General features: G+C 41.4%; 1 protein-coding gene across 4 annotated transcripts; it reads left to right on the top strand.

Moving 5' to 3' along the window:
* Positions 1–60971: 60971 nt before the first annotated feature.
* PJA2 (praja ring finger ubiquitin ligase 2) lies at positions 60972–127689 on the top strand. Of its 4 annotated transcripts, none has more exons than XM_061623749.1 (10): positions 60976–61080; positions 72239–72355; positions 81116–81316; positions 83078–84125; positions 89366–89551; positions 101997–102182; positions 103162–103273; positions 125043–125157; positions 125385–125506; positions 127034–127689. In XM_061623749.1, exons 2-10 carry the CDS (start codon positions 72310–72312, stop codon positions 127151–127153), a joined length of 2136 nt encoding a protein of 711 aa, XP_061479733.1. In that variant the 5' UTR covers positions 60976–61080; positions 72239–72309; the 3' UTR covers positions 127154–127689. The 4 variants fall into 4 exon arrangements, with proteins under 4 accessions (XP_061479751.1, XP_061479733.1, XP_061479743.1 ...); XM_061623740.1 differs by lacking the exon at positions 60976–61080 and adding an exon at positions 72657–72816 and having other exon boundaries at positions 72271–72355; XM_061623767.1 differs by lacking the exon at positions 72239–72355 and having other exon boundaries at positions 60972–61080.
* The last annotated feature ends 16490 nt before the right edge of the window (positions 127690–144179 follow it).

Raw genomic sequence — 144179 nt, 5'->3', positions numbered from 1 at the left:
GATAGGCATCAACAGGTAGCATTGGGGGAGGAGGTTTCAGACCCTTGACCTCTCAATTGTGGTGTGCCACAGGGCTCTATCCTCTCTCCCATGCTATTTAATATCTATATGAAGCCGCTGGGGACAATCATTAGGAGATTTGGGCTGCAGTGTCACCAATATGTGGATGACACTCAGCTCTATCTCTCGTTTAAATCTTCGCCAGAGTTGGCTGTGGAGACCATGTCCAAGTGCCTGGAATCCATGAGTGGATGGATGGGAAGGAACAGGTTGAAGTTGAATCCCGATAAGACTGAGGTGCTGCTTGTGGGAGACAAGGGAAGGTTGGGAGATGTTGACCTGATGTTCAATGGGGTAAGATTGCCCCTAAAGGACCAGGTCCGCAGCCTTGGGGTTGTTCTTAATTCCAGGCTGTCCATGGAGGCTCAGATTTTGGCAGTGAGCCGGGCTGCCTGGTATCAATTACACCTCATTCGTAGGCTGCAACCCTACCTCCCTGTTCATCAGCTCCCACTGGTAGTACATGCCCTGGTCACCTCTCGTTTAGACTACTGCAATGCGCTCTACGTGGGGTTACCCTTGAAAACGGTCCGGAAATTACAACTTATACAAAATGCTGCGGCTCGACTACTTACAAATTGTCGCCGCCGGGAACACATCACTCCAGTGTTATTCGATCTACACTGGCTTCCAGTTATTTTCCGGGCTCAATTCAAGGTGTTGGTACTAACCTTTAAATCCCTACACGGTTTTGGACCAGTTTACCTGATGGAGCGCCTCCAGCGTCACCAATTATGCCGCCCGACAAGATCAGCCACTCAGGGCCTTCTCTCAGTCCCACCAACTAAAACAGCTAGGTTGGTGGGGACTAGAGAGAGGACATTTTCAGTGGCGGCCCCCACTCTCTGGAACTCCCTCCCATACGATCTTCGGCATGCCCCTTCCCTGAATGTATTCCGCAAAGCCTTGAAGACCTGGCTTTTCAGACAGGCCTTTGGGACTTCCGGGGAGGGTTAATTTTCAGGACTAATTGCCTATTACTCTGAACTGTTATCATTCCTATTTATAGTTTCCTTGTTATATTGTATTTTATGTGTATTTTATTGTGCTGCATTTACTGCAACTGATTTGTACGTCGCCTAGAGTGGCCATTGGCCAGATAGGCGACACATAAATTAAATTATTATTATTATTATTATCATCCTCATCGCCCTCTTCTGAACCCGCTCTAACTTGTCTATATCTTTCTTAAAATGAGGTGCCCAGAACTGAACGCAGTATTCCAGATGAGGCCTGACTGATGCAGAATATAGTGGGACTATTACTTCCCTCGACCTGGAAACTATAGCTCTGTTTATGCATCCCAAAACCACGTTTGCCTTTTTTGTCGCAGCATAACACTGCTGGGTCATGTTCAACTTGCGATCCACAATTCCAAGGTCCTTCTCACACGCACTACTGCTAAGCCGGGTATTTCCCATCCTGTACCCGTGCATTTTGTTTTTGTGGCCTAAATGCAGAATCCTGCATTTGTCTTTATTGAATTTCGTTTTATTAATTTCAGCCCAATTTTCTAGTCTATCCAGGTCCCTTTGGATTTTATTCCTGTCTTCCATTGTGTTAGCTATCCCTCCCAGTTTTGTATCATCCACAAACTTCATAAGGCTTCCCTCCACCCCATAATCTAAGTCATTGATAAAAATGTTGAAGAGTATCAGACCCAGGACAGAACCCTGTGGCACTCCTCTCGAAATCTCCTTCCAGTCCAAAGCAGAGCCACCGATGACCACTCTTTGAGTACGGTTTTCCAACCAGTTGTGAATCCACCTGACAATATTTCCATCTAGTCCGCATTTGACCAGTTTGCAAATCAAAAGGTCGTGGGGGACTTTGTCAAACGCTTTGCTGAAATCTAGATAGATGACATCTACAGCATTTCCACCATCTACTAAGCTAGTGACCCGATCAAAAAAAGAGATGAGATTAGTTTGACAGGATTTTTTCTTGACAAACCCATGCTGGCTCCTACTAATCACAGCATTGTCATCTAGATAGATGCCAATGGACTCTTTTATTATCTGTTCTAATATCTTTCCCAGTATTGAAGTCAGACTGACCGGCCTGTAATTCCCTGGATCTTCTTGTTTACCCTTTTTAAAGAGCGGGACGACGTTTGCCTGTCTCCAATCCTCCGGCACCTCTCCCGTTCTCCAGGATTTCTCAAAGATGATGGCAAGAGGTTCCGAGAGTACATCAGCAAGTTCCTTCAATACTCTGGGATGCAGTTCATCAGGCCCTGGAGATTTGAACTCATTTAGGTTAACTAGGTATTTTTAAAAGAAACATGCTGTAAAAAGTGGTTTTCTGTAGTTTTATCATTTTAAAAAAAGAAAACCCATTGTCTATTGGCATTGTACCAGAATCAAGTGATTCCTAGATTCAGTTGCAAATAAACAAAGGACCACATGTAAGGAATGACACAATGAATCTATCATTTTTCCTTTGCCAAAGAATCTAGAATTTCCCACAAAATATAAATATGCATATTGGGCTTCTGTAATATACAGATATACAAATGTATAGGGCTCCTGCACCATTCTTTATCTATCTCTTAAGCAGGCTAGTTTGGCTTCAAAGAAGTATTTAATCACGTTTATTGCTTCTATGGAGTCTTTGCTCACCCACAATTGAAAGGAACAGCACTGCAAGTTTCTTTTTCTTTGGGTGTGCAAGGATATTATAAACTGTGCCTTAAGTTTCAAGCAAAAATAATTCTGGCAACCCCCAAAGCTAAAGGACTTCTTGATTTGGGAGCCCCCCTCTCCACTTACCCACCCACACAACAGATGGCACATTATACCCTGCTCTATGAGCTCACAATGTCTCCACAATGTCTCAACTGTCAGTTCTTCTTGTAACACTAGTGGCAGAATGTGTTCTCTGTGATGGCTGCTTCTTCTGTAATTTTTTGTTGTTAGTAAAAAAAACAAAAAAACAAACCCAAATGTCATGATTTTGTATATTTGCCCGCATTTCCAGTCAAAGTGATACTGTGCACTGTGGGGTCTTGCATCAATCTCACATCGACATTTCCTAAAGGACATTCTATTGATTTCTCCTTTTCTTTCTTTTTTTCCATCGAGGGCATAAACATAACCAGAGCCACAGCCATGGGGAAGTTGCTTCCATTTCATTGCTTCTTCAGTAGTGTTTGATTCTCTTGCTTAGTGTCTTCCTAAATGGGACAATACAGTGGTGCAGTTAGGTACTTTTAGAATCTGGACTTCATGGTCTCTGTTTTAGATGGTAATGTGTATTCACTTACTTCAAAGTGGCAAGACAGCCTTGCTGCTGCATTTGGGGGCCGTTCTGCTCATTCTGTTGTGTGGGGCCCTGGACGTCTGGCCCAAAGTCCTGCCCTGACAGCACCACTGGAATAACTCTCATTGCAGATCAGCTTTACAGGTTCACTCATCAGGCTGCATACTCACTATACCTTTAAAGCTCATTTGAAGCACATTTCCCTCCTCAATGAATTCTGGGCACTGCCATTAGTTGCTGGGAATTGTAACTATTTGAGTTGAATTGTAACTCTTTGATACAGTGCCCAGAATTCTTTGAAGGAAAAAAATGCAGTTCAAATGTGCTTTAAAGGTATAGCATGTGTGTATGCAACTTCAGTATGGTGTCAGACTGCAAGTCTTGCTTCATTCAAAGAGAGGTGAATAAATGTTCCCTGCCTTGAGGTTTCCAAGAAGACAGAATAGATCTATACTAAATGGCATTGTTGAAATGTCAGTGTGGCGGGTAAGATTTCAGAAGGCTGGTTCAGCATTAAATTCATTATTTTAATTAATGTAAACTCCCAGATTGAGCAATCATAGTCGAATCAGGTATAATAGAAGACATTGATTTGTGGCTGATCAGCAATAACGTTCAGAGTATCAAAACACTTGTGAAAGTGTACGTCCTGCCGTTGTTCTGTTTCCCTCCCCAGTGAAAAAAAGTGAGAACTTTACTGGAATCAGGGCAGGATGCTCCTGGCTCTTGCCTGCCAAGATAATCAACAAAAGGAAAGGAACGTAAACTGGACAAAAGAAACCCCTTATTCCTAAAGGACTAGTTCAACACACACACACACACGAGTTAGGACATCCACCCCCCATCCAATGTGTTCACTGAACATGTGATGGGGCAGCAAGATAAATTATACCCACTGGCCATACCCTCTGGCAGTTGTGCATTCAGTGTTAGACAGAATGGTCCCTGTGCACACACAGTTTTACACAAATAGGGCTCCATGCTTTTGGAAATCCCAGTTGGCCAGGATTCCCAAAAGTATGCAGAAGCTGTATGCACATAACAGCTGTACATGAGTAGGGCCCCTTTCTCACTACTGTCAAATGTGTGACCATTTGGATAATAGCCAATGGGCATGTTGGCACTGGGGGCACATTGCCAGTGAGCATTATCTTGCTTCTTCTCACATGTACAGTGGACATGTGAGCAGGTTCATATGAACACTGCTAAACATGCACACACATGCTTCAACGGGAACATCACCAAATTCCTAATTCACCTTAACTGATACTCCCCACAATGGTGTTATAAGGTTGGCTGGCTTTCCTCCAATGAGCTCAAGATGGCATACAAACATGGTTCTTCCCCTCTGTGTTTTATCCTCACAACAGCCCTGTGAGGTTAGGCTGAGAGACAGTGACTAGCCCAAGATCACCCAGTGAGAGTCATGGCCGAGCAGGGATTTGAACCCTGGTCTTCCAGGTCAAAGTCCAGCATTCTAACCACTACACCACACTGGGTTATTACTATTGTGTTGCCTAAAGATATATGAAGGGGAAGAGCTGCCTGAAGTTGGGTGTGTGTGTGTGTGTTTGGAAGGACTCTGGGTGCTGCTGCAGCTCTTGCCACTTACTTACCCTGCCTTCCTTTTGTGTCTTCTGCTCCAGGTATACGAAGGGGAAGAGCTGCCTGAGGCATCGCCTCGGCGCATGCCTCAGCGTCGTGCCAAGTGCGATGCTAAGTGTGCACTTAGCATCGCACTTGCCGTTGTCTTGGGGTTGTTTTGGAGAAAGAAGACAATGGAAGAAATGTTTATAGTGCTATTGGTTATGGAAGATGGGGTTAGGTGGGGAGAAGCACAATGGGACATTGGTGGATATGTTGTAGATATTGTTGTAATTGCTGTTTGGTTTGTTTTATTTATTCTGTTATTATGTTGTGTATATTGTTGAGATTTATTGTTTACTTGTGTTTATTTAAAATGTGATGTATTGTTTTTCCTTTTAATTGTACCAAATATGAATTGTATATTATATATTGTATATTGATTTTTATGTTGTGAACTGCCCAGAGAGCTTTGGCTATCGGGCGGTATAGAAATTTAATGAACAACAACAACAACAACGAAGAAGACGACGATGATGAAGACGACGAAGAAGAAGAACAACAACAAGAACAACAACAAATAAAGTCTCACCTGAGATTTAACAGAAGGGATGAATGTTAGTTACTGGCTGTAAATTTCTCTCCCAACCCTTTTGGGAGGTTTTACCCTTCTGCTAGTGGGAGAGTCAAAGAAATAATTTTCTCTCTGAGTTTCACAGAGATGTTTAGTAATGGATAGCAGTGGAGGATCCATAGGATGCAGTTATTCTTTTGGAACCTGATGCAGGACTAGCGGTTGTGCTACCTGTATTAGGAATCTCCCCGCTTTCAGTGGACTCTGTATATTTGCAAATAAACAATATTACAATTTCACCACAAGTCTCTAGTGGTCTGTCATGCACCCCCCTCAAAAAAAATTGGAACCTTGCTCCTGAAATTCTAACCACTTGGGGAGGTGGAGAGCACTTAGCAATATATTAGGTGGATTGTTACATTTCATCTTAGATATCTGATAAAGCTATACACGTTTATCTTTGAAGGGTAAGGTATATAGCTGCATAATTTTTATTCTAAAATAATTATTTCCATTTTTATTCCTGTGGCATCTTCAGTGGCAAATCTTTCATTAACTGCATTTTTTTCATCTAGTTTCTTTTTGCCCGAAATGATAAATAGACATATATACATTGATTTTCTTTGTACATTACAGTATAAAGATGGTAGTGTGTGTAATATTGTCATATTATTTCTAATGAGGAATAAGTGTCAAATTTATTGCAGAGCCAAACTTTCATGATGTTTGATTTCTATTGTGAAAGTTACTGTTTCAGGGAGGGGGTTTAAGCTGTAGCTGAAAAACAAGGAGCTCCTTACAAAAATAAAAGCCACAATAGCAGCTCCTTGTTAGGATGCTGAGTCACCTTGTTTGACATTACCGTTACCACGATGCTCCACTTTGTTGTTTTTCATACTATAATTCCAGTAGTGGTCCAGGTTTTTCAGTAATGCCTTCTTGTTTTTAACCTGGGAGATCCATTGGGTGTTCACAGCTCTGCAACAGTGAGTTTTGTGCACAGAGAAGAATATTATTTTCCTGCCCTCCCCTTGGGGAAAATGGACTAGGTAGAGACACACTTGCTGTTCTGCCAGTTCCAGTGCATCTCTACCTCTCTTTCTGAAAATGGGGGCACACAACGCTAGTCAAACCCCACCCCTTTTTACTGTAAAACCTGGTGGGATCAGCTCGAGGGTATTTTTTAAAAAGTTCGCTTCAGACAGATTTCACAACTGATTGGCAGATCAGCCTGCTGCTCCTCCAAAGTTCCACCTTGCCACCCTAAGGATAGGTCCCTGAGGGACCCCTGTGGGCTGCAGGGGCCCTTGGCCATGGCCTAACCTGGCAGTGTGCTGGTGCCAGGTCTGAAAATTACCTGCAGTCCCACCCATCCCTATCTGGTTGCAAAAAGGGTTTTGCTGGGATCCAGAGTGGTATTATCTCTCCACCGCCTTCACACACACCCCAGGGTGGTTGTCCCAGCCTTCTACCACCTAGCCTACCCATACAAATGCAGCAAATAACTCTTGATGGAGAGCTGAGAGGAAGAAGCCTTGGAAGTGTCACGACAGATGGACTGTGCACTTTGTGATGGAAGACTCAGAGGAGGACAAGTTTCCAGTTCTGACCTTGGAGGAAGAATTGTCAGGACCTTTTTTTTTATCATTAATTTTTATTCAAATTTTCAAAAACATAACAAAACAAAACAAAAATAATTAAACAATAAAATAAAATGTTGACTTCCGATTTGTCGCAGATCAGTTATAGGTCTACAATATATAACAATCCTGTCTCTTAAATTATATTACAAAATCACTTTCCTCCAGTAGTTATCTTAGTTAATCATCAAATCTCATAAACATTACTTTATTCTTTCCACAAAAAGTCAAAGAGAGGTTTCACTTCCTTGAGAAATATATCTATCAATTTTTCTCCAAATAAACATATCGATTAATCCATCTCATCAAATTTGTTAGGTCCAATAATTTCAATAGCCATTCTTCCATTATCAATGTTAATTCCATCTTCCATCTTCAATAATCCTGTTAAATCCAGTAATTTCAGTAGCCATTCTTCCATTGTCAGTATCCCATAATAATCTTGCTGTCATAGCCATAGTCATATAATAAGAGTCTAATGGGAATTTCCTTTCTCACAAATATTTCCTTGCCATCAATTCTGAATATGTTGCTGAAATATTGTTGTAAAGTCATATCTCTGTTCTTTTTCTTTACATAATGCACTGGCACATCTCTTGAGAGTTTGTCCATTGTCACATGTCTGTAGTTAATTCCATAGATTTTTTTCTATGTCAAGCTCTATCACATCATTCCAGTCCAAAAATTTATCCAAGACATTAATATCTCTAATATCTTCATTAATTTCTTCAGAGACAACGTTGAATTCCAAACAGTAAACTTTATCTCTAATATCCATAAAATCCAGGTCTTTTTCCGATTCCACATTTGTTCCAATCTCCAGGGATTGCATCTTCTCTTTAATTTTTCTTTTCTCATCTCTGATCTCATCAATCTCCTCTCTCACAAGATCCCCTATTTCTTTAAGCTCCTGGTTCATTTTGCCAAATTCAATTTTCATCTCCATTCTACCCTGTCTAAAGGTTTGTTTCGTTATCTCAATCTCATCCATTATTTTCTGAAACATAATTACTTCCAGATTCTCAGCCACTTTCTTGATTGCCATTCTTAAAACCACGAAGAAAAAAGAAAAACCACTTCTTATTTCAGCAACAATTGGGTTAATATTTCAGGCCTGATGACATCACAGTGTAGACAACACAGCCTGCCTTATCTCTTATATGTTCAGGAATGCAAAACAAATTTAGTTCACAGCTTCAGAACAGTTAGTGGCGTCGTGAACAAGCAGATTCGTCAAAATGAAATAGACCAAAAAAAAATAGTCCCAGACATATAATACTCCAAAGTTCATAAATCAAATTTATTTATTTATCTCCTCGGAATAGAAATCCCTCATCCATTTGTATCTTTAAAATTCACAATTCCAGGTCAGCTTTTTGCAATCAAAACAAAGATAAGCTTTTTCAATTTCTTTCCTCCTTAATTTCGTGAATGAAAGAGAAGAGTTATAACTCACCCAGAAATTCTTTATAGCTGATTCATTGACAAATCTCTATTTGCTGCAGCAATTTAAACCAGATGAAAAAAATAGAAAGAAGAGTGCTTGCCTGTTAGAATCCGTTTTTCTTTGAAGAAAAGATAAACGTGTCGCTTAATCAGTTAAAGCTTGTTTGAAAATCCGTCCAGCATTGCTGGCTGAACCTTCTCTCATAAATTAATGAAATCCAGTCTTCCCAACTAACACAGGCTTTTGTGGTTAATCTCTACATTCCTCCCTGCCCGGGAGAAAATCTTTACCAGTCAAAAAGAACGTTCTGACTGATTTTAAAACTGAAAAAGCTTCTTCTGAGACGAGAGCTCGTCTCAAAAGCAGGCACAGGCAAAGTCTTGTTTGTTTATTAAATGTATATAGCCAAAGGCTGTTACAAAAGCAAAACATAAAACATAACTATACACAAGACTAAAATAAAACAAGCAATAATTTGCTAATAAATTCAATTACAGCTATTAGCATATTTGACTCTAAGTTTCTTTGCTGCCAAGGCAAACTTGGCTGTAGATAACACAATGTGGGGTTGTACAGAAGATAATAAAAGGATCACTTTTTGGGAACTATTAAGGTCTTTCCTCGTGGCAATCAATGGATTTTAAAATTTTTCACGTGGGAGAGAGAACATTGGGCATACAAGCATATAGTGTACCAAATCCTCAGGTACCTTGCATCCAGCTATGCATAAACGGTCACCAATAGGAATTCCAAGGTATCTGCCCTGTAAATATGCTGAAGGCATTACCTGAAATCTCAGCTCAGTGTATGCTTTGCGCAGGGGGGCCAACGTTAGTATATCAAAATAATTAAGGGCTGTACCATTTGGCATAATATGTGGAAACCAATGGGAAAAGGATGAGGTGGCAATCGCTGCTCTATCCACTTGTAGGCCATGTTCGAACATGAAATTACGTAGCGCATCTGGGTTAAAATTTGTAAGAAGGGTGGGCGTCAAAAGATATTGGAAACCAAGGGCAAAAAAGTTAGAGGCCCAGCCCCCATTTTCCATTTGGTCCTCCCAGCATAGTTTTATCAGGGAGGATGAGTCGAGGAGCGAAAGTTTTTTCCAATAGCGTAGAAATGATAAATCAAGTCTAACCATTAAGGAAGGGGCATTTAATTCCAGTCTCACATGAGCGGCTGGGGTACTTTTTGGGAGGCCCAAGATTTGTTTAAAAAAAGTATTTTGGATTGACTCGAGGGTCATCCTTAGTGAGTGGCCCCAGATCTCATTTCCATACAAAATCGTGGGAAGAAGCTTAGCTTTATAGAGATTAAGCATAGGTCTTACTAGTTGGCCACCCTTTGAGTAAAAAAATTTTTTAAATAGGCCCAATGTTCTGAGAGCTTGTAGTTTGATATACGCTAACTGGTGGGACCAGTGTAATTGGTTGTTTATATGTATTCCCAAGTATTTAAAGGAGGATACTTGCTCTAGAGTGTGGCCATTTAGTCTCCAGATGGTTCTGGATCTGCTGTATCTCCCACACACCATTATTTTTGACTTTGAATAGTTAATTTTTAAAGATTGGGAATCGCTATATTCCTGTAGTGCCAAAAGCATACGTTTAAGGCCAATCTTGTTCTGTGATAATAGAAGTAAGTCATCAGCGTAGAGTAGAACAGGCACCTTCCTGTTCCTGACCGCTGGAGGAAAAAACTCTGGTGAGGCCATTACTGGGACAATATCATTGATGAAAAAGTTGAATAAAAATGGTGCCAATATGCATCCCTGTTTGACTCCTTTCATCATTGGGATTTTTTTGGAAAGCGTACCATTAAGTCCCAGGCGTATTCTTATGACTGTATCATAATGGAGGATTTGAAGAAGCCATAAAAGCCTTTTATCTAAGCCATCCTTATCTAGTTTCTGCCATAGTAAAGTGCGATCAACAGAATCAAAGGCCGCGGCAAAATCAATAAACGCTAAGTAAAGAGAATGCAATGGGCCCTTTTTAACTTTCCCAATGAGATGATGCAATATAAACAATTGGTCCAGCGTGCTGGCTCCCTCTCTGAAACCTGCCTGGACTTCAGATATAATAGAATGTTCCCTATCCCAATCGCGGAGTTTATTTAATAAATATCGCCCATAGAGCTTTGCTGCAACATCAAGAAGGCTGATAGGTCTATAATTTGAAGGTAAGGCGGGATCACCCTTCTTGAATATCGGAATCACTATGCTCGTTCTCCACCCCTGGGGAATACATCCAGTATTATTTATTTTAGTAAATAGAGCCGCCAGGATGGGGCACCACCATAGGGAGTAGGCTTGGTATAGGTCGGGAGAAATCATGTCCTGGCCAGGGGCCTTGCCTAAACGTAGAGACTTGATTAATTTGTCAATTTCCTCGACCGACACTGGGGGCCATACTGGAGAGTCTGGAGGAAGAGATGGCAAACTTTGGGTTGATGGTATTAAATCACCAAATATAGTTTGAAAATGTGTGACCCAAGTATCTGGAAGAATCGGAGGGATTGAATTTATAGATTTATCATAAAGGGAGACGTGAATCAGGCTCCAAAATTCCTGCTGACTTCCTTGGCGGGCTGCTAGGTCAAGGCAATGCCAAAATTTAATAGAATATGATAATCTTTTATTTTTCAATAAATTATTGTATTCTTTGTAGTCAAAGATCGCAAAATCAGGGGAGGGCTTGTAACAGTCAGCCAGCTCCTCTGGGGAGGCATGGCTTACTACCTTAACTGTCCAATTCATATATACAAGGCTTTAGTTGGATCCAGGTGCTTGCAGATAACAGCCAGATCCTGTGACCTCTCCAAGATCCTGCAAGTAACCTGGATGGCTTGGATTCCTGATTAAGCCTATTGACTCGGTCCCTTGATGCGACACTGCCAAGCTTATTTTATTTTATTAAATTTATATCCTGCCCTTCCTCCTGGAAGGAGGGGAAAGAGCTTCCTCTGTCAGCCTTGAGCTCTCAAAGAACAGGGCAAGCAGCCCACATGTATCTTTCCTATCCCTCTCATCATGGCAAGTGCTTTCATGTTTGTAGTGGACATTCTTCCCTTCTTGACTGTGGAAGCTCTTCTGCATGGTGGCGAGGGACATTACATGAGCTGCATATACCTCTGCTGGGGACCTTGCAGGACCCATGGATCTAACTTCACCAAAAAAGGAAATGTATAACTCTGATTTCTAAAATCTGCTTCAGCATTCTCAGACCTCAAATCCTTCCCTGGAAGGGATTCATTTCCCCACTACTTGCCACCACTGGCATGGAAACCACTACTGCTATGGGACTGGCGGTAGCAGAGGCGGCTGCTGCTGCTGCCGCAGCTGCTGTAAAATACATTTAGGTGATCTTGCCTCCATTGCTGCTGCTACTACACAAGCTGTCTACCACAGTTTCTGATTTCATGGCTTCCAACATGGCTTCTGGTAACAATAGATGGCAATATAACAGTACATTGTGCACTGCTAGTGGAAGCCATGGAGCCATGCATCACAAGTATTTTGGCCCAGTTCGGATGCTCCCCCCACGCCATGGAAGCTAACAAAAATGGGAATACCCTATTTGGAATGGGCAAAAGTGTTCATGAAGAGTGCTTCCACATATTTTGGCTCATCATTACTCTGGGCCAGCTGAAGACATTTTGCTGCCTGAAGAAGAAAATTCCACAAACACCTCTCCTGGCAGAAAAAAACCCAAATAATAATTTTACTGCCCTTTCATGGTACGTGAAATCTGCTGCCTGAGGCAGCCACTCTCCCTAATGGTAGGACCAGTCCTGGCACTCGTCAAATCAATGGATTCTGTCTGGAAGGACAAAGGTAGCATTGCCGTATCCCATAACGATTTCCTCTAACAATTTGAACTTACAGTGGTCTCCCTGAGATGCTTCAGTTGATGGCTTGATCATTCATTATAACTCTATCAGTTTAATACATTACAGGGTAGTTCAATGGAAAACTGGTGGAATAAGCTAGCAATGTGAATGCAATCCTAGAAACTTTAACATAATGCTGTGGTTTTCAAACCTACTTCCAGGGAACCCTTTCCATGTCAATGTGTATGTCAACAATTCTCTGAATGCTGCAGAGGATGATGGGGAATGCTCTTGGGTGTACACACTTGGTAATGTCTAAGTTTGGGGGTCTCACTCATTATGAACTAAAACAGCATTCTGGAATTGAACCAGTTGCAGGGATTTGTGGGTTCATAATTTTGACTCAAGATCTTTTGCTGTTGATGTGGGACAGCAAATGATGACCTCTCTCTCCAAATCAAGGTTCACCATTTCAAAGTATTCAAAGGTAGCAAAGTTACTTTGACATCTGAGACAGAAACATCCCACACAAGTGCCTCTCCTGGGGAGGTATTTCAAAACAATTTGTTGTTAAGTGCCTTCAAGTCGGGTACGACTTATGGCAACCCTATGAATCAGCAACCTCCAACAGCAGCTGTCATGAACCACCCTGTTCAGATCTTGTAAGTTCAGGTCTGTGGCTTCCTTTACGGAATCAATTCATCTCTTGTTTGGCCTCCCTGTTTTTCTACTCCTTTCTGTTTTTCCCAGCATTATTGTCTTTTCTGGTGAATCATGTCTTCTCATTATGTGTCCAAAATTTGATAACCTCAGTTTCATCATTTTAGCTTCTAGTGATAGTTCTGGTTTAATTTGTTCTAACACCCAAGTATTTGTCTTTTTTGCAGTCCATGGAAGGCGCAAAGGTCTCCTCCAACACCACATTTCAAATGAGTTGATTTTTCTGTTGTCTGCTTTTTTCATTGTTCATCTTTCACATCTGTACATAGAGATCGGGAATACCATGGTCTGAATGATCCTGACTTTAGTGTTCAGTGATACATCTTTGCATTTCAGGACCTTTTCTAGTTCTGTCACAGCTGCCCTCCCCAGTCCTAGCTTTGTTCTGATTTCTTGACTATTGTCTCCATTTTGGTTAAGGACTGTGCCAAGGTATTGATAATCCTTGACAAGTTCAATGTCCTCATTGTCAGCTTTAAAGTTACATCAATCTTCTGTTGTCATTACTTTAGTCTTCTTGACATTCAGCTGTAGTCCTGCTTTTGTGCTTTCCTCTTGAACTTTCATCAGCATTCGTTTCAAATCATTACTGGTTTCTGCTAGTAGTATGGTATTGTCTGCATATCTTAAATTATTGATATTTCTCCCTCCAATTATCACACATCCTTCATCTTGGCCCAATCCCGCTTTCCGTATATGTTCTGCGTATAGATTAAACAAATAGGGTGATAAAATACACCCCTGTTTCACACCCTTTTCTATTGGGAACCAATCGGTTTCTCCATATTCTGTCCTTACAGTAGCCTCTTGTGCAGAGTATAGGTTGCGCATAAGGAGGCACCCCCATTTCTTTTAAAGCATTCCATAGTTTTTCATGATCTACACAGTCAAAGGCTTTGCTGTAATCTATAAAGCACAGGGTGATTTTTTTCTGAAATTCCTTGGTCTATTCCATTATCCAACGTATGTTTGCGATATGATCTCTGGTGCCTCTTCCCTTTCTAAATCCCGCATCTGGCATTTCTCACTCCATATATGGTAAAACCCTTGGTTGTAGAATCTTGAGCATTACTTTAGTTGCATGGAATATTAAGGCAATAGTTCGATAATTACTGCATTTCCTGGGATCCCCTTTTTTTAGAACTGGGATATATATTGAATGCTTCCAGTCTGCGGGCCCATCTTTAGTTTTCCATATTTGTTAATAATATCTTAAATAACAAATAATTGACTGCTCTTTGATGACACCAAAAACCAGCTGCCTGAGGCAGCTGCTTCACTCTGCCTAACAGTAGAACTGGCTCTGCTTCATGACCTGCACTGGACCATCCTCTTCCACTTTTTTTCATTTATTACAAATATTTTTAGTCCATTTTTCTGGGCAAATGCCCATCCAAAGTGACTTGTGATCAAAAGCCACAAAAGATAAAAAGAACAATAATATAAAAATTTAAAATGTAAAATACCACTCAACAACACAACACATTTATTTAAAAAAAAAACAGAGCTGGAAAGCACATAGGGCAGCATTCAAAGAACTCATTCCGTCAGCTCAAAGATGTTTTAGCTGCGCAGTGGAACTTCCCCACTCTCACTGCATGCTCCCCACATCCCCTAAAACCATTTGGGAGGTTCACCCAGCCCTCCAGAGGAGATTTGAGGTGGGTGTGGGCAGGCAGAGGAGAGGGGAGGGGGAAAGAAGTTCCATTGAACAATCAGACATCCTTGTGTTATCAGAATGACTGCACTGGATACTCCCCATAATTCTTATACATATGGATATGGGGGCAGCTTCTACAGAGCTGGGGGAGGCTTATTCCTCCTGTCCCATGTGAATGGAGGAGGAGGAGTATCAGTGGCTGATATTCCTCCCCTCGTGGTTACTGCCCACCCGTCTTCCTCTACAGCTACCATTACTTATTTTTATTTATTTATTATTTAATTTGTATCCCGCCCTTCCTCCCAGCAGGAGCCCAGGGCGGCAAACAAAGTGCTAAAACACTTTAAAACATCATAAAAACAGATCTTAAAATACATTAAAACAAAACAGCGTTAAAAACATTTAAAAAAACTTTTTAAAAGGGTTAAAAACATTATTAAAAAACATATTAAGCAATTCTAACACAGACGCAGACTGGGATAGGTCTCAACCTAAAAGGCTTGTTGAAAGAGGAAAGTCTTCAAAAGTCGCCAAAAAGATAGCAGAGATGGCGCCTGCGTAATATTCAAAGGGAGAGAATTCCACAGGGTAGGTGCTGCCACACTAAAGGTCAGTTTCCTATATTGTGCAGAACGAACCTCTTGATAAGATGGTATCTGCAGGAGGCCCTCACCTGCAGAGCACAGTGATCAACTGGGTGTATAAGGGGTAAGACGGTCTTTCAGGTATCCTGGTCCCGAGCTGTATAGGGCTTTGTACACCAAAACTAGAACCTTGAACTTGGCCCGGTAGCAAATGGGCAGCCAGTGCAATTCTTTCAGCAGTGGGGTGACATGTTGACGATAACCTGCCCCAGTGAGCAGTCTCTTTTGCACCAGCTGCAGCTTCCGGACCAACCTCAAGGGCAGCCCCACATAGAGTGCATTACAGTAATCCAGCCTGGAGGTTATCAGTGCGTGGACAATAGGGATCAAGCTATCCCGGTCCAGGAATGGCCACAGCTGTTTCACCAGCCAAAGCTGGTAAAAGGCACTCCTAGCCACTGAGGTCACCTGGGCCTCTAGTGACAAAGATGGATCCAGGAGCACCCCAAGGCTACGGACCTGCTCTTTCAGAGGGAGTACGACCCCATCCAAAGCAGATAACTGACCAATCATCCAAACTCAGGAACCACCGACCCACAGCGCCTCAGTCTTGTTAGGATTCAGACTCAGTTTATTGGCCCTCACCAGCCCACCACCGAGTCCAGGCAGCGGTCTAGGGCTTGCATGGCCTCTCCCAATTCAGATGTTATGGAGAAATAGAGCTGGGTATCATCAGCATACTGCTGACACCTTACCCCAAAGCTCCTGATGACTGCTCCCAAGGGCTTCATATAGATGTTAAACAGCATGGGGGACAAGATGGTACCCTGCGGCACCCCACAGCACAGCTGCCAGGGGGCTGAAAGACAATCACCCAATGCTATTCTCTGAGAGCGACATTGGAGATAGGATTGGAACCACTGTAAAACAGTGCCTCCAATACCCAGCTCACCAAGTTGGCCCAGAAGGATACCATGGTCAATGGTATCAAAAGCCGCTGAGAGATCAAGTAAAAATAGCAGGGTTGCACTTCCCCTGTCCTTCTCCTGATAAAGGTCATCCATCAGGGCGACCAAGGCCGATTCAGTCCCATAACCAGTCCTGAACCTAGACTGGGATGGGTCAAGATAATCTGTTTCATCCAAGAGTACTTGCAGTTGCTGCGCCACAACCCTCTCAATCACCTTCCCAAAGAAGGGGGTATTTGCAACCAGTCAGTAGTTGTCACAAACCAATGGATCCAGGGTGGGCTTTTTCAGGAGTGATCGGATCACCGCCTCTTTCAAGGCGGCTGGAACCACTCCCTCCCGTAATGATGCGTTGACCACACCCTGGATCCACTCGGCCAGACCCCCTCGGCAAGCTTTAATAAGCCAAGAAGGGCAAGGGTCGAGAGGACACGTTGCTGGCAGCAGCATCGCATGCACCTTGTGCACCATTAGGCAGTGTAAATTGGACAAATACAAAATGGGCACTGGATGAACTTTCAGATGTGTCCATATGCATGAAAGCGATTGAGGGTATAGTTGCGATGCCAACCAATGCGCCCTTGGATGCACCAGTTGATGAGACAGAGGGACAGGCTACAGTGATGATGTCTGTGGCCGTGTCTGGGCAGTAGATTCCCAACGATGTTCTGCTGGCACTGAGCATTCCCCGTGGCTGCATGTTGCATGGGATGGTAATGGTAGACAAATGTCCTTTCAGGGATTCTAATGAAATCTCAGAAGGTCAATATGCAAGCCCAACTTTGAGAGTTCTTGGTGTCATCACTTCTGGAAGCTTTTATTTTCTTCTATGCTTATCTTTAAATGGTGAAATTTCCGGAGCAGAGATGAGGTGACAGGGCAAAGCTTCCTTCATCATTTTAGTAGGGCACAGAGTGAACCGAAGCCCATTAGAAATTAGCTGATCATAATTGCTAGCTCAGGGAGTAATTGCCATCTCAAAATTACTACCATGAAATGGTTGATTGCTATATTCAGCATTTTTCTAATATACGTTGACCCTTTCTATCTCCTTCATGGCCCCTGTTGAAATAATGAGATGATTCTCATTATAGCAGTGGCTTCTTGTTCTGTTTGGAAATGATAGTCATGTTGGGTATGGTAGTAACAACAACTGTTATTGCAGTTCTTAGTTACTGGGTCTTCGGCAGTGCTGTGTAATAAAGCACTCTATCTTCAACTGTTCAGTAAGTTGAGTTCCAGCACTGGATATGCTTCCAAAATAACCAAAGTCCTGCTTGCTTTGACCTATTTACACCTCTGCAAGGTGTTTGGATAAAGCTTTGACCATAGGTTGCTTGTGAAAAACACTTGAGCAAATTTCTGCGTCAGATTTCTGTCAAGTTGGCTAGTGCTTATGGTTACTTTTCTTTGATTGTTCCAAGCCACTCATAATATCCTTAGCCAACAGGGAAAGGTTGGGAGCTCAATGGGATATCGATGGCAGAGGTAGCATGTGCAACCTTCTACATGCAAATTTCCAAACATTAGAATCTGATCACAATAGTAATTTTTCTTGATTTAAGAAACAGGAACTTGATATGCCCTAGTAACATCCAGACCAGACTACTGCAATGCTCTGTACATGGGACTGTGTCTATTTCTCCAGGTCAGATGGGATGGGATCTCTTGCATCAGCAATAAAGCAGCTCAGACAGGAAGCTTTATAGGAGCTGGAGGTCCCACCACTTCCTAGCTTTCAGCCAGGCTCTGATCTGAGCAGGTGCTTCTATGCACTTCCCCTTCTCCTGACTAACCTCACATGCAGGTACCTCAGCACCTTGGCTGCAGCTCTGAAATTCCTCTGGTTCACTGACTCCTCTGCTCCTGTAGCCCTGGGGAAAATGATTGGGGGGGGAATCTGAGATACAGCTAAGAACCCAGGCAACTGGGCTGGGGATCTCCAGTTCTGTGGCAGGGACATCTGAATCTATTACCTATGCAGGGTTGCTGGCAGCATGAATATATCTTAGAGGGTTGAAGTCTACGCTCCAACAGCAAATGCAGAAGAAGAGGAATTGGAGAGATTTTACACAGAAGTACAGGAAGAAATTGATCACACACGAAAACAAGATGTGCTGATAATCATGGGGGACTGGAATGCAAAAGTATGGAACAGAGAAGTACTAGGGATTCTGGGGAAATGGGGCTTAGGAGATAGAAATGAAGCAGGAGAAAGACTTAACGGATTCTGTGATTTTTTGAGCAACCGAAAAGACGACTGTACATGTGGACATCACCAAATGGTCAATATAGGAATCAAATTGATTATATAATTGGTAGCAAAAGATGGAGAAGTTCCATACTTTCTGTGAAAACGACCAGGAGTAGACTGTGGTACAGATCATGAAATGGTAATACCGAAAATCAGAGTAAAGCTAAAGGAGAACAACAAAGCAATCATAATGCCAAAATACAATTTAAATAATATCCCAGAAGAATATAAAGATAAAGTAAGGAACAGATCTGAGGCTTTAAACTTAGTTGACAGAGAACCAGAAGAACTATGGAGTGAAGTCAGAGACATTATCAGGGAAGAATGCAAAAAGACAATACCTCTAGTTAAAAACAAAGACCACAATGGATGACTGAAGAAACTCTTAAAATGGTTAAAGAGAAGGAAAGCAAAAGCAAAAAGGAGATAGAAACATGGTCAGAACCTTAAATGCAACGATACAGCAACTAGTACGTACGGACAAAGAGAACTATTACAATAGTTATTGTATAGAAATAGAAGAGGGCAACAAAAAGGGAAGAACAAGAGCCCCATTCCAAAAGATTACAGAAATTAAAAGGAAATTTAAACCAAGGGAAGGGATGTTGAATAATCAACAGGGGAACACACTGACTGACTGAGATGAAATAAAAGGAAGATGGAAGCAATACACTGAAGAACTCTATAAAAGAGATGCAAAGATGACAGATTCATTCACAGAGGAACCGTATGATGAAAAACCAGAAATGTTAGAATGTGAGGTGAAAGCTGCTCTTAAAATACTTGGAAGAAACAAATCACCAGGAATAGATGGCATACAAATAGAGTTGCTACAAGCTACTGAGACTGAATCTGTCCACATTTTGACAAAAAAATGTCAATATGGAAAACTAAACAATGGCCCACAGACTGGAAGTGTTCAATATAGATCCCAATTCCAAAGAAAGGGGATCCCAGGGAATGCAGTAATTATTTAACTATTGTCTTAATATTCCATGCAAGAAAAGTAATGCTCGAGATTCTACTACAAAGGCTCTTACCATATATGGAGTGAGAAATGCCAGATGCCCAAGCTGGATTTAGAAAGGGAAGAGATACAAGAGATAATATCGCAAACATACTTTGGATAATGGAATAGACCAAGGAAGGAAATCACCCTGTACTTTATAGATTACAGCAAAGCCTTTGATTCTGTAGATCATGAAAAACTATGGAATATCTTAAAAGAAATGGGGCTGCCGCAGCATCTGATTGTTCTGATGCACAACTCTGGACAAGAGTCTACTATAAGGACAGAATATGGAGAAACCGATTGGTTCCCAATCGGAAAGCGTGTGAGACAGGGGTGTACTTTATCACCCTATTTGTTTAATCTATACACAGAACATATCATACGGAAAGTGGGATTGGACCAAGATGAAGGAGATGTGAAAACTGGAGGGAGAAATATCAATAATTTAATATATGCAGTCGATACCATACTCTTAGCAGAAACCAGTAATGATTTGACACGAATGCCGAGGAAAGTTAAAGAGGAAAGCACAAAAGCAGGACTACAGCTGAACATCCAGAAGACTAAAGTAACGCCAACAGAAAATTTATGTACTTTAAAGTTGACAACAAGGACATTGAACTTGTCAAGGATTATCAATACCTTGGCACAGTCTTTAACCAAAATGGAGACAATAGTCAAGAAATCAGAAGAAGGCTAGGACTGGGGAGGGCAGCTATGAGAGAACTAGAAAAGGTCCTCAAATGCAAAGATGTATCACTGAACACTAAAGTCAGGATCATTCAGACCATGGTATTCCCGATCTCTATGTATGGATGTGAAAATTGGACAGTGAAAAAAGCGGATAAGAAAAAAATCAACTCATTTGAAAGGTCGTGTTGGAGGAGAGCTTTGAGCATACCATGGACTGTGAAAAAGGCAAATAATTGGGTGTTAGAACAAATTAAACCAAAACTATCACTAGAAGCTAAAATAATGAAACTGAAGTTATCATACTTTGGACACATCATGAGAAGACATGATTCACTAGAAAAGACAATAATGCAATAAGGGAGTAGAAAAACAGGAAGGCCAAACAAGAGATGGATTGATTCCATAAAAGGAAGCCACAGACCTGAACTTACAAGGGTGGTTCACAACAGATGCTGTTGGAGGTTGCTGATTCATAGGGTTACCATAAGTTGTAATCGACTTGAAGGTACATAATAACAACTCCCCTTGCTTCTTCCGAGGAGACAACAAATCTGAGGTCTGGGCAGGGGTGATCCCTGACAGTTTGTCGTTAAAGACAGTTTGGAAACTTCATCTGGTCCAGGAAGCAGCTGCCCGAGTTTTGTTGGGAGCCAGACAATCACAGTATGTGACACAGGTATTGGTATTGTACCATCTGCACTGGTTACAGCTGCATTTCTGAGCTCAATTTAAAGCACTGGTTATGACTTTAAAAGACTTTAAGAATTTGGATCCAAATTAATTAAATGACTGCCTACATTTGTATCACCCTGTCTGCTCTGTGAGGTCAGCACAAGAGGCCCTTCTCATTTGCCCATCACCAGTAGTAGTGAAACTGGTGGATACAAGGCAGAGGTCATTCACTGTGGTAGCTCCACGGCTGAAGAATTCATTGCCAGCCAGGTTTTATCAAATCACAGCCCTGCAGGCATCCTAGAACCATCTGAAGACATCCATTTTCTCAGGCTTTTTACTGAAGGAGGGCTCAAGTGCTGGGTTTGTTTGCCACTGTTGGGTTTGTCTATATTTTAATAATCTTAGGTTGCTGCTTAGTTTGCTTTTTTGTTTTTTATTGTTTGATCTGCGCATTTTGAATTGATTATTTGATTTTTATATTATAAATTATTGTGTGTATATTTATATTGCTTGCGATCTTGTGAGAAGTTGACTAAGAGGTGAGATATAAATTTATTAGATAAATAGAATGACCCAGGATTTTCCTACAAACCAGAAGATTCAAAATGCACAACCCTTTTATTTCAAGCTCATTTTTAGCTTCCTTGCTGAATGATTGTGTCATTGCTGCACTCTCTCTTTAGGGTATGAATATTCATACCTCCACATATGTTAGGTAATTTGGCTTGTAGTGGGACTAGCTTATAATGACTACCTTGCAGTTTGGCTGGTAGGGATATTAGCATTCTGGTTTACCCTTGTATTTCTTGTACAAGGATCCAAAATTGTGATGATTGTCTGCAGGAATCTGCCTAGAAGTGTACATTTGTTCAAATTTCCCACTGTTTTTACATTAAGTAGAGAGCATGGATTTCAATAGTAGGCTGTTGATGGACAATTGTGGTGCCATATTTTTCTCATATTCAGCATTGGTGAAAATGTTGCTGCTATGGCAACATCTCCTTGATGTTAAATGTTCAAGTTATTAAAACTTATTTTGGAGAAAATTACTCATTCCTAAAGCTGCTGTGCCACAAACATATTTGCAGGAGGTTTGCAGCAAATTATTTTCCACTCTGCACATAAGGTAGCATACAAGTTGGCAAGAATTTTCTTTTGTTGTGTGTGGGCATATACATGCACATTTTTAGAAAAGATCCAAATGGTTGATCATTAGCCCATTTCAGCACTTATTTTTAGAGAAATAAAATGGTAGGTAAGTCCAAAGGGTCTTGATAATGTGTCTCATACACCTCTAGAGTGATAATCACCACAGCCATTGAATTGGTTGCGAAGTTACCAATTAGTACCTGGTCTCATGAAGTGAATTAGGTTGGAAGACAATCTCTTTATGCTGCTCCTCCACATATTCAGTGGGGAATTGGATTGTTCTGATTGGTGCTGTCCCCAGCTTCTACATGTACACTCTCTCTGAGCCTGTCCTCCACATATTAGGTGGAACATAAGAGTGTGCCCACCCTGTCTCAACCATGGTGCATACAGCGGTATGTTCATAAGGCCCATTTTTACATTCTTCCCAGTGTGCAGAAGTCAGAAAGGCTGGCATGCTATGCACACCTCAGGGGTGGGTCAGAGTGAATGAGCTGGGACAGAATGAGATGAGTGCTAATGGCTCCAATCATGCTGCAACCGTGCTGCATTACGGTGTCATTCAGAATGCAAGAGAGTGGGTGCATTTCCACATTCCCATCTACACTGCAATGCAGATGACACTCTCATCTGAATCCAAATGTTCATATCAGATCCACATTCAATCAGTGTGCAAAGAAAGCCTGGAATAGGGCAAATGTATTTCACACATTCCACTCTGGGCGCTTAATGTATAGGACAGTATGATCCTGAGCCATGATGCTCTGGAGTTTGTTCAAATTTTAAGAAGTCATCATATCTTTGATGGTCAACAAATATCAGAAGCTGAGATTACTGTAATTATTCCAAAACAAATGTTCAATTTCAGGGTTTTAATTTTGCAACACATACCCTGAATGGATGAATTTATTTTCGTTGCCAAAGCTAAGCAAGAATGCCAAATAATCTGCTTCTTAATCAATACAATATTATGCATTCCAATGTATGAGTATGTTGATATCCAATTCCGCACAGAACTTTGTACTTCCTTAATGATAATGATAGCTTCTTTTCATGCTGGTAATAGCATTTAAAATGCTGTCTACTGAAAACTGAGTTGCAAAGATGCTAATTTCCCCCCCTCAAAAAAGTTTAATGATGATTTATTCCAGATAAGGACTATGGTTGGACACAATGCTACAACTGCATCATGTGCACTTGAGCAGCACTACGGCCACATCTGCACCTTACATTTAAAGCCTTCTTGTACCACTTTAACAGTCATAGCATTTCCCAAAGAATCCTAGGAAGTGTAGTTTGTTAAGGGTGCTGAGAGTTGTTAGGAGAGCCTTATTCCCCTCACAGAGCTATATTTCTCAATTAATCCGTCGTCCCTTTGTGAGGGTAATAGGATCTCCTAACAACTCTGAACAGCCTTAACAAACTATAGTTACTAGGATTCATTGGGGAAAACCATGGCTGTTTAAAATGGTATCGTAGTGCTTCAAATGTCTGGTGCAGAAACAGCCTAGGCTGACATTAAATAGTTTCAAGGATCCCAGAGAAAAAACAGTAAACTAATCCTGTGAATCAAAGATGGGGAACCTCGGAGGCCACATGTGATCCTCCAGACCTCTGTGTCTTGCCCATGGGACTGTTCCTCAACCAGAAACCATCTCCCTAGGTTACACCCCTTACTGGTCCTACTTTGCACCCTTCTTGAGTGTTTTTGCCTGGCTGGGCTGGAATGTGACTTTGAACTTTGGTAATGCTTCTTTTGCCTGGATGGATAAACAGGGTGTGTGAGTTTGTGTACAATCTAACCTACTGTGCAGAGGTAAAATTCATTGCCCTGGCCAGTTTTGCCTCTGGACCCACCCGCCACTCACACGTGAGCCCTTCCCCTCTGAAGATTGTCCAGAAGGGAGCTTGGCCCTTGAGCTGGCGTGTAAACAGGCCCGGGTCAGCGGCACACAGCACCTCCTGACAACTGCTAACACCTATCAGGACCCACAGGGGATGCATACCCTGGGACACCTCTGCCAATCTGTCTAAGCCTAAGGAATGAGCTGACCTCCCTTCTGAGATGTGCTGCACTGCAACACTTTTTTCTTTTCATTGGCAAGTGAGCACTCACCTCTGTTGGGGAGGGGGGAGGTGTCCTGGGCTTTGCTGCTGCTGCTGCTGCTGCTTTGTAGTTTTCTTGTTCTGTGTTTTTAGTATGAATAATATTGTTATTTTAGTTTTATATGGTTAATTTTGGTTTTAATGTGTATGCATTTCCACTCTGGGATCTTTGTGTGAAGGGCAGATTATAAACGTCCTGAATAAATAATGCTCCAATGAGCATTGGGTAGCTGGGTCTAGAAAGCCACCGTTTAAATTTTTCCCCAGTGGAGACAATCATTTTAATTTCCCACAGTGCTCTAGACTGACAGTATGTCAGGGGCATTGTAGGAAATGAAAGGGGCAGCTTCTCAGGTCCAGCCAACAAGAGTTCTTTGGCTCCTACCACTGCCAGATAAGCCTTTGGGGTGTTGGGGGAGGCACTACTGTAAGAGGGGTTCACCAGATGTCATTTTGCCAAAGGTCCCCTCAATCCTAGAGCTAGCCCTCAGCATACAGTAACTACAGTTGTCTTACTGCTGTTGGATAGAGAGACCTTTCTATAAAGTATAAAGAAAATGAGATGTCTTATTACTTGCTTCTCAGCTCGGTGACAAAAAAATAGTCATTTAATAATCTCCACTCAGGTAGCTGTACAAACCACAAACCATACAGAAGTTCTTTAATGAGTGCATTTGCACCTGTCTTTTCAAATTGCAGAAGTTTATTGTTTCAGTAATAAGGAAGCACAGAGGATGCTGACTTTGAAAAGGCCAGTCACACCAACTACTGCTGACCAGGAAGACAGGTGGAGGGCCCCTCCAGACTGGTGTTTTATTGCAGATGTATTCTGCAACATGCTCTTGACACAATCATAGCACATTCATTCTGCTTTAGTTTGTTCTGTGATGCTTCCCCAATGCTTCCACATGACTGCTGTCCAGAGGGGATATTAGAGCTGTGCACAGACCCCCCCCATCTGCCTCTTGGCTCCAATCTGGAGGGGGACATCAGGCTCATCCACCCTGGGCCAACTCAGGGTCCACCCACCTTGGCTCAGAACCCTCCCAAATAAGTTTTGGGGCAGGTCTCATGCTTAATTAGGATTAAAAAAACTAATTAAAATTTTTAGGGAGGAGGAAGGGGAAGGAGAGATTGCCTGTCCTCCCCCCCCAACCTAGAGTGGGGTCAGTTTATCTTTTGCGATGCTGTTTTGCAAAGGGCTTTTCTGCAGGAAAGCCTTTTGCAAAACAGCATCCCCCAGGATTGTTCCCCTCCTTTGCACATCAGTATCACAAAAGAAGGAATGCCTCACCCCCTGACAGCCCTGGATCACTCTGGATCATCAAAGTTGGCCCATAGCAATCTATGGCTGTCAAAACCCAACTCGGCTGAGGCCCAAAAACATCTGAATGGGCCCAATTTGGCTCTGGCCTTGGTCAAATGTGACCCATAGCCCTGGGGCCTATAGCACAACAAAAGCAGGACAAAAATAAACCAGAACATTTGTAATATAATAAGTTACAGGATTGTCCTGCCCAGAGCCCGGCACAGGAAACGGAGGTGAGACTGGCAATAATTCTTGCCTTATTAGAGTCACGGTTACATCAAAAGCAGTACGCTTCATAGATCTATCTAGGCTGACGCTAACTATGGTAACTAAGAATTCTCTGCAGCATGTGGAGTAAGTTGACTCAGCACCTCAGTCAGGGGGGTACCGCCTTAAGTAGGGAAGGTCTTCGCCCGTAATCTCCAACTCCTGCGTGGTTTCACCCTCTGACTGTCCCACTTCTTGTGTCATCTTGCTCGGGGCGAGGGGAGGCGAGCCTCCGACTGCTCATCAGAAAGTAAAGGCTGGCTAGGTGCTGGCTCGACTTCAGGAGGTGGGGAGCAAGTTGGCAGGGAAATGTTTGAAAGACCAGGCGGGGAGTCCTGGGGGGGTGAAGTTGGCGTGCATGTGAGATTGCTCCCCAAAGGCTCTGGCGGAGTGCTTGCAGGTGGCAAGGCGCCTTCAGGTGAAGCGGGGTCTAAGTCACCCAGGGGATTGTCCAGAGAAACTGGAGGGCTGCTAGTGCTCTCCCCTCCCTCAAGGCTCTCAAAAGTCTCATCCTCCTCTGCCCACTGTCCCTGATGTGCTATCTGGGGCTCAACAAGGATTTCAGCAGGTTGTTATGGGATATGCAGTGGGTTACCAGGTTAATTAAGACAGAAATCTTAGCTAAAACATGGAGCCTGGGTAGGAAACATTTAATCTAGCCTACTTACTTCTGGTAAGAAGGGTTTAAGTGCCTTCAGGTCAGGCCAGTCACCAGAAAGCCATTGTAGGAAGAAAGGAGCCTAGTGTTGTAGAGATGTTAGATGCTACTGGACATGGGGATAGTAATCTGGATGTGGGGAGTCTTACATCTCTCCCTTTGTCATGGTCAGATCACTGCTTGCTGAAGTTTAGACTTTCAGTGGCCTTTTCCCTCTGCAAGGGTGGGGGACCTATTAAAATGGTCCGCCCCCGGAGACTAATGAATCCTGAAGGTTTTCAAAGGGCTCTGGGGGATTTTCCGGCTGATAGGACTGGCGCTCCTGTCGAAGCCCTGGCTAATCTGTGGAATGCAGAGATGACCCGGGCAGTGGACACGATCGCCCCTGTGCGCCCTCTCCTTTGTAGAGCTCAGATAGCTCCTTGGTATACTCCAGAGCTAAGAGTGATGAAACAAGATAGGAGACAGCTTGAGCGGAGTTGGAGACGAACTCCCGACGAATGCAATTATGCGCTGGTCCGTGCTTCTACCAAGCTGTATGTAGAAGCGGTGAGGGCGGCAAAAAAACAACATTTCGCCGCCACTATTAAGTCATCTCTCTCCCACCCAGCGGAGCTTTTTAGAGTCGTCCGAGGGCTACTCTATTCAGGCCCACAGGACATGGCAGATACATCGGTGGCCCGCTGTAATGAGTTTGCTGAGCACTTCCAGCATAAGATCTTACGCATTCGCCGGGACTTAGATTCCTATTTTATGACAGTTAGTCCTAATGAGGTGTCTGGAGCACAGTCTAGTCATGTTTTGTTGGATGAGTTTCAGTTGGTTCAGTTCGAGGACGTGGACAAGGTGCTTGGACAGGTACGTGCAACCACTTCGGTACTGGATCCTTGCCCCTCTTGGCTAATAAAAACTAGCAAGGATGGAACAGCTGGCTGGGCCAAGGAAGTGATAAATGCCTCTTTGCAAGAGGGAGTGGTCCCTGGCTGTCTGAAAGAAGCGGCGGTGAGACCACTCCTGAAAAAACCTTCCTTGGACCCAGAGGACTTTAACAGCTATAGACCAGTGGCGAATGTTCCATTCTTGGGCAAGATCTTGGAACGAGTGGTTGCTGGCCAGCTTCAGGCGCTATTGGATGAAACCGATTATCTAGACCCATTTCAGTCGGGTTTCAGGCCCGGTTTTGGCACCGAGACGGCCTTGGTCGCCCTGTTTGATGACCTATGTCGGGAGAGAGACAGAGGGAGTGTAACTCTGTTGATCCTCCTTGATCTCTCAGTGGCTTTTGATACCATCGACCATGGTATCCTTCTGGAGAGGCTTGCGGAATTGGGTGTTGGAGGCACTGCTTGGCAGTGGTTCTGCTCCTACTTGTCGGGCCGTCTCCAGAAGATAATACTTGGGGAACATTGTTCGACACTGTGGGCTCTCCAATATGGGGTCCCGCAGGGTTCGGTTTTGTCTCCCATGCTTTTTAACATCTATATGAAGCCGTTGGGTGCGGTCATCCGGAGTTTTGGAGTGTGTTGTCATCAGTACGCTGATGACACGCAGCTCTACTTCTCCTTTTCATCTTCTTCAGGTGAGGCGGTCGATGTGCTGAACCGTTGCCTGGATACGACAATGGACTGGATGAGAACTAACAAGCTGACTCAATCCTGATAAGACTGAGATGCTGCTGGTGCATGGTTTCTCTGGTCAGACGGTGGATACATACCCTGTCCTGGACGGGGTTACACTCCCCCTGAAGGAGCAGGTTCGTAGTCTGGGAGTCGTTTTAGACTCTTCCCTGTCACTTGAGGCTCATGTAGCCTCGGTGGCACGGAATGCATTCTACCAACTTCAGTTGGTAGCCCAGCTACGTCCCTATCTGAGTAAGGAGGACCTTACATCAGTGGTACATGCTCTGGTAACCTCACGTTTGGACTACTGTAACACGCTCTACGTAGGGCTACCTCTGAAGACAGTTCGGAAGCTACAGCTAGTGCAAAATGCGGTGGCCAGACTGCTAACAAGAACCAAGCGGTCTAAGCATATAACACCTGTTCTGGCCCGCCTACACTGGCTTCCAGTATGCTTCCAGGCTAGATTCAAAGTGTTGGTACTAACCTATAAAGCCTTATACGGCGCAGGACCACGATATCTGCTGGAACGCCTCTCCCGATACGAACTGGCTCGTACACTACGGTCTGCTACGAAGGCCCTCCTCCAGGTCCCGACCCACAGGGAGGCCCGGAGGGTAGTAACAAGATCAAGGGCCTTCTCAGTGGTGGCCCCCGAATTGTGGAATAGTCTCCCCGAGGAGGTACGCCTGGCGCCGACACTATTATCCTTTCGGCGCCAAGTTAAGACCTTTCTCTTCTCTGAGGCATTTTAATTTAAGTTAATTTAAGTAAATGTTGTAATTTCATTTTAGATGGTTTTTTATGTATTTGTTATATCAGATCCTGTAATTTTATTGTATATGTTTTTATGTTCACCGCCCAGAGAGCTGCTTGCTAGTCGGGCGGTATATAAGTTTAACAAATAATAATAATAATAATAATAATAGAAGCACTCAGGAGTAAAGATGGATGCCCCTGAAGGCTGTAATTCTAACCACACTTACTAAAGGACTTAGCCCCATAGAACTCAATAGGACTTACTGCTGAGTAGATATGGCTTGGATTGTGCTGTCAGTAAAGCTTGACTAGGGGATCCTCTGCAAAGATATCCATATCCGTGCAGGGTTGGCAACCCCCTGCCTGGAATGCCCTGCCCTTACCTTTTAACATGACTGCTTCAAACTTCTTTACAGATTTGACCTTTCACTTCAGAAAGAGGTCTGAGAAATGAGTAAGAGTAAGAAGATTCTCTACCCTTTTCTGTCTACCTGTGGGCTGCTATAAACTCACTTTGACAACCAGCCCAATTCCAGTGAGTAAAAATTGACAGAGAGAAAACAGACATGGTTTGGTCTACCTTCACAGGCAGCAGCTTGGGAACAACAGAAATTGCAGCCACACTTCCCAGTATGTGAATTCTCTTTTACCACTATTGGGCAAGAAACAAACCGTCATGCAGCCAACAAGGTGCATCATCAGAGGATTTAAGGGGGTTGAGCTGAGCGCATGGAATCATTGCTGTTGCTTCTATGGATGGAAGGGAGTGAGGTTAAAGGTAAATTAAATGCAAATAGAAAAAGAAAAACAAAAGACAGTGATGATTTCCTAAATGAAATACCATACCAACCACAACAAGATTCCTATGAGCGGGGCAGAGAAATCAGCATCCCACAACCAGTCAGGATTCCTAATCAAAAACCAAAACTAAAAAAATTCTGGCAGCCAGTCAGTCATGGATACAGAAATCCCCATGCAGCACAACTTGACCTGGGGGCTGCAGTTAGTGCAGAATGCTGTGGCACGATTGCTGACATGAGTGAGACCCTATCAGCACATAATACCTCTGCTCTGAAATCTGCACTGGTAGCTAATTTGCTACCAGGCCAAGTTCAAGGTGTGCTTTCCATGTTATGAGTTCCACATAGCACTTGTTCTGTTCTTGTAAGAAATCGGTCCTTTAGTGTGGCAGGGCCTACTCTTTGGAACTCCCTGCCTATTGACTTTAGGCAGATGCCATCATTGTACTCTTTTTGGCACCTGCTAAAAACATTTTTGTTTAGGCAAGCCTATCCAGGCATGTAGAAGCTATTGTGTTTTTTATCTCTTTTTAACTCATTGTTAGTTTTATTATTTTGAATATTTTTAAATATCTGTCTTTAACTGGTTTTGGCAGTAATTTCATTGTTTTAATTCCTTCAGTAAACTGCTTTGAGATTGTTTACAATAAAGCGGTATATACATGTTGTAAATAAAATACATAAATAAATTTTTGAGTCACTGTGGTCCTTCGGTCTCTTTCCTCTTTGGGGAACAAAGAAATCTGCCTTACACAGACATAGGCTATTTGATACCATCTAGCTGAGTACTGATGACATGGGCTAGCATTGGCTCTCCAGGATTCCAGGCAATAGTCTTTTCCAGAAATTGAATTTTGGACCTTTGTATGCAAAGCATGTGCCCTACCCTTCCCCTGTTTAAAAAAGTATATTTTAAAATTGTCATTTTCAATTCACTATTGAATGCACATCATACCTAGGGCAGATCCACACCATTCATTTAAAGCACATTCAACCAGGGCCAGTTCCAGACATGCCAGGACCCTTGGGCACCAGCTTGCCCTAGGATCCGGCATATGCACGTACTTGCACATGTGCATGCACACTCACACACACACACACGTGCACATGCACACACACACCCCTACCTGTCTCTCGCAGGGAGGGAGGTTCTTCCGCCCGCCTGTTCGCTGGCTCATTGTCTCCTGTCTTTTGCGGCTGTGCAGGCTGCTACGAGCTCGCATCACTGCCATCAATCAAGATGGCGCCAGAGGCTTCAGCCCCTTAGGGAAACCTCAGCCACCATCTTGGTTAATGGCAGTCCTGTACATGCAGCCCACACAGCCTCAAAAGATAGGAGAGGCGGGTGGGCAGAAGAAGCTCCCTCTCTGTGATCCACAGCAGCTACTCTCTGCTGTGGATCGTGGAAAAAGAGTGCTACTCCTCCCACATCCTATTGAGAGGCCCCTGATGCTCCAGGGGCCCTTGGCCTGACCTAGCCGCCCTTTGGGACCGGCCCTGCATTCAACACATATTTGAAGCACATGAATCCCACCACTGAATCGTGGGAACTGTAGTTGGTTAAGGGTGGTGGGAAATGACACTTCCCAGGATTCTTTCGGGGAAGTCATGCAATTTAAATGCGAGTTGCATGTGCTTTCAATGTATTGTGTGGATCTACTTCATAAACTTTGCCTGCATGTAAATTGTTTTAATTACTTTTTAAAATGGAAATGAGCTATAAAGTTTACTGGGTGACCATGGGCTACTCACTATCTCTCAGCCTAAACAGGATTAAAACAACAGAGGAGAACCGTGACCACTCCAAGGAAGAAAGGCAGACTTAAAATGTAGAGGAAATAATCATGTACAACCATAATGTGAAATCAGATACTTACTGGGACATAGTACAAAGAAATATTTATATAAGCATGACTGTCAAAGATGTTTATTATTTACACAACTAGTAAATATATTTATAGTGCAATCCTGTATGTTTACTCAGAAGCAAGTTCCAATGTATTCCATGGGGCTTACTCGAACAGGGAAGCATGCACAGAACTGCAACCTCAAGTGATAAGGAACTGCACTCACCCAACCCAAAATTCAGAATCATGCCACTTGAAGCTGTTTTGCAACTGTTTATACTTTTTTATGGGTTTTAGATTTTAAAGGGATTTTTTCTTGTTGTGAGCTGCCTTGGTTTCCAATCAGCAACCCTGTGTTACAGGGTTGTTGGAAAGACTCCATATGCACACACGCACGCACACACACACACGCGCGCACACACACACTGGAGGTGTAAAAATACATAAGACACCATATAATAGTTTATTGTCAAAATCAGTTGGTCATTGCAGAACTTTTTTAAAAAAAAAATCAGTATTAGTTTCCTACATAATAAAAGCAGTGATACCTAAGTAAGCCCTGCCTAATTGCTTTAAAAAATAGGATTGGAAGGAAGAGAAATATTTACAACACAAAACACAATCCTTTGCTATGTTCACTCAAAAGTCCCATTAATTTACAGCACAATCCTAACCATTCAAAAACTGCCTTCTTCAACAGCCCAGGAAAATTTAAACTTATTTGACTCCTGCACACAAGAGAGAAACAGACTTTTGCTACTGCTGACAGCTATATACTGACTCAATTTATGAGATTTTCAGATATGCAGGCGAAAAACAACAGTTTTCTGGCCTTGCAATGGATTCTAGCTACTGTCTGGAGGTCAACAAATCCCTTGTCAATCACTAGGGATGGGGGAGAATATCTGCTAAATCGGACCTGGCACTGGATTCCAGCTGAATTCAATAGCTTGCCATCCTTCCAGACCAGCTCCTATTTCTTGCTACAGGCTGCGGCTGCAATTGGCACAAATTTTGTGGCCGTGGCTGCAAATTGGCAAGAATTTATTCTTTTGAATTTCTCCTATTTTACAGTGAGTTATTTTCATAATCATTCACTTAAGCTATCTAAGAATTATGCAATGTTTTCACCTCCGCCAAAAAATGTCAAATACTGTCATCATTTACATAAGTATCTACATTGATAACTACAAAATTTTGGCCGCAGGGGGAAAAAAGTGGATCAAATCACCCAAAAATGCACACAGCAGATTGAATCGGCAAATGCAAGAGCAAGTGGGAACAAAAAAATGGCAGATCTGGAATAAACAACAGACTATCAGAATGCAAGTGGATCGGAACCATGCAGCGAACCCCATCCCTATCAATCACAACTCTGCCTTCACTTATTGGCTACAAACCTGAAAGGGCGGGCTTAGAGCAGCCAGCTATGAGCTCATTTAACAGAAGTTCTGGGGGCAGTGGCTGATGATCTGGTGTATATCTCATGAACAAAACCTCTTAGAAACTTACTTTTTTTTAAATGAAAGATTAAGGTGACTCACCCGGAGCTCCAGAGAGGACCCCCAAAATCTGGAGTCTCCAGGGAAAAACCGGAGACCTGACAACTATAATATGCACTGAATGGAAATAAAGCAGTGTGACCACTCTTCTTATGTTCTTATGTTTAATGAAAAGGATGTTTGGAAGGGCTCCTAGTCACACAGTCTGCAGGAAGAATAATCTACATTTTTCTTTAAGAATTCCAAAAGAAAGGGTAATAGAATGCTACCAGATCCTGCAGTAATTTGACATGAAATTACCACTAATCATGCATTAACATAAAGGTGACAGAGGCACAACCAGCAAAAGTTTAAGCAGTGACCTGCCAATGTGATCACACCCAAAAGTAAAGTCAGAATAGACAAGTAATGTTAAAGTTTTTATTGGCAAAGGAATATGGCTCTGTGGTAGATCTTGTTTTGCAAGGAGGTCACAGGTTCAATCTGTGGAATCTCTTGATAGGGCTGGGAAAGACTCCCACCTGAAATCTTGGAGAGCTGCTGCCAGACACTTTAGACCAGAAGCAGGGAAGATGTGGCCCTTCAGATGTTGCTGGACTCTAGCTCCTATTATCCCTGACTATTGGCCATTCTGGCTGGGGCTGATGGGAGATGGAGTCCAAAAGTAACTGAAGCACCACAGGTTCCCCACCCCAACTGCAGATAATAATAAGATAGATGGACCAGTGGTTTGACTTTGTATAAGGCAGTTTCCTATGATCCTATGAATTGCCAAGTGTCTGTGAAAGTTAATTAGACTTTATTGCAATGAGAATCATTTGCCTTGTTTGCTTCAAATACAGAAGTGTCAACAATTGGAAAAATAAAAATAATCTCATTTCTGCTTTTCCAGTTATCTAAGCCAGACAAGCTGAAGTACATTCCACATGTTTTTTTTAAAAAAAAGTCTGTTACGAGTCTATAATCCCATTCATTTATTTGTGTGATTAACAAGTCAGATGGAATGCAGTGTGAAACACAATCCAGCAATAGTTAAACACTGGTTTAAATTAGAAATTTTGAGCACATGCTTAACACTCCCACTGAAATCAATAGGGCATTTATGCTAAAAATTTGGGTTGGATTGTGCCATAATTGTTTAGGGCAGGGATACTCAATGTGATGCCCTCCAGGTGTTGTGGAATACAACTTCCATCAACCCAGTCAATTTGGCCAAGAGGGATGATGGGAGTTGTAGTTCAAAACATCTAGAGGGCACCATGTTGTCTACTCTTACTTTAGAGTATTGTGAAGCAACTTCTACAGCAACGCATTGTCACCAATGGTAGCTTTGGCTTGGCATCATAAACCAATCAAGGACAGTTAATTAGTGAGGCAACATAGACTGGTGTTGCTGTACTGGCAACAAGTATGGCTACCAGATGTAATACCACACTGTCTCGCTATCATACAGTACTAAAACACAAAGTTGGTATGTGCTGTGATGTAACATGGTGAAGGCATGAAATGGGCAGAACAAGACACGTCTTATCTAATCTATGTGGTATCCTTAAGGCAGAAGTTCCCAAACTATTTTTTCCCACAGAACATTTCAAAATTGCTGAGGATATTGGTGGACCACTAAATGATTTTTCTGCCTGTTGTAGCTATTTTAATGTGCTGTGCTAGGTACTGTATGATTTTTAGTTGCATTTTATAATAAATAATAATAAATAAATAAATTAGTTGCATTCATAATAAATAAGGTCCCAGGCTATGGTCTGAACGCACATGAAACCAGCACCCGGCTGAAGCTAAGCAGGGTCAGGTCTGGTCAGTACCTGGATCTGCCTGGGAACCATATGTAAGCTGCCTTGGATTTCTATCATGAAAAAGGCAGGGTATAAATGTAATAAATAATAATATATTTTATTTTATTGCATTACAATATGAATTTCATAGAATTCAAATTATAATACAATAAAATGCAATACAAGAAATAAAAAGCAATAATAATACAATGAAAACCACCCAGAGAGCTTAGGCTATGGGGCGGTATATAAATGTAATAAATTAATAAATAAAATCAATATGAATATTTAATATGATATGTGCCATCTCCTGTCTTCAGCCACAAATCCACACACACACTGTCGACCACCTGAATGAAGCTTGCAATGTACTGGTGGTCCATGGACCGCAGTTTGGGAATCCCTGCTTTAAGGCATTTCAACTACAGAACCAGTTATGGCAGTGCAGCATATGACACATAATGCTTGGTAGAATCTTTTTTATGATGGGATGCCAGTTTGTGTGGTCTGTAGAATGTCTCTGTCCCACACATCCAAATGGAGGATTGTGCTGTATCTATCAGCAATAGAATACCATTCTATGCCCTGTCAAAGCTATGCAGGTCTACAGGAACAGGATGGTGGCTGACAGCATATAATAGGTATAATCTTTATACTTTTTTTGAAGTGAGCTTTTTGAATTTCATTCATTTTAGTTATCAAAATGTCCATGTTGCACATCAGCCATACAACTTTCAATGACAGCATTTTCTCAAACAGTCGTTTTTCAAGAAAAACAAAATGGCGGCCACCAGACATGGCCACTGGTGTCTGCTTTAAAACACAAAATGGGAAAGAATAAAGTACTTGCTGGCATGATAACATTTAGAAAATGTCCTGTACTAAGGTGGGAAATTTCACAAAAGCCTCCTGAGACTGGGTCTTAATGAAAATATAAAACACTCTTTAGTATTTTATTTCAAGATCTTGTTTAGTAAATTGTAGAAATACACAATTTCTTGAAGGTGATTCAATGGAAAGCGTTTTTTGTTTTTGTTTTTTTGTACTTTTGCTTATAATGAAAATAGACTGCAATTTATTTTCTACTTGTAAAAGCATTTGGAATTCAGCTCTAAGTACTTGCAAAGAATCTAGGGCACCTGAGAAGCCAGAGGGATTGGGGCATTACAAATAAATGAGAAAAAATAAATGTGGAAGTTGAAGATGAGAAATTAAATATTCAGTCGAGTTTGAACTTATGGGATAATTTTTTTTTTTTTTTAAAAACCACACACTGGAATCACCATATCAGACTGTGATGCATATCTCACCTGAATGCCTATTATTTTTTTAACAGTGTGCATTTAGCCTATTGGGCACTATAATGATAAATATAGGAACACATCAAGGGTGCATGTACGCTTAATTAATATTTACCTGCACATCTGCTCATCTGGTCATATATTGTCATATGGGTATTGCTGAATATCTTCACTCAATTTGGTGACTCTTTTGTTTCTTATGCCATCTCTTTCTCCTTCAAATGCTCTTTTATATAAAATGCAATTTCATTTCCTTCTCTTCCTGTGCTGAGTTGTGTCTGGGTCACGGCATGGATTGATTTTGATCTGTCCTGGAACTTGGATTTTCTAAGAGCATTCTTAGGATATCAGAGTAAGGAGTCAACATTTTCATTTTTAAAAAACAATACAAAGTAAAACCACACCCAGAAACATCATGAGGTGGTGGGACCAATAAGGCAATCACTATCTCTCTGTCCTATCTTCCTGCTTATCTGTATAGAAATTGGGACTATCCCATGAAGTTTTCCTTTCCCTGGCTGCATTCAGACATGGGGCTTATTGTGTTAGCTTAACGTATTAAAATGGTAGCGCTTCTGTCCTGATTTCTCATATTCTTCACACTGTAGTACCTCCTTGTGTTAAGGAATTGTGGCTTTTTCAGCCGATATGCCAACATTTCGTGCAACTGTCTTTCACACTGCTGCAAATAATAGTGCCTTGTTTTCATCCCTCACCTATTATACACATGCACACTGTAGTTCCCCTATGATTCACTGCTTGAATTAGTGTCTGGACACAGGGGTGTGTGTGGAAAAAGGAGGAAGGGAATGCTGCTACCTGCGCCTACGCTGGCATGGCAGTACAATTTTCATCAGGGAAAAAACATTGGCACACACCTAAAAGGCAGAAATGCATTGTATGCCAAGATGCTTATCACATGAGTGGCTGCAGTTAGTGCAAAGCTCCTGTGATCTTCCAGGTTCCCAGGTTTGCAAACAGATTATTTCTGGTATTATTTATCTTGAAAATTAGCACTGAACTTCCACTAGATTTCACTAGATTCCAAAACTAGTTTTTACATCATGTGAAAGGTCAAATATAATGTGCAAATTACCAGGTAAGCAATTGTCAGAATAACTGAATGAAGTGAAGTGTCAAAGCAGCACCTATTATTTCATAATCCATTAATTTTTTTCCAGAGGGTCAATAAGTGCATCAACAATATAGATAACTTCACAGTTGAACTGGTGCCTTGCAAAACTTCCTAGGACATGGATATTTGGGGGAGAACAGCAATTAATTTGAAAGGTAAGGCAGAAACATTTGACAGAGAAGATGAAGAAAAGTGACTTCTTTTTCTTTTCTTTTTTCCATGTCTATTCTCAGTAATGCATGTTTGGGGGCCAAGTTCTTTCAATACAACAACATGATCTGGATGTGTTTCTATACATCTGTAAATATCCTTAATGCAAATCTGTCTTTATTTCTGTTATGCTACTGGTCTGTTTCTATTTTGCAGTTTCTTTACTTGACAACATAGCTGTGGGAACAGACTTGAAAAATCAATATAAGCTACTTGCCTGAGAATGAAATCTATTATATTCACTGTTTTGCCACTAGAGTTCTAACGATAAAACTAACAATATGTTTTACTCAAACATCAGAATAAGTAAAAGCTTTCTCTTGGTGACCAGACAAGCCAATTTTATTCAATAAAATGTCTGGAGCTTAGGAGCCATATATACATGTATAATCATCATGTAAAAAATTGAATACTCTCAGTTTGTTGGGGGGGAGTGGAGTGCATGCTGACTAGGTCAGATTAGTCTGCTGCCCCTTTTAGCAGTTTCCCCTCATACTCAGGTGGTGGGAGGGGATGGCAAGAAGGGAAAAACCATCAGCACCATCAGACTATAGAGCAATCCACCGCCTCATTCAGCAGAATGGGCAAGAGGGGCCCCAAACGCTGCCAGGCTGACTTACTATATGAAGAAATACACATTATCATTTCAAGTGGGGGTCCCCATGAGACCATTACATCCAGAGTCTAAAATGATCTAACTGCAGCTATGCCTGAGGCCAGCTGCAATGAGGAAGAACCAAGGTATACGCGGAAACTCAGGACTGAGCCAAATTGTCCATAGAGCACAGGATTCTTATCTGCTATCTCCACTGACAAAGAAACAATAGATGCAACAAAGTGTCAGCTTGTATTGAATAGCTTCATAGATGAAGAAAAAACACACAAATGGGGCTATCAATTGTCTTGCCCCAGCAGGGCTCCTGTGCTTTAGAATGTAGAGTGGCAGACTGCAGAATAGCAGGTGTGTGCCAGCCCATAACATTTTGCTGCCTGAGGCAAAGGAAAAGACAGAACTCTGTCCCATTCCATGTACAAAAGCCAACCATCTCCAAGCTGGACATGGCTTCAATGGTTACAGACACAGCAGCCCAGAAGAACAGTTGGATCTCACTGTGTCAATGGCTGCTGGTCTTGCTGTAGACTTGTGGTCTGCATGGCAATGGAAGCGGGATGTCATTGCTTCTGTATCTGTTTGAGCCCAGCATGTGGAATGCCAAAAGAGAAACAGGAATAAACAATGGTCAGCTACTGTAACATGTACTCTCTAGACTTGGATGCACAATAAATGTTCACAACCGAGTAACTTCAAGAAGTATTGCCATCTATGCCCTCACTCAGAGCACTTCCCTCCGCTCTCCTTTTAGGTAGTTAGTCACTGAGACAATACTTACACCTCCCCTGAGGGCAGAGATGGGGAAGCTGTGGCCCTCCAGTTGCCGGTGGACTCCATTCCTCATCAGCTAGCCAGCATGGCCAATGGTCATGGTTTACGGGAGTTGGAGGACAGCAACATCTAGAGGGCCACAGGTCCCCCATCCGTACATTAGAGAATTATGGTGAAACTCTGTGTGCAATACCTGCTTCTTCTTTTCCATATGTCCAAGCTACAGGGCAAAATGGGTCATGGGCATGTGGCCAACAGTAGCAATGGTTGGAGAGATGTGTCTGGCATTAGCCAACAGAGAGTTTATCTGCATGTAGGGATGGAAGGATCTGTCACTATTGGTCCTCTTTTTTCTCATTTTTCCAGTCTTACAGTTCTCCACAGTTCTGCAGCAATTTGTGATTTTTAAAAAAAATCCACATGAGACTTCTTTGGCACTTTAGTGTGAATTTCACCTGATAAACATATTTTGTCTGCAGTTTTGACTAATGTACACATTTTTGCAAATAATATTTATTTATTTATTAAATTTATTTATTTATTACATTTATACCCCGCCTTATGGCCCAAAGGCCCTCAAGGCGGCTTACAAAAAAACACGAACATAATACATCAATCTGCTAAATATCTGCTAAAGAAAGCATTTTTATATGTTATCTTCACTTATATGTTGATTTTTTCTGCTAATATATGCATTTTTGTAAAAATTGTTTGGTTAGAGAACTGCATCACAAAATTCATGTAAGTGTGAATTTTGAAGGATGGCTGTGTTTTCATTCTCGTATTGTTTCAGAAAGTACAAATTTGGTAAATTCAGCTTTAAATGCGAAATGAATTGAATTTCTCCCCCATCCCTACCTTCCTGTGGTGCTTCCTGGCCACTAGTCCCCACCTTCTTTCTGCACATTAGCTTTATGTCTCCTCTGTGAAAGATGCTGCTACCAGGTATTGAGGGAGGAAACTTTTAACCAAGACCATGTTTATATATTATGGGGGAGGAAGAGGGACATGGGAGATATTTGCAGCAATTCTAATTCGCAGTATAGATTTCCCTTCCACTGTTTACCTGCGTGGGCTGTTTTATATTTGCATACCTAGTTGAGAGAATGTTGTGGGAGTCCCTGTGGGGTGTTTGCATCTGGAGTGCTGAGGAGGCATATCTGTAGACATTCCCAAAAGACAACAGTGAGAAATGTGCTCTTTCTGTATTTGGTCAGGCTGTTTGTGTAAAGTGCTCTTGTGCAAAATGCCCTTTCTCCATCATCAAAGTTCCCCCTTGGGTGCTCTAACTGTTCGGCACAAGGTCAGAAAGATACAGTGCCATGCTCCATGCCCTATCACATCTGAATTATGTTTTCCCTTGTGGGGGCTTATACAGTGCTGTGGTGCTGCTATGCATGGCTGCAGAGTTAAGCCTTGCACTGCTGTTCATCTCTATGCAATTACCATGCCATGTGGCACAGAGTGCTGCTATGCTCACTGCCCCTGTTGTCACATCCTCGCTGGTGTTTCCCCTCCCCAAAACCATTCTTGTGTTGGGAGGAAGGTCTGAAGCTGACAGTCTGCTCTACACATGCAGGCTCTTTGCACAATTTAGAACTCTGCATAATCAAGACCCTTAATTGTGTGGTGAGTCTACACAAATGAAGCAGACTTCCCACTTCAGACCTTTCCCTTGCTACATGGCTAGTGAGGATACAATGGTGAGGTCCTGATCTTCCCATTGCACGATGTACAGAACTTTACTCTAGATCGAGGACTGCCAACATAGGCAAAAATGTTCACTTAGACGCCATCCCTGGTGCCCACAGGGTCCCCTTGCCCTCTCACCACAGTCTTAAAGAAAGCATTCTGTTGCATTCGACACAGCAGGTTGTGTTATGTGCTTGTTTACAGTATGTGTGTGGTGCCCATAACAATTTCTCCAGTTTGCAAATGTGCCCATGAGCCCCAAAAGGTTGGCAACCCATGGCCTAATTCCTATATTCTATTGTGGTAGTTTGATGCAACAGGAAGAAGTGAGTGTGTTTATTGTTTGCTCTCCCATTGATTTCAGTGGGAGAACACCTCTCTAATCAGTGTAATATTGTGTTGCCATTGGTGCCAGGAGAGAGATGTGAGAAGGCCTAGGATTTGAAAGAAGTCCACTCCCCTGCTTTGGTCCCTCTTCCTGCAGAGCTGTGTCAGCAGTAGAAATATCCTGAGCTCCTACTGGGAGGAAGGGTGGGATATAAATTTAATAAATAAATAAAATAATAAATAAATACATATCCTGACACAGCATTCCATTGGCATATCTCTGATGGTATTCTTACACAGGACCACTGACAGAGGTATATCTCAATATACATGTTGGGCTGAGGTAGCAACAAAGCAGGCAAGGCTCAAGCAGGCCTTCAAAAATGTAACTGTCCTTTATTGCTACATGACATCTCTGGACTGAACTTTACATATGGCAGCACTGCCGCTCAAAAGGTCCAAACGCTCTTACACTGAACCACAGTGCCCCCTGCCATACATAGCAATACACCAGCACAGGGGATTTCTGACAAGTCTTGGGCCCCATCTGCACTATACATTTAAAGCAGTATTGTTGTTGTTGTTATGTGCCTTCAATTCGATTACGACTTATGGTGACCCTATGAATCAGTGACCTCCAAGAGCATGAACTACCCTGTTCAGATCTTGTAAGTTCAGGTCTGTGGCTTCCTTCATGGGATCAATCCATCTCTTGTTTGGTCTTCTTCTTTTTATACTCCTTTCTGTTTTTCCCCAGCATTATTGCCTTTTCTAGTGAATTGTGTCTTCTCATTATGTGTCCAAAGTATAACCTCAGTTTCATCATTTTAGCTTCTAGTGACAGTTCTGGTTTAATTTGTTCTAACATCCAGTTATTTGTCTTTTTTGCAGTCCATGGTATGCGCAAAGCTCTCCTCCAGCACCACATTTCAAATGAGTTGATTTTTCTGTTATCCGCCTTTTTCACTGTCCAGCTTTCACATCCATACATAGAGATCAGGAATACCATGGTCTGAATCAGTGGTTCCCAACCATTATGAGCACAGGACCCCCTTTATAAGATGAAAATTTTTTGTGACCCCCTCCCCTCAGGGAGGCAGGCTGGCTGCCAGGAAGGAAGGGGGAAAGCAGCCTTTCTTTGCAGGCTAGCTTCTTTTTGCTTCACAAAAACCCTGTCCTCTCATTCTAAGTAAGGGCGTTGCCAGTAGTGGCAGTGCAAGGAGACAGGATCAGTGATAGTAATCCCCTCTTCTTCCTGGTAGCCCCACCCTCAGCCTCCTTTGGCATCTGCCATGTATTTTATAGGCAGATGCCTGCCCTTAGTGTGTCTGAAAGACGCTCTGGCGCTTCAGCAAAAGACCTCCCCTCTCGTTTGGAGCAAGTGGGAGGTGTCATCTGCAGCGGCAGCAGAAAGCAGACAGTGTAGAAGGAGTGAAGACTTTTTTTAAAAAATTAATAAATAATTCATTTCTTTACTGTTCACGGCCCCTTCTGGATTACTTTGCGGGGGCCCTGGGGGTCCCGGCCCCCAGGTTGGGAACCACTGGTCTGAATGATCCTGACTTTAGTGTTCAGTGATACATCATTGCATTTGAGGACCTTTTCTAGTTCTCTCACAGCTGCCCTCCCCAGTCCTAGCCTTCTTCTGATTTCTTGACTATTGTCTCCATTTTGGTTAAGGACTGTGCCAAGGTATTGATAATCCTTGACAAGTTCAATGTCCTCATTGACAACTGTAAAGTTACATAAATCTTCTGTTGTCATTACTTTAGTCTTCTTGACATTCAGCTGTAGTCCTGCTTTTGTGCTTTCCTCTTTAGCTTTCATCAGCATTCATTTCAAATCATTACTGGTTTCTGCTAAGAGTATGGTATTGTCTACATATCTTAAATTATTGATATTTCTCCCTCCAATTTTCACACCTCCTTCATCTTGGTCCAATCCCACTTTCCATATGATATGTTCTGCGTACAGTTTAAACAAATAGGGTGATAAAATACACCCCTGTCTCACACCCTTTTCTGTGGGGAACCAATCGGTTTCTCAATATTCTGTCCTTACAGTAGCCTCTTGTCCAGAGTATAGGTGGCACATCAGGACAATTAGATGCTGTGGCACCCCCATTTCTTTTAAAGCATTCCATAGTCTTTCATGATCTACACAGTCAAAGGCTTTGCTGTAGTCTATAAAGCACAGGGTGATTTTCTTCTGAAATTCCTTGCTCCGTTCCATTATCCAACGTATGTTTGCGATATGAACTCTGCTGCCTCTTCCCTTTCTAAATCCAGCTTGGATGTCTGGCATTTCTCGCTCCATATGTGGTAAGAGCCTTTGTTGTAGAATCTTGAGCATTACTTTACTTGCATGGGTTATTAAGGCAATAGTTCGGTAATTACGGCATTCTCTGGGATCCCCTTTCTTTGGAAGTGGGATATCTATTGAACGCTTCCAGTCTGTGGGCCATTGTTTAGTTTTCCATATTTCTTGACATATTTTTGTCAAAATGTGGACAGATTCAGTCTCAGTAGCTTGTAGCAACTCTATTGGTATGCCATCTGTTCCTGGTGATTTGTTTCTTCTAAGAATTTTAAGAGCAGCTTTCACCTCACATTCCAAAATTTCTGGTTCTTCATCATATGGTTCCTCTGTGAATGAATCTGTCATCCTTTTATCTCTTTTATAGAGTTCTTCACTGTATTGCTTCCATCTTATTTTTTTTTTTCATCTTGGTCAGTCAGTGTGTTCCCCTGTTGATTATTCAACATCCCTACTCGTGGTTTAAATTTCCCTTTCATTTCTCTAATCTTTTGGAATAGGGCTCTTGTTCTTCCCATTTTGTTTCCTTTTCTATTTCTGTACAATAACTAGTGTAATAGTTCTGTTTGTCCCTACGTAAGTCATTGTATGGTTGCATTTAGGGTTCTGACTGTTTTTCTATCTCCTTTTGCTTTTGCTTTCCTTCTCTCTTTAGCCATTTTAAGAGTTTCTTCAGTCATCCATTGGGGTCTTTCTCTCTTTTTAACTAGAAGTATTGTCTTTGTGCACTCTTCCCTGATAATGTCCCCGACTTCAGTCCATAGTTCTTCTGGTTCTCTGTCAACTAATTTAAAGCCTCAAATCTAGTCCTTATTTGATCTTTATATTCTTCTGGGATGTTATTTAAATTGTATTTTGGCATTATGATTGCTTCGTTGTTCTTCTTTAGCTTTACTCTGATTTTTGAAATTACCAGTTCATCATCTGTACTGCAGTCTGCTCCTGGTCTTGTTTTTGCAGAAAGTATGGAACTTCTCCATCTTCTGTTTCCAATTATATAATCAATTTGATTCCTATATTGACCATCTGGTGATGTCCATGTGTACAGTCGTCTTTTTGGTTGCTCAAAAAATGTGTTGGCAAGAAACAAATAATTGGCTTCACAGAATTCAATAAGTCATTCTCCTGCTTAATTTCTGTCTCCTAAGCCCCATTTCCCCACAATTCCTAGTTCTTCTCTGTTCCCTACTTTTGCATTAAAGTCCCCCATGATTATCATCATATCTTGTTTTGGTGTGTGATCAATTTCCTCCTGTACTTCTGCATAAAATCTCTCAAATTCTTCTTCTTCTGCGTTTGGTGTTGGAGCATAGACTTGGATGATGGTTATGTTAATAGGTTTCCCGTTTAATCTCATTGATATCACTTGCTCAGACCTTGTGTTGTAGCTCCTAATTGCTTTTGCTACATCACTTCTCACTATTAAAGCAACCCCGTTTCTTCTTGATTTCTCATTTCCTGCATAAAATATTTTGTAGTTGCCTGATTGAAAATGTCCCATTCCAGTCCATTTTAATTCACTCATGCCAAGTATTGTAATGTTGATATGCTCCATTTCTTGCTTTACAATTTCAAACTTTTCCTGGTTCATGCTTCTCACATTCCATGTTCCTATTGTGTGCGTCGTACAACTCCAGACTCTCCTTTTGCATCTGTGGGCATCAGCCCCTGAGCTTCCTTTTGGCTTTGACCCAGCTGTGTCATTAGTCACAGCACTACTCGTACTTGTCTTTTGTTCTTCCCCAGTAGCTTGGTGGGTGCCTTCTGACCTGGAGGTCTCATCTTCCAGCACTATCTTGTGTTGTATTTTGGATACTCTGTTCATAGGGATTTCATGGTAAGAGTTATTCTGAGGTGGTTTATCATTACCTTCCTCTGCGTTTGGATGCATCTCAGTCTGGTGTCTCAGCTTTGACCATTCCGCCTTGGGTGCCCCTGCTAGGAGTCTAGCCTCTTGGTCTAGACTCCTGACGGCATTGCTCTCAGCTTCTTCAACACTCTCAAACCCCCTCACCACGTTAAGGTTTGAATCCTGAAGGGGGAAAGCAGTAGTATGCCACTTTAAACAGTCATGGGTGCCCCAAAGGAATCATGGGAACCACAGTTTGTTAAGGATGCTGACAGTTGTTAGGAGGCCTCTTACTCCCGTTACAGACTTTCTGTTCCCAGAGTGATCTAACAGTCAATCAATTTTTCCAGGAGCTCTGAGAATTGTAGCTCTGTGAGAGTAATTAGGGTCTCCTAACGACTCTCAGTACCACAGCAGTTACAGTTTCCAGGATTCTTTGGATGAAGCCATGACTGCTTAAGGTGGTATGACACTGCCTTAAATGTTAAGTGCAGGTGGGGCCTTAATATCCCTAGCCAATTTATTGGCAGCACAGAATTGTGTCCTAAAGCAGCTTAAAATTATTTAATTTTAAACTGGATTATGCCCATGAGAAAGGACAAATAATGCTCTGTCATGACAAATGATTGTAGCGCTATGAGGAAATATTCCAGTTAAAACCTCTTTTGACAAAGAGGTATTTTATAGTGTTATTATTTTAACTGTATATTATATAAGCAATATTAACTTGAATGCTGTTTGTGTGAATTCTGATAGAAAGGATGAAACTATATATTATAGTTTGGGCTCTTCTGTGACTACTTTTTAAAAAAGTGTTCACGTCTTCTAACAATATGTTATTCTGATAATTTATTGTCTCTCTTTAAAAAATCAATTGAAAAATGGCCCTATGAAAGTCATAGTTAAGTGCAGTACTGTCTGTGAAGGCTTAGTTCTCACTGAGATGGTAATGCTGTATTAAAATGGTGCCACTTTAAATTGCAGGTGGGAATTCACATGATCAAATGTTCACACCACAGAATGCTGCCCATGAGAGAAAAGAAAATGCCGATACACAAAGAAACAAGTATATTATGGATAAAGCTAGGTCAAATTCTTTCCCCTGACATCCAGTTTTCAATGTGGAGGGAACTTTTGGTATGAAGCAGACTTTAATCATATGCCCCCCCCCACGCCCCTGCATTCTGAAGTGGTAAATCCCATATATTGAAAGAGTTAGGGCCATAACTGATCCAAATATATTTATATGTTTATTTTGACAGATGTTATTTGGGTGGTTTACAAGATAAAAGTAGGATTTTTTTAAAAAAAGCAAATACTGATATTACTTTTATTGATTATAAGAGTTTTAGCTTCTTGTGTTGTCTGTTGTTTATATTTTTAGCCATCTTGATTTATTTATTTTATACAAAAAGGTGGATAATAAATAACAGTAATAAAAATATTAGAGCAGGATTCTATGAATGCCAGCTCTCTCCAGTGTGATTCTTTTCCAGTCTGTTTGAAACAGGCTCCAAAAACATCTATGCTCGATTCCACTCCTTAGTCAGTGGCATCCCTTCCACCCATGACGCTGGGCCCATTATGCCCAATTCTCATCCTTTTCCAAGTGCTCCTTCCACCCATATTTCATTTCATCCCCTTTTTTCCTTCCTCAGACAGGTGAGTTACCACTGCCCTATCTTTTCCCCATTTATCTCTACAACTAACCAGCCTTATTACTAGCCTTTGGGACCAAAGGTTTTTATCCTAATTTATTTAAAAGTATTTCTATACCACCATATAATAAAATATCAGGGCATTGTGAACATTAAAACATAAAACACCATTGAAAACAACATAGAGAATCATTAAAGTGACTGGCTAATCAAAAGGGAAAAAGTTAAACTGCTGCAAAGGACTGTTAGCATAAAAAGGTCTTCAAGAGATACCTGAAAGTCAAAAGAGAAGATGCCTGCCGAAACTGTGCTGGCAGAGTGGGACTAGCAACACAAAATGACTGACTTTTATTTGAGGCCAGTCAGGCGTCTCTATCATGATGCTGCCAGTGTCGGGAGTAGTGTGACCTACTTTAGAGAGGATAGTCCTCTGTTCAAAGGTGTCCTTTATTTGGAGGGCTGCCTGCTCCATGGTGGACTAAAAGATAAGAAAGGACAGCAGGGGCCTTGAAGTTGTCCATCAACAGTTAGCACCTGGACAGCATACTGAGCAGGCACACAGGTCATCTGGTCAGTCTTCCCTGCTATGGTGAGATCTATTGTATTTCTATTTAAATTATGGTAATTATTTCTACACTTGCTTCTATACATGACAATGCAGATCAGTGTCCTCTTTTTTGGGGGGGGGGAGATATGTAATTGGTCACTGTAGTCAGGAGTTGATGTCCTTGCTCTAGCCCTATGTTAATTTTGAAGCTATGTTTCCAAGCACACAGAGTTCCATAATACAACACTCCTTTCAGAGGAACAGCAGGGTAGTAGGAGGACTATGGCAGGCAGGACAGGTGTGGACCTGTCAAACTCGTCAGCACAAGGATCTTTAGGATACAACAGTGCTGTCTTGGAGAGAACCCAGCACACATTGGATTTGTTACTAACAGTAACAGTTTTAGGATCCTACCCTGACTGTTTATGGCATTCACAATATATCCTGATCTCATTTTCTTTTCACAATAATCTTCAGGGCTAAGCTGGTTGAGAGACAGTGATTTACCTGAGGTCTTCCAGAGTGCTTCAAGTGACTGAGCAGGGGGTCTTTCTTATTCATGCTGAATTTGGAGAGCACCCTGGCAACTAAACTACCCCAGCATGAGCTCTTTCACATGGGGAGCCTGGCTGTCTGTGTCAACCAGTCAAGTGATATGGATGATGATTCCACAAATCAGGTACATATGTGTGATAAAACGTATGATAAAATAAAGCACTTGCATGATTACTTGATATTGGCACTCCTTGGCCTATCCCTATAGTCCTGGATCTGCTATCCTTGACTTTCCTAATCCACCATCCTTGGTTCTTCTCTGGCCCATTCTTCCTCTTTATTTCCCTTCCTTTTCTCACCTTCTTTGCTTGGTAGGTGCATTGGGAAAGCCACTCCAGCCACTTATAATAATAATAATAATAAATAATAAAATTTTATTTAGCAGACGCCCATCTGTCCGACTGAACGGACACTCTGGGCGACGTACAATATAAAATACAATATAAAATACAATCTGCTCATATACATAATCATCACATTATTAATATCATAACATCTCATCTGAAGACCATCTTACATTAATACAGTGTAAAACCTAACCCACCCCAGAGATCCCATAGGCCTGCCTGAAGAGCCAGGTCTTCAAGGCTCGGCGAAAAGTCAACAGGGAGGGGGCATGCCGAAGGTCAAAGGGAAGTAAGTTCCAGAGGGTGGGGGCCACGATCGAAAAAGCCCTCTCCCTGGTCCGCACCAACCTAGCTGTCTTAGCCGGTGGGACCGAGAGAAGGTCCTGTGAGGCTGATCTTGTTTGGTGGCATATTTGGTGATACTGGAGGCGCTCCTTCAGATAAACTGGGCTGGAACCGTATAGAGTTTTAAAGGTTAAAACCAACACCTTGAATTGGGCCCGGTATACAACTGGCAACCAGTGTAATTCAATCAACACTGGGGTGATATGATCGCGGCGGCGGGTCTGCTTTATTAAGCGTGCCGCCACGTTTTGTACCAGCTGGAGTTTCCGGACCATCTTCAAGGGTAACCCCACGTAGAGCGCATTACAGTAGTCTAATCGAGAGGAGATCAGGGCATGTATCACTCGTGGGAGCAGATGTATGCGAAGATAGGGTCGCAGCCTCTGTACTAGATGAAGTTGGTACCAAGCTGCCCGGCTCACTGCAGAAACCTGAGCCTCCATAGACAGCTGGGAGTCCAAGATGACCCCGAGACTGCGGACCTGGTCCTTCAGGGGCAAACTCACCCCATTAAGTATCAGGTCAAAATCACCCAACCTTCCCTTGTCCCCCACTAGTAATACCTCAGTCTTATCGGGGTTCAGCTTCAGCCTGTTCTCTCCCATCCATCCACTGACGGACTCCAGGCACTTGGACAAGGTATCCACAGCCAACTCTGGTGAAGATTTAAATGAGAGATAGAGCTGCGTGTCATCCGCATATTGGTGACACTGCAGCCCAAAACTCCTGATGATGGCTCCCAGCGGTTTCATATAAATGTTAAATAGCATGGGAGAGAGGATAGAACCCTGTGGCACACCACAGTTGAGGGGCCAAGGGTCTGAAACCTCATCCCCCAACACTACCCGTTGATATCTACCGGAGAGATAGGAACGGAACCACCGTAAAACAGTGCCTCCTATTCCCAATCCCTCCAGGTGACTCAACAGGATACCGTGGTCGACGGTATCGAAAGCCGCTGAGAGGTCCAGGAGGACGAGGAAGGTATGTTCTCCCCTATCCAACGCCCTCCTCATATCATCCACCAGAGCGACCAAGGCTGTTTCAGTTCCGTGTCCAGTCCTGAAGCCCGACTGGAAAGGATCTAAATAATCTGCTTCCTCCAAGTGTGTCTGTAGCTGCTTTGCCACCACATGCTCAATTACCTCACCCAAGAACGGTAAATTGGAGACTGGGCGAAAGTTGTTTAAATCTTGGGGATCCAAGGAGGGCTTTTTCAGAATAGGTCTTATCACTGCCTCCTTGAGGGGCAATGGCATTACACCCTCCTCCAAGGATGCATTTACCATTGCCTTGATCCCATTGCCCAGTCTCTCTTTACAGCTCATAACGAGCCATGAAGGGCAAGGATCAAGTAAGCAAGTGGTTGGTTTTACAGTAGAGAGCACCTTGTCCACTTCATCAGAGAGAAGAGGCTGAAACTGATCCCAGCAGACCGGATTGCAACTGGCCGCCTCTGAACCCCTACTTGTAACCACGACGTACGGAATCTTGACCTTTACAAGGTCAATGGTATGGCCGGCTACATGGGTGGGACCCATATTACTTAGGTGCAGTTCCCATGAAGTCATGGTTTCAATGAAATCCCGAGGGGCTCCAGTGAGAATGGCCTCGGCATGCACGTTGAAATCCCCCAAAACCAATAAGTTTGGGTTAAACAACCATACAGCCGCAACCACCTCGAGCACCTCAGCCAGGAATCTGCTGTGCAGCGGGGTGGGCAGTACATCAGCAGAATTCCTAAACTGCCCTTTGGTCCCAACCTCCAGTACATACAATCAACAAACTTGGTCTCGTGGAGAGGAGGTCTGGCGAAAACCAAGGACTCTCGATAAATAACTGCCACACCCCCTCCCCGCCTACCAATCCTCGGCTGCTGTGCATATCGGAAACCCGCTGGACACATGGCCTCAAGTATAGGAGCCGAGGCCTCGTCCAGCCAGGTCTCCGTAATGCACGCCAGGTCTGCATGCTCATCCAGAATACAACTCTTCTCAGTCCCTGCACTTAAAACTTCCACCCATGGAGTGAAAATGAAATGTCTGCATCTGTTCCCTGAGTACTACTATTGGTATAAAATCTGGAACACAGCAGAGGTGTTGTTTCCCTCTGGCATGGCTAGTAGCAGCAGCAGCACAGAGTTCTGTCTAGTGCTATGCTCTCCTTTACCCACTAAGATCAAATTACTTAAAAGCTGCCCATGTTCCATGAAGGCTTGCTCCAGCCATGAGGCATTTTGTTTATTAACAGTTTGTTAAATTGTTAAACAGAATATATGAAGAGCCCTGATAAATCAGATCAAAGCCCTATCTAGTCTAGTTATCACAGAAGCCAACTAGATGTCTATGGAAAACTCTAAGCAGAACATGAGCACAATAGCATTCTCTTGCTGTTGTTTTCCAGGAACTGGTATTCAGTGGCATACTGACTCTGCTACTGCAGGTAATATATAGTCATTGAAAAGTTTAATTAAGGAAGAGGACACACAGAGGATCTAACAATAACAAGTACTTTACTATAACTAATAATAATATACAGAGAACAAGGCCCACAGCATGGTGCTGCTTGTAAGGCAGGCCTGGAACTGAACCTGCCACAGTCTGGGGCTAACTCAGCAGTTCCTGGTATGGCAAGCCTGGAGGGCCAATACATTACACACACACACAGCTCTCATAGTCCTGAAGATACTTGGGATGAGCCCTGGTGCGGGTCGATTGATGACAATTTTGCATTGAAGCTGATGGTGCATTCCCTAGTTCCCCATTTGACTCTGGTTCATTCTGGTCCAGGGTCCAAGCACAACTGCTCTTGTCCGTCATCAGGAGCAGCCACTGGCTCATTTTCTCTTTCCACTTGAGTATTTCCAGCACCCTCAGAGAGAACTGATAGAGCTGGGCTTCATCCTTTCATTTGGTCTACATGTCGACATAACACATGACCGTCTGGTGTTTGAGCCCTGTAGGACAATGGGCCCGTGGCTTGGGTCACTGTGGCAGGAATCCACATTTCATCAGAACTGTAGTTCCTGACATACACCGGGTCACCTGGGGTGAACACCCATGCAGGTTCTTGAACTGCAACGGACTCCCTTGGTCAGTTCTCAGTCAAGTCAGGATGCAATCGATCAAGCAGAGTCATTAGTCATCTGTTCATTAATAGCTCGGCTGGGCTCTTACCAGTTGTGGCACAAGATGCGATGTGTTGTGTCAGGAGAAAACTTGCAAGGCGTTAGTCCCAGTCACCTTTTACAATACGTTTCAATGCATCCTTTGTTATCCTGACCATCCTCTCAGCCTGGCCATTGGTTGCTAGATGAAAAGGGGCTAAAGTGACATACTGAATCAGTCCATTATCCAAGAATGTGCAGAATTCCGCAGATGTGAACTGGGCCCCTTTGTCTGAGACAATGGTGTTTGGCAACCCATGTGTTGTGAAAAACCTGTGTAAAGTCTTGATAACAATATGAGACCTCATTGATGATACCGGAACCACTTCTAACCATTTGGAGTACGAATCAACAACAATCAAGAAAGTTTATCCCTGAAAAGGGCCTGCAAAGTCAATATGAAGCCATGACCATGCCGTTTTTGTCGATTCTCATGGGTGCACTAGGGCACGTGGTAGAGCTGGTCTTGAAACCTGACACTTCTCACATCTCTTGATACATTCTTCAATCTCGCTGTCCATCTTGGGCACCATACATAGCTGCGCCCCAGAGCCTTCATTCGCACTATACCAGGGTGTCTGACATGTAGGGCCTCCAACACCTGATGTCTCAACACAGTAGGAATGACAACTCTATTTCTCCACAGGAGGCATCCCTTGTGCACTGATAGTTCATGTTGTTTGGACACAAATGGTCTGAATTTCCCCTCAAGCTTCCCTAATGGCCATCCCCTCCACACCCAGTTGAGAACACGGGCAAGAACTGGGTCTTTGGATGACTAAGTGGCAATATTCATAGCATGGAGGGGTGGTTCTGGTAATTACTCTAACAACAGCACATCCAGTGGAGGGGTTTCATCAACCCGAGCAGAAGAGAGAGGAAAGCGGCTCAAAGTATCAGCATGGGCAATGCTCCTGCCAGGCCAATGTTGCAATGTGTAATCATATGCATTCAGGAAAATCGCCCACTGCAACATGCATGGAGATAATATTTGAGGCGTCTGCTGGTTAGGGGCAAACAATCCCAATAACGGCTTGTGGTAAGTAGCAATAGTGAATGGTCGACCATAGACATAGTCATGGAATTTTTTTACACTAGCCACAATAGTCAGAGCCTCCTAATCAATTTGGGCATAATTCTGTTCTGTTGAAGACATTGTTCTGGAGTAGAAAGCTAATGGCACCTCACGAGAGTCCTCAGGTTGGTGGCTCAGGACAGCTCCAATACCATACGGAGATGCATCACACGTGAGAATCAAGGGCTTCCGTTCATCATAGTGCACCAAGACACTGTCAGATGATAACAGGTGTTTTACATCACAGAAAGCCTTATCATGCTGGGCTGTCCACTGCCATGCAGCAGGCTTGTCAAAAAGGCGATGCAATGGTTCTGCCACTGTAGCCTTATGTTTCAAGAAGGTGTGATAGAAATTCAAGAGTCCCAAGAAGGCTTGGAGTTCCCGTTTATTACGGGGCACTGGAGCTTCATGAATTGATTTAAATTTTTCCGGGGTAGGCTGAATGCCAGTGGCATCAATACTGTAGCCAAGGAATTCAATTTGGGAAACACCAAATACACGTTTCTCATGCTTGACCCGGAGACCAGCAACAGCAAAATGGTGCAGTACATCCTGCACCCATGAAGCAAGTTCAGCAATACAGTTGCCGGCAACCAAGACATAATCAAAATACGGTATGGCACCTGGTACTCCTTTGAGAATGTCCTCTATTATGCTCTGAAAAATTCCAGGAGCCACTGAAACATCAAACTGGAGGTGTTTTACTCTGAATGCTCCATGATGAGTGGTGATAGTCTGAGCATCGGCAGTAGAATCATCCACAGACAGTTGCTGATAGGCCTGGGCCAGGTCAAACTTTGCAAACACTTTTCTTTGTGAAAGTAATGCCAAAAGATGACTTACCACTGGGATTGGATATGGATGCTTATGCAGGGCTTTATTGATAGTGCACCTGTAGTCACCACAAATGCAGATGTCACCATTGGCCTTCAATGGAGTGACAATGGGTGTCTCCCATGTAGGGTGTGTCACTGGCTCCAAGGTGCCTTGTTCTATGAGGCAATCAAGTTCAGCATCAATCTTTGCTCTCAGTGCAAACAGAACAAGATGGGATTTCATACGGATGAGGACCACAGTAGGATCCAAGAACAACAAAATAGGAGGCCCCTTATATTTTCCAAGACCTTTATCAAAAACAGCTTTGAAATCATTTAGGATGCTATCCCATAATGATTCACCAATCTGGTGGACCCCAGTGAGAGCAATGTCCAATGGCTCAAACCAGTCTAAGCCAAAGAGACTGGTGCAATGCCCTTGAGCAACCAATAACTGTAAAGTTCCATGGAAAGTGTGGTGAATCATTGCACCTCAACTTCACAGACACCCTTTATGGGAACCTGATTTTCCTGGTAATCAGTAAGTTTGGAGTGGAAAGGAACAATTTGTGGCCCTCCACAAGGAAATATTTGTTGGTAGTTTTCTGATGAGATGATAGAATAACCTGAGCCCAAATCAACTTCTGTGGTGCATGGAGTGCCCTGGATGGTGACTGTCACCTTCACCTTACTCACATTGGCGGAGTACTGCAACCCTGGCTTGATGTGATTAATCACCCCCTCTGCATTGTCATATGTGGAAAACTTCTGACAGTTTGTATGGTACTGCTTTGTGTCCTTGATGGTGTTTTCCTTTCCACCGCACTTCTGGGGGTGGCTGCTTCCACTTTGGCTTGGCATACTCGCTCAATATGCCCAACTTTTTGACAATACTGACACTGTGCACCTCTGAAACAGCAGGCACGCCGTTCATGGGATCCACCACAGCTCTTACTCTGGTTGATGAGCATTTGCACTGCAGCCTGTGGATCTCTAGAAGTTGTTGATTTGAATCTTTAGACAGCTGGGTTTCTGAACAGGGTGAGTTTCTTGCCAAGCGCACTTCTCGGACGCTTGCTGCTGCTGCTTCTGTAGCCAGAGCTTCCTCTAATGCAGTCTTGAACATGAGCTGTCCTTTTGCAGACACTTTTGCAGGCCCTCATCATGCAACCCACAGGCCAGGTGATCACGCAGCATCTCCTCAAGGTTTGGGAAATTGCAGTGTTTGCCATGCCTATAAGTTCAGCAACATATAGTGACACACTCTCTGCCCTGATTTCATTTGTAGAAAGAAATTTGTTGTGCTATTTCATACAGTTTTGGAGAGAAATGTCCTTGTAAAGCATTCAGGATATCCTCATAAGATGTATTAGCAAGTTTTGCTGGTGCTACAAGGGCCTGGGCTAGGTCAAAGGTGTCTGGCCCACAGACACTGAGTAACACAGCACATTTCTCTGACTCTGTAATGCCATTTGCTGCCAAGTAAAACTCCAGCCTGGGTGCATAACTTTCCCACTTGCTGGGACATGCTGGGTTAAATTCTTCAAGATGCCCTTAGGTGGCCATATTCCACAATATACACACTGACCTGGAGTGCTTTGCAGTGGTTTCCACAAGGCCCAAGCTGATGTCCTAATCCAGTCTAAAGAGAAATGTTCTCTCCCTTTAAGCCTCTAATGCATGAAGAAAACACTCTGTGTGCCTCAGTATCCCATCCTCGTCGCCAGTGAAAAGTATCATGAAGGAAGAGGCCACACAGAGGATCTAACAATAACAAGAACTTTACTACAACTAATTATATACAGAGAACAAGGCCCACAGCATGGTGCTGCTTGTAAGGCAGGCCTGGAACTGAAACTGCCACAGCCTGGGGCTGACTCAGCAGTTCCTGGTATGGCAAGCCTGGAGGGCCAATACACTAGTCATCATGAGTTGATAGCTTTATTCTCCATAGATTTATCTGATCACCCTAGTTGGTGTCCTTCACTACCTCTTGTGGAAGCAAATTCCATAATTTAACTAAATTTAAAGAGAGCCAGTGTGGTGTAATGGTTAGAGTGATGGACTATGACCTGAGAGACCAGGGTTTGAATCCCCACTTAGCCATGAAGCTCACTGGGTAACCTAGGGCCAGTCACTGTCTCTCAGCCTAATCTACCTCACAGGGTTGTTGTGACGATAAAATGGAGAGGGGAGAACCATGTATACCACCTGGAGCTTCTTGGAGGAAAGGTGGTATATAAATGTAATAAATAAATAAATTGTACAGGCACTTCTGTGTAACATCACCAGATAGGTAATAATGTTATTATATAATTTGAACCCTACTAAAGTATGCATTAATGGAATACCAGTATTCTAGGAATGCTTCCTAGAGCTGTGAATCTCATCCACACACAATGTACCTAGTCCTAAATATCTAGCCTGAAAAGTGGGAAAGCAGTAACACAACAAAAAATAGAATTTACAGAAAACTTAAGGAAGTTTTGCAGGTTCTTGATGTAAGATGCAAAGATGTTTCACACATTTTACCAGGAAATATATGGGAAGTTAAGGACTTCAATGCAAGAAGCAGTAAACCGATAGCATCACTGAAGCTCAGGATGAAAATGGGAACTGGAAGCAGAAGCTAAAATGAAATTTATAAAGCGTATTTCTAAGCAGATGTAACAAATCTTTATATTTTCTTTTTGTGTACAGCCTAGGGAAGGAGGGGTCACAAGATTGCCATTTCTTGCAAAGTTTTGTGTGATTATATATATATAATTTGGCACTCATTCCTATAGTCTAGGTAAAATGGCTGTGCTGAGCCTTTACTTGGAGTCCTATGCTTTGCCAGTAACTACAGAACCATTCAGTAAAAACATCATAGGCTCAACAAACACAGTAACAACCATTCCCACAGAGCCCATAGTAACTGCAGTTAGTCCACCAATCACTCTGTTGCTCACAGACAACCTTTAGCAATTATACAATAACAATATTAAGCAAAAGCAGCGATGTCACAGTCACTAAGGGACTTGTGACATGTGCATACATAAGTAGGCATGTTTATTCAGAAGTAAGTCCAATGGGACTTACTCACTATTAGTAAGTGTGCTTAGGATTGCGGCCTTAAACTATTCCTCCCTTCTTTCTCATACAATGGTCAGGTGGAGGCACAGGTATGCCAAGCCCAGACTGCATATGGTTTTACAGGTAAGCTGCACATTGTCTTAGGACCTTAAGCTGACAAGTAGCCAATGCAGCTGCAGCAAAATGGAAGTGAGATATTGTCTATTCCTGGTCCAGACAGCAGCCAGACCGTGGTATTCTACAGTATCTGAAGCTTTTCTCTGTCCTGGGTAAATATACACTTATTCTGCCAGTTATGCAAGAGTTAAAATCTTGAGAGCCATGCATGCAAAGATGGCAAGGATATGGCATGGTAATGTTGTACTGATATTATGGTGACATCCTAGCAAGTCAGGCAGGGACCATAGCTCAAGCAAGAGGGAAGACACTTTACATACGTAAGGTCTGCGGCTCAATCCCTGGCATCTCTAAACAAAAAAAGACAGGTAGTAATATGAAAGACCTCTGCCAGAGAGTTGCTGCTAGTTAAGAATAATAGGCTGCAAGGACAAATACTTTGATTTGGCAGCTTATACGTTCCAGGATAATGGCAGAATGAGGCAACATCAGAAAATGTGTGCATTGTTTGTTCCTTGACTTGGTGGGCTGTTTCAGTCTTCTAACATTTACTATTTGTATAGAACCCCCATGGCCCATCACTATATTTCAGACTTACAAAGCAAGAGTGCTATTCAGGATTTCTTAAGTGTGAAGGCACAACTGATCTGTATAAAGCGACTGAATGTGCACTCTTGCTTAAACTTGCTTAAGAGGCAAACTAGATGTGATGGCAACAGTCACAATTTTTTTCAAGTCTCTATCCCATTCTGAAATAAAGCATGTAGTGTGTGTGTGTGCATGTGTGGGTGTCATCTGATTTTTTTTTTCATAAAAGAGACACCAGATGAAAGGAGCTACTCTCTTACCTCTCCATACTTTGTAGCCCATACACTCCTCTTTTCCCCACTATTTTACTTCCAGTATTGGAGCTGACTGGGAGAAAAGTTCCTGGTGTGACGGAGTGCAATGAAGAATGGCAGAGGAGAGGTAAGAAGTACAGCTCCATGTGCTTTTCGCCATATGCTTCTTTTGATGCTGAAATTAGACACATCTATGGAGAGCCAGTGTGGTGTAGTGGCTAAGGTGTTGGACTACGACCTGGGAGACCAGGGTTTGAATACCCACACAGCCATGAAGCACACTGGGTGACCTTAGGCCAGTCACTGCCTCTCAGCCTCATGAAAACCCAGGGTCACCATAAGTCGGAATGGACTTGAAGGCAGTACATTTACATTTTACCACTTAATACATAAACACAGCCAACACATCAACAACAAAAGAGGCTGCCTCTGTTATATCTAATGTAAATGTACTGCCTTCAAGTTGATTCCAACTTATGGGGACTCTATGAATAGGGTTTTCATGAGGCTGAGAGGCAGTGACTGGCCCAAGGTCACCCAGTGCACTTCATGGCTGTGTGGGGATTCGAACCCTGGTCTCCCAGGTCATACTCCAACACTCTAACCACTCTAACCACTACACCAAACTAGCTCTCCTGTTATATCTAGTTTGGGCCTAAGACTCTTGATTGCTCCTGATGTCCCAAAAAACTTGCTTTTGCTGCTTTAGCTATCTTTTCAACTGCTGAATTTACTCTGGTTTGGGTTTCTGCAGTTGATTAATCTGTTTTATTTGTTTATTGTTTTATGGATTTCATTTTTTTGTAAGCCATCTTGTAGATCTTGTTAGATCACAAGGTGGGGTATACTTGTTTCAATAAATAATTTTGAGAACACATGTAAGCGCCTTGCTGGATTAGCTCAAGATTTGCAAGCATCGTCCTGCTGAGTCAGACTAAGGGTCTATCTAGTTTAGTATCCTATTTCCAAAAGTGGCCAGGTAGATGACTTCCAGAGGGGTAGCTGAGTTAGGACCTTGCAGCAAAATTGACAAGCAGTCTTGAATATGATGAACTGCATTTTCCCCATAGTCTGCTTTCCAATTTATCCATACAAAAACCCTGTGAGTAGGTGAAGTTGAGAGACAGTAACTGGTCCAAAGTCATTTAGTGTGCCTCACAGTTGAGTGGGGTTTTGAAACTGAGTCATCTAGGTCCTAGCCTGACACTCTCAGCACTATGCTACAGATGTTTTAGGGAAGCTCACAAGGAGGGAATTAAGGCAAAACCCTCTATCTTGTTTGCTTGTAACAACAGGTATTCAGATGCATACTGCTTTTAATTCTAAACTATCATTTTAACTATTATGGCTAATAGCCGTTGATAGCTATATCCTCCATGATTTTGTCCAGTCCCCTTTCAGCCTTCCAAGCTGATGGGCATCAACACATCTTGTGCCAGGTAGTTCCATAGATAATTTATGTGTTGTTGTATAAAGTACTTTCTTTTGTCTTTCCTGAATGTATTGCTAATAAATGTCATTGCGTGACTCCAAGTTCTAGTGTCATGAGGGAAAGAAGTGTGTCCCAATCTATGCCACACCTAATTGTATAAACCTGTATCTTGTTCCCCTCTAAAGTAAAAAAACTCCAAGTGTGTTAGCTAGTGTCACTCCACTGGTGCAGAACTTCTTGTTGCATGCATTAAACATGCAGGTGGGTGGAAGTTCTGCTGGTGGGATCCTTTGAATCCTGAGCCAGCCTGCTAGATCCAGGCTGGTACAGAGATTAGCCTGCTCCCCACCATCTGCTCTAGGTTGCAACCCTGATATGGTGGTGGAAGCAGTGGTTCCCCCACCCCCTGGCTCTATTAAGCCACACCAAGCAGTGGCTGGGGTTTGGATTGTGCCCTTACTGTATTTGTACAGCTGCCCACTAATATACGTTTTTCAGGAGGTTCACAGAAATAAAAGCTAGCCTGGGAGCCTTTTTAACTGATAGAAATGGTGTAAAATGCTTTACAAAACAGATAAGAAAATCACAGCAAATAGACAGACAGACAGACAGACAGACAGACAGACAGACAGACAGATAGATAGATAGATAGATAGATAGATAGATAGATAGATAGATAGATAGATAGATAGATAGATAGATAGATAGATAGATAGATAGACAGACAGACAGACACACCCGGCAGAGGAAAATACAAAATTGTGTGGAAGCACAAATATACAGTAAAACACAGATGAGGCATTGGGAGCCCAGTAACTATAAGAACATGTGTTATTTAAAAGGTCAGGATAAGTAAAAAAAAAGTATTTTCATGGTGCTGAAATGGCCATGAAGGGGGCACTAGCTGAGCATTTCTGGAGAGGCCATTCCACCTGCCTCTCTTCACTTGGTTAGGACACTTGAAGCATTGTCTCTAAGGAGGATCTTAAGGAATGGGAAGGTATATGGTAGAGAAAAGAACTTTTTAGGTAGCTTAGTTCCAAGCCATTAAAGGCTTTTAACATTTAAAACCAACACTTTGAATTGGGGCTGGAAATTGACTGGGGGCACTAGCATACTGTGCCTGACATACACTGTCTCAGCTGATGATCTTTCAGCCCTGTCTTTGGACCAATTGCAGTTTCTGGATAGTTTTCAAAGGGTGCCCCATGTACAATGCATTGCAGCATTCTAAACATGGGGTTACCTGTGAATGGGTACCTTTGGCCAGGCTATCTCCATCCAAGTATGGTCCCAGCTACTGTACCAACCAAAATGGATATGTTTCAAGTCACCTTCTGAGATTGTAGTGACACTGCTGGACCAATACAGCCCTCATCCAGGCCATTATTGCCCATAGAGTAATTCAGCAGTGACTCCATCCTTTTGACAGATACAGCCTTGCTGCATCCTTGGATCTCAGGAATGCCCAATAAAATCAGACCATACACATTCCAAACCGCAACTGCATCAGAAAAAAATGTCAGGGGAGGGGACACAAGATATGAGGAAAAAAATGTGGGGGAGCACAGAAGTGACAAAGTGTATTTCTAGGTGGGCGAAATATACTAGGTGTGCACTTGCCCACTCCCGGCGCCGCCCCAGATTCCAAAGGTAATTTCCTGACATTCTAATGGTTGATTTCAAGTTTTGCAGCTGGGACTGGCAACTCAAGGGTAGAAAGACATAACTGCCTCCATCGCTCTGCAGGCACAACTTTTTTGTGTATCTCAGGGAGATTGCTTTAGCTCTGCAGCGAAGAGAGAACGAGGCTGCAGTTGTTCAACGTCCTAAGGGGGGTGGAGCTGGTAAGTTATGGGTTGTAGCAGGCAGACGAAACGTGTGTGGGAACTCCTTACAGACAACCGCAAACCTCTAGCCCTCAAAAGGGCCGGTCCATTCCGTGCAAATCTCCGCCTTATTTTCCTCATCCCTTGGCTTCCTCTGATAGGTGAGAGACGGGATTGGCTGGTGCTATCGAGGATGCGAGACGGGATTGGCTGGACCAGCTTTCCGTTCTGAGGCGGTGCGTCGCGCCTGCCGCCGCTGTCTGTCGCCCTTTGCCTTAAAGAAGGCGGGTGAGTGTTTGCGTTCGGACTCTTGGGCTGTAGGAGGTTTAGACGCGCCTCTGCCGCTACAGGCCTTCTGGAGGGCGGGCGGCGGGAGCTTTGTTGGCTCTGGCTTATTCCCCCTCCCCGTTCCTGCCCTCCTCAGAGCTGAGGCCTATGGTTGGGGGAAGGGAAACAAGCCAAGCTGTGCCAGTCTCCTCCTCTCCCCGTGTTGGTTCCTGTTGTCCAAGTGAGAGAACGGGGTGTGGGGGTCGACGCCCGCCTCTTCAGGGACATGGGAACCGCGCACAGCCGAGTTTGCGATTCCGACGTGGAGAGGGGATGCGGGTGGGGGTGGCGTTGAGGGCGGGAGGGACGGGCTGACGGCTGCGGTACGGCTTCGGAGGTTGCACGGTGCCAAATCCTTAAGGGAGAGGGGATGGGGAGATGCCACTGGAGTGGGGTGGGGCAGAAGCTTTGTGATGCGCTGGATTACGTAGTGGGGAGAAGGTAGGGGTATCTAGGAAAATAGGTACGTATGCTCCTTGTGCTTGCCGGGAAGACCTGCGTCTGCTTCTGCGCGCGGGGTTCAAGTGGATGCAGACAGCGGGCGGGTGTAGCATGGGAGGGCACGTGAGGGTGGTGCAGAGGAGGTCATTACTAGGGGTGGAAAGATCTGTCAATTTCTGTTCTCTCAGTTTCTCACTTTTCTAATGTTAAATTCAGTCCTCCACATTTCTGCAGCTTTCTGTGAATTGTTTTTTTAAAAAAATCCTCATGAATCTTCTCTAGCTTTTTAGTGTGAATTTCTCCAAATAAACACATTTTTGTAGGCAGCTTTGACAAAGGTAAACATTTTTGCAAGCCATTTCTCATCATATCATGCCTTTTTGCATATTATTTCCACTCATATATTCATTTTTATGCAAACTTTCCCCTAATATATGCATTTTTATAAATACTGTTTAGTTGGCAAACTACATCCCAAAATTCTAATAAATTTTGAAGGATGGCTTTGTTTTGGTTCTCATATTGTTTTGGAAAGTGCGAATTTGATAAATTCTGCTTGAAATGTGAACTGAATCTAAATTCTCACCCATCCCTAGTTCTTGACAGGCTTTCACTTGTTAAACTTAGTCTGGGATTTGCAGCGGCACTGGGATTTGCAGCGGCACTGGGATTTGCAGCGGCACTGGGATTTGCACCAGCATGGTGCAAAGCTTCTTCCTCATTTCACTCCATTTGGTACATAGCATGGAATTTGCAGTGGCTGAGACTGTAAACATCATTGATGGCTTTTACAAGGGACTGGACTGGAGACATCTTATGGATTCCTATGTCTGATCTTCCACACGTTTCATACTGTGTGCAATTTTGGTGATTATATAAATGAAAGATTTCAGGAGTGTTCCCAGAAGTACTTATTAAGGGCCAAATGCATTTTAAGTGTAGGAGTCCTCTTCGTTAAGGACCAAACTACATGCAATTGTGCACGTCTAGGACTAAACTGCATGCGATTCTGCATGTGTCTGGCCCATTCAGGTATAACGTGTATGTGCGTATTTTTGCAAACATCTATTCATTATATAAAAAGGAGTAGGGAACACCCCCCAATACCTTGCTGTATGCTGCTGCCAGAAGAGAGCTTGGCAAAAGAAAATAATATTTAAAGCAACAGACCACAGGGTGGTGTGGTGGGGGGTTACCCTGAATAAGTGTCATCAAGGGCCAGCTAAACACTTTCATGCTTGAGCAGATAGTTTGCAAGATTGTTCTAGCTAATCTTTGATGAGACTGATTCAGTTGTCCCTGAAGGAGATGCATGTACCTTTGCCCTGTCGCATTTGGTTTGGTTCTCAGGCCTGTGAAGAAGAGTCATACAACTCAAAATAAACAATTTTCAGTACACATTTGAATCTTATTCTTAGGTTCCCATGCTGCTCCCTCCTTCAGTTTGCCTCCCTGTAGTTATATATGTGCGTGTGCATGTTGAGCATTACTTACCTGTTTTGTATTCTGAACTGCTTTCAAGTAAGTTGGACAGTTATGTGGGATGCACATAGTTTTACCTCATTTTCCAAGTTCAGTACTCTTTCTAAATCACATTGATTTTCAGCAGATTAACTTTCCACTACCATTTTGTTTTTATGCTATCAAACCATGGACTGCAAAAAAGACAAATAATTGGGTGTTAGAACAACTTAAACCAGAACTATCACTAGAAGCTAAAATGATGAAACTGAGGTTATCATATTGGACACATAATGAGAAGACATGATTCACTAGAAAAGATAATAATGCTGTGAAAAACAGAAGGAAGTAGAAAAAGAGGAAGGCCAAACAAGAGATGGATTGATTCCATAAAAGAAGCCACAGACCTTAACTTACAAGATCTGAACAGGGTGGTTCATGACAGATGCTCTTGGAGGTCACTGATTCATAGGGTCGCCATAAGTCGTAGTCGACTTAGAGGCATATAACAACAACAACAATCTGCTGTTTGTGTTCAATGGACCCCTTTAAAGTCATAACTGGAAATAAAGGCGATTTCAAAATGACTCCAGTTTAGCCGAAAAAGATAGATGTTATTGATAATGCATTCCAAAAACTAGCCCAACACAAAAGCTTTGAGGTACATTGCGTGTGTTATGTGCCTTCAAGTCAATTACAATTTATAGCAATCCTATGAATCGGTGACCTCCAATAGCTATAAACCACCCGTTCAGATCTTGTAAGTTCAGGTCTGTGGCTTCCTTTATGGAATCAATCCATCTCTTGTTTGGTCTTCCTCTTTTCTACTCCCTTCTGTTTTCCCCAGCATTACGGTCTTTTCTAGTGAATCGTGTCTTCTCATGATGTGTCCAAAGTATGATAAACCTCAGTTTCATCATTTTAGCTTTTAGTGATAGTTTGGGTTTAATTTGTTCTAACACCCGATTATATGTCTTTTTCGCAGTCCATGGTATGCGCAAAGCTCTCCTCCAACACCACATTTCAAATGAGTTGATTTTTCTCTTATCTATTTTTTTCACTGTCCAACTTTCACATCCATACATAGAGATCGGGAATACCATGGTCTGAATGATCCTGACTTTGGTGTTCAGTGATACATCTTTGCATTTGAGGACCTTTTCTAGTTCTCTCATAGCTGCCCTCCCCAGTCCTAGCCTTCTGATTTCCTGACTGAGGTACATTGAACCCCACTATATTAACAAAGGAGAAATCAAAACAGTAACCAACCAAACCTCGGTAAGATACTGGTCTCATGGTAAATGATGGAAGGGGTCCAAAATAAAATTATAAACAATGTTAAAAATAGCTCCTGTGTCAAGATTAACCTAGTTTATAGCAGAAATAACCCTCTAGCATAAAATTTATTCTTAGCGCCCCTCAGTCCTTTGCATTTTTTTTTAACAAATGAGACTATACAGAATTCTTTTATAAAAAAAAAAATACTCCTTTGCTTTTGAGGAAACGTTACCATATTTGGGGGCTTTTTAGATTAGAGAAAATGTGAGTAAGGGGAGACACGATAGAGGTGTATAAAATTATGGCATGGTATGGAGAAAGAGGATAACGAAAGTTTCTTTACCCAGTGAAGTTAAATGTTGAAAGATTCAGGAGAGACAAATAAAATGTTTCTTCGTGCAGTGCACAGTTAAACTATGGAATTTGTTCCTACAAGAGGCAGTGATGGCCACCAACTTGGATGGATTTAGAAGAGGATTAGACAAATTCAGATTTAGACTATCAGGGGCTACTAGCTGTAATGGCTCTGTTTTACCTCCACTGTCAGAAGCAATATGTTTCCAGTTTCTGGAAATCACAGGAGGGGAGAGCGCTGTCGCACTCAGGTCCTGCTTGTGAGCTTCCTATGGGCATCTGGCTGGCCACAGTGAGAACAGGATGCTGTACTAGATGGGTCATTGGCTAGATCCAGCAGGCTCTTTTTATGTGGACATTAGTGGGCTTACTGCTTTGTGGCACAATTAATGCAGCTATAGGAAATAAGGTGTCCCATGCTTTTCTGGCTTAGTGATTTTTGGAGGATGTTTTCAGGTACCCCCCTTTTTGTGGTATAATCTGTTGGAGATGGGAGGGAATCTTGACTTGAAATTCTTTTTTATCAACTTCAAATGTATTTCCTTTATGTGTTGCATGAACCACTGAAAAGTGTAAGTGACTTTCTCTTCCACTGTAATGGTGAAAGGAGGATTCAAGTCTAGGCTGTGTGAACTCAAGGTTCTTACAGAGCTTACGTTTGCCTTGCTTGAGTTTCCTTTTGAAAGTAATGGTGAGAGTCACTTGTGCATCTGCTCATCACTGCTTCCTATAACATCTGAAGCTGCTATTAGTGGAGAGTTGGCCTTGATAGTTTGTTCATAACTGAGACCTGGCACAGATACAAAATTCCTAATCTGAGGATCACAGTTTAGAGCAGGAATACCTAATGTGTGGCAAGATGTTGTTAGTCTGCAGTTCCCATCAGCTCCAAACAGCATGGCTAATGCTTAGGGATGATGGGAGCCACATCTTGAGGGTCACAGGTTAGCCCCTGTGGTTTAGAGACCCCTAGTTTAATTATTTTCTCCCCTTTGTTATAGATGGCCATTCTTTCTGCACCAGTGTTAATGCACACTAAGGTTTGTTTCAAAGGAAAGTTTGCATCCTGGGTTAGAGAGGCAGGTTTGCATATCCTGCTTAAATTTAACTGAGGTATTAATGTTGCACCAAGGTTAGCAACAAAGAGAAATTAGGAGAAGAATTTCTATAGGAGAGGGAACAAGGGAAAGCAGCATAGCTAAGAGATGTGGAACATGTTGCTTGTGCTGGGCCATACAAGACAACCTTGATCAATAAAACACGTTGTCTTGTAAGGATGAGAAAAATAACCATGCAAAACCTTAGAAAATATTTGAGGCCTTTAGGTTCATGCCATTTTTGTGGTAATCCTGTATCACTTCAAATATACACTTTCAACTGCAAGTTAGTTATATCATTCCACACAACACTACTAGTATTTTTATTTAGCTGCAAGGTGCTGTTGGCATGAATTTAAAATCGTCACCTGTTTGAAGCTTCATGTTATTACGTAATTTCTTTAATATTCTATGTAAGGTTGAAATGTTTCAGTTCTAAATCCTGAATTCCTGGAGTCAGAATAACCCAGTAGTGCCACTAGTCCAAGAAATGTTGAATAGTTGTAAATGCATCCTGTATACCTTCTGCAGCGTTTCACTTTTCACCTGTCAGTAGTGAATTATATAATACTTTGTATTTAATTTGAACATTTAGTTAACTTAAAATGAAATAAAATAGTTATGGGCATCACAAGTTGAGATTTCCTAAGCCAAGAATTATTTTGGACCGCCTTGCATGGAGAACTTACTCTTTTTAGTGCTGCAAATGAATTAAAGAGAAAGTTGTGGAGACGCTGATATAGTCACTGCATAACTCTCTGCTAGAGGCACCTTAGAAGAATCAGGGGGATCTGACTGAAAAACGTTTGCTCTAATAAAAGACATGTTCGTGTTATATTGGATTTGAATCTGTGGTGTGTGTTTTTAAGCTGGCAGTGAGACAACTGATTTAATTATTTAGAGGTGTGTTAAACTTGGAGAAGGTTATCTATAACGTTGGCTTGTTTTATAATATCTCCCTATCTAATGCAACCTTCTGAAATGCCCTTCACCCACAGGCACTGAAAACCAGTTCAGAAAAGTTGTGTGACATTTTAAAAAGATGCTTGGGATTTGGCAAATCTTTAGGAAGGGAGTTCCTCAGTTACCACTGAGTGTACCTCTTCATATATTCTTGATGTCTGAACATGGGCATGCACACAGTATTGTTGAGGGCATTCTTTGTCACACTGAGATTAATCAATGTAAGACCTTATAGGTGAATACTAGCACCTTCAATTGTGCTGAGGGCAATAGTTTCACCTATGTAGTACTTGTGTAACACAATCCAAGGGGGTCACTAGGAACAATAGGAGGTTTCATAGCATTCTGCACTACCTGAAGTTTTGATTAGGGCCCTAGGAAATGTAGTACAGTAACCTGCCCTAAAGCGTGAATGAAGCCTGCTAAGTCTGAGGCTGCTCTCACACTGCGGGAATTTTGGCCTAGCTGCAGCCACGTGATGGGCATCCTCGCACACAATGCGTTCTGCTTTTTAGGTGCACACCAAATTTGTGGGGTTTTTGCCTGATGAAAATAGTACCGGTATTCCGGTATAGGCATGGGTAGCAGCTTCCCCTTCTTCCCCACCTGTGTCAAGACACCCCACAAAAATAATGTCACATGCTAAAGGGAGAGGGGTCGCATGGCAATGGGACGAGATCTTAGACACAGTGGGGAACTACAGTGTGCACGTGTATAACAGGTGAGATGTTTGTTGAAGCCGTGTGAAAAACATTTGCGTGAAATGCCGGTATCTGCTGAAAAAGCTACAGTTCATTGACACAACAGGTATTGCAGTGTGAAAGGAATTATAGAATTCAGGACAGAAGTGCTACCATTTTAATCCACAAAGCTAATGCAATAAGCCCCGTGTCTGAAAGCAGCCTGAGTATGACCCCCCCCCCAAAAGCCTAGCTGCGGATTGTTTAAAAACCTTTTTGGCTGCTGCCAGAACATATAAATCTATATAAATCTACGTGGTCACAAGTCTGTCGATGATAGGAGTTTTATCTACCTTAGATCAGAAGTCCTGGTGACCCTTATTTTAGGTTTGTTTGAATTTGGCTTCATTGAAGTTCCACAGATATGTTGCCAGTGGCAGTCATAAATATAATTTTAGAGACCACTGGGGAAAATCTCTAGAATAACCTCCATAGGGATAATAGATTTTGAGGAAGCTGCCAGAACACAGGAATGTGAAGTGACTCTTGAAAGGGGGCTATGCTATGCATTGTGCCGGAACACAATGTTATTGAGTGAAGCTATGCAGTTGCTATAGATACTTCACCCCAGTACTTCTCTCCTGTAAACCTTCTTTACTGGGTAGTACATATAAAGGGAGCATATTTTCTGTTTGCTGAGAGCCAGTGTGGTGTAGTGGTTAGAGAGCTGGACTACGACCTGGGAGACCAGGGTTCAAATCCCCATACAGCCATGAAGTTCATGGGTGACCTTGGGCCAGTCACTGCCTCTCAGCCTCAGAGGAAGGCAATGGTAAACCACCTCTGAGTACCACTTACCATGAAAACCCTATTCATAGGGTCGCCATAAGTTGCAATCAACTTGAAGGTAGTCCCATTTCCATTCATTTTCTATTCCTCTTTGGAGCAGGAAGCAGGAAGAAAGAAAGAAAGCCACATCTCAGCTGGCTGCTAGAATGGTTGACTAAGAAGCCAACCAAAAAACTTTAGTGACTCTTGCTTCCAGTCTTGTACTGTGAGCAGACACCACATTAATACCAATATTAAAGGCCCTAGTCGTTTGTAAATTATGAGCGCTGTATGCCACCAGTATTGAATGGCATCAAATTCTATGACTTCCTGTGATATCTGTCAGCAGCCTTTTAGATACATTGAAAAATCAGGATAAATGCTAGATTCCAGGGCGGTATGATTAACTATCCTTCCTCTTCCAGAACCTCCTTGCCCAGAATGCATAGTTCTGAAGCAATATTGTTATGAGCAACAAAATTGAAAGCCGCTGAAAGATCTTAGAGGATTGCTAGCTTGATACTTGTTTTGTTCATTTCAAGGCAGCTATATCAACCAATGCCACAAGTGCTATCTTTGTGTGATGTCTAATCTGAATAGGTAATGGTCCTGGAAGCTTGCTGGTATGCTGATGTGCCTAAAGCTGAAGTACAGTTATTTAAGAAAGGAGAAGCTGGAAATCAATTACAGTTGGTTTAGGGCAGCCTTTCCCAACTAGTGGGCCACCAGATGTTGTTGGACCACAACTCCCATCAGCCTCAGCCAGCATTGCTAATGGTCAGGAAAGATGGGAATTGTGGTCCAACAACATCTGGTGGCCCACTAGTTGGGAAAGGCTGGGTTTAGGATATCTGGATGCAAGGGCCAAATTACTGTAAACATAAGGGTGTCTTGTACACTGCCTTCCTTGAATGAAACATTAACAAACACAGCTAGCAAAGAGGGCAGAGTCTGCTGGCTACTGAGCATTTACTAGAAAGTCTGTGTCTAATATGCCAGTGATTGCCTCCAATATCTTGAATGCTGATTCTGTTCAAACTAGCAACTTCCAAGGAAACTGAATCTAAACAATTTTATACCCAAAGCAGCTTGGCATATCATTGGCAAGAAAATTAGCAGTTCCTCAATTTTCAGGCAGAGAGAACCTGGATTTGTCAGAGCATTTTCCATGTAGAATAGATAAAGTGCTCACATAGAAGAAAGTTTCTCTAACAAATTATGCTATAGCAGTGACAAAGGTCATAGCCTTTAGAAGGTAATGGCCAAACCATACCAACAGTCGCCTCTCAGTATTTCCATTCCCTGGATGATTGATTTCTGAGCCAGGACAATACATTAATTCAATATGTGGCATACTGTATTATCAGCTAGGAGTTTTGGATAGACTCATGTTACTGGCTGGACTCTTATCTAGTGGATGCACAAGGATGAGGGTTCTACATGTTCTTTCTCAGCTTATGCCTTTCCAGAATCCTATATGTCAAACTTTGTCCTCAACTAAGTGAGTGCTGTTATCGACAGCAGGCAACTGGCTAGGTAAACTAGAAAAAAAATCCTACCCAAGTTACTCCTAAGTATCAGGATGTATCAAGAAATATAATAATAGGATTCCACAGTGGAAAATCAAAATATATTTCTTTATTTCTATGCTATGGTCTAAACCAGAAATACAAGTAGGTGCTGGCCTCAGCTAGTGCAGAAATTGTGCACACATGATTATAGAATCTACGTGGCCTTAGCCAGTAACTTAATATTTAAATAGTAAAACAGCCATATATTGCTGACCATAACCAGGGCATAATAATCAAACAAGCTCTGTCTTGTATCACATGAGTTAGATAAGCAAATGGAAAGCATTAACCGGTAAGAAAAGGGTTAAAGCGGCACATAACAGATTTATAACAATTCACTAAATAGTGAGGCAATTACACAATGCCTTATACGTGTAAGCATTTATTAAGAACAGCCTTATACGCTTCTTATAAACAGCCTTACTCATTTCTTATTTGTACAAACAGCCTTTTCTTATTTATACAAACAATCCTTTATTTGGCCTTAGCCAAAGGGTCTGAACTTTATATAATTATTCTCTCTTTAGCCTTAGCTAAACGGTATTAAACTTTGTATAATACTGCATGTAGGGATATATATTTCTTTCACTTTTTGCAGGGTTAAATGTTTGCTAAATTTCAAATACAAACTTCTAGAAAAGTGGGCTTTAAAGTAGCCATTGGTCAGTGTCAGGCAGCATCTTAGGCACAGTACCAAGAACAAGCCTTGTAATCTTATATCTAGCTGACTTTAGCTTCAGCAGCCTTCACTTCAATAGCCTTCTTCAGCAATCCCCGGTATAGCCATGAAGATTGGCTTCGTGCCTCTTCAGCTCAGTCACTAAGACTGGTCTTGAACAATGGGTTTGCAAGCTATTTATAGGCTTTTCTTATCTAATGAGAGCTCTCACTAGGCATGTGTCTCTTGAAAGGGTTAACTGCTTGCACTGGGAAGCTTCTCAAAGATTTGACAGTATCATGGCTGGTAACTGGTTAAAAAGATGTCAGATCTTGTGGCTCTTTGAAGAGCTGTCAGTAGTGCAGTCCGTCTCTTTTCAAAAACCTAAAAGGTTGGATTCTTAATATACCAGGGAAATTCCCAGACAACTGGCAGACTTCCTGGCCAGCTGTTCTCTAAGTGAAAGGTGGGTGAAGCCCAGTTTTCAGAAAGGGGAGGAGGGAGTGGAGAGCGAAGGAAACTTAACCCTTACAGCAGCTGCTTACACCTCTAACTAGGGTTTTTTCAATAAAAAATTAAATGCTTGTCTCCCAACTTTTATACATTTTGTTTAACCTTGGAGACCTTGAAAGGGCAAAAAACATGAACTATCACAGGCAGCCTACAACACCCATAATTGTTAAAAACAGAAGATCCTGAGCCTACTCCCTAAAGATGGCTTTGAATGTACATATGTTGAGTAGAGATGTGAAGGCCTGGAAAAAAATCTGGAAAAATTCAGGGAAAAAATTGATTTTCTTTCAGGTTTTTGCATCTCCCCCATTTCCCTCCCAGAAAAAACCCTGGTTCCTGCCCCCCCCCCCAATTTTCCCATTTTTTTTTGCCAGACCTTCGCATCTCTAATGTTGAGTTCTTCAGAGTTACAACTCCATGAGCATTTTAACCAGAAAATATGACATGTAAGGTGATGATTAGGTGACTTGTACACTAGCAGAATCCCTATTCTAACTCAGACCTTTTAAAAAAAAGGAATTTGTTTTGTTCTGGCTAGTTTACAGTTTTTATTGTTTATAGGCAAAGGCATTTGTATAGATCACAACTGCTTCACCCTATGTCCTGAAAAAGGTAGTTCTAACAAAACAAAGTGTTTGCAATGTTTTTGTCCTTTTAAATATTTGCTTGCCTAGGAAACAACTGTTTTTGTTGGCCTAAACTGCAGCATTACTGTTATGTTTCTAATTCTAAAAAATATAATCCTTTATTTCTTAATATTGCTTGAAAAAGTATGTGAATGCACGAATTGTTTAAAGTCACTGCTTGATGATGAACTGTATGTAATCCAGAGCTAGGAAGATGCTTTAGAGAAAGCATTTAGAAACCTGGAATTGTTTCATTGGCAGTACAATAAAGTTGCTCTAGCATTTAAAAGTTATACTCTGCATTGTAAAAGCACCTAGTGCACTAGAATTTCTATTGACAACAAAAGTTGCTGCATTCTTTAAAAAATGATGTACTTAACACACACAGAATCAATACTTTTATAATTATAGATAGAAAAGATTGGTTGTAGGGATATCAAAATAGACTTTGAAAAAGTTTGTTGGCAAGAAAATGTTCTGGAATTACCTCTCCTAGATCTCTTGGGAAATCTATAGCTATAGAGGAAAGAAATGAGCGAACCTAATGTTTGAATACATGCAGCTTTTTTACTGAGCTGAACTATTATGGGCAGTCATTTGTATTTGTTTAAAAGATACCAATTAAAATAATGTGATTGGCATCACACAGGTTTCATGGGCAAATAAAATGTTAGATCTGATGGACTGAGGAGATGGCAGGAAGAAAGCTGCTGGGAGAGTATGGATCAGATTGAAGTCTTTTCTAACAAGACCCAACTGAATTGCAGTAGGTATTCTAACTGACATAAGCAGACATTTGCTTAGATTAGGTCCAAAAGGTCAGAGAAAAGGGTTTTTAAAAAATTGTTAGACATTTTTACACATGAATTCCCATAAACAAGGGTCATTTGCAGTGTCATAGCCAAACACGTTATGGGCTTGCATACACTGCCTCTCATCATACCATTTTCCTCCTATACATCTTAGTTTGAATTTTGCAAGCTATGTTTATTGCTAACTAGAGCTGTTTTTCCAAACCAAAGTTTACAAACCCACTTCAAACTATTTTTTGTTATTCTGGTTTGGAGGCAAATTTCCGTAATTCACCAGAGTCAGATGATAACAGAAAGTTTAAAAGAGAAGAGCGCATTGAAGAATGTAGAAATTGGAACTTTCTCAAAATGAGAAAAAGAGAATCTCCTGTTCCAGTTCTGGACACAGTTGGGATGTGCAGTGAAACAAATTCAGGTAGGTTTTTATCTGTTGTGTCCTGTGGAACGAGGGAGACCAAATATTCTACTGAAGCGCTGGTGTTAGCCCTTCTTTGGGAAGAGTATTTTTACCCTATATTCAGTTATACTGGTGAGGGTTCAGTAATTAGGTGATCAGTAACTTTGCCAGATGTCTAGGAAATATGTGCATGGTCCCCAGTTTCAGAGGATGAAGTTAGAAAGCTTATTCTAGGTATTGCTAAAAATAAGGCCTCAGGTGAAGATGGGATGGTTCCAGAAATTTATAAAAATATTGACTGGAAGGTTCTGGTACTTGCAAAAGTCTTTTCTTTTATTAATGATTCTGGTAAGATCCAGTTTGAAACCTAGTATTTTTATACCTACCCATATTCCATACCTACCCATATTCCAGGAGTGATCCAAAATCACCCTATAAGTGTGTTGGAGGTGCTATCTAAAATTTATACCTGTTACTTATGGCTGAATGTATTTATTTATATTTATTTATTAAGTTTATATTCCTCCCAAAGGAACTCAGAAATTAGAGACCATGACCAGAATATTATAGTAGGATTTTGTAGGATTTTGTGAAGGAAAGTTAACCGTAGATCAATGCTTTGTTTTAGACCACAAGTTGGATTTTGTGAAGGAAAGTTGACTGTAGATCAGTGCTTTGTTTTAGACATTTGATTACTAAATATGCATCAAGAAAGGGTCAACATCTTTATGCACATTTCATAGACCTATCCTCAGCCTTTTGATTTGATAAACAGAGAGAAACTTTGCTTCAAATTGCTTGCTTACTTACTTACTAGATTTATATCCTGCCCTTCCTCCCAGTAGAAGCCCACGGCGGCAGACAAAAACACTAAAACTTCATAAAAACAGACTTTAAAATATATTAAAACAAAACATCTGTAAAAACATTTTTATAAAAGCTTTAAAAACATCTTTTTTAAAAAAAGCTTTAAAAACATGTTACAGAACAATTCCAACACAGACGCAGACTAGGGTAAGGTCTCCACTTAAAAGGCTTGTTGAAAGAGGAAGTTCTTCAGTAGGTACCTGTCTAATATTTAAGTGGAGGGAATTCCAAAGGGTAGGTGCCACTACGCTAAAGGACAGTTTCCTGTGTTGTGCAGAATGGACCTCCTGATAAGATGGTATCTGCAGGAGGTCCTTACCTGCAAAGCACAGTGATTGACTGGGTATATAACGGATAACACAATCTTTCAGGTGTCCTGGTCCCAAGCTGTATAGAGCTTTATACACCAAAACTAGAACCTTGAACTCAGCAGGGTAGCTAATAGGTAGCCAGTGCAATTCTTTCAGCAGCTGGATGACATGTTGATGATACTCTGCCCCAGTGAGCAGTCTTGCCACTGCATTTTACACCAGCTGCAGCTTCCAGACCTACCTCAAGGGTAGCCCCACATAGAGCACATTACAGTAATCCAGCCTGGAGGTTACCAGTGCATGGACAACAGCAGTCAGGCATTCCCGGTCCAGAAACGGCTGCAGCTGTCTTATCAGCCAAATCGGATAAAAAGCACTCCTAGCCACTGAGGTCACCTGGTCCTTTAGTGACAAAGATAGATCCAGGAGCACCCCTAGACTACAGACCTGCTGTTTCAGGTCAGACTATGGATCTGTTTTGGATGACCCCACCCAAGGCAGGCAGCTGACCAATTATCCTAACTCAGAAACCACCAACCACAGTGCCTCCATCTTGCTAGGATTCAGACTCAGTTTATTGGCCCTCATCCAGCCCACCACCGACTCCAGGTAATGGCTTGCACGACATCTCCTGATTCAGATGTTACAGAGAAATAGAGCTGGGTATTGTCAGTGTACTGCTGACACCTCGCCCCAAATCTCCTGATGACCACTCCCAAGGGCTTCATAAACAGCATGGGGGACAAGTTGGTACCCTGCAGCACCCCACAGCACAACTGCAAGGGGGCTGAAAGATGATCGCCCAATGTTATTCTCTGAAAACAACCCTCGAGATAGCATCGGAACCATTGTAAAACAGTGCCTCCGATACGCGTCTCACCAAATCGGCCCAGAAGGAGACCACAGTCAATGCTATCAAATGCTGCAAAGAGATCAAGTAAGAATAACAGGATCACACTCCCCTTGTCCTTCTCCTGATAAATGTCATCCATCAGGGCGACCAAGGCCAATTCAGTCCCATAACCAGGCCTGAACTCAGACTGGGATGGGTCAAGATAATCTGTTTCATCCAAGAGTACTTGCAATTGCTGCACCACAACCCTCTCAGTCACCTTCCTTAAGAAGGGGGTATGTGCGACTGGGTGGTAGTTGTTGCAAACCAGGGTCCAGGGTGGGCTTTTTCAGGAGCAGTCAGATCACTGTCTCTTTCAAGGTGGCTGGAACCACTCCCACAATGATGCATTACCCACACCCTGGATCCACTCAGTCAAACCCCCTTGGCAAGATTTAATAAGCCAAGAAAGGCAAGGGTTGCGAGGACAAGTTGCTGGTCACATCATTGCAAGCCCTTTGTCCACGTCATCAGCAGGGCTGTGGAGTCGGAGTCGGGAGCAATTTTGGGTGGAGTCAGAGTCGGTAGAAATGTTCCATCAGCCCCAGGGGTTGGGCTCGTGGGAGTTGTAATTCAAAAATGTAACTTTTCCAAGCTCTGGATTCACATGGTGGTGATGAAATGCCTTTGTGCTACCATTTTACTACAGTAAATTTGTTATTACTAGTTAATATACATTTGCCGTTTATGAAGGAGTCGGAGTTGGAGTCGGAAAGTAGAAAAATAGAGGAGTCAGGGTCGAAGGACTGGTGTACCGACTCCACAGCCCTGGTCATCAGGCTGCATCAACTGAAACCCTTCCCAAGAAGTCGCAGCAGACGTTGCACTGGACATCTCACTGGAGGCTACAGTAGCTGTGGATGAGGCATCAAAATTGCTGTGGCAGCAAGCAACTTTACCCTCAAAGTGCCTTGCGAACAATTCACAGTGGGTCTCCAAAGTGTCTAAAACTCTGTTTCCTGGAGTTGATGTCAACAGACCCCTGACAACACAGAAAAGCTTCTCTGGACAGCTACTTGAGGATGCAATGGTGGCAGAGAAGTGGGCCTTCTTTGCTGTCCTCATCTCCACACAGTAGGCATGGTTATGATGTTTTACTCGTGCCTGATCAGCCTCACGGCACATCTTTCACCACTTGAGCTCTAGCCATTGTCCAGCCTGTTTCATTTCCCTTAGTTCATTGGTGTACTAAGGTGCAAACTGGGCTCCACAGTGCTGGAGAGGGCGCTCGGCAGGGCTGTGGGGTCGGAGTCGGGAGCAATTTTGGGTGGAGCCGGAAGAAATGTACCGACTCTGACTCCGGCTTCAAAATAAATTTTGATTGACAATTTTTTTAAAATATAAATTCAAAATGTCAAAGAAGCTTCCCAGGAAGTCACCTGTATTTGAGCATTTCACCATAACTCAAGATGGAAAACATTTTGAGTGTCAGTGTATGACACAGGGCCCAGATGAAGACATATGCTGTGATGCATATTCAGGCAGCGATAAAAATGCTCCTACGAGAGCTTCCAATTTAAAAAGACATTTACAGCATTTTCCAGGGCTGTGGAGTCAGAAGCCATTTTGGGTGGAGTCGGACAGTAGAAAAATAGAGGAGTCAAGAGTCGAAGGTTTGGCGTACCAACTCCACAGCCCTGGCACTCGGGGTCAACAGTGTCAAGAGCCCTGTGGTCGTCATGGAGCCAATGAAGTCCCAAGCTGGAATACTAGAGGCAGCCTCAGCATGGACACTGAAATCACCCAGGACTATTGTTCTGGGCTCCTCCAAAACCACAGCCGAGATGGCCTCCACCATGTCTGCCAGACAAGCTGCTGGGCAGCAGTGTGGATGGTATACCAGCAGCAACCCTACTTTACTGTCTCTTTGGCCCAACATCAGATGCAGGCCCTCACGGCCAGCTCCAAGACAGAGTGGTTTCCACTCTGTCCTGGTGACAGAGATGGAAGTTTTGTAGACCACAACAACTCCTCCTCCCCCCCCCCCGTCCCTGCAGCCTGTGCTGGTGTTGCACCGAGTATCCAGGTGGGCAAAGCTGGGTCAGATCAACTCCTCCCAGCTCACCCACCCAGGTCAAATCATGGATGAGTGTGGTCTCATTGTGTACCGATCTGGCGTTAAACAACAACACAGAGAGGCCAGTGGACACAGCAGATGAGCAATGAGGAACCCATCTATGAGAGGAGTGGGAGCGAGGAACAAGGCGTAGATAGCCTTGCCTTCAACTTCTATGGTAGCTCTCTACCTCCCCATGACTATACCTCTCTCTACCCATGATCACTGAAATTGGGATGGCATCACCCATGTTCCTCCTTACTAAGACTCCTCCTAAACACCTGATACGGACCCAATAAGAGCCCACCAACAAAAACTACCTGAACCAGTTATCTCAGTAGGCCTCTGAGAGAATTGGAGGCAGTCAAACCCACTCAATATCTTTCACATTGGGGTCATCTACTCCCCCGTCTCACACCCAGGGAGGGCCAGTCTTCTGCCAGTTGCAGACTCTCACTCTGAAGGCATCTGGCAACTTTCTCTTATCATTCAGTTCACTGCACAGGTTGTCACTCTGCACAGGAACGAAACGTGCTATATACCCTCCCCACTTATAATCTCCTCTAGATGGTTAAAAAGGAAGGGAGTAGTGCTCTTGCCCTTGGGACTCCTTAAGGGACTCCATGAGGGGTAACCCCCTTCAGTGGGGACCCTGCCAGTGACAGACCCGCTGCCCAAGGGCAGCTGGACTTTTATGCCCCCTGACCTAGCCAGGAGCTGATGCAAGAGGCTGCAAGATTGACTGCAGCCTCTTTCTGAAGTCGTTGTGGCAGGGGGTCCCAGTCCTTGCAGCATTTACCAGGGTCTTCAGCTGTCTCAAGAGACAGCAACCCAGAAGAGTGAGCAAGCAAGCACCCATATGTTCAGATACTCACTCTCAGGGCACGTCTAGTCCCCCAATGCTGCAGCTGTTCCCTTGTCAATAAATATTGACAAGAGATTTCTGATTTTAGTTATTCACAGACCTGTCTTAAAGGAGGTTTAAATCGCCATTTTACCAATATGATTTGAGTTTCAAGGGCTAAAAGCCTGGGATGTCTCTAAGAGCCTAATTTTGACCTCTGAGCGTCCTGGGCTATCCTCAATAATTGAAAAAGAGATGATGGTAATTCTAAAGCTGTACTGAACAAGACATGGAATCACTCATGCAATTTAATAAACTCATGTAGAAGTAGGTCCCATTTAACACAATAGGACTTACTTCTGAGTAGACAGATACAGGATTGTGTTGTAAATCAAGGCAAAATTAATCCCTGAACAGGATATAAAGTGGGATATAAATTTAGGTGGTAATAAATAATGCAGTGTGTAATAAATAGAGCAAGTGTGTGTGAGAGAATATCATAAACACATGGAGGGCTGTATCCAGTGCTGCAGCTCTGCTGGTACAACAGACTTTCATGCATGCATTGGAGCTTCTGCTCCTTCTCTCCAGCCCCTTCTCTTCTCCCTTAAAATCAACTCTAAAGGATTGAAGGTGCTTCTGGATCAGAGTCTGGGCGTAAGTGGGGGTAGGAGAATAAACAGAAGTCCCATTGTTGACAGTAGAACCATGGTGCCACAGCACTGAATACAACCCAGAGTATTTAAGCAGAAAACAAATATGGGATCTCATAAGGGAACTAGAATGTGATAGTCTCAGGGCAAACAGTGGAGACTCATCTTGTTGCTTTCTGTTTTATAACTGGCAAGGAAGTTTTCAGACTTTGCTGTGCTAGCTGAACATATTGTTAAAGCGCTTCCCTGTATTCTGACTTTAAACTAATGAGATTCAGTTCTTGCAGCGAGTCTGCACTTCTATTCTGGATCTCTTTTAATAGGCAGGGCAGCAATAAAGCTAGTGTGGTATGGCAAGTTTAAAGAGGAATACATTTATCTATTCAATTTTAATTAAAGATGTAAATTAATAGAAACATGGCCAATCAGGCAGCATGACTTGTGTGGAAATAATCCACATAGAATCTCTGTAACCTTCTTGTCTGCTTAATGTTGGTTATTCTTGTTTGCTTTTTAAGCAACTTTTAAAGAATTATTATTTTTTTACTCTTAGAGGGTGACACATGGTAAACACTGCATACAGATCGCAAGTGAAAACTCTTACTGCAGCATAGTCTAGTAAATGCAGATAAAAAAGAAACTGTATTTGTTATAGGAGCTCCAAAAGAAGGAGCAGAAGATCCTTAAGCCTGCAGGCAGGACCTTATTTTAAGCTTTTTAAAAAACCAAACAACGTACAGCACTTAATTACATTTTGGAGTTTAATAAATATTAAGATGTAAGGCAAATATACTGCAGGCACTGTAAACAAATGTTGACTTTTTATATTCTTCAATGAATTTTTTACCTTTTGGAGTTCATTGCCATAAGATATATCAAGGATCACTAGCCTAAAAGACTTAAAATGACAAATTCATGAGGGACAGATATAGTGGCTATTAGCCATGTAAGCTTATTGAAATCTCTATGTCCAGAGGCAGTGTACCTCTGAGTACTGGATACTGAAAGAGAAATGGGATGGCTGTTACCATCAGCTTCCAGAGACATCAGGTCGGCTTCTGTTGGATTCAGAATGTTGGGTTCAACAGGCTCTTGTCTGATGGAGCAAGGCAGTTCCCATGTCCATTTTTTTGTAATGGTATTCATATTTGTAAGGCTGTCATTTTCTCCTGTCTGAATGTAAGAAGGAGGGAATGTTAATAGTTTGGTGTAATCCACCTCTCACGTGTGGACAGAACATCTAAACCAGATATTAATTACTTTTTATTACAACATGACCTTTGTTATTACAGTGAGAGTTCATGTAACCCACCTTTGTAATTTTGCAGTCCCCTGATATCAGGTGACAAATAAGCAGTCATTGTGCATGTTTCTTACCCAAGTTCCATGATTTCTTCTTGTGGAGCCATCACTTATTCATCCTCTTTCCCTCCTGTTGTATTGGAAACAGAGATTAAAGGGATTTGTAGTCTCATTGCCTATAGCAGAGTATAAAGGAGAGGAGCAAGATAGAACATAGTTGTGACTGTAAGGAGAAAGGATGGGGTCAGTAACTTGGAATGATAGGAGACTCCTCCTTGTTTGGGGTGCTACATGCTCCTCGTGGATGGTACCAATCTGTAAATTTACTCCACATTTTCACCCCTAATTTCATTCTCTACAGCAGATAATACAGTAGTATTACATAAGCAGTTAACACTGAATACACATATTTTATTTTTCATATTTAATTATAATTAAAAGGCAGCATGTATTTGACTAGAATTTAAGCATGGCACATAGGGAGATTTTGAGTGGCCCTGTCTCTTAAAGGAGCCACACAACAGTAGTGGTATGCTTTTGGTCCAGTGAAAGAAAAAAGCCCCTGGAAATGAAAATATCCCCTCAATGTAGTACCCACCCAGAAACAAGTTAGCACCTACCTGTGGGTTGTATTCCACAGCCTGAAAAATACTGGGGTGCTGTTTGAATGTCAGGGAGAGAAGCAGTAGCATAAAACAGGCAATAATTCTGAAGACATAACTAAAAGGATGTGGAATGGATTGGATTGGAAAGTGATATTAAAGTGCTGCCCTGAGCTACTGGGAGGAAGGGCGGGATATAAATCTAATGAATAAAATAAATATTAATTCCCCATTGTCTGTGCAATATCTCCTAACGGTAAAAAAATTCTACATTATCCCTTTTGTCTTGTAGTGCTGTAGAAAATGCAATTTTACTTTCCCCCCCATCCCCTTTGTAGGATTGCTCCATCTTAATGAGGAGTCAGTATGACTTGCATGTTAACTGTTTTTCACCAAGTCTTGTCCAGATGGCAACTAGGAAGAAAAATTAAATGATTTAGTGGGGGTGCTTCTAAAAATTAGAGAGTTGGGTGCATAGATTCAGCTGGATTAACATGCCAGCCCCACAGTGATTATGCTAATCTCTAAAACAGAAGCTATTAGGAAAAAACACGTTAGTTGGTTCCTTGTCCTTCTGCTGCTGTCCCTCCATTTTAAGATTTTATTCTGTGTTAAAAAAGAAAGTAGCATAAAAATTAACATATATGCTTGTATTGCTAGCAGTATAAGCATCTAAATTGTAGTTTTACTTGAACATTTGTTTAGCATAATTTTAAAAAGTTATTTTTTTTTAAAAAAAATCTTTTCTAATGTGCTTAGAATTCCTCCCCCCCCCCTCTCTCTCTTGCAGCAATGGGTCAGGAAGCTGGAAAGCCTGCATGGCCAAAACCAGCAGGTGGCTATCAAACTATTACAGGCCGAAGATACGGAAGAAGGCATGCCTATATTAGTTTCAGACCATCTCTGATGAACCAAGAGAGAAATTTGAACCAACACGACAGAGAATGTGAAGGACTGGAACTAGACAGTGTTCAAAAAGAAAATTCTTTGTGTGCGTGTCACATAATTACAACCTGAAACTTTTTTTCTTCTTTAGGGAAAGCGTTTGAAATAAGAATGAGCTGTTGGTACAAATCAGTTGAACAGAAAGCTAGGCAATTGTGTAATTGACAATATTGATACAACTTTTTTTATATATCTGCAAGTGCATTGAACATCATTAGAATAAGATGTAATCATTAGACTGTGGTCAAAACCTTAACCCTGGCCCTAGATTTGCATAATTCTCTTTCAAGAGGGAAATACCGAACAAATAATGGCTTATATGACAGTGATTCATAGACAGGTCGTGAGCAGAATTTTTCTTTCATTATGCATGCAAACAGTGGAATGCACAGAAATGAACATGTTTCAGGGGTTCATCGTGCATGGCTGTATCCTACTTTGTGGTGTTGGTGTGTCAATGGCCTTTTGTTCATTTTTCTTTCAAGCTTTACTTCAGTTGTTACCTCTAGTTATTCCCTGTACAATTATATTTCAGATTTATTACCATTATGTTGTTCTTGCTATTTTGGAAACTTCCTATATATACTTTTTTCTAAACTTAGTCCTATTTTAACAATTCTAAAAAAATTAAATTACTTTTAAAATCAAATTATTCCAAATTAAAACTCATAGGAAGCTGCTTTATACTGACCATTGATCCATCTAGCTCAGTATTGTCTATACTGACTGGCAGTGACTCTCCAGGATTGCAGACAGGGGATCTTTACCATATCTACCTGGAGATAACAAGGAATAAACCTGAATCCATCTGCATGCGAGCCAGATACTCATCAATTACTCTACTATATTCTAACCTATTAGTTACAGTACTGTATTGTTTTGGCAGTATTGTAGGAAATGCCAAGTGGTATTTATTTAACACATTTACATCTAACCTCTTAACCAAATTTCATGTTGCTGCTTACAACATATAAATATAAATCACAATAAACCCATTTAAACATCGACAACAATAAAATAATAAAATGGGCAACATAAACAAAGAAAGCCAGGATCTTCAGCATTCTCTTAAAGCTAGCAAGACACACATCCCTCCATGTTTTCAGATTCTTTCTAAAAATCATAGAGGGATCTTAGTGGAGGGACAGAGGAAGGACATTCCAGAACCAAATGTAGTTATTCAGTGAAACATCCTTGGGCTTAGGTGATTATGTCTTAAAGGATAGCATTGCCTGAGACACATAAATAAATATACGCTTGTGTGATTTTGTGTAATCTTGGTAATAGCTGTAGAAATGGAATCTTCCTTTAACTGACCATATTGGGTGCTTTGATACAGTTTCGAGTGCAAGGATATTCTTATCAATTGCTGCAATTTAATACTGTATGTTGATTCAGAAATGTTATATAATAATTCTGCCCCCTGGTCAAGCACTTTCTGTGTTGTCTTCCAAGTACTTAATATGTGACATACCAGCAGTTATAACAATGCAGTGTCTCAAAAGTCAGGGTAATGCTAAGGAAGAAGAGCAAAGTGCTTCTGACATGTGTTTTTGGTTCTCTCATTCTGACACACAAACATATTTTTTCTATATTCCCTAAATAATTTAAGTTCTAGCAATGAACATTCATGAGATGCTTATCAAAATGTCTCTTAAGCATGCTGTGACTCACTTTTTAACATTTTAATGAAGAACAACCACAGCTGGATTGAACAAATGCTGACTTTACTGTCTGTGTATGTTGTTAAACATCTTTGTAACTGGTCTTATTCCAACATATGCTTTCTTTACACTTTTATATAAAGGTTCCAGTCCACTGGCCCAAGTATGTTCTGCTTTGGCAGATGTACCATTGTTAGCAAATGTTGGATCAGAAGATCTTTATAGTCAAGCTGAGCTGAGCCAAGCAGTCAACACAGATGCTTCTCCATTTTCTCCAGCATCTTACAGTTTGGGAGACAATCAAACTGGGGGTAACAATATGAATTCTGAAGGTTGTGCAGAGTATACTTGTGGAGAGCACAATAACCTTAATAGTCAGAACGGAATTGCTTTTGTAAACATTGACTCTTATGAGCCGGATAGCAGTGATGGAGAGGAAGAGAGTGACCAAAATGATATTTCATTAGTTAAAGAAGACCCAGGAATACTTCAAGAGACACTAGATAATATGCTTTCTGAGTTGGAGAAAGAAGTGGACTCCTTCAATGATCTGCAGTCTCATCTGTCCAATTTCAATCATAATGCAAGCAAAAATTATGAAGACCTAAGACCAGTGCCTTGCAAGAGACAGTCTAGCATAGAACTGGATACATCTCTCCAAAATAAGACACTTCTGAAAACATCTAATGAAGAGGAGTCTCTAATAAAAAATAACCTTAGTATTTCTTCTGATGTGGAACAGCAAAAAAATACAGCTGGTCCTACAATTAGGACACAAATAGGAATTTGTAATGAACTGAGTACTATGAATATGAAGACAGACCAAGAGAATTCATCAGAACTGGTAGTGAGACCCAAAGTTAGAAAACAAAATCCTGTGAGCCAGTTGGATAGGAAGCAGTCTCTTACAAATGAAGAGGAAGAAAAGAGCAGCACTAGAAGGTGGAGTGAGAATGTGGATGTCCAGCAACGCAATGCAGAACGTGTCTTGAAACACAGCAAGGAAAAAAACAATTCTAGTATGTTTTTTGATCCAAGAGACTATGAAGGAGCTCAAAAGAAAATAAAAAGTGAACTAAGGAAACAAAATATAACTCTTCAAGAAAAAAGAAAAGTAGATGACAGTGCTTTCTGGGATGACTTTGAAGACTGTAGCAGAAATCTATCTAGCTCCAATAAAGATGAAGACAGGTAAGAGTTTCTGCAGTTAAATTCAAATATTCTACTTGTCTGAATGCCTGTAGCAATTAATATGCAAAGATAAAATTGTCCAAAAATTAATGCATAGCTTGAAACAATAATTCACTTTCAGACTTATGTGTGATACCCAGCATCTAATGCAGTTGTGTGTTCTGCCACAAGTGTGGTGGATCAGCCAACCCCTGTGTATGTTCGTTACCTGAGCCATTTAGGCTATAGTGTTATACCCAGTTTCTTGGGAGTAAACCCCAGTGAACTCAGCAGGATGAACTACTGAGTAGACATTGCACTGTAAGTTTTGGCAGAACAGAAGTTTGATCTCTTAGAATTAAAATATGCACTTGCTGCCCTTCTCCTGCTTCGTTATCTCAACAAAGGAAACAAGTAGTCCTGGGAAGCCTGTGCAAAACCTAACTTCATAATCCAATGTTAAATACTGGTTTAAAATACTATTTTTGGAAGTCTGTTTCTGCTGGTAAAAAAAGGACTTGTTGATATCTGCAACAAAATGTCACTACTTATTACTTCATTCTTTATAGTTTTTACTGGCTTCCCTTTTTAGAGGATATGTATTGTATTTCTAGTTACCCTTTATAATTCAAGAGGACATGTCAAAATATTTACATCAAAGGGTACAAATGTTTTGGCTATCTAAACATCTTACAAAAGTTTTGGCATTTCCAAAACTGCCAGTTTTATGAGCAACTACTGCAACGTTCAGGGGATACAACCCCCCAAACCCCCTTTTGGGGCCATTAACTATGTAATGAGGTACATGGATGAAGCAAGCTATATATATTGGGGCATAGTGCACATAATCCAAACAGTTCCATCTGACTGACTTTGTTGGGACTAACCCCTTTTCTAACCTTTGCAAAAAGGGGTTATGGGGACCATTAATTATATTGTAAGGTACATCGCTTGAAACTGGTACTGCTTGGTAGAAATCACTTTCCTGCATATTAACATATTCAGTCAGATTGCTTTACATCAAGCCATTTAATTTCCTTTGTACTAAATTGAAGCACATCAGTTCTGAATAATAATTAGTGCAATCATCAAACATTTATATGTATGATATTGACACTTTTATTTTCAATCCTTTTCCTAATTATCTCTAACATGGAATCTGCCTTTTTCACAGCTGCAGCACACATTTCATTGAGATGTTAACCATGACTCCGTAAGCATATACATGAAGTTAAGGGTTTTTTCCCTAACCTGCATCACTTTATATTTGCTTACGCTGAATAGTATTTGCCATTATAATGTCAGTTCACTTAGCTTGGAGAGCTTCTTTGGAGCCCTTCTCAGCCCCTTTGTGTTCTTGCCACCTTAAACAATTTGGTGTCATCAAGCTTGGCTACTGCACTGCTCATCCATAACTCCACGTCATTTATTAAAAGCACAGGTCCCAACACTAATCCCCTGGGAACCTTACTTCTTACATCCTTTCATTGTCATTGTGTTGGGGGGGCTACCACCCCTAAACGCCTCGGCAGACTGGCAGTTTTAGAAATACCATAATTTTTGTAATTCTGTAAGATGTCTTGATAGCCACACCTTTTGTATCTTATGATATAAGTACTTTCACCTGGACTGTTGGACTATTAGTATCATTTACTAACTAAAAGCAAAACCACATTTTTCTTTCTTTTTACCTTCAGCTGTATATTCACTGCTGTTAATAGTGTCTTAGCATTTCAGAAGCTCTTAACAACTTTGCAAGTCATTATCTCCATATGACAGAAAGAGGATGGAGTCACAAACGTGAAGTAACATAACCATGTTTAGAAAGGAAGCCAAAGTGGAAGTAAAATCCTTATCACTAGGCCTCTTCAAATATACAATATACTTTGAATGTTTCCATATACTGTTTGCCCAGCAGTGGACAGGTGTAGTGTTAATGCACCTATTGGAATTGAACAGATTTTATTAAGGCCATAAAAGAAACTATATACTTTATAGATGTGTGGAAAAGACAGAGTTAGGCTATGGCTATATGCCACTTCAAGTGTGTCACCTAGCATCTTTGATGCTTCTGAAAATTCAACCGTGGGGAAGATGCTACCTTTTTATACTTAATATTAAAAGGCCTATGTTAAGAAGAGCAGAGTAGGGAGGGTGTTTTCATCAGGAGAGAGGAAAGACTTCAGATTCTACGTCCTCCCTCTGTCAGTGTGAGCATGCACAAGCACACACATTTAGCATCTCTGTTTTCCAGTCCCTCAAAAATGCATTCCCCTAACATACAAACCCACCCCCAGCTTTGGAAGGTGAAGGGGCTAATGAATGTCAACGCTTTCCCTCTGCTGGACCCGGTTTCAGGAGGAAAGAGAAGGGAGCCATTGCATCAGGATGCATTACTTCCAGCCTTTCCCCCAACCTCCTCAATTGGCTGCCTACCTTCATTTGGTTGATGTCTTCTGAATTGTTGGAATTTTAGTTTATTATTCTGAATAGCTGGAATTTTAGAAACTAGCTATTAGATAAGTAGATGTTTAGTTTCCCATAGTTGGATGCGAAACTGAGTATATGCTCTCTGTTCCTTCAAATAAAGAAAACCAACAGTTCCAGAGACCTATCTGTGGGATACCCTTTGTGGTTTTCTCTGCTGTTTTAATATTTTAATGAGTGGAAGTGCCACATGGCTTCATAATTTTAGAATATTTAAAGCATTTTCTGTAGAAAATTGACTGCCTGGACTTGAATGAAAAGCAGCTATGAAATGTCCATGTGCTGATTACGCTCTTTCTCCACTCGCACACTTCTACATTAAAAGTGTAAATGTGTTTCTGCCATGTTAAATCTACTTTGCGATACAGTTAATTTGTTGCAAATACTCATGTAAAAGAAGCAATAATAGAAATATCCATAATGGTTCTCTAATTTGGCTGCATTCCAGCTTCACTCTTAATCATTCCCTCAGTGCTAACTGTGTATTGTTGAGCAGCATAATTAGGGAGCCTTGGATTTTAAATGTAATTAAAATGTCCTGGAATTTTACAGTGGTGCCCCGTTTCCAGATTGTTCAACAACTGGGAAAAGAAAGGGAATAATTAGAAGGGTGATGCAGAGGGGCATCATTTTGAAAAACTTTAAAGCCTTAAATAACTTAGATCCACTCTGTACAGGAGACACTTCTGGGCTTTGATCCTTCTAGAGCAAGAGAATAAGGTGCCCAAACCACCTTGATATTTCTGGGAATGGAAATTATATTCAGCATCTAGTAGTTCTTTCCATCAAGCTACCAATTCCTGCTTGTTCATTCTTTTGGTGTGTGTGTATTTTTTTTTAATTGAGCTACTCTCATGTTATGAGCATGTGCTCCTTTGCAAGTGGGAATAAAGAACAGATGGAAGTATTTCATCATATTTATCTTCTGTGCTGTTGGAGCAATTAAATACAGTACAGTGCTGGAAAATCTATTGGAATGCAACATAGTATTCCTTGGTTTAAATTCTTTTGAACAAAGCAGTCATGAGCATATGGCTGAAGAAAAATTCATATTTTCATGTTGTCTGTCCCTTAACTTCGTCAGGAAGATACAGCTTAATCATCTTTAGTTAATTCTTTTATATTGGTCTTACATATGTCAACCAGTTAGGTTAGAGCTGCTTTATTCCTTATTTTTTTATGACTAGACCTCCTCACTCTGTTTGCCAGCTCCCCTTCCCTCTCCACGGCCACCACCCTCAGGCACCCACAATCCCCTTGCTAACCCGCTTGCCTCGCCTTTCAAATGGAGCTTTTTGCCATCGGACCTGCACAAATGTCTCAAATCAAGGTGTTGGATGGTATTGAGTATAGTACATCATATTCACCCTCTTCTGGTATTTTGTTTAATTTTATTTTGTTTGATATCATGGGTCAAATTTGTTATTTGGCAAATTTTTCCAGAACTCAAATATTTAAAGGCATGATCAGGAGTTAGAATATAAAAATCTCAAGTGCATATTTCTCCAAGGCAATTGATTGTTTTTATGAATAATAGATTATTTTAAAAACAGTAATAAAAATACAGTGCAAATAAGCAATTAACTAAAATCAACAATACAAATCACAAATCATGCAATAGTGAGATCTGAAAGCCTGCCGGGGCCGAAAAATTGGGAGAGTTATTCCAGGGCCATGACAACCACAACAGGGTTCTGTTTCTCACGCTCACCCAAAGAACATCTTGTGATGGCACCAACAGCAGGGATTGACAGGTTGATCATAATGTCCAGCAGACTTAACACAGAAATAGGCAATGTTTAATATGGAAATAAGTAATCTGGCCCTAGACCAGCCTTTCCCAACTAGTGGGCCCCCAGATGTTGTTGGACCACAACTCCCATCAGCCTCAGCCGTCATTGCCAATGGTCAGGAAAGATGGGAATTGTGGTCCAACAACATCTGTTGGCCCACTAGTTGGGAAAGGCTGCCCTAGACCATTTAAGGATTTAAAGGACAAATTCAGAAATTTGAATTGGGTCTGGAAGCAAGTATGTAGGCAGTAAAGCTGAGAAAGGATTGGACTTGCATGTTCTGAGATATGGATACCAGAAAAAAAGTCTGGCTGCTGCTTTTTGCACCATTCTAAGCATCCAGATTGTCTTCAAAGATAGTCCATGTAAAGTGATTTGCAGTTGTCTAGCCTGGGGGTAACCAAAGTGAGGACAATCGAGGCCAAGTTTATTATCTAAAGCAGCCTTTCCCAACCTTTGGGTCCCCAGGTGTTGCTGGACCACAGTTCCCATCATTCTTTACCACTGGCCATGCTGGCTGGAGCTGATGGGAGTTGTAATCCAACAACATCTGGAGACCCAAAGGTTGGGAAAGGCTGATCTAGAGGCTTGAAAAACATTTATATTTGGGGAGGAAATTGGTCACTACAATGTAAGATTCAATATTCAGTAAAAGAGAATCGGAAACTTTTAGTTTGTTATTCCATCATGAAGGTGTGCTTATTATCTTTCCTTTTTTGGCAATGTGTTGTGCATTGGGAAATTATTCTTTGCTGTGATGCAAAAAGAAATAATAAATAATACGGGCAGACAATCCATCCAAACTTAAGCTTGTTCAAATCCCATGAATTTTAATTGGAGGGTTAAAGCATGTGCTTAAACTTCTCCCATTATAGTTTTTGCAACTTAAATGTGCTTAGCTTGGCTAAATCACAGCAAACATATTAACTTGAATTTAAAAAATCCATCAACATTTTAAATGCAGAGTGTCTCAAATTGCAGCTCTGAATGCAGTGATGGTGAATGGTCTGCATCTTTGCCCTCCTATTTTGCTGTGACTGTGAAAGAGCAATCCTCCAGTGATGAGAGCTGGGAGACGCTTCCAGGAAAAGAGGAACAGGAACCTGAATTGCAGAGTGACAGCAGTGGTGTGGAAGAGGAACACAATGAGTTTGGTTTTCAAGCAGGGTATGTTGCCTTATAGTACACAATAAAGGGTACTACAGTAAAAATGATTATGTACACTATACTGTGTTAGTTGCCATTAAAAATGTACTGCTGCATATATGGTCACTGACTGAAACAATTTCAGTAGTAACTTATAATTAGCTCCTGGGTGCCCCATTTTGGAACAGATTTCAGTATGTAACATAAGGTAAGGGTTTCAAGTAGACTTTCGCTTCAGTCTTCCCTTACCTGATTTTTTCAGGTTGTCAGAGTGGCAAGAAAGTTGAGACCAGGTGCCTTCCCTAAGGAGTCTTCATTAACAGTGCTATACTTTCGGCTTTATCAGCAACTTTGGGGCTCACTGACCTCCCATTCTGTACTCAGTAATATTCAGCTGAGATAGAGAGGCAGAATCAATAACCTCACAGCCTTTCAGCACATTGGACATTTGAAATAATACGCGTCTATAGCTTCCAGGCACTATGATGTTCTCCCTTACCATGAAAAGCTGTAGCATCCACTTACTCTGGCTTAGTTTATTTCTACAATCATGCCAAGTGAGCCCAGTCCAATCTTTCATGTTTCTGTCATGTTGCAGAGTTTGGGGTATTGAAGACTCCCATCTAGTAATGGCTCCTGGGGGTTAGTTGTAGATGATTGCCAAGCAGCAGATCTAGCTTTGGTTTAGTTCTATTCAGGTAGGTAGATGCTGACTTAAACAACACAAGAAAGGAGACGGCTTGAGTGCAAATGGAGGCGAACTCCCGACGGCTGTAATCATGCACTTGTGAAGCTCTCTACCAAACTCTATGTGAAGGCAGTGAGAGCAGCAAAGAAGCAATACTTTGCTGTCTCTATTCAGTCATCCCTTAACCGCCCAGCGGAACTTTATAAAGTTGTCCGGGGACTTTTACACTCTGGTCCCCAGGAAGCAATAACACCATCAATTGCCCGCTGTAATGAGTTTGCGCGACACTTTCGTGATAAGATCATGAACATCCGCCGGGACCTTGACTCCATTATTGTAGCAGTTGATCCTAATGAGGTATCCAGAGCACAGTCTTGTCCTGTTTTATTGGATGAGTTTCAGTTGGTACAGCTCGAGGATGTGGACAAGGTGCTTGGACAGGTGCGGGCGACCACTTCTGCTCTGGATCCTTGCCCCTCATGGCTAATAAAAGCTAGCAGGAATGGAACAGCCGGCTGGGCCAAGGAGGTGATTAATGCCTCTTTACGAGAGGGAGTGGTCCCACCCTGCCTGAAACAGGCGGTGGTGAGACCGCTCCTAAAAAAATCCTCCTTGGACCCTGATAATTTGGACAACTATAGGCCAGTAGCAAATGTCCCATTCCTGGGCAAGGTTCTAGAGCGTGTGGTCGCTCGCCAACTCCAGGCTCTCTTGGATGAAACTGATTATCTAGACCCATTTCAATCGGGCTTTCGGCCGGGGTTTGGTACAGAAACGGCCTTGGTCGCCCTGTATGATGACCTCTGTCGGGAGAAAGACAGAGGGAGTGTAACTCTGTTGGTTCTCCTTGATCTCTCAGCGGCGTTTGATACCATCGACCATGGTATCCTTCTGGAGCGACTTACGGATTTAGGAGTGGGAGGCACTGCTTGGCGGTGGCTCTGCTCCTATCTCGGGAATCGTCTCCAGAAGGTGATGCTGGGGGAACATTACTCGAGTCCCTGGGTACTCCAATATGGGGTCCCGCAGGGTTCAGTTCTGTCCCCCATGCTTTTTAATATCTATATGAAGCCGCTGGGTGAGGTCATCAGGAGTTTTGGAGTGCGTTTCCAGCAATATGCTGATGATACGCAGCTCTACTACTCCTTTTCATCTTCCTCAGGTGAGGCTGTTGATGTACTAGACCGCTGCCTGGCCGCGATAATGGGCTGGATGAGAGCTAATAAACTGAAACTCAATCCTAACAAGACTGAGATGCTGTTGGTGGGAGGACCCTCTGCCCAGATGGTTGACGTTCGACCTGTCCTAGATGGGGTTACACTCCCCCTAAAGGAACAGGTACGTAGTTTGGGGGTCTTATTAGATCCGCTTCTGTCACTTGAGGCTCAGGTAGCCTCGGTGGCACGGAATGCATTCTACCAGCTCCGGCTGGTAGCCCAACTACGACCCTATTTGAGCAAGGAGCATCTTGCCTCAGTTATCCATGCTATGGTAACCTCTAGATTGGACTACTGTAATGCACTCTACGTGGGGCTACCTATGAAGACGGTTCGGAAACTTCAGCTAGTGCAAAATGCTGCGGCCAGAGTTCTCACTGGGACAAAGAAATTTGACCATATAACACCTGTCCTGGCGCAGCTGCACTGGCTACCGATATGTTTCCGGGCCAGATTCAAAGTGTTGGTTCTTACCTATAAAGCCCTAAACGGCATCGGACCGCAATACCTGATGGAGCGCCTCTCTCGCTATGTACCTACCCGTTCACTACGCTCGACGTCGAAGGCCCTTCTCCGGGTCCCAACCAATAAAGAGGCCCGGAGATCAACAACTAGATCTAGGGCCTTCTCGGTGGTGGCCCCCGAACTATGGAATGCCCTCCCAGACGAGATACGCCTGGCGCCTTCTCTGTTATCTTTTCGGCGCCAGGTAAAAACTTACCTTTTCGCCCAGGCTTTTTAAATTTTGTAAATTTTTAAATATTTTAATTTAACATTTTAAACTTAATATGATCTTAATTTAAATCTCAATGGCAATTTTATTAATGTTTTATAATTGTACTATATATATATATTTTTTCCACACTTGCTCATATTTTAATTGTGATTTTATTTGTTGTACACCGCCCTGAGAGCTTTCTGCTATAGGGCGGTCTAGAAATGTAATTAAATAAATAAATAAATAAATAAATACAATTTGTCACTAAGGTATTCTTTATATAGAACGTGATTGCTTTACTGATTGCCAATTGCAGTTTACGAGATGGTGTACAGTGTTATCAGTAATGCACATTATTCTGTGTATGCACAAAAGTTTTCTAATATCTTACTTATTGATCTTGTTCTTACAAGTACAGAGACTACTCCAAGATGAAATCAGCTATATACAGTATATATTACTGTCGAAGTGGTCCTACCCTCCATCTTGCTTGCGCTATCATTTAGGTAGTGTCATAAATGCCAAGATAACAAGCAATCAACTGAGTTTTTTCGTAAGCATGAGAGCACTTAGAAAATCAACTCGAGGAAATGGAGTTTAGACCTTCAGAAGCCCACTGTCAATTGTTTGCAAGGCACTTTCAGGGCAAAGTTGCTTGCCTACATAGCAATCTTGGTGCCCCATCCACAGCTACTGTAGTCCCAAGTGAGGCGTCCAGTGCAACGTCTGCTGCAACTTCTTGGGAACGGTTTCAGTTGATACAGCCTGATGACATGGACAAGGTGCTTGCGACGATGCGGCCAGCAACGTGTCCTCTTGACCCTTGCCCTCCTTGGCTTATTAAAGCTTGCAGAGGGTGTATGACCGAGTGGATCCAGGGTGTGGTCAATGTGTCTTTGTGGGAGGGAGTGGTTTCAGCCGCCCTGAAAGAAGCAGTGATCCGACCACTCCTGAAAAAGCCCACCCTGGACCATTGGTTTGCAACAACACCTGTTGCAAATACCCCCTTCTTAGGGAAGGTGACTGAGAGGGTGGTGGCGCAGCAATTACAAGTACTCTTGGATGAAACAGATTATCTTGACCCATTCCAGTCTGGGTTTAGGCCTGGTTATGGGACTGAATTGGCCTTGATCGTCCTGATGGATGACCTTTTTCGGGTGAAGGACAGGGGAGTGTGACCCTGTTATTCTTATTTGATCTCTCTGCGACTTTTGATACCATTGACCATGGTATCCTTCTGGACCGACTTGGTAATATGGGTATTGGAGGCACAGTTTTACAGTGGTTTAGATCCTATCTCCAAGGTTGTTTTCAGAGAATAGCATTGAGTGATTGTCTTTCGGCTCCATGGCAGTTGTGCTGTGGGGTGCCACAGGATACCATCTTGTCCGCCATGCTGTTTAACAACTATATGAAGCCTTTAGGATTGGTTATAATGAGATTTGGGGTGAGGTGTCAGCAGTACAATGATAGCCAGCCATATTTCTCTGTAACATCTGAATCAGGAAAGGCTGTGCAAGCCCTGGACTGCTGCCTGGACTCTGTGGTGGGCTGGATGAGGGCCAATACACTGAGTGAATCCTAGCAATACAAAGGTGCTGTGGGTTGGGGATTCCTGATAATTTGTCAGTTGCCTGCTTTGGATGGGGTCATACTGCCTTCTGAAAGAGCAGGTCCGTAATCTGGTGGTGCTCCTGGATCCATCTTTGTCACTAGAGGCCCAGGTGACCTCAGTAGCTAGGAGTGCCTTTCACCAACTTCGGGCTGGTAAGACAGCTGCGGCAGTTTCTGGACCGGGATAGCCTGAATAATGTTGTCCATGCACTGGTAACCTCCAGGCTGAATTACTATAATAAGCTCTATGTGGGGCTGCCCTTGAGGTTGATCCGGAAGCTGCAGCTGGTGCAAAATGTGACAGTGTGACTGCTCACTATGGCAAGGTATCGCCAGCATGTCACCCCGGTGCCGGAAGAATTGCACTAGCTGCCCATTAGCTATTGGGCCAAGTTCAAGGTTCTTGTTTTGGTGTACAAAGCTCTATACAGCTTGAGACCAGGATACTTGAAAGATCATCTTACGCCTTATATACCTAGTTGATCAGTATGCACTGTAGGTGAGGGCCTCTTGAAGATACCATCTTATCAGCAGGTCCGTTCCACACAACGTAGGAAGTGGACCTTTAGTGTAGTGGCACATACCCTTTGGAATTCCCTCCCCTTAAATATTAATATTAAATATTATGTGCCCCCCTGGGCTCCTGCTTGGAGGAAGAGTGGGATATAAATCAAATAATAAATAAATAGATAAAATTAGACAAGCACCATCTCTGTTATCTTTTTGGTGCCCACCAAGACCTTCCTCTTTCAACAAGTCTTTTAAGTAGAGACCTTACCCCACTCTGTATCTGTGTTGGAATTGCTTTTAAAGATGTTTTGTTTTAATGTTTTTAAGGACAGTTTGCTTTAATATGTTTTAAAGTCGTTTTTAGTGTTTTTGTTTGCTGCCCTGGGCTCCTACTGGGAGGAAGGGTGGGATATAACTTAAATAAATAAATCCATGGGGGAGGAAACTAGCACTCTCCGTTTTGGTGCAGAGGGGAGTATTCCAACATACATTTCCTCTATCTGCATTCTGAAGTACAAACCCAATAAAGTTGTACCACACAGCTTTCTCTTTCACATATTCCTGCTTTTTCATCACCCAGCTGCAAGGTGAGCTGGTAAGATTAGAACAGATTATTGCTGCAGGTCGTAAGAGCAGTTATAGTGCTAATAAATAGCATTGGTACATCCACTGATAAGCAGTAAACATAAACGTAGACTCATTCTGCTCCTGATTTAGTATGGTATCACTAAAATCAGTGTCTTATCTTAACTTCTTAAACTTGTTTATTCTCAGGAAAGCCAGTGATGATGGAAATAGGAAGATCAGTTTCTCTCATGCAGAGGTTTCATCATGAAAGTACAGTTTAAAGGCTCTGATAGGAATTCTCATCTTTTAAGGACAAAAATGAATCACAGTTAAACTAGCCTTTGTCCTGTGTAGGCTTGTTTCTGTATTTTTCACTAGGGAAGTAAAAAGAGTCTCAATCCAAAAGACCAAGACATAAATTGTAAGAAAAATTGAAAATTTATACATGCTGAAATGTTCTTATCTTGTCATTGTCATTATCATGCTGAGTTAACTTTTCTGCTATGGCAAAATTGTATCTTAAGAGCAGTGTCATTGATAATGCAGTTTTAGCAGGTATATGTGCTGTACTACATATTCAAATGCCAACATTGGGAGAAAACTTGTAAATTTGTTATGTAAAATGCTTAAAAGCCTCAAACTGGTCTTTTATTCCAACAATAAACCATCTTAAAAAAACAACAACCAGATTCTTCAGTTCTGCTATAGTGAACAGCAAACCAAGTACATTAAATATTTTGACTGATGTTTTTCTTTTGTTTAAATGTAAGTGTCTGTTACAGTGTTTGAGTTGTTTAAGAGCATGTAGCTTTAATGCTTTGATAAAATTGTCACATTTTCTTAGAGCAATGTCAATTTGTCATTTGTACAAGTTGCACAGTACTTGAGAGTTCATTAGTAGGGATTCTAATTACCTTTCCTGTTCTGTCAAGTCAGACACTTTTCGGGCATTAGAGCAGTAGGAATGGCTTTTTGCAAATAACCAGTGAAGAATTGTGTGATTCATTCTAAAACATTTAGGGTGTTTTTTTTAGTAAATTGAAAGAAAAAATGTAGTTAAGACCATTAATTTTGTCCACCTACACAATAAAGCAATTGAAAGGGAACTTGTTTTATTTGCATTCTAATGACCTTTTTCATGTCACATGACTCTACACTATAACAAATTGTGACTCTTACAGAGTGATTTAGATAAGAGGTACTTGTGTTCTTGAATGCATGGCACTGACAGTTTTTAAATAGCAGCTAACTTTAAATTATTCTCTCTTCCTATCTTCACATACAAAAAATGAAGGTCTTATAAATCATTTGATATTGTTGACCTTTACATAAAGGCAGACTGTGTGATCACTAAGCAAAATAAATTTCAGCTGCAGCTAATTTAGTCAGTTAGTCTAATTTAGAGGTTTTACAAACTGTTTTATTTAACCTTTTACATCAAGAAGAGAATTGTTCAAGCTTCACATTTCAAGCTAAGTCAAACACAGACAGCTTGGGTGCTTTTATTTTGTGTTAAGACAGATAGGAAAAATATGACGGGTTATATCTAATTGTGTTTTTCGGCTGACAATACTTTTGTATCCATTGAAGACTTCCGTAAGTCAAAAGGGGAGGGAGAAATTAATTTTCATAAACTCGTGCTTTCTTAGTAGTCCCTGCATGTGAGGTTGCAGAGGGAAAAGTAAATCAGTAAATCCCCTCACCTCCCTTTAGGATGCACACCTTAACGTGGTGAGGGGGTTTAAGAGTGTTGAAGAAGCTGAGAGCAATGCCGTCAGGAGTCTAGACCAAGAGGCTAGACTCCTAGCAGGGGCACCCAAGGCGGAATGGTCAAAGCTGAGACACCAGACTGAGATGCATCCAAACGCAGAGGAAGGTAATGATAAACCACCTCAGAATAACTCTTACCATGAAATCCCTATGAACAGAGTATCCAAAATACAACACAAGATAGTGCTGGAAGATGAGACCTCCAGGTCAGAAGGCACCCACCAAGCTACTGGGGAAGAACAAAATACAAGTACGAGTAGTGCTGTGACTAATGACACAGCTGGGTCAAAGCCAAAAGGAAGCTCAGGGGCTGATGCCCACAGATGCAAAAGGAGAGTCTGGAGTTGTACGACGCACACAATAGGAACATGGAATGTGAGAAGCATGAACCAGGAAAAGTTTGAAATTGTAAAGCAAGAAATGGAGCATATCAACATTACAATACTTGGCATGAGTGAATTAAAATGGACTGGAATGGGACATTTTCAATCAGGCAACTACAAAATATTTTATGCAGGAAATGAGAAATCAAGAAGAAACGGGGTTGCTTTAATAGTGAGAAGTGATGTAGCAAAAGCAATTAGGAGCTACAAAGCAAGGTCTGACTGAGTAATATCAATGAGATTAAATGGGAAACCTATTAACATAACCATCATCCAAGTCTATGCTCCAACATCAAACGCAGAAGAAGAAGAATTGGAGAGATTTTACGCAGAAGTACAGGAGGAAATTGATCACACACCAAAACAAGATATGATGATAATCATGGGGGACTTTAATGCAAAAGTAGGGAACAGAGAAGAACTAGGAATTGTGGGGAAATGGGGCTTAGGAGACAGAAATTAAGCAGGAGAAAGACTTATTGAATTCTGTGAAGCCAATGATTTGTTTCTTGCCAACACATTTTTTGAGCAACCAAAAAGACGACTGTACACATGGACATCACCAGATGGTCAATATAGGAATCAAATTGATTATATAATTGGAAAGAGAAGATGGAGAAGTTCCATACTTTCTGCAAAAACAAGACCAGGAGCAGACTGCGGTACAGATCATGAACTGATCGTATCGAAAATCAGAGTAAAGCTAAAGAAGAAGAACAAAGCACTCATAATGCCAAAATACAATTTAAATAACATCCCAGAAGAATATAAAGATCAAATAAGGAACAGGTTTGAGGCTTTAAACTTAGTTGACAGAGAACCAGAAGAACTATGGACTGAAGTCGGGGACATTATCAGGGAAGAATGCAAAAAGACAATACCTTTAGTTAAAAAGAGAGAAATACCTCAATGGATGACTGAAGAAACTCTTAAAATGGTTAAAGAGAGAAAGAAAGCAAAAGCAAAAGGAGATACAAACACAGTCAGAACCCTAAATGCAACTATACAATGACTAGTACGTAGGGACAAAGAAAACTATTACAATAGTTATTGTATAGAAATAGAAAAGGACAACAAAATGGGAAGAACAAGAGCCCTACTCCAAAAGGTTAGAGAAATGAAAGGGAAATTTAAACCACGAGTAGAGATGTTGAATAATCAACAGGGGAACACACTGACTGACCGAGATGAAATAAAAGGAAGATGGAAGCAATACACTGAAGAACTCTATAAAAGAAATGACAGGATGACAGATTCATTCACGGAGGAACCATATGATGAAGAACCAGAAATTTTAGAATGTGAGATCAAAGCTGCTCTTAAAATTCTTGGAAGAAACAAATCACCAGGAATAGATGGCATACCAATAGAGTTGCTATAAGCTACTGAGACTGAATCTGTCCAAATTTTGACAAAAATCTGTCAAGAAATATGGAAAACTAAACAATGGCCCACAGACTGGAAGCGTTCAATAGATATCCCACTTCCAAAGAAAGGGGATCCCAGAGAATGAAATAATTACCGAACTATTGCCTTAATAACCCATGCAAGTAAAGTAATGCTCAAGATTCTACAACAAAGGCTCTTGCCACATATGGAGCGAGAAATGCCAGACATCCAAGCTGGATTTAGAAAGGGAAGAGGCAGCAGAGATCATATCACAAACATATGTTGGATAATGGAACGGAGCAAGGAATTTCAGAAGAAAATCACCCTGTGCTTTATAGACTACAGCAAAGCCTTTGACTGTGTAGATCATGAAAAAACTATGGAATGCTTTAAAAGAAATGGGGGTGCCACAGCATCTGATTGTCGTGATGCGCAACCTATACTCTGGACAATAGGCTACTGTAAGGACAGAATATGGAGAAACCGATTGGTTCCCCATCGGAAAGGGTGTGAGACAGGGTTGTATTTTATCACCCTATTTGTTTAATCTGTACGCAGAATATATCATACGGAAAGCAGGATTGGACCAAGATGAAGGAGGTGTGAAAATTGGAGGGGGAAATATCAATAATTTAAGATATGCAGATGATACCATACTCTTAGCAGAAACAAATAATGATTTGAAACGAATGCTGATGAAAGCTAAAGAGGAAAGCACAAAAGCAGGACTACAGCTGAACGTCAAGAAGACTAAAGTAATAACAACAGAAGATTTATGTAACTTTACAGTTGACAATGAGGACATTGAACTTGTCAAGGATTATCAATACCTCGGCACAGTCATTATCCAAAATGGAGACCATAGTCAAGAAATCAGAAGAAGGCTAGGACTGAGTAAGGCAGCTGTGAGAGAACTAGAAAAGGTCCTCAGATGCAAAGATGTATCACTGAACACTACAGTCAGGATCATTCAGACCATGGTATTCCCAATCTCTATGTATGGATGTGAAAGTTGGACAGTGAAAAAAATAGATAAGAGAAAAATCAACTCATTTGAAATGTGGTGTTGGAGGAGAGCTTTGCGCATACCATGGACTGCGAAAAAGACATATAATCGGGTGTTAGAACAAATTAAACCAGAACAGTCACTAGAAGCTAAAATGATGAAACTGAGGTTATCATACTTTGGACACATCATGAGAAGACATGATTCACTAGAAAAGACAATAATGCTGGGAAAAACAGAAGGGAGTAGAAAAAGAGGAAGGCCAAACAAAAGATGGATTGATTCCATAAAGGAAGCCACAGACCTGAACTTACAAGAACTGAGCAGGGTGGTTCATGGCAGATGCTCTTGGAGGTCACTGATTCATAGGGTCGCCATAAGTCGTAATCAACTTGAAGGCACATAACAACAACAACAACCCTTTATGCTGATGGAAGCCTCTGCTGGGTCAAAGAGCTTTCCATCAGTGAGAGGTGACACATTTAGAAACATTGCTGTATAAACTCAGAATGTGTCAGTTTTTTTCCTACAGAGGGATCAAGAGCAGGAGCTCTGCAAAGAGAAGGTTATTTGCGAAGGTTTGTTTCTTTTGTAGTATATAATGCACTTTTTTACTGTTCAGAATGTTTTAATGGATCTTTCCACTTTATAAATTCAAAAGGAATATTTAGCCACAGTAAAAAAAATAAAATAAGATACAGTATGGCTAGGAATTATTGCTCTGATTATGGTCCTTTGTGACCTTAGAAATCTTTTAATTTGTTTAATCTGTTCTTGGATTAGGCCAGTTGCTTTAACCTGTACTATTCACTTCTATGCATTCCAAGTTGATCCTCTTACAATCTGCCTTCCCAGTTTGTCTTTTCTGAGGATGGCAGATATATCCATCTCTAGAGCATGATGACAAATGTACCACTAGAACCTTTGTCTTGTATTCTGTTTATAAAATGAGGGAAACAATATCATTCAATAATTATGCACATATGAATATACAATAAATATATGTCCCACCCTTCCTCCCACAGCAGCCCAGGGTGGTAACACTGAAGTGATAAAACACTACAATGAAAATTATATTTAAAACATTTTTTTTAAAAAAAGTTTATCTTTGCTGTGCTACAGCAGTAGGGAAATACAAATGTGAACTTCCTGAGCTATAGATTTATGCAGAGCTTGGAAGTAATTCAATACAAGTAATGAATTACTTGTAATTCATTACTTTTTTGAGGAATGAGTGGGTAATTCTTTTACATTTTGATTGTAATAAAACTAGGAGTAATTTTATTGCTTTTGTGGAGTAATTGTAATGTTTCCAGCATTACTTTTAGGCATTACTTGGGTTGGAGAAGAGGGGAAGTCTTCTGCTCCTCTGACTTGTGAATGAAAATCATGTGCCTCAAACTGGGCTTCTGTGCAGCGTCACTCTTCCTTCATGCTCTGTGGGTGGGTAGGAGGTGACGAGGGAGGAGGTGGACAGTGAGACGGGGGGGAGTGGAGAAAATAGTTTGGTTAAAAAAATGGATGGTGGTGGTGGTGGTGGGAAAAAGGAGCCAGAGGGCAAGAATATGGATGAAGGAGGAGAAGGAGACAGCAGCAGAATGGAGATAAAGAACTGTGGAAGTGAAAGTGTGTGTGTGTGTGTGTGTGTGTGTGTGTGTGTGTGTGTGTGTGTGAGAGAGAGAGAGAGAGAGAGAGAGAGAATGCAGTGTTTGCACTTGGCACACAAAGTGGCCTCCACCACCCTCTCTGGCTACTGTGCTGCATTTGTAGTATTTTAACTTTTTTGCATCTCAGGAAAATGTTTGCTTGGATGAGTGTCTCTTAGTTGGTGGCAGGGCAGGGTCCGGAAGGTGGTTAAGTGAGAGAGATTATACTTGCTGGCTGAGGGGGGGTGTGCACTTGATTTGACGTGCAAAGATCTGAGTAGTGGCCTCTGCCTCCCTCCCCACTTCCCTTACTAGCGGAGAGACTATCATTGCTACCTTACGGATAAAAAGAACTATTCTACTACCGTTGTATGTGTGTGTTTATTTTCAATGTTGGTTTAGGCTACTTAGCTGTGCAGCAGCCAAGGCCAGCACCTTGTAGGTGTTTTTTTAAAAAGTAACAAATGTAATTGTAGTGATTACTTTTGAGAAAAAGTAATCAGTTACTTTCAGAGCAATTGCAATTGTAACAGTAATTACTACTTTTTGGCCATGTAATTGTAACTGTAATTTATTACTTTTTAAAAGTAATCTTCCAAGCTCGGATTTATGAATGGGCATGCAGACAGATAGAGAAGGAGGGTGATACCTTGCACATTGTGTTAGGGTGCTGGTGCAGATCACTGGAGTAGTTTATGTAGACATTTGATATTCACTATTAAAATGTATATACCCTTAACTTACCAATTTTTAAAAATATAAATAGGGTGTTTTAAGTACTGCTATTGAATCATTGCCATCTACTTATAATCTGCTGCTGTCTGTGGAAAATAGCTGCCAAGTTTTGTTTGTTAACACTTGGACATAATATGGGCGTTCGGCAGTGAAGAGCTGTCTGTACAATAGCGTACATGTAGTTTTACTTTCATTTTGTACCGCTTTTCTCATTTTTATAAAGGGAACAGACTACTCTGGAAGATGGTGAGATTCCTTGGTTGCAGTATCATGAAGAAATTGAAAGTAGCAGTGATGAGGAAAATGATGAAGTGAGCCATTTTGTGCATCCTGGTTTTTTCATGTTAGATGGAAACAATAATTTAGAAGATGATTCCAGTATGAGTGAAGACCTAGACGTGGAATGGAGGTATGTGGGCTCTTCCCTTGGTATTGTTACTTCAGTGTATTACTATGTGATGGTGCTTATTTGAGACAACGGTAATCCACATCTCACCTTTATTAAAAACAACTGGGAACTGGCATGGTGAATGTTCTCTCCAGCTGTAATAGCTTCTCCTTGACTCCACTACTGAAATGTATGAAAGTTAGATCTTAGCATCTAGTGGGCCTCTGAATCAAAGTGAGCACAGTGAGGAGTGCTGCTTGCTCCCCAGTTGCCATAGAATAGACGAGCAGCTGCTCTCCCCCGGCTCCTTCCTCTGTGCAGCTTAAAATGCATCAGAGGTTGAGGGAGAGAGCTGGGAGAGTTGCATGAGCAAGGGAAGAGAGGCAAAATGAGGTAAGTCATGCTTACATGCTATGCTTATGCCAAGAAGAAAACGTGGGACTTTTGCTGGGGTTTTACTTTGCTTGTCATCTGTTTCCATGACATACATGGAGAAGATGGGACTGGCTGACAAGGTCAGTCATGGTAAAGGGGGAACATTTCTTTTGCCACTCCCTAGCTACTTACCAGGGTAAAAATCCTGCTCTGCACAGCTTTTTTTTGTAAGATCTCAGAAAAAAAAACTATTAAAGATTGGTCTTGAAGGCTAAATTTTCACTTACTCATCCCAGAGAAAATTTAGTTACCTAATACTTTCTGACACAAGGAAGATAAATTTTGGCTGTTGAAGGTAGCATATTGAGAATGCAACAATCAGGTTGTTTTTGTGTTGCATGCATCTTCCAAGATGTCTAGGCAAACCCTGTTTAATTGTTGTATAACCTGAGAGCAGCAAGTTTCTTTGTGTGCCCCTCTTTTCAGACTTGGAACTTAGATATACATGTACTTTGAAGATTTGAAAGCTGAGAGGGACATGTATGCAGCACCTTGTAACATCTTATTTTAGAAAGAAAAGATGGCCTCTACAGATGAGAAAACGAATACTGTTTTTTTCCCCTAGGCTACTTGATGAATTCGGTGATGGTCTAGGTGTTGCTCAAGCCATTTCTTATGTGGATCCCCATTTTCTTACTTACATGGCCTTGGAAGAACGATTGGCCCAGGCAATGGAGGTAATGCAATACTTTAGTAAGTTTTCTTTTAAGATTAGATAAGCTGAAACATAGTTCAGCCTGAATTATACTAGATCTTTAACCTCCACTGTGGCTTAGGCATTTTAATATTTCTAACTTCTGTGAACATAAGAGCAAAATAGCCCTGCTGTATCAGACCAGTGGCTCATCTAGTGCAGCATCCTGTTCTTACAGTGGCCAGCTAGATGCTTATAGAAAACCCACAAGAAGACCCTGAGTGCAACAGTGTTCTTCCCACTGTGACTCTGAGCAATTGCTGCTTAGAGCACATTGCCTCTGACAATGGAGGTAGAACATAGCCTTCATGGCTAGCAGTTATTGATAGATTTATCCTCTTTTAAAGCCATCTAAGTTGGTGCATAGGTGTATGCACTCAGGGCAAACTGTCCTGTGGTCTTGCTGCTATGTCAGGTCTAATACTGACACAACATAATTGTGATCTTAAGTACAGCAGCCGCAAAAATAGCTGTAGAAAAGCTAATATGCCTTATGTAGGCATTATTAAGCTGTTAACATGTAGGAGTGCGGGGCCAAGCACACCAGTTCTACCTCAAGGGGGCTTGTAAGTATTCAACTGAATATGCTTACAAGCTTCCCTGTGGTCAGAAACCCTGCACAATTTTGCAATCAAATAGAGGGGGACTCTTCAGGTGTAAAATAAAGACAGGGCCGCTTCAGTTGTGGCACCCAAGGTTTGGAACAGCCTTGCAAAGGATGTTTGCCTGGTCCCATTGCTGTCCCCTTAGGATAGGCAGCAAAAACAGTTTTATTTCAGTATGCTTTTGCAGAATACCATCTTTTAAGTTGTGTAATACTGATAGCACATTTTGGTCTCTTTTCAGATTGTTTTCTTCATTTTTGTTTGTATTATCATGTATCAGTTTACTTGATTGTAAGCAGCCTTGAATATTTCATAGAAAAGTGTCTTGAGTAAAATTATTTGGGCCCTAAGGATAAAGCAGGGAATACCATATGAAAATCTTTTTGAAAACAAGTAGGGTTTTTTTATATATGGTACTGGAATGCAAGACATCACGCCATGGGAAATTGATTCCCATTGTTACAAAGATGGAACATTTTTCTGTTTTGTTTGTTTGGGTTTTTAAAATGTTTTTAACTGTAAGTATACATTGACTATAATCTACTTGGCTAATAAAATAATGAAAAGAAGGGTGGGGTAGAAATGTCAAAAATCAGAGTAAAAAGGTCCTGTTGGGGGAAGAATAAGTTGGTAGGACATTGAACTGCTGGGAACATCGCCCTCACCCTCGTTAATGCAGTAGTGGCTGAGCTTGTGGGCAGGATGCAGTTTTTAAGCCCTGGCAGGGTGGTGGTGAACCTATTGTTCCCCATCATAAAGATTTCTACAGTGAATGACAAGGGAAGGGGGTTCTCTGGCCATTGTAAGACACAGACACAGCTGAACCAGTCATAGCTTTTACTGAGTATCAGTGTTGAATTAATTTTAACATCATAGCAGGAGTGTGTATGGGAGAGCTTTATGATGAAGAAGGTGAACCTGTAACTTCTATCTGTGATATTGTGGTATGTCATGTACTCTCAAAACATACACAAGTTCTGCCTGGAGTTAGGGAGCACCACCATTGGTCGTTGCTCTTGTAGGCCTTTTTTTGTGGTCTCTGTGATACTGGAGATGAGAAGCATCCATGTTTCTATGCTTGTTGGAGTACTGCCTGGTTACCTGCAGAAAGACGAGTAATGAATTGTAGGTAGAATCTAGAATGGGTGTTTCCTGTGAGCAGGTATTCCTTTTGGGTTTGGCAAGGGCATTTTTGTGAGAGTGTGCTATCACGTAGGTACTCTTTCATTTAAAACTATGCTGAATATGCCTCCCACTTTCATAGGCCTTTTCGTTGGCCATGAAAGGAGGGCATTTTTTTACAATGTTTGGAAGGAAGGAGGAAAACAATGAAACTTTCAGAGGGATGAAGATCTTACCAAAAAAGACGCAGCAGAGACAGAAGCTCCCCCCCCCCTTTTATTAAAAGAAGCTCCATGGGGTTTTTCCCCCCCAGCAGTGTACCAGGAATGATGCTATGCCACAATGTAGTGCCGTTCAGGGAAGCATTGTGGGGAAAGACACCGCTGTTGGGCTGTTTCTAAGAGTGTCACACTTGCAGCAAAACAAAGTTTTGTTTTAAAAAAAAACCCAGAGAACTGCTGGAACTTTTCTGGTAAGTTTTCCATCTTTCCAAAATATTTCTTTTTTTCCCCCTTGTCCCCTCCAAAGACCCCTCAAAATTCCCTAAAGAAATTCAAAATGGAGCCTTCATTCCAACTTTCATTCTGTATGCTGCAGCTCTACTTCCCATCCTCATGTTGGTAGTCCTTCTTTGGACACCCACCTGTTGGGAAAGACAGTGTGGCATTACAACAATACTTGCTCAGCCAACAATGGTCACTGCGCTGGAACGCTGCTTGTAGTTACTGTATGTTCCACTCTCTGATCTCTGGCTCTGATCCAGCAAATAAGGCCAGCAGTGGCAATGGGTGAAATGTTTAGTGTTGACCAACAAAGGGAGCTTTGCTCCCCATTGCCTTTTTTGTGCACACTTCTGTTTTGCTTAAACTGTATTGCAAGGGAATATTTTGCTCTTGAAGTATTCTTTAAAGCATTGCCCATAAGGCTGTTAGCTGAGGTTTCATTGTGCAGTCCCAGTTATTCAGGAAGAATGAATCAGAATGAACAGTTTTACTATTCATCTCTACGATAGGTTTTCAGGATTGTCACTTTAGCTAAAACATCTTTTGGTATGGAGAAACTAAACAGCTCAGCTTATGATTTCTACTACACTGACTACTGCTAAGAAATTTTGGCTGTTCTTCAGAAGGAAATTAGAAAAAGGAGGGTAAAAGATTCCTTCATCAGCTTGATTATTCCCTTCATTTTTGCTCTGATAAGAACAGGATTTTTCTACTCAACATGTGATATACAAACATTGATCACACTACATGGCCTTAAATACAGTATAAAAATGTTTGCAGTTTTTCTATTTATAATCTGTATGTTGCTGGATAGATATCTCAGTGATTTTTGTTCAGTTCACTCTCATGGTAATGTGTTTATATGTTCCCCCTGGTTTAAGTCAAGGTTTTCCTAACTTTGTTTTTGAAATAATTAAATTTTATTGTGATAAATTCTGGAGTAGACAATATAATCATGAATAATTTAGTACCAAGTTAAGAGTTCATAGTGGTCATTGAACATTTGAATTGTAATGTAATGCCAAACATAATTTTTAAAAAACCCACAATTGCTGCTTCTCATTGAACAAGGATGGTTGAGAAGTTCTCCTAAATCTAAATTCAGCTCTGTTTTATTTGGGCTAACAATTGTTCAACCGCCTATTCTAATAATTACGAACCTGATAGTTCCTTGGATCCTTTCCATTATAGGCTGGGAAAGTATCTCAGATATGTGTGAACTAGAGAATTCTATCACAGCCCCGTGAATGATATGGAAAAATGGAAATGGACTGCCTTCAAGTCAATCCCAACTTATGGCTACCCTATGAATAGGGATTTCATGGTAAGCGGTATTCAGAGGGGGTTTACCATTGCCTCCCTCTGAGGCTAGTCCCCCCCAGCTGGCTAGTGCCTGCTTAGCTTGCCACAGCTGCACAAGCCAGCCCCTTCCTTGTCTGCAACTGCCAGCTGGGGGGCAACTGGGCTCCTTGGGACTATGCAGCTTGCCCATGGCTGCACAGGTGGCAGGGCACGTAACCCCTGAGCCACTCACTGTAGGGGTAGTCTTTAGCTGGCCCTTGACATCCAGGAGACACGAGCGGGGATTTGAACTCACAGACTCTGGATTCCCAGCCAGGCTATGGAAGCATATAATGCATGTATTTGTAATGCATGGAATACTAATCTGTAATATCTTCCCATGTTTCCAGGATTTTCCACTATCAGGCCTACATGCTCCATTATTAATGCAACTTTCTTGGTATTTTAGATACTGTTGTCAGTTGCAGTTGCTTTTGGAATCTTTCTGCTCAATTAAATTAAACTAAATTAGCAGTTGCCAGAGTTGTATGTGTTGTAGAATAAAATAGCCATGTGTCGGTTTTCATAATTGTGCTTCTGAAATTTAGAATTCGGACTTTTATTGTCAACTACTGAAGAAAAGAGATGGTAAGACTGAAAATAGGGGGACATTGAAAAGGGACAAGAAACTTTACAGGGCACCTAAATTGGCCAAAGCCCGAGCATAATTTAGAAGTGTGAGCTTTCTGTATAGACTTGCTTTCTGAACTGCTGCCCTGGGCTTCTGCTGAAAGGAATATAAATTGAATAATAAATACATAAATAAATAAAATAAATAAACAAACAAACTGTGGTTTAGCTAGTAGAGGCTGGTTGTGTCAGAATCATTGTTATTTTTAATTGTTTCATTTGAATTGTAACTGAACTTTTAACAAGATTTTTTTAAACTTGTTTTTCAGTCTGTTGAGACCAACCCTAAGCTTTTGGGATCGGAGATGCTGAATATTCAAATAAATAAATAATCTGGCCTATCACTGCTAAAAAAATCCTACACAGCTATTTTTTACATTTTTTCTAGCCCTACCCCCCATAAAATATCCCCCCCCCGTTGTTAAAGGAAGACTGAGTGCAGATATTTCTGTTCTTGCCCTGTGAGTCCATGGATTAAAAGAATGCATACTGCTCTGGCTAACGTCTAATATGAAGGGGGAAAGCACTTTTGAACACATAATTGGAAAAACTGTTGAGATGTGTTATGTGGTATCCATTTAGTGAAATGGATAACACAGCAGAACTGACCAGAGTGCCATGCACCTGACATGCCAGCATTGGCATTTTAACTCCTTCCTAGACATTGGAAACAAGGCAAACATATATATTTATTTTATTTATTTCCCACTTCATTTATATCTCATCTTTCCTCCAAAGACCTCAAAGTGGCATATGTGGTTCTTTCACTTCCCCATATCCTCACAACAACCCTGTGAAGTAGGTTAGGCTGAGAGATAGTGACAGGCCCAAAGTCACCCAATGAACTTCATGGCTAAGTGGGGATTTGAACAGTAACCACTATACCACTCCGGCTTTTCTAAAGATTGTGGCACCAGTGAGCTCAAGTCTCTGGTCCCAGTCTCTGGTCACTGCTGCTGCCAGAATTCCCTCCCCCTCCCTTGCTGCCTTGAATTGGCATGTTGGCCTATTTGGAGTGGTGGTGGCAGTAGCAACCCGGCAGTAGCTGTGGTTGGCCCTGGTAGTTGTCCTAGGATATCACATGCCGGTACTGCACCTGGCTTTATGTCAGCTTGGTTAGGTTCCTTCTATCCATTTTAGACTTTTTGATGTTGTGGTTTGTAGAATAATGGCAAACACATAAAAACTTGAATCCAGAGCATGTTGAGGAAACAGGAATCAACAATACAATTTTAAATAACCACACTTGATAATTTTAAAAAACATGGTAATGTTATTTTAATGTCAAATAGTTTTTACAGAATCATAAATGAAACTTCTTTTCCCAAGTTCAGTGGAATAAATTGTACATGTAAGTGTATGTGCCAGTGTGTATTGTAAAACAAAAGCTCAGGTTTTTCACTGGAAAAAGTGTGTATGTGTGTGTGTGTTCCTGCTTTCATCTTGCATTTACATCAGCTGATTTTTTTTTACTTTGCCAATATATTTGTTTCAGCCCCTTTGAACAAAAATTGCTTTTCAATGTACTGCATTTAAATAACATAAATACATGCTTTGTGTTTCTCTTTCAAAATGAGATGAGTTGTGCAAGTATTTTAACATTATTATATAGCCAAGAGAATGGCTGTATACTACAGGCAGCATGGATTTTTCACATTCTGCTACTCCCCATGCCATACTGCTGTGTCCCATAAGCTCATTTCAAAACAAAATCTTACAGTCCTGAACTCAGAAACACTTGCTTAACAACCCCCTAGGTTTTCATGGCAATACACAAAACACTCTGAGAGAATCTAGAGTTCAAATTGTAAAACAAGAGGGGGGAATCCAGATCCCTGTTGTACTTTTTTCTGTCAGTGGTCTCATAATTTGTTGAAATTAATTAAAAAACAGCCATGTTCACAGAGTACCTGTAATCCTATTATTGACCTTGCCCCTTACTCTGACCTTCATCTTCTGCAGTTTAAAAGTTTAAAAAATGCCTGGCTGATTTTTAATTATTTTAAGAAATTTAACATTGGGGTCTGTGATAGCACAGGCATGCTCAGTAAGAACCAACTATCAGTGTTCTAAAAGCCAGACTCACAGCTGTTTGGCTTGGCCGCCCTGGGCTCCTACTGGGAGAAAGGATGGGATATAAATCAAATCAATCAATCTGGGGCCACACCTATGTCATAAAAATTCCACTTTAAACAGTCATAGCTTTCCCCAAAGAAATCCTGGGAAGTGTAGTTTGTGAAGGTTGCTGAGAGTTGTTAGGAGACTCCTATTCCCCTGACAGAGTTCCTGTGGCCAGAGTAGTTTAACAGTCAGCCCCTTTTCCCAGAGAATTCTGGAGATTCTAGCTCTGTGAGGGGAATAGGGTGCCTCCTAGCAATTCTCAAGGGTGTCTTCTAGTCTTCACAAACTACACTTTCCACGAAAGCCATGACTGTTTAAAGTGGCATAAATGCCTAGTATGGATGTGGCCAGGGACAGCTTTGGTTTCAATTTTGGTGGGAGACTACATGTGTTTGCTGTAGAATAAAAAGGTAGGGGAACACACACACCCCGATAATGATACTGTTAAAAATGTTTTCCTTTTGGAAAGGAAAGGGACTTTCTCTCTGCCCAGTGCCCACCCACCCAATCTCCTCTCCCTTCCCCCTCTCTCCTCCCCTTCCCATCCCTCTCCCTACTCCCTTCTTTCCCCTCCCTGCCCCTCCCCAGGTCAGTTTAAGCATGATTGCACAGGAATAAATCCCATTGAACTCAATAAGCATGCAAATGATCAAACCTACCCTACCCTCCTCCTCCCTCCTATCCCCTCTCCTGCCCCTACCCTCCCCCTTCTCCCTTCCAATCTCCTCCCCCTCTCCTCTCCCCTCCTTCTCCCTCCCTCTCCCTTCTCCTCCTCCATGGTCAGTTTCACCTATCCTAAGCATGATTGCACGACAGTAAATCCCACTGAACGCAATAAACATGCAAATTATCAAACCTACTCCCCTCCTGCCTGCTCCCCTCCCCCCTTCTCCCCCTCCCCTCCCTCCCTCCTCACCCATAGTCAGTTTCACTATCCTAATTATGATTGCAGGTGAGTAAATCCCATTGAACTCAACGAGCATGCAAATGATCCGTCCATTCTCAGCAAAGTTGCATAGGATCCCATTTCTTACCACCTAGATTAAAAAGCAGAGAAATTAACTAATAGCCAAAAAAACCCTTGCAGTTTAATAATGTACCTATAACATATGGTGAGAGGTGGCAACACCTGCAATCAGGACTGCATCTCCAAAGATGGAAAATTACAGTTTTTGTATGTTTGGTGGTGATGTTCTTACTTTGGTTCTTTCCTGTTTTGCTGCTGTTTCTACAGAGATATTTAACTCATTATTCATCCTAGAAATCTGTGTCAAATTTATGTTTATGAATTTCAAAGCCTTTTTTAAAATGTCATTTGATGGTGAAGACAGTCTTTTGTGTTTCAAACAGGAGATTATATTCTGTTTCTATTTGGGGTGCATTAACAGTTGAATCTGAAACTGCAGTTTGATGTAAAATTAGACTGATTACAATATGTTGCTACTTAAGCAATGACTCTAGCTGTTGGAAAAACAAACTTGGCCTGCCGAACATGCATGTTTTTAGCCTGCTATGCTTAAACCACTCTACTTAAGGAAGGGTGGACATGGTCAATTAACCCCCCCCCCACTGTTTTATCTTGTGCAAACTGAGATACTCCTCATGTCTACTGGAGACTAGTCTGCAGAATAGTCAGTGCCAATATTCCACAATTGTTTTTGGAGGGGTTTTTTAATGTAAATTATGTAAGGTGTTGCTAGACTTCACATATTCATAGAAATAAAAGAAAATAATTTACTATAGGAAACTTCACTAAAATTGCGAAGTAAATCAAACGTATTTAAAGTGACCATCTCAACTATATCAACTGTCTTAATGTTGCTTCCTCCCGGCTAAAACAAGATCAGCACAGGACATATCTTCTTTCTATTATTTGGGCTGATTACAGGTGTTGCCATCACTGACCATATGCTCAGAGGCACATGTTCCCAAATTCTTCCAAGCTACACAGGAAGTGGATTGGACTGTGAAAGACCAACCCAAATTGTCTTTGCATTTTGACAAATTCATAGGGCAGTACAATATCTCAGAGATGAGGTCAGGTCTCCTGCTCCCCTGGTGCATTCACTATAGCTACCCAATTTCCCTGCTTTTTAAAGTTTGATAGAAATATCTGTTGGCTATAGGTATGCTTAAACTACAAGGTTTTTTTGCCTGTTAGTGAATTGCTTTAATAACAGCACCAGAAACGGCCATTAGTTTATGTGTACAAAATAAGAACCTCGGAAGCTACCTTATACTGAGTCAGAACTTCAGTCCATCTCTAGCCCAGTATTGTTGACACTGACTAGCAGCAGCTCTCCAGGGTTTTAGGCATGGATCTGATTCCATATGAAATTATTAGATAAGAGAACTTCCAGAGGGGTATCTATAAAGAGTCTTAGCACCTTAAAATTAGCAAACTTACCATGCTGTAAGCTTTCATAGATAAGTGTCTTCTTCATGGGATACAAGTGATTCATTAGATGAAAAAATTAACTTTAGGCCAACTCCCTCTTTTTCTTCCCCTTTTTTCTGTGTTGAGACAGAGCATAACAAACAGACTGACACTGACATGTCATTGACAATGTACCTTAGGTGAAATCTGTAGAGATCTTTGAATATCAGTTTTTAAAAAGACAGGCTTAATTCAAACATAATATCTTAAGTATACTAAACTTAGTTCAAACATGTTTGGCAATCAGGAATATTCCTATAGTCTCACACACTCCATTCTCCCCTCCTTTCCAGCCCTCTCATCATGTATGCACTCTCTCCTCCACATCTGGGTTTTTGCAAACCAGTTTGCCATGATGCCCAAACTGACACACTATATACCTACTGCCTTGCCTTCAGACTCTGCTTTCCAAATGTACTTCAAACCGTGATATTAAATTGTGATTTGGAGGAAGTTGCATCATGATAAAATGTGGGTTAGCAAAACTGATGAAGGATGAAAATGCATACTTGAGAAGACAGAATAAAGTAGGGAGAAGGATGTTTTCAGTTGCCAAATCATACTTTGGTATAAAGTCTGCATTGAACTGTGTTGAAGTGGGCTTCCCTCTGAATTTCACTGATCAAAAAGAAGTGAAGAAAATCCTCACATAGTGTTTGTGTGATTGTTATGCAGCATTGTAAGTCCTAGTAGTCTTAGTAGTCATTATAAGTCTTGGTAGTCTTAGCTACGTTTAGGTGTCTGAACACTTGACAAACAAATACAAATATTAAGTCCATACTTCTAGAAACTAGTGATTTCCAGACATAAATAATTTCAAAATCCATAGCAGGGCAATACTTTTTTATTAGATCAACCAAAATGTCACAAAATAGCAAGCAATCTTTCAAGTTTTCCAGAACTCTTCATCAGACTGAGTGCTAAGCAGGAGGAGGGGATGAGAAAAGGAGAGGAGAAGAAGGCTTGCTTGTTTTAAAAGCCATAAAGTCTTCATTGATGCCATTCTTAAGTGTGGCAAGAGCCAGCAGACTTAGGGTGCAGTTCTCCTGATAATTAACACTGGGCTGGGGGGACTCAGAATGAGGCATAGCTGCGGAAGAGGAGGTAGGGTGCAGCTGAGGCTCCACTAGGTGCAGCTGAGGCTGGTGCAAGGCCCAAAAAGGGGCATTCTGGGGGGTGTCGGAGCATAACCAAGGGGAAGGGGGACTTACACCACATCTTGGGACCATTTGGCTCCATCCTGCGGCCCCTAGTCCCAGTAGAGGCTATGCCGGGAGAAAGGGTGGCAGAAGGAAATAAGCATGCCAGTGCAGCCAGCATGCTCTACTCCCCAGGGCTCCTGAACAGAGGTAGAATGTGGCAGCCCCTTCCACCGGCACCACTCCTGCAAGCCTCTGCTGTGTTGGATTGCTCCCTTAGGCTTCAATCTTACACACACTTACCTGAAAGTTGGCCCCGTTTCACTCTATGAGGATTATTTCTCAGTAGACATGCATAGGTCTGCATTGTTAAAAGATTAGGCTCTCCTAGGTTTCACATTACACTTGGAGATGCTGGAATGAAAAAACACACAATGGCTGTCCCCATTTTTTTAAAATAAAAAATCTAGCAGCTCTCTAGTTCTGTTAAGCCATAGTAAGTGATGCCTGCAAAATCATTGATTTCATATTAAAAATGGCTTATAAGTAAATAGAAAACCTCTGGTTATCTAAATGCAAGGTTTGTTTAATTGTGAGAGGGAAAGAGGAACAGTTGCCTCTCAAATATTTTTAGTCACAGCAATTACAAAACTGAAATACGCTGAAATTTCACAAATTAAATTATTTAGGTACCGTATATTCCGGCGTATAAGACAACTGGGCATATAAGACGACCCCCAACTTTTCCAGTTAAAATATAGAGTTTGGGATATACTCGCAGTATAAGACTACCCCTCCTTATGACATGCAGGTACTTAGCAGGAAAACTGTCACTTATAAACTTATAAATATTAATATTTGGATTGTCCAGTTGTTTTGTTTTTGTGCCTAGGAATTACCACCAAAAACTGGGGAAAGATGTGAGAAATCTTTTTTTTAAAAGCAACATTAAATGCCTAGACTCTAGTTTCCAACACTATGGATTATTTATTGATTGATTAAGAGAATTTATATCCTGCCCTTTTGCTGTTAAAAACAGAGCTCAGCACAGCTTACAAATATAGTAAAAACAATAAAAATACACAATCAGAGAAAAACAAGCCAAAATGTTAGGAAAAGGAGTCTTTCACACCACATGCTCAGTTCTAAATACTGTTGCAGCAAGTTTTACAAGTTCCTCCAGTATTCCACTGGTGCAGGCTCTCAGACATTCAAAGTACTGTATGTTTCTTAGGTATTATAAAAGCAGAGCTTTGCTTAACTCAAAATTTCTTCTCCCTTTGATAACCACATCTACACAGGTTCCACCTCCATACTCAAAATGAAACTGAGCCTGGAAGTGTACAACAACCCCACACATACCTTGCTAATTCGATTATCAATGCCAGGATGTCTGTCTTATCGACTACTCTCCTGCTCCCCCCCACACACACACACACACCGGGCATCATGAAAGACCCAGTCCTGGGCTCAGAAAGAAAATAAATATCTGGTCCTCTTCAAAGTATTGATAAGCCTCTTGTTTTAATTGAAATAATAATTATAAATTCTTGTTCTTATCACTAATGGGAGTTAATTATCTTGCATATGCTGCTGTTGCTTCTATGGCTGTAATGGAGTGAGGTTAAAGATAAGTGAAATGCAAATAGGAAAAAAAAACACAGAAGGCAGTAACACTTTCCTAAATGTAATACCATACCAACCACAACAAGATTCCTATAAGGCAAAAAACTAAGCATCTCACAACCAGTCAGGATTCCTAACCAAAAACCAAAAATATGATAAATGAAGAAATATTTATATAATCATGACTATCAAATATATTTATTATTTACACAAACTGTAAAGATATTTATAGTGCAATCCTAAATTTATTTATTCAGAAGCAAGTCCCAGCGTATTCAATGGGGCTTACTCAAACAGGGACAGAAATGCAACCTCAAGTGATAAGCAACTTCATTCACACAACCCAAAATTCCGAATCATGCCACTTTACACTGTTTTGCAACTGTTTATACTTGTTTTTATGGTTATTGGATTTTAAATGGCTTTATTTCTTGTTGTGAGCTGCCTTGGTTTCCAACCCTACCTCACAGGGGTGTTGGAAAGACTCCATACACATACGCACACACTGCAGATGTATAAATACATACAGCCCATATAATAGTTTATTGTCAAACCAATTGGTCATTGCAGAAAAATCAGTATTAGTTTTTTAAAAATCAGTATTAGTTTCCTACAGAATAAAAACTGCAATACCTAAGTAAGCCCTGCCTACTTGCTTTAAAATAGGACTGGAGAGGGGGGGGGAACAGAAAGAGAACACAAACACAATTTTTTACATTCACTCCCAAGTCCCATTGATTTTCAGCACATTCATAACCATGTCTACTCAAACGTAAATCCTATTTAATTCAGTGGGATTTACTCTGGAGATATGGGATTAGCAATGCTTTTACCCCCACAAAAGCAAGTATTGGGAAGGTTTTCAAAACACTGCGCAGGATCTGACTCCTACACACAACAGGGGGGAAAACTGAAATGTATATACCTACCCAATTTATGAGATTTTCAGATAAACAGGAGGGGAAACCACCATTTTCTGGCCTCGCAATGAGGTTTTGCAGACACTGCCACCAAACAAACACTTCACTGATTGGCTGAAATCCTGAATGGGCGGGGTTAAAGCTACGAAGTGCTATACAGTAGTTTAAAAAAAGATTTAACCGGGGGGGGTGCCTGACGTTTTTATATATATCTCGAGAACCGCACCACCTAGAAACTTTTTTTTTTTTTAAATGAAAGCTGAGAATCCGGGCCACCTAAGGAGCTAGCCGGGCGCTGGGTGGCATGCTTAGAATCCGGGTAAAACCCGGCTATCCGGGCAATATGGCAACCCTAATAAGACGACACCCGGCGTATAAGACGACCCCCGACTTTGGAGAAGATTTTCCAGGGTTAAAAAGTCGTCTTATACGCCGGAATATACGGTACTTTAGTTTGGGGTACACTTTTTTTAAAGAAAGCTGTACTCCTCCCCTTCACTAACCTGAATCTTTTCAAATTCAGGTAACAAGCATATTCATGGAAATGACTTATCAGCGTCTACAGGTATCTGCAATTTCTGATTGCCTCCATTCTGTATATGTAGATGATATACTTAATATGACAAGGGGTCAGCATTTTGTGTGTGTGTGTGTGTTTGCATGAATCATTGCTTTCATGCGAGAGTCAGTGACCTTTCCAAGAGTATTACAGTGATGGAGAACTTTGCATGTAAGATTTGGAGTCACAGGTATTCTAATTTCCTGAAAATAACACAATGTAAAATGTCGATGCCATATCATGATTGGTACTTGTCATTGTGTGATGATTTTTGATGTGCGCATAAATTATTTGAGCTCTGTCTTAGCCCTTTTGAATACATTTTATGTTCTTACATTAACTAGAAATGGTATTAGATATATTCCACCCTAATCAACAGAACTTTTATCCATGTCTAGTTGTGGTGCTATTCAAGAGCATCTATCAGATTTAGCATTACGATATTGACTGCTTTTGTGTTTTTATTTTATTGTTTTAACTGTACATTGTACTTACTTTAATTGTTATATTTTTGTAACTTGCCTGCCATTAAATTTATTAGGCTATAAATACAAATAATAAATACATGTAATCAATTTCTGAAACTATGAAAGACTTGAAAGGTGTTTTAAATACAATTTGAAAAAAAGTGAATTTAACACAATGAGATTGAGTGAATGTGTGTTTGTATTTATGTTGTTTAAGTGTTTTGCTGTATTAGATTTATTTTAAGATGTACCTGGGAGAACATGCCTTGGGGCTCGCAGGGAGATTTTCGGGGGCCCCAATTAACGTTGTGACGGGTAATGGGAGGTATGGCGTTGGGAGGAGAACGTGCCAGGTAAGGGGAACTCGTCCCAGACAAGTTGTGTCTGTGCCTTGTTCCGGTTCTCCTCCTATCCACAGGACTGTTGGTTGTACTGTCAGCCAGCTCTCGGATCTCCAGGTGCTGCTTTTAAATGCCAGGTCGGTCGTTAATAAAAAACCCCTTATCCACGATTTGATTGTGGAGAAGGGTGCCGACCTTGTGTGTATTACCGAAACCTGGGTGGGTGAGCAGGGAGGAGTTGCTCTTTCCCAGCTTTGCCCACCTGGGTACTCGGTGCAGCACTGTGGTAGATCTGAGGGCCGGGGAGGCGGGGTTGCTGTGGTCTATCGGAGTTCTTTCTCTCTCACTAAGCACCCTGTCCAGACGGCGACTGGTTTGGAGTGTCTTCATCTTGTGCTGGGCCAAGGAGACAGATTGGGAATACTATTGGTGTACCGCCCACCTTGCTGCCCAATGGCTTCCCTAGCTGAGCTGACGGAGATAGTCTCGGAGGTATTGTTGAGATCCCCCAGACTTGTGGTACTGGGGGATGTCAACATTCATGCCGAGGCTGTCTTGTTCGGGGCAGCTCAGGACTTCATGGCCTCCATGACAACCATGGGGCTGTCTCAAGTTGCTACTGTCCCGACGCATGTATCAGGACATACTCTTGATTTGATCTTCGCCACTGGTCATGGAGATGGTGATCTGAGGGTGGGGTATTTTTCATCTACTCCATTGTCATGGACAGATCACCGCTTGCTGAGCTTTAGACTCACGGCAACCCTTTCCCTCTGCAGAGGTGGGGGACCTATTAAGTTGGTCCGCTCCCGGAGGCTTATGGATCCTGTTGCGTTCCAGAGCGCTCTGGGAGTTTTTCCGGCTGATATCACTGGCGCTCCTGTCGAGGCTATGGTCGATCTGTGGAATGCGGAGATGACCCGGGCCATTGACATGATCGCTCCCGCGCGCCCCCTTCGGTGCAGAACTCAAACAGCACCGTGGTATACCCCGGAGCTGAGAGTGATGAAGCAAGAGAGAAGGAGGCTAGAGTGCAGGTGGAGGCGAACTCCTGACGGATGTAGTCATCCTTTGGTGAGTGCTTCCACTAAGTTGTATGTAAAAGTGGTTAGGGCGGCAAAAAAGTCATATTTTGCTGCCACCATTAGATCATCTCTTTGCCGCCCAGCGGAGCTTTTTAGGGTGGTACGAGGGCTTTTACATTCTGGCCCTCCTGATACTAAGGAAACATCGGAAGCTCGCTGCAACGAATTTGCGGAGCACTTCCAGGATAAGATTGCTTGCATCCGTCGGGACTTAGACTCTGATGTTATGACAGATGACTCCATTGAAGTGTCCAGAGCGCGGTCTTGTCCTTCATTGTTGGATGAGTTTCAGTTGGTGCAGCTCGAGGAAGTGGACAAGGTGCTTGGAATGGTGTGGGCGACCACGTCTGCCCTTGATCCTTGCCCATCTTGGCTGGTGAAGGCCAGCAGGGCTGTAACCACCGGCTGGGCCAAAGAGGTGATAAACGCCTCCTTGAGAGAGGGAGTAGTCCCTGGTAGTCTCAAGGAGGCAGTAGTGAGACCTCTTCTAAAGAAACCTTCTTTGGACCCAGATATTTTGAACAACTATAGACCGGTGGCGAATGTCCCTTTTTTGGGCAAGGTCCTGGAGCGGGTGGTCGCCGGCCAGCTCCAGGCGCTCTTGGATGAAACCGATTATCTGGATCCGTTTCAATCCGGTTTTAGGCCTGGTTTTGGCACTGAAACAGCCTTGGTCGCCCTGTATGATGACCTTTGTCGGGAGAGGGGCAGGGGGAGTGTGACCCTGTTGATTCTCCTTGATCTCTCAGCGGCGTTTGATACCATCGACCATGGTATCCTTCTGGGGAGGCTCGCAGAGTTGGGAGTTGGGGGCACTGCTTGGCAGTGGCTCTGCTCCTACTTAGCGGATCGTCGCCAGAAGGTAGTGCTTGGGGAACATTGCTCGACACCCTGGACTCTCCATTGTGGAGTCCCTCAGGGGTCGGTTTTGTCCCCCATGCTCTTTAACATCTACATGCAGCCTCTGGGTGCGGTCATCAGGAGTTTTGGAGTGCGTTGCCATCAGTACGCTGATGACACGCAACTCTACTTCTCCTTTTCACCTTCTTCAGGTGAGGCTGTTGATGTGCTGAACCGTTGCCTGACCGCGATAATGGACTGGATGAGAGCTAATAAACTGAAACTTAATCCAGACAAGACTGAGACACTGTTGGTGAGCTCTTTACCTGCCCAGATGGTGGATGTTCATCCTGTTCTAGATGGGGTTACACTCCCCTTGAAGGAACAGGTTCGTAGCTTGGGGGTCCTTTTTGACCCTTCCTTGTCGCTTGAGGCTCAAGTGGCCTCGGTGGCACGGAATGCGTTTTACCATCTTTGCTTAGTAGCCCAACTACGCCCCTATCTGGACAGTGACGATCTCGCCTCAGTTGTTCACGCTCTGGTAACCTCTAGACTGGACTACTGTAATGCGCTCTACGTAGGGCTGCCCTTGAAGACCGTTCGGAAACTTCAGCTAGTGCAAAATGCGGCAGCCAGGTTGTTAACGAGGACCCGCTGGTCTGCGCATATAACACCTGTCCTGGCCCGCCTGCACTGGCTGCCTATTTGTTTCCGAGCCAGATTCAAGATGCTGGTTTTGACCTATAAAGCCTTACACGGTGTGGGACCACAATACCTTGTGGAACGCCTCTCCCGCTATGAACCTACCCGTTCACTTCGTTCAATATCCAAGGCCCTCCTCCGGGTACCAACTCATCAGGATGCCCGGAGGATTGTTATTAGATCTAGGGCCTTTTCTGTAGTGGCCCCCGAACTGTGGAACAGCCTACCTGTGGAGATATGCCTGGCGCCTTCGGTACTTTCTTTTAGGCGCCAGGTTAAGACCTGGCTATACTCCCAGGCATTTTAATGTTCAATGTGTTTCATTTAATTTTTTTTTTTTTTCGTTTAACTTGTTGCTGATTTTATTGTAATTTTATTGTAATATTGTATTTTAATCTTGTTTTGTTCACCACCCAGAGAGCTATTCTCTATGGGTGGTTTAAAAATGAAATAAATAAATAAATAAATAAATAAACACAAGATAAATTTATACTTTAGAAAGAGCCCAGCATTGTCACCAGAATGGCAGCTTGTGTCAGGTTTCCCTTGCTCCCTGAAATGTCTGGTTCATTCAAATCATTGTATATAGCTTGACACATGAAATTATACCATGTGCTATATTTATGAAATTTAAAAATAGTAAATCTCTTCATTTAGTCACACCATAATTACAAATAGACACAGTTTCAGAGGTTGTACTGCAAGTTACTACACCTCAAGGTACTTAAATATATATTTAATTTTTATCAGTTGGTAAAATGGGAACAGAGGAGGCAACTACAGAGCTGATGGTTTTAAACAAAAGGAAGGCTTTATTATCTGGGCATAGCAAAACAATATGAACCTAGGCATTCTCCTGCAAAAGAGAGGAGAATGAGAGAGAGAGACTCAGAAAATGATCGTCCCTCTAATAGGTTAAATCAAAGGTGCCTTGTGCAAGCAGAGAATTCCCTCTCATTCCATGGATTTCCACTGTAGCCTCATGCACCTCTACACATGCTGTTCCAGAGGGTCCCAGATTCTCAAAAAGGCAATAAAGAATGACTGATTTGTTGGGGGGGGGGAATAGATTGTGTTTTTCTAAATCCAATCCATTTTAATCGGCAACAAATTTGGAGAGTTTCACTTTATAACAGCATTAACTTGTAAGTAGTATATCAGTATATTGTAACTATAGATAAAAATTGGTTAAGCTGAACCCATATTTATATCCCACCCATCCCCAGAAAATAATATCCTTGGTACAGAGCCAGAGTAAGTGAAAGCAATGGGTCATAGAAAGACTTATAGGCGACTTAATCACAAAATTCTCTAAACAGTGTACATAACAAAAGTTATTGACAAAATCCACAAAACTGTTAAAATAGAGATAGACAATTATGACTAACTTTTCACATTGTTTTCAGTGGGACCCAAGTGTGACTATGTATTCTTGACACAAGTTTCTTGTATGCTTTTTGCACATGCTAATTTGTTCTTTGGTAGAGTGTAAATGAGTGTGTTTTCCGTTTCTTTCACCTGATGTTAGAATTTGGGAGGAATCTGAGGTAAGTGAGAAAGAGGAGTTGTAAACCTTCCTGTACAAAGACCTTGCCACAATGATGCAAGAGCAGTATACATGGCAGACTCCCATATTGACTCCTTGATCAAATACCTGGGGATGTTTTGTGTTCTTCAACAGCTGAAAGCATTCTTCTGACCTCAAACGCTAAAAGTTTTGCTTGTTTAATAATCCTGTCAAATGAGATAACAATGTGACTATAGTGTTGCAATCTTTGATGTAACAGATTTGCAGTTTGATTCCAGTGAGTAGAAAGTTCAGTCACAGCCCATCCTTTTAGGTCCAGTTTGATCACTAATGACACTGTTGATGGATTTCCTATCCTGATATTTTAAAAAAGCAACAATGCTTTGTTCTTATTGAAATACAAAAGCTGCAATCCAGAGACGTGGGGTGGGGGAAAGTGTGTGGTATGTGAGTGTCAGGTTAAAGGTGTGTACTCCTTGCCTTATACTAAATACTGAAATTGCCTTGTAAAGCAGCTGTAAAGGGAAAAGAGGCAAGTGTTTAGCATAATATTAAATTGAATCCTTTAATGCCTTCTCTTAATTTAAGATTTTATCCTTTCATCAAAGATGTATGATTTCCTTCTTTCTCAAACTCTTTTAGATAGAAGGTTAATCTTCCAAGTCATTATCAAAGTGACTTTCTCATGGTTAAGTTGTCTGTGTGTTATGTTTCCCATCATTCTAGGTTTGTTAACAACTGTGGTATCTCAGAGCAGTTGACTTTGCATCTCTTACTATTTGCAATATATTGTTTTCATTGCAAGCATCCAGATGCTTGTAGCCTTTTCCTGGGTTGGCTTGCTAGTGGGGAAGAACAACCACTGTAGGTCTAGGGGGCAGGACTGGGAACTGTATGTGATAACATCTCATTATTATTTTTTGTGCCTCCATTGAAAACAATGGAGGCTAACAAGGATTTCTGTGCAGTGATGCTAGAATTAGTAAAGATAATCCCAGTAAACATGGGATTGAAGGAAATATAATCATTCAGACTGGCTCTTCTCTGAAGGCAGGCTAGTTAGTACAATAGTAATTTTTTCATATCTTGACAAACATCTCAGTTTTGAAAATTTAGAATTCTGCCAGAGGGTGCTGGTGCTTCTTTCTGTTGTTGTTGTTGTTACTATTTCTTCCTATGATGATGATGATGATTCTTACTACTACTACACTTGTGTTTGGTAGGTAGAGAATACTTTGTGTTTCTGTCACAAGTGACAAAGGAAATTGTATTGCCTGGTGGCTGCAGTTCTGTCAGATGTTTGCACAACTATTTGCACAATAGTAGTTTTGTTATTAGAATCTCTCTAAGTATGGTTAACAATATCCAGTAAGTTTTGCTACTGCAGCAGAATTGGCATCAGTTCTTTGCTATCTTCTAGGACACAATTGCCACCGTTGCCCTAGCTTTCAGTAACACTCACAGATTATTGATTTGACATACTTGTGTATCGAACTTGGTGATACCTATTTAAGTAACACAAATGGAGATGATGAATAACAACTGTAGAAACATCAAGAACAAAAAGACAGCTGCCTATATAGATGTGGGTGATAACGTGTTTTGAGGCAAAACTTTATCATTGGAAATGTTTAATGCTTCTTAAAACGTGTCCCAAGCAATTTCTAGTACAGCTCACCTTCGCAGATGCTTAGTATTCTAGCTGGCCACCAGGTCTGTGGAAGCACAAGGTAGTTCTGTTGCCACAGTTGTTTTCAGGCCTCCTGAGAAAAGACAATCAAAACTCTGCTTGACACAAATCTTAATATTAAGAGTTGTACATGTGTCTGCTTACTGTAATGCTATTGATGTTGCATAAAAGGCTTATCTGGTTATGTTTGAGCTCACTAAGAGGCTGTGGACAATCCCTATTGGTTCAACCTCAGCCCCTTATCTATAATATGAAGATCCTGGCCTCCCACAGCTGTTGTGGGGATTATAGAAGGGATGTATGTAGAACATTTTGAGGACTTATAATGTGCCAGATAAATGCAAAGTACTATTATTTGTCTTACTCTAAGGCTGCAATCCAATACATACTTACCTGGGAACCCAACGGAGCTTACTTCTAAGTAGACATGTATTGAATTGCAGCCTAAGTGTCTGGATGTGTATATTTTCTCTCAGCATTTTTTTCCAGCGGCTTCCCTTTTAAGAAAGATAATAAATAAAAAGAACAGCCACTAGTCTAATAGAATAAATCTTTCTGTGTTAAAAAATACATAGAATCAGATATTCCTATGGTGTATTTTTTATTGAAGAACTACAAAGTACTTTGTAAAAGATGGATAATATCATCCTAGTATTTTCCCAAGGAACTACAGTAAATTTATGGGCCCTTTCATTAAGCACTCTAACCCACTATTGAGGGTGAAACTTGGTATATGTTCACCAATATGACAGTGCATAAGATTAGGTCTGAAAAATCAGAACTTAATTGTAAATTGGCATGTAGCTTGAGTAAAATACAATTAATTAAGCATTTAGAATCCAGGGCAAAATGTACTCCATCCTTACGTTTATCGAAATACGTTGAATAGGTGAATTATGTGGTTACAGGCATGCTTCTAACTATGCAGCTCAGTCTAACCATCTGATTAGCACCTTGTAGGCCTATCTTTGTTTATGAGTGAAGACATTTAATTGACATGCTTTCTTCACATTTTTAAAAGGTGACTGACACTCTACTTTTTAAAGCCTTAAAAACCAACGGGACTAAGAAAGTCTGACAGAAGAAACTTTTTTTGCATGAACTGAATGGGAAGTTAAATGGGTGATTGTAGCAATGTTATATATGGTACAATATATCTAGATACCACTGCACCATGAAATTTAACCCACCTGTCTATCTGGGCCTCACTCTGTACGTGTAAATCAGTTCCAATACATGAGAGATGTATATGCTCACGTAATAAACCACTTTTTTTTACCCACTGCAGTCACTGAAAACACAGTGGCTAGAGATGAAACCTTTATGTGGAACTGCCTTTTCTTACAAACAGTATCTGGGTGTTAGACTGCCCTTGACATCAGTGCAGTAGTGGCCTCATGTTCCACAGGTGTTTATGGAAGTTCTGGCAAGCATAAACTCTAGCAGGCTCTCTCATAATATTTTTGAACAAATAGTTTCCATTTTCCTAGGATCTTATCATGCATTTAACCACTTGTGGTAGACTATGCTTTCCTCCTGAGCCCTAAGAACTGTCACACATTAGGAAAGAAGGACAGCCCAGCAAAGTTATGACAAAGGAGGATTGGTTAAAATAGGGCAAAGTGTGGAAGAAGGATATGTGTGTTTTAGAAGTGTGACTTAATAAACACTCCCCTAGTCAACTCAGGCTATTCAAACCACTATTGTAACTGGACATTGAACAGAAACAACTGTGCATAGTTGAAACAAGAGACTAATCCATGACAGACTCCTGGTTTTACTAAGGCAAATAAACCTGGGCTACTCTTCCTACTGGAGTAAAAGATAATAGGATAAAGATAATATAGTCATGTTCATTAAGTAGTAAAGTTTATTCTATAATTAATTCTTAGAGATTAATATTTACAGCCAGATCTCCATACATGTTACATCAATTTAGCATTTCTTAATTTCTGGGGAGAAATTTAGAGATGTATCAATTTGTACTCATTGTTTTCTACAGAGCTTCATGCAACCCTTTTAAATGAAATTTAAAAATGAATAAATTATGTCTGTCTTATGAATAAAAGAATTTACTTTTTATGCATCCTTTTTAGACTGCTCTGGCACATCTGGAGTCCCTTGCAATTGATGTTGAGCAGGCTCATCCGCCAGCTAGTAAGGAGAGCATAGACTGTCTGCCACAAATTATCATCACAGAAGATCACAATGGTAAGGATAAATGAGATATTCACTGTTCTGGAAAAATGTAACATTAAAATAACGATAGCCTCTGTTTTGCAGCCTTTAACATGACAATATCTGACCTAAAATTAGAACTAGAGGCCAGTTCCAAAAGCTTTGTTTTTGGAAGGCTTATATTATTAATTGTTCTACCTTAATCGTGGAGATCTCCTAGCTTTTGAAAGTATTTGCTGATATGTAGTTTGCTTCCTAAGCTGTAGGTCAGGAGCAGTGCTGTGCTATCTGCTGCAGTGAGTACATCAAAGAAGAAATTGTAATGGAGCTTCCCTGTCACCACTTCTTTCATAAGCCTTGCATCACACTTTGGTTACAAAAGGTGTGTATTTGCTTTGTGAATCTACTCTGAATGTTTTTAGTTATTTAATAATTAATTATTAAATTTATATCCTACCTGTCCTCCAAGGAGCTGCAGGGAGTGGACATGATTATCTCTATTCCCATTTTATTCTAACAACAACCCTGTGAAGTTGGTTAGGCTGGGAGGTGGTGACTGACCCAAGATCACCCAGTGAGCTTCATGGCTAAGTGGGAAGTTGAAACCTGATCTCCCAGGTTCTCATATCTAAAAAAAAGTAATAGAATTGATGATGTCTGAAGGTCATGAAGCCCACTTCTCCTAACCCACAATCCATTGCTGCTTAAACCATGCTAACTCCACTCATTTAACCCACACTATCCTGATCAGGGTGGCACCAACAAAGAAAAGTAGATTCATTGTGTTGTCCCAGAGATGCTCACTTGATTAAAGAAAAAGGCTCTGATCCAGAGCTCCATGCTTCGGGCTGTTACTTCAGTAAAACAGTCCATATGGCTCAAGTTAGTGAACTAACATCTACAAACATGGAGAACACATGTAACAGCTTTAGCAGCTAGTCTGGACCCCAGTTAGTAGCTAGCCTGGCTATGATGAGCAGACTTCAGGTTTGTTGGATCTACTTCATTTTTACTACAAGATCTACCAGCCAGAACCAGGTGCAAAAAAGTTAGAATTAAAGGATTCCTCTGAACACAGTTTGAGCCTAGGAATGTTGTTTTCACTATCAGGATTGTGTTGAAGTCACAGCCCTTCTACACTCTTGATTAACTTCCTTCATTTCACCAGCCTAATTTAGGTGGAAAATTAGTTTTGTTGTTGCTGTTGTAAAATCACCCAGAAATCCAGCATTAGATCCCAGTCTGCCCACCCCTGAAGATTCAGAATTACTTGCAAATTTCACAGCTCTCTTAAAAAGTTTTATTTCAGTGGAACACAAGTAATATTTTAAGCCTTTCATGTTGGAAAAATTAACTGGATTATATTTGTGGTCATGACATTGTTTATGTTTGCTGTGGCAACAAGTCGTGACTTGACCTCATCCAGACACTAGTCCTTGGGAGGTAGAGGTGGGGAGTAGGTATAGTACTGCATACTTAGCTTCCTGCAGAAGAACTTAGAAAGAATTTTAGCTTTCTGAGATGTTAGCTACTTTGCATATTTTATACATATGCAGTGAACTTTCATAAAGTCTAGTGATAAGGACCTTTTTCAAATCTTTTAACAATTTCATGGTTTTATATACATTTGTAATAATATATTTTGCTATTTTATGTGATTAAGTTTGATGTTTTAATAGCTCTACCAAAAGTAGTCTCCCAATTTGCTTATTCCAGAGAAATCCTTTTGAAGTTGACATGACAATTCTGAAGTAGGCAACACAAAGATTGTGGTCTTTGCTAACCTAATTGTCTGCTTAATTCACTCTTCGTTCCCCTACATATAGCTGTTCCATCTAAGTTTATGTTTTGGCTTCCTTGAATTATTCATCTGTATTGCAATTAATCAGTGATACTTTCTCTCATCTAGTCAGGAACATGTCCTGTATGCCGCCATGTGCTTGCGCCTGTGCTTCCAGAGGCATCTATTCCTACAGTTACCTTCCTGCCTGATCACGATTCAGTCCACAGTACTTCAGGAACACAATAAAATGAACTTCTGAAAAGAGAGTTTGGCCCATCAAATTTTACTGTAAATTTCTCCTGTTTAATTACAATGTGAAATTGGTTTATATGTAAGTATATATAAATATATATTAAAAACACCTTAGAAAGAGAATGTATGACCTTTCTAAATGGTTTAGGTTTACAGTAAGAGCTAGAATTATCATACTGAAAGGTGTAAAAGCTTGCACTAGTTTTCTGCAGTAAAACTTGTTGCTGTTAACTAATGTCTAATGCTTATATTAAATTTGTCTCAAGGAATGATCACGTGTTCAGGTTAATGCAACTGCAGTGCAGTTGGAGCTTACAAACATTATGGATATAAACTGTTTTACATTATAAAATAATTGAGGCTTGGGTTGTTTCTTTTTGTTTAAAAATAGTGCCACTTAATTACTTTGTACATAGCTCTTTCATATTTGCATCAAATGTGAAGACGTTCTGTGATCACAGCAGTAGTATACTTAGGTTTCACTGGAAATAAAAAGCATAATCACACAGTTCTCTGTGATTTCATGATAACCTGTGTCTGTGTGAATGTAACCAGTACTAGAACTGTGATATATAGTTGGGCAGCTTTATGTAGTTCACAAACCTATACCATCTGACATGCCTGTTGTAAAAACCAAGGGCACAGCATTCAAACTACAGAAAGCCTATGGGAATTGGGTGCTTTCATTAGAATGTCAACTGTTGGAAATTAGATAGGGAAATTTTAGTGGCCAGCATGAGAATTTACAAAGAGGTCATATTGCACACAAAGCTACTGAAATATAATGGATAGAAATAACTCCCTGTCAGTAGAACATCTAAGATTAACTTACGGTATATTTTTTTTAAAAAAAATGTGTGTGCACTAGGGGGAGCTGCTTGGGCTTATCCGTATCCATTCATTCACTGTTTTCTACTATACATTGCAAAAGGTAAATTCAAAACACATGATACTGATGGTTGAAGAAATCATGTAGGTCTCTTAACAGTGAAGTGTGCGTGTGCACAAGTGCATTTATTTTGCTGTATAAGACTGTGAAACATGCATATTTGAGTTCTTCTGTCCAGTTCTTATTTAAGTTGCCATTCTACAAGAAAGATTTGGCCCTTACACATGAATTATCTGTTAATGGCTATATTTTTTCTTTTTTAACAGTTTTAGAGTATATTCTTCACTTGTTTGGTAAGAATAGATTTTGCAGCAGTGGTTTAGCACTGTAAGGAATTGTGGAGATGGGGAAGAATAATTCTGTACTTCACCCATAAGGGTATCAGATAACAATTTCTACAACAGAAGGGAAATAACAGCTGGACTCTGTTTGAAAAGGGTGTAGGACTAATTATTAAACTCCCATAGCATCCTTACACTGCTGCTGTTTCTCCCCCTCCTGTATTGCCAAAGTCGCAGCCTAGCAAGTTTGTCAGATCTAAAGGAAAACAGAAATCAGGTTCTCAAGTTGTCCAGCAATAGAAAGGCATTTTTATTCCTTCTGTATACAAGACCAGGTAAAACTGACTGGACTGAGATTTTGGTGAGAAAAGCATCCTTATCATGCTGGTAAATGAGGGCAGTACCCTCATTTTGCCAGGATGGTTTAGGTTTTTTTTCTTTTTTTCTTGATGATTTAAATCAATCCACCGTGGCAGAATGAGGCATATCTCTTGGTTACCAGCATTGTAGAGAATGCCTCTGTTGCCACAATGCCCAATTTAAATAAGGTCTTAAATCAGGCTTCTCAGCTTGAAATACATTCCTGAACAAGATGCATACGTCAGTTGAAACATACTGTTTGATACTAAGCAGCCTTTGTACAACGTAGGAGCAAAATCCAAAACTTTTGGTCATTTTTGAACATTCAGTCACACTTATTGTGTAGTAGTATTTGCTGAAAATAACTTGTAGGCACTACCTGATTTCAAGCAAATCCAGCACAGGAAAGATTAAACATGGTTGCTAGGGGAAAAGGAAGGAGAAACTATGAAGATTCCAAGCAGAGCTTGGAAGTAACTAGTTACAAGTAACGAATTACTTGTAATTCATTACATTTTTGAGTAACGAGTGGGTAATTCCTTTACATTTTGATTGTAATAGAACTAGGAGTAATTTTACTACTTTTGTGAAGTAATTGTAACGTTTCCAGAATTACTTTGGGGCATTACTTGGGGGGGGACCAGGGGAAGTCTTCTGCTCCTCTGATTTGTGAATGAAAATCATGTGCCTCAAACTGGGCTTCTGTGCAGTGTCGCTCTTTCCTCATGTGCTGTGGATGGGTAGGAGGCGCAGAGTGAGATGGGGTGGAGTAGAAAAAAACAATGATTTAAAAAAATGGATAGTGGTGGTGAAGAATGGAGGGGAGGGCGAAAGGATCCTGAGGTCAAGAACATGGATAAAGGAGGAGAAGGAGGCAGCAGCAGAATGGAGATAAAGAACTGTGGAGGTGAACGATGACAACGTGTGTGTGTGTGTGTGTGTGTGTGTGTGTGTGAGTGTGTGAGAGAGAGAGAGAGAGAGAGAGAGAGAGAATACTGTGTTTGCACTTGGCACACAAAGTGGCCTCCACCACCCTCTCTGGCTACTGTGCTGCATTTGTAGTATTTTAACTTTTTTGCATCTCGGGAAAATGTGTGCTTGGTGAGTGTTCCTTAGTTGGTGGCAGGGCAGGGTCTGGGAGGTGGTTAAGTGAGAGAGATTATGCTGGCTGGCTGAGTGGGGGGGATTGCACTTGGTTTGACATGCAAAGATCTGAGTAGTGGCCTCAGCCTCCCCCCCCCTTTACCAGCAGAGAGATCACCATTGCTATCTTATGAATAAAAATAATTATTCTACTACCTCTGTATGTGTTTGTTTATTTTTAATGTTGTTTTAGGCTACTTAGATGTGCAGCAGCCAAGGCCAGCACCTTGTAGGTGTTTTTTTCTAAGTAACTGAAATGTAATTGTAGTAATTACTTTGGAGGGAAAGTAAAGTAATCAGTTACTTTCAGAGCAATTGTAATTGTAACGATAATTACTACTTTTTTGGGCCATGTAACTGTAACTGTAATTTATTACTTTTTAAAAATAATCTTCCAAGCTCTGATTCCAAGGACTACTAGGAAATAAAACTGAAGCAGAACAAGTGCACTAAAAGGGAGGGCAAAACAGCAGCTCTTTAGGATCATATTTCCAGGTGTCCAAACAATTGACTTATCAGTCACAACTCTGACTTCACTCATTGGCTAATAACATTGACAGGCAGGAGCAGCCAGGCTGGCTTCTTTCACATGAATCACTTGGAGGAGTACACACACATTTTGCTGCATAATTTTCTTTCTTGGAGGGCTAGAGACTTTTTGAAAAAATGAAAGCTCAGATTCTGGGCTCCTTCGTGTGAGTACCATTGAATGCCTTCCACACCTAAGATTAGAGAGGAGAAAATCAATGAGCTGCATACCCTGAGTGTATAGGTGTAGTTTCTGTAGACAAGGGACTTCCACTGCCCAATTATTTTGATCTTTGGTGAGGACAGGCCCCATCCAGCTGCTGTAGTAGTAGCAGCACTAATACATAAGGTGTGTGAGGCAAATTTTGATGGGTTGAGGCAAATGCAGTATCTAAATACTTCTGTAAACTGGTGACAAGTAAACCTAGCGCTGTCAGCACGAAGATGCAACTGGCCTGGGAAGGATGACCTGACTTCCAAAAAAGCCTGCATATCCTTTAATGGACATGGTCCAAGCCTTGGCAATGCTTTCATGTGTATTGAGGAACTGTGGCCCTCTTAAGTCAGTTTATGAAGACCACTGAGGCACACTCATGTTCTCCAAGGCTAAGACACACACACCCCGATAAGATTCCATTGTGAGGCTGCCACACACTCAGTTACTCTCAGGGCTCTGAAGAATGTCAAGGAGAAGGCCACTTTAAATAAAGTTGGCTCAAATGTGGACCAACAGACTGAATCTTGCCTTACCTGATAGTATAACCAAGCTCATAAATGACTGGGTGATGGCTGTCAGGCTCCATTGACCCTGCTCTCTTCTAGCCCTTTGTAGCATGTTGCATCCTGAAGGAATTGCACAAGTCTGGAAAACCCCAGGCTTTTTGCTTAAAAGGATACGGCATAATTCCACCCCAATACATCCCTTTTCCAGGCTTTCTGCCGGCTCCACTTGCACCAGTCTCAGCTGAGCTGGATGGGCCCCAGGTGGCGGTGGAGTTCCCTGGTGGTACTGTGGCTGTGCCTGGAGTGGTGGGACTTCTGCCAACAGGGCTCAGTGGCACTGACACTCTTTCTCCTCTGCTGTAGCTACACCGCATCCAGCAGCCTCTCAGCCCGGCATATCTAGAAGGTGGATTGCACACTTAATAATCTAACAGTGCAATCCTATACATGTCTACTCAAAAGTAAATCCTGTTGAGTTCAGTGGGGCTGAATTAAGTGAGTATAGGATTGCAGCCTAAAAGCTGAATCTTTTGGTGCAACTAAGGATCGTATAGTTTAAGACAGCAGCATTTAATTTACATCACAATATATTACACATGTCTGCTAAGGTATGTGGAGGCTGGGCCTGGCAACCAAGAGGTCTTCTGTATCTTTAAAAGTTGTGCAGGGGGAAGGGAGAATTTCACCTTGTGGTTTTTCCCATTACAGTGTTGCAAGAACACCTGCACTTGGCTGAATTTTCTCTTCTCTTAAAGATACAGAATCATTCTCAGGCCCTGAGCCTGGCAACCCTAATTGGTATATATACAATTAACACCAAGTGTCTATTCCCATGTCTTTTGGAATCAGCTCTGGAGAAGCCTGCAGTAGCAGGAAGGGAATAAATTCCCACATTGTCTGTAGTTCATGAACTAAATAGGCATCCTAATTCAGCCTTCTTACTTGGGATCCAGTTATCTCAAGGAGGGCCTCTCTTTCAGTGAGCTACCAGGCCCAATTCAATGTGTTAGTACTAGCACATAAAACCCTAAATGGCTTGGGACCCAAGTATCTAAAACAGCACCTTCCGCAGTATCAACCATCTTGGTCTCTACGATTGGCAGGTGAGGCCTTGTTGGTGGTACTGCCATGGGGAGGGATTGCCTGATTGGCACTGACCCATGACAGCCTTTTCAGTGGTGGCTCCCCATCTGTGGAATGCTCTCCCCAATGAGATGTATCAGTCTCCATCACTACTGACTTTCAAGGGGGATTTGAAAACATTCCTGTTTAGCAGGCATTTGATGTCTGAAGAAGACTGATCTCTGCCAACCCAGGGATCACTGGATGAAAGAATGTTTTTAACTGTAACTGTGTTTTAGAATGTTTTAAACTATTCTTAGAATGCTTTTCTTTTGTTGTTAAATTGTTTTGTTGATATGTTTGCTGGCCTGGGCTCCTTTGGGAGGAAGGGCAGAATATAAACTAAATTAAAATAAATAGTCTGCTTCATCCTGCCTGGACTTTAAGATCTGCCACAGAGGCCCTTCTTGTCATTATATCACTGAGCAAAGCCCAAGGTATTTTAGCTTCTCATGGTGTCATCCTGCCTAGGAAATGTTCTTCCTGTTGAGGCACGGCTAGCAGCACCAACAGCATTCAACTCTTGACACCAGCTGAACACCTATCTCTTTCTCCAGACCTTTAGTGATGATGGGTGTTGAGATATTGAGACATCTAGTATTTCCATCGGAAACAGATTACGTGTTTCAGATCTGAGATGGTTTTATTGCCTGATTTTACTGTATGCTTTCATTGTTTATTTGAATGTGATCTACCCTGAGATCACTTTTGATGAAGCCTACATATATATGCTGAAGGTATTAATGTTGAAGATTTTAATTCATAAAGATGGCATTTTCAGCAATTACTTATTCAGTAAATGGGGTTGTGTGCATTCATGAAAGAGTACGGACATATTATATACCATGCAAGCATTCTCTGAGTTTAGCATTTTCCAGAATTAGTGGTTCATGTACACACTAGCACATTGTGCCAAACATATTGATCTCCATGCACTGTTGCCACAATAGAGCGTTTAAATATAGTAGAAAAGGCTGGCAAGCTCACTAAAAATAGTGCACTGGCAACTAGCCAATATTTGAAAAATGAAATAGAATGAGTTGGTGTTCATTCAAGCAAAACATCCATTCATTGCAATGAACTGAAGAGTATAAGATTTTTTTTTCTAAAAGGGTATTGTTCAATGTTTCTCATATTAACATAATTTTATTTTAAAAACTCAACCATTTAATAAATGCTATACAATTGCATTTAGCATTACCCCGTTTACTGTATTCCTTCTAGCACCAATTATTCTTACTCAAGATCTACTGTTGTCAAGCCCTTGATCAATAAACTAACTCTTCTTGTTGATTTTCCAGCTATTTTGCATCCTATTATCTAATTCCAGTTCTAACAAAGGAATCCAACTCAGGGGAAGCCTGTATAAATGGAGCCAGCACAAGAGGAGCTGGCAGAAACATCAGCCACATCCCATTGCCATTCAGGAGCCTCTGGGTTGGCTGAACGCTGGCTCAGCTGGGAGCTGCATGCAGAGACCAGAAAGTAAAAGCCTGTTCTCCCAAATACCCCGGGAGTAAGCCCTCTCCATTGACTTCTATTGCAATTATTTTTCCTGTCGTGACTTTTGCCTGGATTGGGACCTACAGGGGCACTCCAAACATAAATTGGATGAGACCTAAGGACACACCCCTTTTCAGGCCTTGCTCTGGCTCCACTTGCCCTGGTCTCGGCTGAACCTGCTGGGTCGTGGCTCAGCTGAACTAAGGGACTTACACTGGTGTAGCCTGGCTGAGCCAGGACCCAGCTAACTCAGCTGGAGATTTGCTGCATTCAACTCCCCTCAGATCAACATAAATGCAAGTTGGATTGTGCCCTAATACCATTTTCTGATTTTATTCTAATATCCTTTAGAAAAACAGTGGTTAGATGCCTCTCAGCTTTAGATGGCCTTTGATCCTGCTAAGAACATAAGAAGAGCACTGCTGAAGCAGACCAAAGGCCCATCTAGTCTAGCATTCTGTTTGTCACAGTGGCCAACCAGTAAGAACACAAGGAGGTCAGCTCTCTTTCGACTTGTGCTCCCCAGCAACTGGTATTCAGAAGCATACCACCTCCAATATTGGTGGTAGTATGCAATCATCATGGTTAGTAGCCAATAGCCTTAATAGCCATGAATTTTAATCACCTCCTTTTAAATCCATCCATGTTTATGGCTATCAGTAGTACATCTTGTTGATCACTATTTCTTAATGCCAACTGACAGCAGGATGTGGCAAACATTCTGAAGACCGCTATTCAGTGTTTCAATGTGTACATGATTTATTTGATGTAACAAAATTTATATACTGCTTGATTGTAATAAAACCTAAAAGCAGCTTACAAAAAATAAAAATATTAATAAAAGACAAAAACAATTAGTCAGGTATTTAAAAACAGTCAAAAACTAATATCACTAAGCTAAAAACAGATAAAACACATGTGACTTCTATTTATTTTTGCAAAAAGATTCCAGAAGGTGGTGATGGATGATAACCCATAAACTCTTCAGTATCTTTGCTTTAGTATGCCATAGGACTCAACTTTCTTTCTCTTCCTTTTAAATGTGTATTTTAGTCCAAGGTTGAAAATCTTGGAGATTTGGAGAAAAAGGCCATCCATATGCTAGTGGCACCCAGTTCTTTACGCTCCTGACCTTTGTTTGCTGGATCCAGATTAGGGTTGGGATCTGCTTGCTGGTCCCATTCTGCATTCTGTCAAACTGCAGTGCAGTTTGAACCATCTTTGTTTGTAGCTGCTACCTTCGATTTTCATTTGGTTTGATAAGGACAAGCAGGAAGGACATTTACAGGGTTAATATAATAGAGATTAACAGGGAAGCTTAGAGATCCTCAACCCGTTTTCAAGGCTTGCCTTTACACGCTCTGAGAGAGACAATAATACTCCAGACCGACATAACACGTTTTGTATTCATAGACCATGCTCCACAATATCAGATGCATGAAATCAGAGCTTGGAAGATAACTTTTAAGAAGTAATAAATTACAGTTACAATTACATGGCCAAAAAAGTAGTAATTACCATTATAATTACAATTGCTCCGAAAGTAATTGATTACTTTCCCTCAAAAGTAATCACTACAATTACATTTCAGTTACTTTTTTTAAAAAAAAGTGTCTACAAGGTGCTGGCCTTGGCTGCTGCACATCTAAGTAGCCTAAAACAACATTAAAAATAAACACACACATACAATGGTAGTAGAATAATTCTTTTTATCCATAAGATAGCAATGGTGGTCTCTCCACTGGTAAGGGAGGTGGGGAGGGAAGCAGAGGCCACTACTCAGATCTTTACACATCAAACCAAGTGCAACCCCCCCACTCAGCCAGCAAGCATAATCTCTCTCACTTAACCACCTCCCGGACCCTGCCCTGCCACTAACTAAGGGACACTCACCCAAGCAAACATTTTCCCCTGAGATGCAAAAAAGTTAAAACACTGCAAATGCAGCACAATAGCCAGAGAGGGTGGTGGAGGCCACTTTGTGTGCCAAGTGCAAACACAGTATTCACACACACACACACACACGTTGTCATCTTTCACCTCCACAGCTCTTTATCTCCATTTTGCTGCTGCCTCCTTCTCCTCCTTCATCCACGTTCTTGTCCTCTGACTCCTTTTTTCCTCCACTCCATTCTTCACCACCACCATCCATTTTTTTTAACCAAACTATTTTCTCCACTCCCCCCCGTCTCACTGTCCACCTCCTCCCTCGTCACCTCCTACCCACCCACAGAGCATGAAGGAAGAGTGACGCTGCACAGAAGCCCAGTTTGAGGCTCATGATTTTCATTCACAAGTCAGAGGAGCAGAAGACTTCCCCTCTTCTCCAACCCAAGTAATGCCTAAAAGTAATGCTGGAAACATTACAATTACTCCACAAAAGCAATAAAATTACTCCTAGTTCTATTACAATCAAAATGTAAAAGAATTACCCACTCATTCCTCAAAAAAGTAATCAATTACAAGTAATTCATTACTTGTAACAAATTACTTCCGAGCTCTGCATTTAATGCAATCCTAATACTTGCCAATTTAGGTTTACACTTCATGCATCTTGTGAGGTGGACTGAGGTCCATGAAACCATATGCTATAAAAACACATAGTTTTAAGATGACATATGACTCTTCGTTTTTTCAACTACTACAAAATGTCAATATGCTTTCAGTGATATCTTTCCAAAGGAATCTAAACCTGGATAAGTGCTGAGTACTTGGAGCCTCTCACCAGTAAGAAAAAGGAAATGATGGTTGAGCTACACAATGAGGATGGCAAAATGATAATAGATGACAAAGAAAGGCAAAAGTGCTCAAATCCTACTTTGGCAAACATGAAGTACAAGTTGAAGGGGCAGGATTACAGCCTGAGATTGATAGACAAATGGTCAAGGAATATCTAATTACTTTGAATGAGTTCAAATTTCCAGAGCCTGATGAACTGCATCCTAGAGTAATGAAGGAACTGGCTGAAGAACTCTCGGAACCTCAGTCTATATTATCTTTGTGAAATCATGGAGGATGGGTAAAGTACTGAATGACTAGAGGAGGGCTATTGTTGTCCCTGTCTTCAAAAAAAAAAAGGCAAAAAAGACGAATCTAGGAACTACAGATCAGTCAGTCTGACATCAATCCCTGGGAAATTTCTGGAGCAGGTTATAAACTGGTCAACGGGTAAGCACCTTGAAAACAATGCAGTGACTTCCAGGAAGGGTGACTTCGCTTGTGCCTGCTTTTGGGACGGGCTCCCGCCTCAAAAGAAGCTTATTCAGATATAAATCAGTCAGAACATTTTTTTTTTTTGACTGATGAAATTTCTCCCGGGCAGGGAGAAACGTAGAGATCAACCTCAAAGCCTGTTTTTGTTGGGAGGACTGGATTTCATTAATTTATGAGATAAGGTCCAGCCAACAATGCCGGACGGACTTCCTAACAAGCTCTATCTGCTTAAGCGATACGTTTATCTTTTCTTGAAAGAGAGAACGGACTAACAGGCAAGCACCCTTCTTTCTATTATTTTTTTTACTTGGTTTAAATTGTTGCAGCAAAAGGAGATTTGTCAGATTGATCGGCTTTGGACAACTTCTGGGTGAGATATAGCTTTTCTCTGTTATTCACGAAATTAACAGCTTATCTCTGTTTCTGTCGCAAAAAGCTGTCCTGGAAGTGCATTCTAAAGATAATAAACAGAAGAGGGATTTCTATTCCTGATTTCTATTCCGAGGAATATTATATTGTCTGGGACTATTCTCTTTTTGGTCTATTTTATTTTGACGAATCTGCTTCTTCACGACGCCACTAACTGTTTTGATGCTGGGAACTAAATTTATTTTGCATTCTTGAACATAGAGAGATAAGGCAGGTTGCTCTGTTTATACTGTGATGTCATCAAGCCTGGAATATTAACCCAATTGTTGCTGAAATAAGAAGTGGTTCTTCTTTATTTTTGTTTTGCTTTGTTTTCGTGGTTTTAAAAATGGCAATCAAGAAAGTGGCTGAGAATCTGGAAGTAATTATGTTTCAGAAAATAATGGATGAGATTGAGATAACGAAACAAACCCTGCGACAGGGTAGTAAGGAGCTGAAAATTGAACTGAGCAAAATGACGCAGGAGTTTAAAGAAATAGGGGACCCTGTGAGAGAGGAGAATGAGATCAGAGATGAGAAAAGAAAAAATAAAGGGAAGATACAAGCCCTGGAGATTGGAATAAATGTGGAATTGGAAAAAGATCTGGAGTTTATGGATTTTAGAAATAAAATCTACTGTTTGGAATTTAACGTTATCTCTGAAGAAATTAATGAAGATATTAGAGATAAAGTTATCAATGGCTTGGATAATCTTCTGGACTGGAATGATGTGATGGAGCTTGATATAGAGAAAATCTATGGAATTAACTGCAGTCATGTGACAATGGAAAAACTCTTAAGAGATGAGCCAGTGCATTTTCTAAAAAAGAAGAACACAGATATGAATTTACAACAATGTTTCAGCAACTTATTCAGAATGGATGGCAAGAAAATATTTGGGATAGAGGAAATTCCCATCAGACTCTTATTATATGACTATGGCTACAACAGCAAGATTATTATGGAATACTGATAATGGAAGATTGGACACTGAAATTACTGGACTTAACAGGACTATTGAAGATGGAAGATGGAACTAATAGGGATAATGGAATAATGGCTATTGAAATTATTGGACCTAACAGATTCTGATGAGATGGATTAATCGAAATGTTTATTTGGACTATGATTATGACAATAAGATTATTATAATTATTAACGAGATGGATTAATTGACATGTTTATTTGGAGAAAAATTGATAGATATATTTCTTAAAGAATTGAAACCTCTCTTTGACTTTTTGTGGAAAGAATAAAGTAATGTTTATGAGATTTGATGATTAATTAAGATAACTACTGGAGGAAAGTGATTTTATAATATGATTTAAGAGACAGGATTGTTATATATTGTAGACCTATAACTGATTTGATATGTGACAAATGGGAAGTCAACATTTTATTTTTTTTTGTTTAATCATTTTTGTTTTGTTTTGTTTTTTGTCTTTGAATGTTTTATGATTTTGTTTTCTATGTTTTATGAAAATTTGAATAAAAATTATTGTAAAAAAAAAAAGAAAACAATGCAGTGATTATTAGAAGCCAGCATGGATTTCTATGGTTCTAAGTGGGGTGAACACAACAGTATATAAGCAAACCATGACTGAAATTTTATTTATTTATTATTTGATTTATATTCCACCCTTCCTCCCAGCAGAAGCCCAGAGCAGCAAATGAAATGACAGCACTACTAGTAGAGGTGAAATAATAGTTACTAGACTACTCCCTACTAGCTGCTGCACACATTGTCATGTATTTAAAACTAGCAAGGCTTGTCAGAAAGAAAGCATATCTAAAATCCTTTTATTATGGGGTGACTACTATAATCCTGCTGACTTGCATAAGTCTTATGTAAAATTTCTTGTGATATAGCCCACTATTGATAAACAGCTGTAACAGCTCCACCTTGTATTGTAGGGATGTGACAAAGATAAACAGTTACATATTTGAGGTGCACTATTAAACTAAACAGGTATCTTTACACTAAAGCTTGAAAAATGCAGTTAGGTGGGTAAAGGGAAGGAGCCGATCCATCTTCCTGCTTCACCATCAGTTTGTATTCAAAAAATCTTGATGGTTCAATAGGCTAGATGGGATTCTTCAAGCTGTGTGCTTTGCAATATGCCTGGGGGGGAGGTTCTGGGCAAAGGGAACAACAACCTTCTGATGGCATGGCAGTGTCAAGAACTTTTAAGTATAGGGCTTTTCTGCATGCCAGGCAACCCTAACCATACACCTGTACCGCTTATATAAATTTGTCCTGTTCTGCTAAGAGTATTAGGAGAAATATCTTAAGTAATGCAGTTCAGTCACATCTGAGGAAGGCAGTTTTTGAACCCCAATGGAGATTGGAAAGAAATTACTGAGTTTCCATTGCCTCACATATATCTCTTGTTTGATTATCTTGGTCAAATATAAATGTTTCTTAACTTTCCTCAGTCACCTATCAAATACAAATGTTTCTTTCCTCAGTCAACTATCAAAAACACCTTGATGTATACTGTACTTTTCCATTTTTAAAAAATGTCCCAAGCTATCCAATTCATTGTACTGCAATATGTAAAGTAAAACAAATCGCCAAGAGCTTCCTATTAGAGTTCCACTCTTCTTATAATTCTCTAAAATGGTAGCTTACATCTCGGATATGTAAATATCTGGTTAAAACTACCCTTTTTCTATCACTCCACCCGCCCTTTATCTGCCCATTAGCTCTCAACAGTACTGCTTTGTAATGTTGTAATTATACTGTTGAAAACATTCATTGTCATAATGACGTTTGGAGCAGCTATTGTTACATTACCAGCAGAGTTGTCTTCATCTCTGCATTGTGTTATGATCTTTACAAAAGAATCTCCTAACTTTTAGCAACCCTCATGCCAGGTAGCATAAGAGTTAAGTCAAAACATGACTTCATCTATCAGAATAATTCTATAATGACGGTTCAAAGAACATAAGACTCTCAGAATAACTGAATAGAATCTGCTGCATTTTTATACGTGCAATTGACATTACAGCATCTGCTCACATTGCTGCCTGTTAATGTACAATGTGCAGCCATGCATGTAGACAACGTATAAGAGAACAGTGAAAATGACAACATTAAGACAGGAAGGCAGGAGAAACAGATGGTGCATTCACTTAAACATGTTCTCTTGTCAAGCTTGGAAGAACAAATGCTGTTGATATGCTTTAATTTGTTAAACTAGTTTGATGCAACTGTACGGAAAGCATCCAAAAACAGAGATGAAGTATATAGAAGTGATAGTGGGGCTGGTTCAGCATCACTCAGGAAGTTCACCAAGGAACTTTCTCTTTCCAATAAACTACATTCTTTGCAGGAGAGATTCATATGAACTGGATCTCCATATCTCAGTATTTAAAGTCCATACCAATAACAATTAGGGACTGAATCAAGGTGGATTTACAGTAGCATTTAAATGTGAAAACAGAGGTAGTCTTCAACATGCCACAGTATTAAAAATTGAGTATAATTCTGGACTCCTCCATTGGTATCGGGGAATGTGACCTAGGGCTCATTCGCATGGGAGCTGAACTCCGTTTTAAAGATGAAGCTTTAAAGCAAAAGCATCGGAGCTAAGTGTCTGCAAAGCCTTAGAGATATGAAGCACAGACGGTTTTTCCTTCCCTTTTTGGATTAGAATTGGATTGATTTGATGCAGATTTAAAGGGAAAAGCAGCTGACCTTTGCCTTACCTTATATGTTATGGAAACGCTGTGAATTAAATAGGGCTGCAAGTAGTGCCAGATTCATACTAAACCTCTTTGTGAACCAGCCCCTATTCTAATCTAAAAGTTGAAGTCATAAGACAATGTGAATGTTCAAAACATAGGAGTGCATGAAATGATGGTAAGCATTTCTGTACTGATTAGCTGCAGTATTCAGATCCAAAGAAGCAAGTATCACTTTCCTCGCAAGATTAAGCTTGACCTGGCTTCCATTCATGTTCATTGCTTTCTTGGGTGTTCTGTAGCTGATTTTTATTCAGTATAATGGAAAGTTATTGTCACCCAAGAATCTCCTTGAGCTCTTTTTCTGCCTGCTGCAGGCACAAAGGCACTCTGCTTTCTCCTCCTGTGGGCTGCTCTGAAGGGACCTTAAAATCCCAATCAAAACCACTGGGTTGAATCCAGTTATGTCCATGCACAAGCAGAACTGACGTCCACTCACACAATGGGTCTCCCTTTCCTCTCCTCCCCCACTGTAGCAAAATGTACTCCAGAGGGTTGGGGGACCCTCCAGAGCAGATGGGGCCACAGCGGACTGCTTGGGGGGGGGAAGGAGAAGGTAAAGAGAAGTCATGTTGCACAAGCAGAACTCTGCTCGTCACCTGATGTTAGATAGCTGAGGGGTGCTTTACTTCTGTAATCAGCTTCTATAACTTTTTTAGTGGTAATCAACAGTGCTGTCGGGCAAGACTTCAGGGCAGAAGTCTGGAGCCCCGCTCAGCAGAATGAGAACAATGTAACTCCCAACACAATTGGGCTGGCATATTACATTTTCATGTCAACAAAGTAATGCACAATGCCATCCAAAGCCCCCCCCCATATGTCTATTAAGTCCAGAGCCTAAAATAGATTACTGTACTACTGACATTAATCTCTTTTATCATTTACACTATGGATAAATCTTAGGCACAGTGTGGCCTTCCAGGCCTTTCTATGTGATCCTTGGGACTCTCTCCAGGCCAAATTCCCTATCCTCAGGCCATGCCCTCTCACTGGCCCTACTCTGCCCCTTTCTTGTGTGCTTTTGTTTGTCTGGAAGGTTCCTTAAACTGTGATGATGCTTCATACTTGCCCACATGAGGGGTAGAAAGATGGGAGGGAGTATAGAAGTCTCTGACCTTCGCATGGCTGTAATGTAGCTTGTTAAAGGGAAGTGACACATCTGTTGCTCTGGCTCTGCCCACTTTTAACTCTGACCCTCCCAACTGCTAGCATGATCCCCCCTCAGGTAAGTGGGCCTGTAGTCCACTCCTGACGTCATGCACTCTGAGTAACCCCTCTTACTGGTGTCCTGCGTAACCAGGGTTCCAGGGCACACAGAATTCTTTGTGCATGCAACTGTACACACAAAGCCACCACCACAACAACATTCACACTGTACACATGTACACCATGGGGGGAGGTAAACAGTGCAACCACATCATGGTGGGGCTACTTGGTGTAACCCCACTCCCATGTTGCTCTACAAGGGAGCTATAACACCTGAAGAAGGCTAGGGTCCTGACCCAGATGGATTCCAATGGGAGAAAAAAAAGATAAAGAGTGACCACAGTGGTCCATGAATTGGTAACCTCAAGACTTGATTGCTGTAATAAGATTTATGTGGAACTGTCTTTATATCTGGTTTGGAAGCTGCAGCTAGTGCAGAATACAGTGGCAAGACTACTCACAGGAGCAGACTACCAGCAACTTATTACTCCACTGCTGAGTTTCCTGAGAATGGATTGATATTTGCATGCTTATTGAGTTCAGTGGGATTTACTCCCCTGCAATCATGCTTAGGATAGGTGAAACTGACCACAAGGGATGGGGAGGGGTATTTTCAATTTAACATTGTGGAATACGAAAAATCCATGCTGACTATAGTATACAGCTACTCTTGTGGCTGTATAATACACTTCTATCATATCACCACTTACTTGCTTTTTCTCCAAACTAAAAAGCCCCAAATGCTGCAAGCTTTCCTCAAAGGGGAGTTGCTCCATCCCCTTGATCATTTTGGTTACCCTTTTCTGAATATTTCTCAGCTCTACAATACCTTTTTCAAGGTGAGAAAACCAGAACTGTAAACAGTATTCAAAATGTGGCTACACTATAGGCTTATATAATGGCATTATGATATCGACAATTTTATTTTCAATACTTTCCTTAATGATCCCTAGCATGGAATTTGCCTTTTTCGTAGCTGCCATAGGTTGGGTCAACATCTTCATCGAGCTATCCACTACAACCCCAAGGTCTCATTCCTGGTCATTCACAGCCAGTTCATACTCCAAAAGTGTATATGTGAAATTAAGATTTTTTGCTCCAATATGCACAATTTACACTTGTTTCATTGAACTGCATGTGTCATTTTACCGTCCATTCACTCCGTTTGGAGAGATCCTTTTGGAGCTCTTTGCAAACCCTTTTTCTTTTAACAATCCTGAACAATTTAGTATCATCAGCAAACTTGGCCACCTCATTGCTCACCCCTAACTCCAGATAATTTGTGAACAAGTTGCTGCCCCAGAGGGTAGGACTAGGTCTAATGGTTTTAAGTTGCAGGAGTGTAGATTCAGATTGGACATTAGAAGGAACTTCTTGACAGTAAGGGCAGTTCGGCAATGGAACCGACTGCCTAGGGAGGTGGTGGGATCCCCTTCGCTGGATGTCTTCAAGCAGAGGCTGGACAGCTATCTGCGGGAGATGCTCTAGCTGTGGACTTCCTGCTGTGAGCAGGGTGTTGGATTCGATGGCCTACAAGGCCCCTTCCAACTCTATGATTCTATGATTCTAAGTTATAACAATAGGGGAATTTTCTGCATCCCTCCATTGGGAGAACTGTCCATTTATTCCTCCTCTCTGCCTTCTGGTGCCTAACCAGTTCCTGATCCCTAAACAACTTGGGCCCAAAGTACCTAAAGAACCGTCTGATCCTTTATGCTTCACCGAGATCACTGAGATCCACTGATGGACACTTTTGGTGATTCCCCATGCCCCTGAGATTTGGTTGGCCTTCGTTAAGGACCAAACGTTGAACGTGGCAAGCCTGCCCTATGGAACTCCCTATCAGTAGAGGTTGTCAAAAACTGTTCCTGCCTTGTTTTAAATGTTTTCTGAAAAC

The sequence above is a fragment of the Rhineura floridana genome, chromosome 1 (assembly GCF_030035675.1).
Source record: "Rhineura floridana isolate rRhiFlo1 chromosome 1, rRhiFlo1.hap2, whole genome shotgun sequence".
Taxonomy (NCBI): domain Eukaryota; kingdom Metazoa; phylum Chordata; class Lepidosauria; order Squamata; family Rhineuridae; genus Rhineura; species Rhineura floridana.
The sequence above is the reverse complement of the archived record's forward strand: the minus strand, read 5'-3'. Positions and strand labels throughout refer to the sequence as shown.

What these genes read in the sequence shown, in the direction of transcription:
- PJA2 (XM_061623740.1), top strand. Translation starts at nt 72,750, where the DNA reads ATGAGAAAAAGAGAATCTCCTGTTCCAGTTCTGGACACAGTTGGGATG. An exon ending in GACCTAGACGTGGAATGGAG is followed by an intron (nt 102,183 to 103,161) that starts GTATGTGGGCTC and finishes TTTTTCCCCTAG; the next exon opens with GCTACTTGATGAATTCGGTG. An exon ending in TCACACTTTGGTTACAAAAG is followed by an intron (nt 125,507 to 127,033) that starts GTGTGTATTTGC and finishes TCTCTCATCTAG; the next exon opens with TCAGGAACATGTCCTGTATG.